General features: G+C 40.9%; 1 protein-coding gene across 2 annotated transcripts; it reads left to right on the top strand.

Annotated features, from left to right (window-relative positions):
• Positions 1–19,668: 19,668 nt before the first annotated feature.
• LOC133575992 (uncharacterized) lies at positions 19,669–103,658 on the top strand. Of its 2 annotated transcripts, none has more exons than XM_061928969.2 (8): positions 19,669–19,835; positions 88,527–88,631; positions 97,190–97,428; positions 97,503–97,583; positions 97,726–97,846; positions 97,922–97,974; positions 98,053–98,202; positions 102,099–103,658. In XM_061928969.2, the coding sequence occupies exons 1-8, from the start codon at positions 19,751–19,753 to the stop codon at positions 102,288–102,290; spliced, it is 1,026 nt and encodes a 341-aa protein (XP_061784953.1). In that variant the 5' UTR covers positions 19,669–19,750; the 3' UTR covers positions 102,291–103,658. The 2 variants fall into 2 exon arrangements, with proteins under 2 accessions (XP_061784953.1, XP_061784961.1); XM_061928977.2 differs by lacking the exon at positions 19,669–19,835 and adding an exon at positions 30,821–30,903.
• The last annotated feature ends 36,621 nt before the right edge of the window (positions 103,659–140,279 follow it).

Raw genomic sequence — 140,279 nt, 5'->3', positions numbered from 1 at the left:
AATTTTGGATTTTCATTTGTTGCCACTTCAAATCATCAAAATTAAATGAAATAAACATTTGAATGCATCAGTCTGTGTGCAATGAATAAATATAATGTACAAGTTACACCTTTTGAATGCAATTACTGAAATAAATCAAGTTTTTCAAAATATTCTAATTTACTGGCTTTTACCTGTATGTATGTATGTATGTATGTATATATATATATATATATATATATATATATATATAAATATTTATGTATATATATATATATATATATATATATATATATATATATATATTTATTTTATATATATAAATAAGAGAAATACTTGAATTTCAGTGTTCATTTACTTACACATATACACACACAACACTCATCTACTCATTGTTGAGTTAAGGGTTGAATTGTCCATCCTTGTTCTATTCTCTGTCACTATTTTTCTAACCATGCTGAACACCCTCTCTGATGATGCGTTCTGCTTCGTCTCCTTGTTGTGTGCGCAGTTCTGCACTGCACACTCTAAAAGCCCTAGATGTTATTGTCATATATGCATGCACAGTAGATGGCAGTATTGTCCTGTTTAAGAGTGTCACAACATTGCTGTTTACGGCAGACAAACTGCTTTACGGTAGACGAAAACGTGACTGCTGTTGTTGTGTGTTGTTACCGCGCTGGGAGTACGTTAATGAAACTGCCTAACAATAAACCCACATAAGAAACCAAGAACTCGCCCTCGATCATTCTACAGTTATAACGTGATTGGGCAGGCACGCTGTTTATATTGTGGGAAAGCGGACGTGAAAACAGGCTGTTGACACGTCACTCAGGTCCGCCTGAATTCCGGGAGATTTTCGGGAGAAAATTTGTCCTGGGAGGTTTTCGGGAGAGGCGCTGAATTTCGGCAGTCTCCCGGAAAATCCGGGAGGGTTGGCAAGTATGCATAGTAGTATCGACTAGATATACACTACTTTACTTAGATAGATAGATAGTACTTTATTTAATCCTTTAGGAGAGTTCCCTACTTGGTACCATTACAGTGGATGTTAGGTGTAGATCCACCAATGGTGTTTGTTTACATTTTGTGGCGGACCGGTACTTTTCAGAGGTGGTATAGTACCGTATATCAGGGGTCCCCAACCTTTTTTGCACCAGGGACCGGTTTAATGTCGGCATTATTTTCACGGACCGGCCTTCCACGTATGGCAGAAAGATATAGCAAATAAGTGCATGAAAAATTAATACATGAAAAAACTCACCATACCATTCAACTAGTGCAGAGGTCGGCAACCCGCGGCTCTGGAGCCGCATGCGGCTCTTTGATCACTCTGATGCGGCTCAGCTGCTTACTTGCCGACCCCCCCGATTTTTCAGGGAAACTTACGAATTTCAGTGCTTCCCCCGAAAATCTCCTAGGGTAACCATTCTCCAATTTTCACCAGGACTACAATAGTGAGGGCGTGCCGTGATGGCACTGCCTTTAGCATCCTTTACAACCTGTCGTCGCGTCAGCTTTTTTCACCATACTATCTGCGTGGCGGCCCAATCACATGTTGTATGGGGTTTCTGCCTACACACGTAAGTGACTGCAAGGCATACTTAATCAAAAGCCATACAGGTTACACTGAGGGTGGCGATTTAAACAACTTTAACACTCTTACTAATATGCGCCACAATGTGAACCCACACCAAACAAGAATGACAATCACATTTTGGGAGAACATCCGCACCGTAACACAACATAAACACAACAGAACAAATACCCAGAATCCCATGCATCCCTAACTCTTCCGGGCTACATTATACACCCCCCGCTACCACCAAACCCCTCGCCCCCAACCCCGCCCACCTCGACCGACGCACGAAGGGGAGGGGGACGGACGGGGGTTTATGTGGGGGTTGGCGCATATTAGTAAGAGTGTTAAAGTTGTTTATATCGCCACCCTCAGTGTAACCTGTATGGCTGCAGACTTTCGAAAGGATAGTAGCCCTGAATTACGGGAATTTCCCGGAAAAATCGGGAGGGTTGGCAAGTATGACGCTGTCAAGCGCCATTCATATAAAACGCAAAATAACGTCTCACGGGCCGCGTTTCTGAGACCCCTGGTTTATACATAGCACAAAGCACAAAAAAGATTTGTATGCAGTGTTATTTCATTTTAAATTTCAAAAGAGTTTTGTGGCTCCCATTGTTTTCTTTCATTTGTGAAACGGGTCAAAATGGCTCTTTGACTGGTAAAGGTTGCCGACCCCTGAACTAGTGGGAGCCCCCTGGCCTTTTCCCTTTGCAAAAAAGCTCATATTCAAAGTCCTCATGGGTGCAGGGAAACATTCCTTGACTTAATAAACAATAAAAATAGACAAAAGATTTTGTGATAATAATGATAATGTACTTGATATCTTTAGAGTCAATGGCATTTGTTTACATTCAGAAGTGCTAGCTTGCTGTTAGCTGTGATTGATTGTATCCTCCTACGCTGTGTAGTGAAGCATGTTTAGCTATTCCTCGTCCTGCAGTGATAATGGTACTTGTAAGAAACTTACTTTATTTGTCGCCATGGAGCAAGGATTATACATTTAAAGGTAGATAAAACACTATCGAAAACGGATGGACGTTCGCCGCTAGCTAGCCAGAGCAGCGCGTCAGTGTGAAAAGCTTCACATTTATCGTTAGTTTTTAAGCCAAAGTGCTTCGATTCTCCCTTTTCTGTCACCACATAGTTTCTGCTTGTAAGTACACTGTGTGTGTGCATTGTTTAACGGACGCTTCTTGCTCGTTTTACTGGCAATAGGGACGGCGTGGCGCAGTGGAAGAGTGGCCGTGCGCGACCCGAGGGTCCCTGGTTCAATCCCCACCTAGTACCAACCTCGTCATGTCCGTTGTGTCCTGAGCAAGACACTTCACCCTTGCTCCTGATGGGTGCTGGTAGCGCCTTGCATGGCAGCTCCCTCCATCAGTGTGTGAATGTGTGTGTGAATGGGTAAATGTGGAAGTAGTGTCAAAGCGCTTTGAGTACCTTGAAGGTAGAAAAGCGCTATACAAGTACAACCCATTTATCATTTATCATTTAATGTCACGACGTGACGACGGCGCCTCTTCATGTCCGAACAAACAAAAGTACCAGTATTTTTCAGAAGCAGTATGTCATGATCTGTGGCCCGGATCATGTTTTTCTTATATTCTGTTAGTTTTGGACTCCCTTAGTTCCTGTTTTTGTGCACCCTTGTTTGTTTTTAGTTACCATAGGTGCTTATTGTCTCCACCTGTCTCTGATTGGTGCTCGGGACGCTCACCTGTTTTCCGAGCACTAATCAGAGGGACTATTTAAGCCTGCCTTTGCCGGTCAGTCGGCCTGGCTTCATTGTTTGCTTCATGCAACAAGTTACGTGAGTATTCCTTGTCTTTTGCCTATGCTAAGTGGTAGCCTTAGCTTCCAGTGCGATCGGCACGTTGTTCCGTCGGCTTGTTTTCTGTTTTGGCACTTATTCGAGTTTTTGAGAATAAATCATGTTCCTACCTGCACGTCCTGTCCGGAGTGGTCCGTTTGCATCCCGGGGGAACGAACCTCGCAGCAAGCTGCGACCCCCCGCACGTGACACAGTATAGTGTCGTTTTTAATTTATTAGTACCTGTATACCGTACAACCCTAGTTTGCAGTGACCTTTTTATCCAACTCTGTATGACTTGATGATTAAAATAAACTGTAAAATTATTCATTTATCTACTTTTCCTATCATCCATTTACCGTATTTTCCGCACTATAAGGCGCACCGGATTATTAGCCGCACCTTCAATGAATTACATATTTCATAACTTTGTCCACCAATAAGCCGCCCCGGATTATAAGCCGCGCCTACGCTGCGCTAAAGGGAATGTCAAAAAAACAGTCAGATAGTTCAGTCAAACTTTAATAATATATTGAAAACCAGCGTTCTAACAACTCTGTCCCAAAATGTACGCAAATGTGCAATCACAAACATAGTAAAATTCAAAATGGTGTAGAGCAATAGCAACATAATGTTGCTCGAACGTTAATGTCACAACACACAAAATAAACATAGCGCTCACCTTCTGAAGTTATTCTTCATTCGTAAATCCTTCGAATTCTTCGTCTTCGGTGTCCGAATTGAAAAGTTGCGCAAGCGTGGGATCCAAAATGGCCGGTTCCGTCTCGTCGAAGTCATCGGAGTCAGTGTCGCTGTTGTCCAGTAGTTCTGTGAATCCTGCCTTCCGGAAAGCTCGGACCACAGTTGTGACCGAAATATCTGCCCAGGCATTTACGATCCACTGGCAAATGTTGGCGTATGTCGTCCGGCGCTGTCTGCCCGTCTTAGTGAAGGTGTGTTCGCCTTCGGAGCTGTGTGAAAAAAGCCACCCGGCCTCTTCGCGTAAACTTCCCTTAACCACTCGCTCATCTTTTCTTCATCCATCCATCCCTTCGAGTTAGCTTTTATGATGACGCCGGCTGGAAAGGTCTCTTTTGGCAAGGTCTTCCTTTTGAATATCACCATGGGTGGAAGTTAGCATGGCAAGCTAGAACCACAGTGAAGGATGACTTCTCATTCCCTGTGGTGCGAATATTCACCGTACGTGCTCCCGTTCCACAGTGCGGTTCACAGGAATATCAGTTGCTGTGAAATACGGTAGTAATCCGTGTGCGGATGGAGAGATTGCGTCTTTTTATGAACCGGATCCTTTTCGCTTAGTAGGAGCCATTTTGTGGTCTTTACAGATGTAAACAGGAAATGAAACGTACGGTGATATCCGCGCGTTTTTTCTTCTTCTTCCGGGGGCGGGCGGTAGCTTACAGTAGAAGAAGAAGCGCTTCCTGTTCTATGGGGGCGGGTGCTTACCTTGGCGGTTGCTTGCGTAGAAGAAGAAGCGCTTCCTGTTCTACCGGGAAAAAAGATGGCGGCTGTTTACCGAAGTTGCGAGATCGAAACTTTATGAAAATGAATCGTAATAAAGCGCACCGGGTTATAAGGCGCACTGTTAGCTTTTGAGAAAATTTGTGGTTTTTAGGTGCGCCTTATAGTGCGGAAAATACGGTACTTACATATGAGCATTTTTCTTAAAAGGAGACCAATAATGATTCAATTTTTTGTTATTTTCACCAAGTACCACCTCAGAAAACACTTGTCTCTCCAAGTACCACCATAATGACCAACATTAAAATAAAGTAGCGTAGTAGGCCTAAATATTCATTAAAAACAAGGCAGGGGTTTTATTTAACACGGACTATAAGGCATACTTGCCAACCTTGAGACCTCCGATTTCGGGAGGTGGGGGAGTGGGGGCGTGGTCGGGGGTGGGGCGGGGCGTGGTTGGGGGCGTGGTTAAGAGGGGAGGAGTATATTGGCAGCTAGAATTCACCAAGTCAAGTATTTCATATATATATATATATATATATATATATATATATATATATATATCTACATCCTGAAAATGTGCAAACAAAACTGTGTTTGGATAATTGATACTTCAAACTTGCATAAATTAATATTAAGGAATATAACATAACTTGGCTTCTGAGAGCTTCAAAATGTAGTGAATAAAATGCTAAAGTTGTTGATAAACAAGCAATTATTTTAATAATTAAATATGGTCATTTTAAATGAATTATTATGATAATTTAAAATTAATTATTTCAAATATGTTTATTTTAATGTAAAATTCTATAGCTGGATGTAATAAGGAGTCAGAAAAAATAAAAATAAAAATACAATTAATTTTGATGTTTTTAGCAAAATATAGTAAAAATTTATTTAGTTGTTGTTTTTTTTTAATTAATAAATATCTATTTATTTTTAGGTAAGATAAACATAATAATACAATTGATCTCTAGTCTGGATGATTTAGTTCTTGTCACCCTGTTGTCCTCCCGTAGTGAAAAAAGGCTCTCCTCACTCAGGTCCGCATGGAGCTGGAGGGGGCGTGGCCTCCAGCTCCAGCTGAAAATCGGGAGATTTTCGGGAGAATATTTGTCCCGGGAGGTTTTCGGGAGAGGCGCTGAATTTCGGGAGTCTCCCGGAATATTCGGGAGGGTTGGCAAGTATGCTATAAGGTGCACTTAAAATCCTTTCATTTTCTCAAAAATCAACAGTGTGCCCAATGTATGGAATAATTCTAGTTGTGCTTACCGACGTTGAAGCAATTTTATTTGGTACATGGTGTCACGGTAAGTGTGAAGTGAAGTGAAGTGAAGTGAATTACATTTATATAGCGCTTTTTCTCAAGTGACGCAAAGCGCTTTACATAGTGAAACCCAATATCTTAGTTACGTTTAAACCAGTGTGGGTGGCACTGGGAGCAGGTGGGTAAAGTGTCTTGCCCAAGGACACAACGGCAATAGGACGCCAGCAAACAACACCAAAACTTTAAATGTTCCATTGAAAATAAAGAAATTACACACGGCACTCAAAAACTTGTTAAAATTAGAGATGTCTGATATTATCGGCCGATAAATGCGTTAAAATGTAATATCGGAAATTGTCGGTATCATTTTTTTTATTATGAGTATCGTTTTTTTTTAATTAATTTTTTTTTTTTATTAAATCAACATAAAAAACACAAGATACACTTACAAATAGTGCACCAACCCAAAAAACCTTCCTCCCCCATTAGTAAATCGAGAAAAAGCTTTGCCTCGTTTTGTGATCCCTCCCACCCATCCCTGTCCTATGTTGGCTTCTCGAGGGACGTCTGGGATCCGTCCCTTGAGGGGGGGGGCTATGAGTAGCTGTGCAGCTGGGGAGGCACAGCTACTTCTCGCCCCAGTGGGTCTGCAAGAGACGGCGCCATCATCTCCGAGGGGTCTGCAACAGACGGCGCCATCTCCGAGGGGTCTGCAACAGACGGCGCCATCATCTCCAGCGGGTCTGCAACAGACGGCGCCACCATCTTCTCCGGTGGGCCAGCAGAGGGCGCCACCATCCTCTCCGGTGGGCCAGCAGAGGGCGCCACCATCCTCTCCGGTGGGCCAGCAGAGGGCGCCACCATCCTCTCTGGTGGGCCAGCAGAGGGTGCCACCATCCTCTCCGGTGGGCCAGCAGAGGGCGCCACCATCGTCTCCGGTGGGCCAGCAGAGGGCGCCACCATCATCTCCGGTGGGCCAGCAGAGGGTGCCACCATCCTCTCCGGTGGGCCAGCAGAGGGCACCACCATCGTCTCCGGTGGGCCAGCAGAGGGCGCCACCATCATCTCCGGTGGGCCAGCAGAGGGTGCCACCATCGTCTCAACAAAGGGGGAACTTTATTTATCCGGGTAAGTGGGAAAGTTCCTGAAAAGGTTCCTGCGGTGGAAAAAGGTCTGTAGAGCATTTCAACACCCACTGCAGTGGGTGTTGTTGTTGTCTTTGCATGATGCAATATCTTATCTGCACAATATTTATTATTTATTGCCCTTTTTTTTGGTTTTTCGATGTCTTTTACTTTGTAGCTGTATGTCGTGACAGCCGGTTGCATCAGCTCTGTGTTGTTTTAACATCTTTTATGTCCTTTGATGTGTTTTTTCAAGTGTTTTTTACCTTGTTTTTGTGGACTTTTTGTATCTGCACTGCAACCACATCACTTCCCCCAATGTGGGATCAATAAAGTCTATCCTATGTCGTATCGCACTGACACTGTATGTGACTAAATGTGATTGCGGAGCAAAATTCACTCAAAATTAACACCAAAGTATGTCCAATACATATTGTCTAGTGCAGGGTATCTCAAACTTTGGTGCCGCTGGTGGTACGCTGGCTCCATCTAGTGGTACGCCAAATAATCACTTGATTAAAGTACAGTGTTTTATTTTCGTCAACGACACACCTTGACAGAATACCCCAACCAAATTCGAACCCTGCAGAGATGTCCATGGCGGAGAGGCTTAACAAAGCTAAAATAAAGTTCCCCCTGTGTTCCCCACCAAAAGCTACCCGGGTTGATTTGGTTCTTCAGGTTTCTACAGGCTCGAACTATTTCTTACCATTATTTCATTTAAGTACAAAACATGCATCAAATTAAATTCAAGTTTGATTAAAAAAGTATAGAAATAGTTTGACATGAACAAAAAAAGTGTGAAAAAAGTTAGTAATAGGAGGGCAGGGTCCTCAAAATAAAATTCTGCTTCGGGCCCCCATTTATCTCGGGGCGACTCAGGTCTCCGGGGCCAAATTATTGTATAAGAAAAGGCAACAGGAATTTAACACTTGCCTGCAAACTGTTGGCTACGTGTATTGTGTACTTGGTATAAATATTTACTGTGTGTTGTTGGCAATGATGCTTGATTTACACAAAACGTTTGCACATCAATTATAAATAGTTTCGTTTGCAGAGTACCTTCAACTTAAAGGGGAACAGCCCTTTTTTTGAAACGTTGTCTATCATTCACAATCCTTATGTGAGACAAACACATATTTTCTCTTTTTTTTTTATGCATTCAAACTCGTAAATAACGGTTAGCAAAAGTCAGCCAACACAGGATCCATTGGAACCGCTCTATTCTGCCTATAAAGCGCTCTAAAAATATTAAAAGTGTATGTACACACTGTGTGTGTATATATGTAGTGTAGTAAGTAGATGTGGATGTTGGAACGGTTCAAATCCGTGGAGAAATGTGGGATGTGGAGAGTTGTGTATATTGCCCATTCATTTCATTTTCAATGGAGGGAAATTCCTGGTAATTCCAGGTAATCAGGGAAATGATGTATAACTATGAATACGTGCATTAATTTGAATGTCAATTTCCTGGAAATTTGGGGAATTCTGGAAAACCGTGGAATTTTTGAAAATGTTGATACTAGCACAATTATTATAGATAATATGGATGGGTTGTTGTTGGAATTTTTCAGAACGGTTAAAAATTGTTGACGTAGTGACAGTTTGAATTTAAATGGGTATTTCAGAATTTCGGAAAAACCGGGAATTTGTACGAAAGGAAAAATTATAGTTTTGTTGTCCCAATTAAGAAGAATGTTTTGAAGGTGGAATGGTCCAAAAACGGTTGAAAAATGTGGACTGTGAAAACTTTCCAGGAAGAGGTGAAAATAGGGCTTTGGGAAAACAGGAATTATTTGAATTCCTGGAAAAAAAATGTTGAACCTGTAAAATGGTAGTTTTATTTTCCAAGGTGAGTGGAGTGTGTGGATGTTGGAATGGTTCGAATCGATTGAGAAATGTGGGATATGGAGAGTTTTGTATATTGCCCAATCATTTTCAATGGTGGGAAATCCCTGGTAATTCCAGGTATTTAAGGAATTTTCGGAACCGGGATTGGTTCAAATCGGATGAGAAATGTGAAATATGCAGTAGATTGTGTATCTCACATTCCCTGTCAATGGGAAGAAAATTACTGGAAAGCTGGGAATTTTGGAAACGGCACAACATGGGGAAATTATGTGGTTAGCCAACATATGGGAAGAACCGTGTAGGTTGATGGTTGAAAGGTCAGAATCGGGTAAAAAAATGGCGCAAAATTTTGAAAATTTTGGGCATTGTATAACTATAAATACGTCCATTCATTTGAATGTGAATTTCCTGGAAATTTTGGAATTTCTGGAAAAACGGGAATTTTTGAAAATATTGATAATAACACAATTGTTCTAAATAATATGAATGGGTTGGTGTTGGAATTTTTCAAAACGGTTAAAAATTGTTGACGTAGTGACAGTTTGAATTTAAGTGGGTATTTCGGAATTTCGGAAAAAACAGGAATTTTTACGAAAGGAAAAATGATAGTTTTGTTGTTACAATTAAGAAGAATGTTTTGAAGGTGGAATGGTCCAAAAACGGTGGAAAAATGTGGACTTTGAAAACTTTCCAGGAAGAGGTGAAAATAGGGCTTTGGAAAAACAGGAATTAAAAGAATTTCTGGAAAAAAAATGTTGAACTTGGAAAATGGTAGTTTCATTGTCCAAGGTGAGTGGAGTGTGTGGCTGTTGGAATGGTTCGAATCGGTTGACAAATGTGGGATATGGAGAGTTTTGTATATTGCCCATTCATTTTCAATGGAGGGAAATTCCTGGTAATTCCGGGTAATCGGGGAATTTTCGGAACCGAGAAACATGCTGGTTCGAATATCCAGTTGGAACGGTTCAAATCGGATGATAAATGTGGAATATGCAGTAGATTGTGTATCTCCCATTCATTGTCAATGGTAAGAAAATTCCTGGAAAACTGGGAATTTTGGGAACGGGACAACATGGGGAAATTATGTGGTTAGCCAACATATGGGAAGAACAGTGTGGGTTGATGGTTGAAAGGTCGGAATCGGGTAAAAAAAATGGCGCCAAATTTTGAGAATTTTGGGCATTGTATAACTAAGAATATATGAATTTCCTGGAAATTTGGGAAATTCTGGAAAACCGGGGAATTTTTTAAAATATTGATGATAGCACAATTGTTCTAGATCATATGAATGGGTTGTTCTTGGAATTTTTCAAAACGGTTAAAAATTGTTGACGTTTGATTTTAAATGGGTATTTCGGAATTTCGGAAAAACCGGGAATTTGTACGAAAGGAAAAATTATAGTTTTGTCGTCCCAATTAAGAAGAATGTTTTGAAGGTGGAATGGTCCAAAAACGGTGGAAAAATGTGGACTGTGAAAACTTTCCAGGAAGAGGTGAAAATAGGGCTTTGGAAAAACAGGAATTATTTGAATTCCTGGAAAAAAAATGTTGAACCTGGAAAATGGTAGTTTTATTGTCCAAGGTGAGTGGAGTGTGTGGATGTTGGAATGATTCGAATCGGTTGATAAATGTGGGATATGGATAGTTTTGTATATTGCCCATTCATTTTCAATGGAGAAAAATTCCTAGTAATTCCGGGTAATCAGGGAATTTTCGGAACCGGGAAACATGCTGGCTTGAAAATCCAGGGTTAGTGGAGTGTGTGGATTTTGGAACGGTTCAAATTGGATGACAACTGTGGAATATGTAGTAGATTGTGTATCTCCCATTCATTGTCAATGGGAAGAAAATTACTGGAAAACTGGGAATTTTGGGAACGGGACAACATGGGAAATGATGTGGTTAGCCAATATATGGGAAAAACAGTTGATGGTTGATAGGTCGGAATCAGGTTAAAAAAAAAAAGGCACATTTTTGACATCGTATAACTATGAATACGTCTATTCATTTGAATGGGAATTTCCTGGAAATTTGGGAAATTCTGGGAAACCGGATAATTTTTTTAAATATTGATACTAGCACAATTGTTCTAGATACTATGACTGGGTTGTTCTTGGAATTTTTCAAAACGGTTAAAAATTGTTGACGTAGTGACAGTTTGAATTTAAATGGGTATTTCGGAATTTCGGAAAAACCGGGAATTTGTACGAAAGGAAAAATTATGGTTTTGTCGTCCCAATTAAGAAGAATGTTTTGAAGGTGGAATGGTCCAAAAACGGTGGAAAAATGTGGACTGTGAAAACTTTCCAGGAAGAGGTGAAAATAGGGCTTTGGAAAAACAGGAATTATTTGAATTCCTGGAAAAAAATGTTGAACCTGTAAAATGGTAGTTTTATTTTCCAAGGTGAGTGGAGTGTGTGGATGTTGGAATGGTTCGAATCGATTGAGAAATGTGGGATGTGGAGAGTTTTGTATATTGCCCATTCATTTTCAATGGTGGGAAATCCCTGGTAATTCCAGGTATTTAAGGAATTTTCGGAACCGGGATTGGTTCAAATCGGATGAGAAATGTGAAATATGCAGTAGATTGTGTATCTCACATTCCCTGTCAATGGGAAGAAAATTACTGGAAAGCTGGGAATTTTGGAAACGGCACAACATGGGGAAATTATGTGGTTAGCCAACATATGGGAAGAACCGTGTAGGTTGATGGTTGAAAGGTCAGAATCGGGTAAAAAAATGGCGCAAAATTTTGAGAATTTTGGGCATTGTATAACTATAAATACGTCCATTCATTTGAATGTGAATTTCCTGGAAATTTAGGAATTTCTGGAAAACGGGGAATTTTTTAAAATATTGATGATAGCACAATTGTTCTAAATAATATGAATGGGTTGGTGTTGGAATTTTTCAAAACGGTTGAAAATTGTTGACGTAGTGACAGTTTGAATTTAAATGGGTATTTCGGAATTTCGGAAAAAACGGGAATTTGTACGAAAGGAAAAATTATGGTTTTGTCGTCCCAATTAAGAAGAATGTTTTGAAGGTGGAATGGTCCAAAAACGGTGGAAAAATGTGGACTGTGAAAACTTTCCAGGAAGAGGTGAAAATAGGGCTTTGGAAAAACAGGAATTATTTGAATTCCTGGAAAAAAAAATGTTACTTGGAAAATGTTAGTTTCATTGTCCAAGGTGAGTGGAGTGTGTGGATGTTGGAATGGTTCGAAACGGTTGACAAATGTGGGATATGGAGAGTTTTGTATATTGCCCATTCATTTTCAATGGAGGGAAATTTCTGGTAATTCCAGGTAATCAGGGAATTTTCGGAACCGGGAGCGGTTCAAATAGGATGAGAAATGTGGAATATGCAGTAGATTGTGTATCTCCAATTCATTGTCAATGGGAAGAAAATTACTGGAAAACTGGGAATTTTGGGAACGGGACAACATGGGGAAATGATGTGGTTAGCCAACATATGGGAAGAACAGTGTGGGTTGATGGTTGAAAGGTCGGAATCGTGTAAAAAAATGGCGCAAAATTTTGAGAATATTCAAATCAATCCGTGGAATATGTCTATTCATTTGAATGGGAATTTCCTGGAAATTTGGGAAATTCTGGAAAATCGGGGAATTTTTGAAAATATTGATGATAGCACAATTGTTCTAAATAATATGAATGGGTTGGTGTTGGAATTTTTCAAAACGGTAAAAAAAATTTTACGTAGTTTGAATTTAAATGGGTTTTACGGAATTTCGGAAAAAAACGGGAATTTGTACGAAAGGAAAAATTATAGTTTTGTTGTCCCAATTAAGAAGAATGTTTTGAAGGTGGAATGATCCAAAAACGGTTGAAAAATGTGGACTGTGAAAACTTTCCAGGAAAAGGTGAAAATAGGGCTTTGGAAAAATGTTGAACCTGGAAAATGGTAGTTTTATTTTCCAAGGTGAGTGGAGTGTGTGGATGTTGGAATGGCTTGAATCGGTTGAGAAATGTGGGATACGGAGAGGTTTGTATAATTCCCATTCATTTTTAATGGAAGGAAATTCCTGGTAATTCAGGGTAATCAGGGAATTTTCGTAACCGGCTTGAATGTCAAATGTGAGTGGAGTGTGTGGAAGTTAGAACGGTTCAAATTGAATGAGAAATGTGGAATATGCACGAGAGGGTGTGTCAATGGGAAGAAAATTACTGGAAAACTGGAAATTTTGGGAACGGGACAACATGGGGAAATGATGTGGTTAGTGTGGGTGGATGGTTGAAAGGTCGGAATCGGGTAAAAAAAATGGCGCAATGAGAATTTTGGGTATTGTATAACTATGAATATGTCTATTCATTTGAATGTGAATTTCCTGGAAATTTGGTAATTTCTGGAAAACCGGGAATTTTTGAAAATATGGATACTAGCACAATTGCTCTAAATAATATGAATGGGTTGGTGTTGGAATTTTTCAAAACGGTTAAAAAATTTTTGACGTAGTGACGTAGTTTGAATTTGAATGGGTTTTACGGAATTTCGGAAAAAACGGTAATTTGTACGAAAAGAAAAATGACAGTTTTGTTGTTTCAATTAAGAATAATTTATTTTAAGGTGCAATGGTCCAAAAATGGTTGAAAAATGTGGACTGTAAATTCTTTCCAGAAAGAACGGAAAATGTATTCTTGGAAACTCTAGGGCTATAGTTTCTTCTTTTCCAAACTATAGGGCTTTGGAAAAAACAAATTTTTTTGGAATTCCTGGAAAAAAAATTTTGGAACTTGGAAAATGGTAGCTTGATTTCCCAAGGTGAGTGGTGTGTGTGGATGGTGGAACGGTTCGAATCGGTTGAGAAATGTGGGAATTGTGCAAGTTCTAAAAATGGCCCGTTCATTTTCAACGGGGAAAAAATGACCCGAAAAAAACGTGAATTCTGGATAATGTAGAATTAAATTTTTTTATTTTTTATGTTTTGGGGAGCTCATTATTCCCATTTGAGCTGAACATTTTAATACTACACAGTTCCGATCAGATGACAACTGTGGGCTGTGGAGCAACAATAATACAAACCCTGTTTCCATATGAGTTGGGAAATTGTGTTAGATGTAAATATAAACGGAATACAATGATTTGCAAATCCTTATCAACCCATATTCAATTGAATATGCTACAAAGACAAGATATTTGATGGTCAAACTCATAAACTTTAATTTTTATTTGCAAATAATAATTAACTTAGAATTTCATGGCTGCAACATGTGCCAAAGTAGTTGGGAAAGGGCATGTTCACCACTGTGTTACATGGCCTTTCCTTTTAACAACACTCCGTAAACGTTTGGGAACTGAGAAGACACATTTTTTAAGCTTCTCAGATGGAATTATTTCCCATTCTTGCTTGATGTACAGCTTAAGTTGTTCAACAGTCCGGCGGTCTCCGTTGTGGTATTTTAGGCTTCATAATGCGCCACACATTTTCGATGGGAGACAGGTCTGGACTACAGGCAGGCCAGTCTAGTACCCGCACTCTTTTACTATGAAGCCACGTTGATGTAACACGTGGCTTGGCATTGTCTTGCTGAAATAAGCAGGGGCGTCCATGGTAAAGTTGCTTGGATGGCAACATATGTTGCTCAAAAATCTGTATGTACCTTTCAGCATTAATGGCGCCTTCACAGATGTGTAAGTTACCCATGTCTTGGGCACTAATACACCCCCATACCATCACACATGCTGGCTTTTACACTTTGCGCCTATAACAATCCGGATGGTTCTTTTCCTCTTTGGTCCGGAGGACATGACATCCACAGTTTCCAAAAACAATTTGAAATGTGGACTCGTCAGACCACAGAACACTTTTCCACTTTGTATCAGTCCATCTTAGATGAGCTCAGGCCCAGAGAAGCCGACGGCGTTTCTGGGTGTTGTTGATAAACGGTTTTCGCCTTGCATAGGAGAGTTTTAACTTGCACTTACAGATGTAGCGACCAACTGTAGTGACTGACAGTGGGTTTCTGAAGTGTTCCTAAGCCCATGTGGTGATATCCTTTACACACTGATGTCACTTGTTGATGCAGTACAGCCTGAGGGATCGAAGGTCACGGGCTTAGCTGCTTACATGCAGTGATTTCTCCAGATTCTCTTAACCCTTTGATGATATTACAGACCGTAGATGGTGAAATCCCTAAATTCCTTGCAATAGCTGGTTGAGAAAGGTTTTTCTTAAACTGTTCAACAATTTGCTCACGCATTTGTTGACAAAAAGGTGACTCTCGCCCCATCCTTGTTTGTGAATGACTGAGCATTTCATGGAATCTACTTTTATACCCAATCATGGCACCCACCTGTTCCCAATTTGCCTGTTCACCTGTGGGATGTTCCAAATAAGTGTTTGATGAGCATTCCTCAACTTTATCAGTATTTATTGCCACCTTTCCCAACTTCTTTGTCACGTGTTGCCGGCATCAAATTCTAAAGTTAATGATTATTTGCAAAAAAAAAAAATGTTTATCAGTTTGAACATCAAATATGTTGTCTTTGTAGCATATTCAACTGAATATGGGTTGAAAATGATTTGCAAATCATTGTATTCCGTTTATATTTACATCTAACACAATTTCCCAACTCTAATGGAAACTGGGTTTGTACATAGATGTTTTTTGGTGTACAATGCTCAGGCATTCACACAATTAAACAATCACTTACTGCACAATGTCTGCTCTCCCTGGGATGACGGGTTTGGGCAAACCTTTACCACATTTGGATAATCCGCTGACAACAATTGACCAGGCGTCAACCTGTGGTCCACACGTAACTCTTATGTGTGACTGCCATCTACTGGTCACACTTATCCAAATAAAATTGCTTGGAGGCCGGTAAGCACAACCAGAATTATTACGTACATTAGGCGCACCGGGGTATAAGTTGCACTGTCCATTTTTGAAGTGTGCCTTATAGTCCAAAAAATATGGTACTTTATTGTGGGGACATGTTGGACTTATTTAAAAATGTTGACAAACACTATAAAATGGGGCCTTCAAAGAAGATGCAAAGACCATTGGTAAGGGTCTGTGCCAGTGACGTGCGGTGAGGTTGATGGCTGGTGAGGCACTGACTTCATCACAGTCAGATTTACAAACATATGAACCCTAAAGAGTATCTTATTCACCATTTGATTGGCAGCAGTTAACGGGTTATGTTTAAAAGCTCATTCCAGTATTTTTCCCTGCTTGGCACTCAGCATCAAGGGTTGGAATTGGGGGTTAAATCACCAAAAATTATTCCCGGGCGCGGCGCCGCTGCTGCCCACTGCTCCCCTCACCTCCCAGGGGGTGATCAAGGGATGGGTCAAATGCAGAGGACAAATTTCATTACACTTAGTGTGTGTGTGACAATCATTGGTACTTTAACTTAACTTTAACTTGACACATACAAACTGTAGCACACAAAAAAGCACATTTAATAAAAACAACGTTATTATGGTCTTACCTTTACTTATAAATAAAGTCCATTCGCCGCTGTTGTGCTGGATTAATGAACCCCCTGACGGGTGTGTTATATCAACTAAAGCCCTCACTTAAACTTTCCAGGTGCAAGATTGAATCTATTTAAAAAAGTGTAACCGAGGGTTTATAAATGTCGCCTATACTGTATGAAACTACAAAATAACAAACACGGAGGCTCCAGTTTATACGAGGACCACTTTATTTACCTTCTTTCAAAAACCTCCGCTCCACTACAACATGTCATCACTTCCGCTCTTAGCGCCTTCAAAATAAGAGCTCAAGGCATATACTGTATAACAGCGCATAACAGGAACGTAACATCACAAATAGGAAAGCCCATAAAAATAGGTTACAAAAGTTATTTAATAAGAAGCCAAAAAGTGCAAAAACAATAATGTTCGTGTTGGAGGAGTTGTGAATTAGATACACCTGCAGTCTGCAGGTGTACCTAATTTTGTGGCCCTGCAGTCATTCACAACTCCTCCAACACGAACATTATTGTTTTTGCACTTTTTGGCTTCTTATGAAATAACTTTTTTAAATAGATTCAATCTTGCACATGGAAAGTTTAAGTGTGGGCTTTAGTTGATATAACAATTCTACGGCGGGGGTGCAGGAGGCGGGGCTACTGGAGCCTCAGCCAGTGCGTCTTTTGCAGCCGTTTTATGATCGCTCAGCACAAGAAATACGTTACACACATACAGTTGTTGACAAAATACACTGTACATTATATACCTCAGCTAACTAAACTATGGAAATGTATAATATAATTCATATAGCAATCCAGTCTCACTGCACAGCAGGCCAGCAGTTAGCCGAGTCCGTCCATGTTGAGGCACTGAGTGACGTGCCTCAACTGGCTGCTGTTCACTGCACCGTCTCTTCTCAGTATTTGAACGGCAAATGTGAAAATTCAGCGATTTTGAATAAAAATAATCTAAAACTGGTGAAGTTAAATGGAAAATAACTTTATAGTATAATCACTGCATCATTGGCGTTGTTAGGCCTATTTTAGGGGGGCTCAAGCCCCCCTAAAATTGGGGTGGTATAGCTCGGTTGGTAGAGCGGCCGTGCCAGCAACTTGAGGGTTGCAGGTTCCATCCCCGCTTCCGCCATCCTCGTCACTGCCGTTGTGTCCTTGGGCAAGACACTTTACCCACCTGCTCCCAGTGCCACCCACACTGGTTTAACTGTAACTTAGATATTGGGTTTCACTATGTAAAGCGCTTTGAGTCACTTGAGAAAAGCGCTATATAAATGTAATTCACTTCACTAAAATATTCTTAAGCCCCCCTAAATAATTTGGTGTTTTTTTGTTTTTTTTTACAAATAAATTCCGACATATTCATTATAAAGTGGCCCAAATATGAGTTTAAATAAATAATCATATAACCTGTTATTATTCACTCAGTTTCCCCTCACTTAGCGTGAGGTAGAGAGCCCCTTTCGTGCGCCGGTATCCAATCCATTCCACTTGTTCATATAGAAAATGCCCACATCACTCAAATTCCAGCCCGCATTTTCTCTGCGACCTTGCTTGCGGTCCTGCAGGTGTACGAAGCACATTATCTTCCTTTACAATGAGTGAAGCTGCACAAAACCTTGTGTGTGCAATTGTAAATCATTTATTTTTTAAGTTTTGTGTTTCTTGTAGAATCTATATAAAGTAATATACATAAGCCTATTGTAAAAATAATGAAAAAAACATCATTAAATATATTTGTTTTATTGTATTGTTACATTAATAGCTGTTTTATTATTATAGGATGGCTTGTTAAACATTTCATAGGATTTTCAGAGGGAGGAAAAACCAAGACATTTAATATAAAATGTAAAATTAATAAATACATAAAAAGAAAAAGAAAATATATGGTTAAAAGCCATCGTCCCGGGGAGCATTTCATTTCGTCCCGTGCATTTTTTTTAAATAATAATAATAACAATGAATAATTTCTAAGTCTTTGTTAGCCGTTTGTGAAGTTTTGTGCTCGTCCGTAACACTCGCTCGCATCCTGTGCATCTCCTGGGGGCAAAGCCCCCCCTGTCCTTAAAAGCTAGTGACGCCCCTGCACTGCATACATATAACAATTTAATCAAATTTTTTTCTTTTTACATTTTTTTTTCTTTCTATGATGGCAGGTGACTGCACGTCACTGGTCTGTGCTGCTGCTGCCGAGGGTTAAAGTCCTGTTTAGTGCCATCTGACAGGAAGTCGTGATTAACGAGGACTGAAATGTAGCCAAAGTACTTGATCAGTTAGCGGACTAACAAAGGTTTTACTGGGGTGATGTGGCTGCTGTGGTCGCCGCAACGGGCGTTCGTTTCTGCTGTCCCTTATCGGTTTGGGGGTGCAGAGCTCATCTGAAGTCACGGTGAGAGGCCAATTGGTCGCCTCAACACCCCGCTGTTTGAGCCGGAGCTTTGGTAGGGGTCTGCCAGGAGGAGGAGGGGTGGCAGAGGAAACGGGGAGAAGGGTTAGGTGTCATGTTACTGACTCTTTTAAGAGTAGTCGGCTTCGACTAAATGTTGTCGAAGAGAGGACGCCGTGTTTGTTTAACAAGTCATTTAGCATACCTTCGCCAGTGGTTCCAGATGTGTGAGAGCAGGGGAACAATTTTTAATGTGCACAATAGGGGCGAGGTGGTGGGGGCCATAGCGGGGGTGTGAAACGTTTTCTACGGTCCCCGCGGTGTCTGATTGACGGCCTGGCTGGGCTCGGGGCTACAGAGGGAATTAGCATGACACTGAGTCGCACCTTTGTTCCCGAGCATGATATTGTCCATCTCCGTAAGCCTGTCAGCAGAAAAGTGCCCCGGTCTTTTCTAGGACCGCCACCTTTTCATTGTGCCCATCCAGATGAGGTCACGGTCCTCAGAGAGCGCCTTCATTTTCAGTTTGAAAGCCCGGGTGTTTGAAGAAAAAACTCAAAGACAGCGTCCCCAACATCTGCCTTGCTTGGCGGTGAGTGGGCGTGGCCTCGGAGGAAGGGTTAAAGTAACCAGCGGAAGACGGGTGCAGGGCTGGGCCTCAGCGAGGGAGGCAGGGAGGGCGGGCCGTATAAAAGTGACAGAACACAAGTGGTGCTTTATCCACTCTGAGTAAGAGGAAACCTTAAAGCCTCAGCTAAGCCCACTTTTACCTCCGCTTTCCCTCCATTTTGACCCACGCAGAGACGCGCACATGGCAGCATCAGCCCCGCAGCGAGCAGACCGAGGCGCCCGAATGCTGACCTTGGCTTTAGTCCTCATAGGCACAATCGTGAATGGTAAGTCGCATTCTTGCAGAAGTTGAATGGAGAGTGAATATCTGAAGGAGCTTGGGGGTTGAGGGTTTGAATGCTCCTTCCAGTTTGAGTCCTGGTTTTAACCCAACAACCTTTCTGATCTCCGAATTACAAAAAAACAACTAACTCCATCCTGAGAGTTGAATTTTGAGGAGGTCTGATTTTGATAAGACTGTTTTTCACCCAACATGTGATGCACCAAGCTAAACAAAGGGATCATATTTAGTGAGGAACCTTTTTGTATTATTTGGACTTTTTCTGTAAAAATTTCCTTTTTGGCTACTTTTTCACCACCAAACTTTGAAAAACATGCATCCTTATATTTAGCAGGCTGTAATGTGAGGCCAGGGGTGTGCGTCTATACCAGGCCAGGGCAATTATTTTGACTCGGGGGCCACATTTAGAGAAAAAAAATGTGTCTGGGGGCCGGTATATCTATTTTTAGGAATACTAATACAAAACCTCACAATAATTTCTGATTGAATGCTAAAAACGTTATGACAGACCACCTTAAAAAACGTAATGGAATTTAAATTTTTTCTATGAAGGATAAAACACTGAATATTGACAAAATATGAATGTCACACCCCCTTTCGATCGATATATTTTACAATCAAGTGAAACGCAACAAAAGTGCAACAAACAGTGAAATATGAACGCGGAGGGTAGAAAATAAACCCACCTACAATCTCATATATCTAATGTATCACTAAGCTTTAGAACTTTGTTCTGAAAATCTCCTTCCGCGCCTGTGGAAACGCTTCCCACCCACACTGCTTGATGCCTCGTCTGAGCTGCTGTGACGTAGATTACCATAGTAACTAATTAGATGACCATAGAAACTAATTAGATTACCTTAGTAACTGGTATATCATCTCAACCATTGAAATACTTTGTACAGTTGAAGACTTACGGTCATTAGAAAACATCACTGCACATCATAATGGCAGCTACACTTTCCATTTTTAAGGTCTAAAAAATATTATTCGGGAATGTCCGGCGGGCCAGATTGAAAAGCTTAACGGGCCGCATGTAGCCCCCGGGCCTTAATTTGCCCAGGTCTGGTCTATACAGTCCTGAGACATTGTTGAGCTTGATGGAACATTGGATGAAGCTCACACTCTCGAGTTCAAATGAGAAACTGGAATTGCGAAAGTTGTTCCAATCAAATGCATCGGTCTCATTCATGTTCCATTTCAGCATCTCAGCATGACCTCATGTCTGATTTAGCCACCAGTCTTCTTCAGTGCATCCTGTCTTTCTGACAGTTTTTCCAAAGGGGCTTCTTTCCGTCTTGGGTCAGACTGTGTCTCTGAGTGAGAACTGATGTCCAGCAACGTCAAAATCGTCACAAAACTGCGACCTAATAAGGCGATAAACACCTTGAAGCCTTCACATGATCAGATTCCCTTCCAAGGAGTTGCAGCCCGGCTCTTTTGATTAAACTCCAGTTTCAGCTCATTAATCATAAAATTAACCGCAGGGGAAAGCCAAGCCAAGTTTAAATCAGTGCAGGTCCCAGATATCACATTGGAGCTGAGGCTGAACTAAACCTCTTTGTTGTGGCTTTAAATGAATCACACACTGGATGACTTCATTCAAACTGGGTGTCGTCCAGAGCTCGTAAGCCAGGGATGTCCAAACTTTTTGACTTGGGGGCCGCATGGGGCTCAAAAAATTGAGCACCAAAAGGACCGCATGTAAAGTAATTCATATATATATATATATATATATATATATATATATATATATATATACAGTACAGGCCAAAGTTTGGACACACCTTCTCATTCAACGCATTTTCATTGTTTTCATGACTATTTACATTGTAGATTGTCACTGAAAGCATCACAACTATGAATGAACACATGTGAAGTTAGGTACTTAACAAAAAAAGGTGATGTAGTTTTATATTTTAGTTCATTCAAGATAGCCACCCTTTGCTCTGATTACTGCTTTGAACACTCTTGGCATTCTCTCAATGAGCTTCAAGAGGTAGTCACCTGAAATGGTTTTCACTTCACAGGTGTCATAGCTTTGATGCCTTCAGTGAAAATCTGCAATGTAAATAGTCATGAAAATAAAGAAAACACATTGAAATGAGAAGGTGTGTCCAAATATATATATATATATATGTATATATATATATATATATATATATATATATATATATATATATATATATATATATATATATATATATATATATATATATATATATATACCGTATTTTCCGCACTATAAGGCGCACCTAAAAACCACAAATTTTCTCTAAAGCTGACAGTGCGCCTTATAACCCGGTGCGCTTTATTACGATTCATTTTCATAAAGTTTCGATCTCGCAACTTCGGTAAACAGCCGCCATCTTTTTTCCCGGTAGAACAGGAAGCGCTTCTTCTTCTACGCAAGCAACCGCCAAGGAAAGCACCCGCCCCCATAGAACAGGAAGCGCTTCTTCTTCTACTGTAAGCAACCACCCGCCCCCGGAAGAAGAAGAAAAAACGCGCGGATATCACCGTACGTTTCATTTCCTGTTTACATCTGTAAAGACCACAAAATGGCTCCTACTAAGCGACAAGGATCCGGTTCATAAAAAGACGCAATCTCTCCATCCGCACACGGATTACTACCGTATTTCACAGCAACTGATATTCCTGTGAACCGCACTGTGGAACGGGAGCACGTACGGTGAATATTCGCACCACAGGGAATGAGAAGTCATCCTTCACTGTGGTTCTAGCTTGCCATGCTAACTTCCACCCATGGTGATATTCAAAAGGAAGACCTTGCCAAAAGAGACCTTTCCAGCCGGCGTCATCATAAAAGCTAACTCGAAGGGATGGATGGATGAAGAAAAGATGAGCGAGTGGTTAAGGGAAGTTTACGCGAAGAGGCCGGGTGGCTTTTTTCACACAGCTCCGAAGGCGAACACACCTTCACTAAGACGGGCAGACAGCGCCGGACGACATACGCCAACATTTGCCAGTGGATCGTAAATGCCTGGGCAGATATTTCGGTCACAACTGTGGTCCGAGCTTTCCGGAAGGCAGGATTCACAGAACTACTGGACAACAACAGCGACACTGACTCCGATGACTTCGAAGAGACGGAGCCGGCCATTTTGGAACCCACGCTTGCGCAACTTTTCAATTCGGACACCGAAGACGAAGAATTCGAAGGATTTACGAATGAAGAATAACTTCAGAAGGTGAGCGCTATGTTTATTTTGTGTGTTGTGACATTAACGTTCGAGCAACATTATGTTGCTATTGCTCTACACCATTTTGAATTTTACTATGTTTGTGATTGCACATTTGCGTACATTTTGGGACAGAGTTGTTAGAACGCTGGTTTTCAATATATTATTAAAGTTTGACTGAACTATCTGACTGTTTTTTTTGACATTCCCTTTAGCGCAGCGTAGGCGCGGCTTATAATCCGGGGTGGCTTATTGGTGGACAAAGTTATGAAATATGTAATTCATTGAAGGTGCGGCTAATAATCCGGTGCGCCTTATAGTGCGGAAAATACGGTATATATACATATATATGTGTGTGTGTGTGTGTGTGTATGTATGTATGTGTGTATATATATATATATATATATATATATATATATATATATATATATATATATATATATATATATATATATATATATATATATATATATATATATATATATACACATACATGTGTGTGTGTGTATATATATGTGTGTATATATATGTATATATATATATATATATATATATATATATATATATATATATATATATATACACATACATGTGTGTGTGTGTATATATATGTGTGTATATATATGTATATATATATATATATATATATATATATATATATATATACACATACATGTGTGTGTGTGTATATATATGTGTGTATATATATGTATATATATATATATATATATATATATATATATATATATATATATATATACACATACATGTGTGTGTGTGTATATATATGTGTGTATATATATGTATATATATATATATATATATATATATATATATATATACACATTATATTAATATAATTAATATAATTCAAATAATATAATTAGATATTAAGAGTATGTGAAAGTTCGACTCCTACTTTGTTTACTTCTGTGACGACCGCCTTAAAATTTTGTAATCACAAATATGAAGCCACTAAAATGCACCAAACTAATAAGTGTGGAGAGCATTTTGTGCATTTTCCCCCATCATGCTTTTTACTGGATTTAAATGGGTGTAATTTGGATTTTTTTTTTTATTGTGAATGGATGTTTTTTTATAATAATATCTACAAAGTCAAGTGACCATGTCTGTTGACATTTTGTGTTGGTTGTTTATTTATTTATTTATTTTTTCCTGCACCATGATTTGGGAAGGTTGTTTGTATTGGGCGATATAAGTAAATGATGTGCATAGTTACATGCAAGACATAATTAAAGGTCATTGACCTGGAAAACTCAAGCTGTCAGACTTTTAAAATGGACGCAATCTCTCTTCGGATGAAGTTCTTTCTTAAATTCATGACGTCTTGCAGGCCAATTTGAAGACGTCGGCGGGCCGAATTTGGCCTTCGAGTGATAGTTCGGACACCCCAGTGAATCACAAAAACAGCTTGCGTTGACATTTTTTTGCATGGATTCTAAAACAGAAACCGCAAAACACTCCAGTGCCCTAATCACAAGCTACAAAGAACCAATTTATATCAAGAACCCCACAGATGTAAAAGTCCTCAACTGTGCAGCTAAACACGAATACCGAACTCTAAACTGTCTTTAGTGATGGAAGCCAGGCTGCACATTACGTAATCCATGGGCCCCGGTCTTGCAAGTGGCAACTCACTGGGGGAGATTTATGGATGCTCTAGAGTGTAACGGTTACCGGGACAAACGGAGAGAGGAGTTGTGGTAGCATGGCTGGGCAGGGCCACCCGGGAAAACCCCTGCAGACAACAGGGAGCTGGCTTCTTCTGGAGAACACTGAGAGAGCTGTGATGAAACAACACGAGAGAGAGAGCATTCTTGAGCCCTAAATATTTAGCCAATCTGCAATTTCCACAACACAGTTCAAGGTCTGTGTGTGTTGTCAAGTGGTTTTAGGGCGGCTCTACAGTCCGGCCATGAACCAAGCCCAAGGACCCTGCCAAGGTTCGAGTGTGTAATTATGGGACTCATTGTTTGTAGAGCCACCATAGGCGGAGCAGATGCATTGGGCAGTCAGATGTCAGAAACAACACCAAGTCAAGTTTGTACTGTGACTCACACAGCTTGTTAAGACCCTCGTTTCCCCAAGCAGCACCATTTTTAGCTTTCTCTTTCACACAAATGTCCCCCATAATTGGTGCATCAAAGTTGTAACAATAGATTCATTCGCCGGTGCCTTTTACACAAGAGCCAGCACAGAAAGACACTTTACTTACAAAAGCTGAAAATTGAGGATTCTACTCATTTACCGTATTTTTCGGACTGTAAGGCGCACTTAAAAACAGTACGGAATAATTCTGGTTGTGCTTACCGACCTTATTGGTACATAGTGTCATCATCATCATCATCGGCAGTCACTGGAAGCAAGTATGACGATCCTCCTGGTAGGGGGGTATCCCTTTATGGAGGATGCCTGTGCGTGACTTTGTTTAACGTGGGGAGACTGGTGCACAGACAGTCACCACACGATCCTTGACAGATCCGGGTCAGGGTCCAGTGGCATGGAGTCCAAGACGACTGGGGACCCTTTTCTGCTGCAGCCTTCATCAGCCGTTGTGACACTCCATAGGGTTAGCAATCATCCTCCGCCTGTTCCACCGTTGAGGTCTTGGGTCGTTATTTCCCCATAACTGGGCCCACATGGATGTGGGGGTGCCTTCTTCCGCCATCGCAGCCGTTGTGGTAGTTCTTGCATCAACCGTCTTCCGCATGCTCCGCCGTTGAGGTCTTCACCGTATCACTGGCGAGGGGGAAGTCAGGTACTAGGCCTTTGCCAAGGGCCACCTGGGGTAACCGTAGTAAAGGGGTTAGCCTCCTAGTGCCCCAAGACCCCATAGAGGAGCCTCCACTGCCGGATGCACTTTAACGCCATGCCCAGGACAAATACAGGTACATATTGTAATGATAAGTGTGACCAGTAGATGGCAGTCACACATAAGAGATACGTGTAGACTGCAATATGACACCAGTAATCAACACCAAAACTTTAAATGTTCCATTGAAAATAAAAAACATTACACACGGCACTCAAAAATCTGTCAAAATGTTTAAGTATGACTTTGAAGCCGCACCACTTGATGGATTGTCGGACCATTACGGCTACCGTAGTATCACTATGGTGCGTGTATAAGGACCGCAGAATGGCACCCATTAGCAGACATTATCTGGTGTTTTGTTTCACAATATTATGCAAAACCAACTTTTCTTACCTTCTGGTACCTGCTGATGTGTATTTAAGATCTGCATAAGTCCTGAAAATTTGTGCACGTCCGCCACTGTAGTCCGTGCCGATCCCGTAGTCGATAAGCTCTCTATCTTCTTGTTATGGGACATTCATCCTCCTCTGTTGCCATTTCTAATATAAAGTAGTGTAAAGTTCTTACTTATATCTGTCAGTAAACATGCCATGAAAGCGCTAAAACATACCGGTGTAGTGAGTTCACATAATTCACCCAAGGAACTTTAGTTATTAGAGAGATCCAGTCGGACATTTTTTCACGGGACACATTTCCGGCCTTGTTGTTGCACTAGTGAGCCACGGATGAGAAGATGCTGCTCTGTTGTTGATTGAAGTAAAGTCTGAATGTCGTTAAAACAGTTAGCTCCATCTTTTGACACTTCTTCCACTCCCGTCCTTGCACGCTACACCGCGACAACAAAGATGACAGGGAGAAGACGCTGTCGAAGGTGAGCCGCGTAAATAAGACCGCCCACAAAACGGCGCATCCTAAAGCGACTGTCAGAAAGCGATTTGAAGATGGTCTGTAAAACATCATCTATGCAACATTTTGACCAAAGAACCACCATCACATGTTATGTAGATCAGTGTTTTTCAACCCTTTTTGAGCCAAGGCACATTTTTTGCGTTGAAAAAATGCGGAGGCACACCACCAGCAGAGATCATTAAAGGGGAACATTATCACAATTTCAGAAGGGTTAAAACCATTAAAAATCAGTTCCCAGTGGCTTATTTTATTTTTCGAAGTTTTTTTCAAAATTTTACCCATCACGCAATATCCCTAAAAAAAGCTTCAAAGTGCCTGATTTTAACCATCGTTATATACACCCGTCCATTTTCCTGTGACGTCACACAGTGATGCCAACACAAACAAACATGGCGGTTAGAACAGCAAGGTATAGCGACATTAGCTCGGATTCAGACTCGGATTTCAGCGGCTTAAGCGATTCAACAGATTACGCATGTATTGAAACGGATGGTTGTAGTGTGGAGGCAGGTAGCGGAAACGAAATTGAAGAAGAAACTGAAGCTATTGAGCCATATCGGTTTGAACCGTATGCAAGCGAAACCGACGAAAACGACACGACAGCCAGCGACACGGGAGAAAGCGAGGACGAATTCGGCGATCGCCTTCTAACCAACGAATGGTATGTGTTTGTTTGGCATTAAAGGAAACTAACAACTATGAACTAGGTTTACAGCATATGAAATACATTTGGCAACAACATGCACTTTGAGAGTGCAGACAGCCCATTTCAGGCGCGCTAAGAACATATATTTTTCCACGATTTCAGCACTCAGGTTAACCATACCCAGAGGTGGGTAGAGTAGCCAGAAATTGTACTCAAGTAAGAGTACTGTTACTTTAGAGATTTATTACTCAAGTAAAAGTAAGGAGTAGTCACCCAAATATTTACTTGAGTAAAAGTAAAAAGTATGTTGTGAAAAAACTACTCAAGTACTGAGTAACTGATGAGTAACATACACACTCATATCATATATATATATATATATATATATATATATATATATATATACATACATATACATTGATATATACAGTATATAATTTATAAGTATTTATTTTGCTGTTTTTGTTTACATGTTAAAGGTGTTTTAATGAATATACATGCATGTTTAACATATAGATTCCTTTCTTTCATGAAGACAAGAATATAAGTTGGTGTATTACCTGATTCTGATGACTTGCGTTGATTGTAATCAGACAGTCGTGATGATAACGTCCACGTTTTCAAATGGAGGAGAAGAAAAGTTCCTCCTTTCTGTCTAATACCACATGAAAGTGGTGGGTTTTTGGCATACTATTTGTCCAGCTTCCATATTCGTTTTTATACACTTTACAAGAAATATATTGGCGTCAAACTCCGTAGCTTGCTAGCTTGTTTACGCTGGCTTTCGGAGACTCTTGTTTTGAAAGCGCAGGCGCGATGGGGCGGCACTTTTATTGTGAAGACAGGAACGTCCTCATGTGCGGTCAGTCTTGAGGCTTTTGACGGTACGGTTGAAATAAAACAAGTATCTTTTTTCCTTCACACTTTTGATTGATTGATTGGAACTTTTATTAGTAGATTGCACAGTACAGTACATATTCCGTACAATTGACCACTAAATGGTAACACCCCAATAAGTTTTTCAACTTGTTTAAGTCAGGTCATGTGACCACCTGGCTCTGTTTGATTGGTCCAACGTCACCAGTGACTGCATCTGATTGGTGGAACGAAGTGAAACGTCACCAGTAAGGCAGGCACTTTGAAGGTCTGTCTGACAGACCAAAACAAACAAAGCGTGCATTAACAGATCGATAAAAATTAGTAGCGAGTAGCGAGCTGAATGTAGATAAAAGTAGCGGAGTAAAAGTAGCGGAGTAAAAGTAGCGTTCCTTCTCTATAAATATACTTAAGTAAAAGTAAAAGTATGTTGCATTAAAACTACTCTTAGAAGTACAATTTATCCCAAAAGTTACTCAAGTAGATGTAATGGAGTAAATGTAGCGCGTTACTACCCACCTCTGACCATACCTAAATAGACACAAAACACTGCATTACACAAGACTACCCGAATGTACTCGAATGATTGAAAAAAATTAATGTTTTTAAGCTAAATTATTGGTAAACACAGTTTATGTATAATAATTTACGTAAAACCGCGAGTAATGAATAAAGTTTTCATCAAGTAATATGTTCTGTAGACATACCCTCATCCGCTCTCTTTTCCTGAAAGCTGATCTGTCCAGTTTTGGAGTTGATGTCAGCATCTGCTTTGAGTGTCGCAGGATATCCACACATTCTTGCCATCTCTGTCGTAGTATAGCTTTCGTCGGTAAAGTGTGCGGAACAAACGACTGACCATTTCGTCGGCTTTCCCCACAGCCTCGTATTTTGAACAAATTCCGTCCAATTTCGTCCAATTTCTTGCCACTTTCGCATCTTTGGGCCACTGGTGCAACTTGAATCCGTCCCTGTTCGTGTTGTCACACCCTCCGACAACACACCGACGAAAGTGAGAAAATGGCGGATTGCTTCCCGATGTGACGTCACAACGTGACGTCATCGCTCCGAGAGCGAATAATAGAAAGGCGTTTAATTCGCCAAAATTCACCCATTTAGAGTTCGGAAATCGGTTAAAAAAATATATGGTCTTTTTTCTGCAACATCAAGGTATATATTGACGCTTACATAGGTCTGGTGATAATGTTCCCCTTTAAAAAACAAAACTCAGTTGACAGTAAAAAGTTGATGTCACAATTGTTGGATATGACTTTAAAGCATAACCAATAAAACTATTGTCTCAAAGTAGGTGTACTGTCACCACCTGTCACATCACACCCTGACTTATTTTGAGTTCATGGCTGTTTTCCTGTGTGTATGTAGTGTTTTAGTGCTTGTCTTGCGCTCCTATTTTGGTGGCTTTTTCTCTTTTTTTGGTATTTTCCTGTAGCAGTTTCATGTCTTCCTTTGAGCGATATTTCCCGCATCTACTTTGTTTTAGCAATCAAGAATATTTCGGTTGTTTTTATCCTTCATTGTGGGGACATTGTTGATTGTCATGTCATGTTCGGAAGTACTTTGTCTTCGCTCCACAGTAAGTCTTTGCTGTCGTCCAGCATTTTGTTTTTGTTTACTTTGTAATCCAGTTCAGTTTTAGTTTTGTTCTGCATAGCCTTCCCTAAGCTTCAATGCCTTTTCTTAGGGGCACTCACCTTTTGTTTATTTTTGGTTTAAACATTAGACACCTTTTTACCTGCACTCTGCCTCCCGCTGTTTCAGACATCTACAAAGCAATTAGCTACCTGCTGCCCCCTACTGATATGGAAGAGTATAACGTGGTAAGTGTGCCGATCTCCAGACAGTACAGATACTCAACAACAACACATCATTTGCAGACTATAATTACTGGTTTGCAAAAAATATTTGTAACCCAAATAGGTGAAACTAGATAATCTCCCACGGCACACCAGACTGGAACAGTGGTTGAAAAACACTGATGTAGACCACAAGGAAGTCTTTTACATTTAGAAAAAAATTATAACCTGACCCCTTTAATGCGCCTTATTATCCGTTGCACCTTTAGTATGAAAAAAGCATCGGCAGTGCTATAATCTGATGGTCGAGGAAATACGGTGTATGCCAGTGCTGTATTTACAAAACAACAAAACAAGGTGAAAAGTTACCGTCCCACCTTTCAAGGCTGTTTTGTTGGGGGTACCGATCTGGGCTGGAACGGGCACGTGATTTGCAATGCATTGTGGGGGCTGGGTCGCCATTGTTGCGGGACAATGTTTTTGTTTACATGGCTGTTTACTTGTGGTATTGTGAGAGAGAGCGACAAACCGGGATAAAATGGGTCGTACCTAAGACAAACAAATCAATTGTAATGTTACACAGTGCCTCTCGGTGGTGGTTTAAGGAAATAATTTCAGTTAGAAACGCCCCCTTTTTTTATTGGCTGTCAATGTCACTTGATAAAGGTCGAAGGTCAGAGCGGCCATCTTGTGTGAGACAATGTGCTCGACAAACATTTCCCTCTGAAGCCTTGCGTCATCGTTTGTTGAGCCTTGAAGAAGCTTTGTTTGTAAGTGTATCCAATATATTACACATGTGCAAGTTCATTGACGGTAGTGATGGGTCCGGCAACACCGATGCATCGGCGCATGCGTCGAGCTCATAGAGCAAAACCCTGTGTCGGTGCGCGTACCGCTTTTAGAAACTCACGTGACCGATCATGAGCTGTTTCGGTCACGTGACCGATACGCGAACTGTCTCGCACTGGCGCCTCGAGGCCTCTGTGCCCTGTGAGCGGGTCTTTTCTACAGCCGGAGAAATAATAACTAAGAAGAGAAATCGTCTAAAATGTAATACGTCGGAAAAACTTTTTTTTTTTTTTATATATAAAAATTTGTAAAAAAATAAAATTAAAAAAATTCCCAGTCCACAATCATCCACAACACGTTCTCTTAGATTTCCATGTTATGATACATGTTCACATTATTTATTGACTGTATCTAAAAAAGATAAAAATATATTTTTATTTAAATGAAGATATGAAATAATCTTAAATGAAATACAATGACTTGGTTTATATTATTGTATATACTAGGGCAGGGGTCACCAACGCGGAGCCCGCGATCACCAGGTAGCAGAGGTGGGACCAAGTCATTGCTTTGCAAGTCACAAGTAAGTCTCAAGTCTTTACCCTCAAGTCTCGAGTCAAGTCCCGAGTCAAGACAGGGCAAGTCCGAGTCAAGTCCAAAGTCAAGACTGGAAAGTCTCAAGTCAAGTCCCAAGTCCTGCATTTTGAGTTTCGAGTCCTTTCAAGTCATTTAACCACAGACTAATATATTTACACAGATTGTGTATGCTTTTAAAACGCTGTATTTATTTATTAAAACAAGTGCATTTGAAATTGCAGGGAAAAAGATAGTGCTGACATTGCACTTCAAAATAGCACTATTAACCAGTCATTTTAAACATGTAACTCATTCCTTTACAGAATAAACACATTTGAAAAAAAAACAAGTGCAACTGTACTTATTTGCACAAAAGTGTTAACATTGTATTTCCATGGCATATTGCATTGTAACTAGTTCCACAGCAGTTTCTATCCTGTTCTTACCTTATCTCATTGATCTCATCTCATACTGTATGTGTGTTTATGTGTGCGTACACATGAAAAACATAACAAATATATGAACATAACAATGAACAGAGTTGTACTTTTTAGATGTCAGGACCCTATGCAATATGTACACATATTCTTAATATATCCATCCATCCATCCATCCATCTTCCTCCGCTTATCCGAGGTCGGGTCGCGGGGGCAGCAGCTTAAGCAGGGAAGCCCAGACTTCCCTCTCCCCAGCCACTTCGTCCAGCTCTTCCTGTGGGACCCCGAGGCGTTCCCAGGCCAGCCGGGAGACATAGTCTTCCCAACGTGTCCTGGGTCTTTCCCGCGGCCTCCTACCGGTGGGAGGTGCCCTAAACACCTCCCTAGGGAGGCGTTCGGGTGGCATCCTGACCAGATGCCCGAACCACCTCATCTGGCTCCTCTCGATGTGGAGGAGCAGCGGCTTTACTTTGAGCTCCTCCCGGATGGCAGAGCTTCTCACCCTATCTCTAAGGGAGAGCCCCGCCACCCGGCGGAGGAAACTCATTTCGGCCGCTTGTACCCGTGATCTTGTCCTTTCGGTCATAACCCAAAGCTCATGACCATAGGTGAGGATGGGAACGTAGATCGACCGGTAAATTGAGAGCTTTGCCTTCCGGCTCAGCTCCTTCTTCACCACAACGGATCGATACAGCGTCCGCATTACTGAAGACGCCGCACCGATCCGCCTGTCGATCTCACAATCCACTCTTCCCCCACTCGTGAACAAGACTCCGAGGTACTTGAACTCCTCCACTTGGGGCAAGATCTCCTCCCCAACCCGGAGATGGCACTCCACCCTTTTCCGGGCGAGAACCATGGACTCGGACTTGGAGGTGCTGATTCCCATCCCAGTCGCTTCACACTCAGCTGCGAACCGATCCAGTGAGAGCTGAAGATCCTGGCCAGATGAAGCCATCAGGACCACATCATCTGCAAAAAGCAGAGACCTAATCCTGCAGCCACCAAACCAGATCCCCTCAACGCCTTGACTGCGCCTAGAAATTCTGTCCATAAAAGTTATGAACAGAATCGGTGACAAAGGGCAGCCTTGGCGGAGTCCAACCCTCACTGGAAACGTGTCCGACTTACTACCGGCAATGCGGACCAAGCTCTGGCACTGATCATACAGGGAGCGGACTGCCACAATCAGACAGTCCGATACCCCGTACTCTCTGAGCACTCCCCACAGGACTTCCTGAGGGACACAGTCGAATGCCTTCTCCAAGTCCACAAAACACATATAGACTGGTTGGGCAAACTCCCATGCACCCTCAAGGACCCTGCCGAGAGAATAGAGCTGGTCCACAGTTCCACGACCAGGACGAAAACCACACTGTTCCTCCTGAATCCGAGGTTCGACTATCCGGCGTAGCCTCCTCTCCAGTACACCTGAATAGACCTTACCGGGAAGGCTGAGGAGTGTGATCCCACGATAGTTAGAACACACCCTCCGGTTCCCCTTCTTAAAGAGAGGAACCACCACCCCGGTCTGCCAATCCAGAGGTACCGCCCCCGATGTCTACGCGATGCTGCAGAGTCTTGTCAACCAAGACAGCCCCACAGCATCCAGAGCCTTAAGGAACTCCGGCCGGATCTCATCTACCCCCGGGGCCTTGCCACCGAGGAGCTTTTTAACTACCTCAGCAACCTCAGCCCCAGAAATAGGAGAGCCCACCACAGACGCCCCAGGCACTGCTTCCTCATAGGAAGACGTGTTGGTGGGATTGAGGAGGTCTTCGAAGTATTCCCTCCACCGATCCACAACATCCGCAGTCGAGGTCAGCAGAACACCATCCTCACCATACACGGTGTTGATAGTGCACTGCTTCCCCTTCCTGAGGCGGCGGATGGTGGACCAGAATTGCTTCGAGGCCGTCCGGAAGTCGTTTTCCATGGCCTCACCGAACTCCTCCCATGTCCGAGTTTTTGCCTCTGCGACCGCTGAAGCCGCACACCGCTTGGCCTGTCGGTACTTGTTTGCTGCCTCAGGAGTCCTATGAGCCAAAAGAACCCGATAGGACTCCTTCTTCAGCTTGACGGCATCCCTCACCGCCGGTGTCCACCAACGGGTTCTAGGATTACCGCCACGACAAGCACCAACTACCTTGCGGCCACAGCTCCAATCAGCCGCCTCGACAATAGAGGCGCGGAACATGGTCCATTCGGACTCAATGTCCAGCACCTCCCTCGTGACATGTTCAAAGTTCTTCCGGAGGTGGGAATTGAAACTCTCTCTGACAGGAGACTCTGCCAGACGTTCCCAGCAAACCCTCACAATGCGTTTGGGCCTGCCAGGTCTGTCCAGCATCCTCCCCCACCATCGCAGCCAACTCACCACCAGGTGGTGATCGGTAGAAAGCTCCGCCCCTCTCTTCACCCGAGTGTCCAAAACATGAGGCCGCAAATCCGATGACACAACTACAAAGTCGATCATGGAACTGCGGCCTAGGGTGTCCTGGTGCCAAGTGCACATATGGACACCCTTATGTTTGAACATGGTGTTTGTTATTGACAATCTGTGACGAGCACAAAAGTCCAATAACAAAACACCACTCGGATTCAGATCCGGGCGGCCATTCTTCCCAATCACGCCTCTCCAGGTTTCACTGTCGCTGCCAACATGAGCATTGAAATCTCCCAGTAGAACGAGGGAATCACCCGGGGGCGCACTCTCAAGTACTCCCTCGAGTGAATCCAAAAAGGGTGGGTACTCTGAGCTGCGGTTTGGCGCATAAGCGCAAACCACAGTCAGGACCCGTTCCCCCACCCGAAGGCGGAGGGAAGCTACCCTCTCGTCCACCGGGTTGAACTCCAATGTGCAGGCTCTGAGCCGGGGGGAAACAAGAATTGCCACCCCAGCCCGTCGCCTCTCACTGCCGGCAACGCCAGAGTGGAAGAGAGTCCAGCCCCTCTCGAGAGAACTGGTTCCAGAGCCCTTGCTGTGCGTCGAAGTGAGTCCGACTATATCTAGCCGGAACTTCTCCACCTCGCGCACTAGCTCAGGCTCCTTCCCCCCCAGCGAGGTGACGTTCCACGTCCCAAGAGCTAGCTTCTGTAGCCGAGGATCGGACCGCCAAGTGCCCTGCCTTCGGCTGCCGCCCAGCTCACATCGCACCCGACCTCTATGACCCCTGCTATGGGTGGTGAGCCCATTGGAGGGGGGACCCACGTTGCCTCTTCGGGCTGTGCCCGGCCGGGCCCCATGGGGGCAGGCCCGGCCACCAGGCGCTCGCCATCGTGCCCCACCTCCGGGCCTGGCTCCAGAGGGGGGCCCCGGTGACCCGCGTCCGGGCGAGGGTAATCTGGGTTCCTTGTCAGTGTTCCTCATAGAGATCTTCGATTCTTAATATAGTATACATTTTAACTGACCTTTATTTGACTATGTTTGTCTTTTTGTAGGTGGCTAAAATACGCGGTGCTGCTGACTGCCGTCTAACGTTACGTTACTGTGTGTGATACATTGACTAACGTAACGTTATGTATAGGTACCTCATGAAACCCTGCTTAAAAAAAAATCACTTGACAAAAAGTATGAATAAGGTAGCAAACTGCAGTGGACGCAACAGATTGCAATGACGTTATAACCATAGACATCTTATAAGTAGACGCAGCATTGGTTGCTGTGACGTGAGCAATTTGGCCGCCATCTTGAAGTGGTGATGAGGAGCCGGCGAGCAGCCGAAACTGACAGATGACAGGTAGAAAACAAAGATGGTGGTGTTCACCGTTTTCCTGCTCAAATGAGCGGACTTTTGAAAATAGGAATCGGGGGATTACTTTTCACAAGTGAGATTTAACATTAACGTACTATTGGTTGTATTTTATGAAAATAATATTACCACAGAGTTGAGAAGATTCAAAGATCTTCAATATTTGTATGTGAAAATCACAAAGAAATCTTCTGGGGGAGGATGACGCCCCTACAGGGGTTTGGTTTACAAACTTTCAGCCCCACCTAAAACAAAATTCCCCAGCCGCCACTGATTATGATGCATTCTCATTTTAGGCAAAGTATAAGACAATACTTTCTTAACAGTATAATTGTAACCAGGAATCAGTCTTCAAGTAACAATATTCAAATACTAACATTGTTGGGTTGAACAGAATTTGGTTTTATTCTGAATCCAGTGAAACAGATTGGTGGTTTTAGCTGATATGAAGACTTTCAGGTGTTTATATATGTTTAAGTATTTGGCAGACGCTTTTATCCAAAGCGACTTACATAAAATAATACATATAAAACAATCACTGCAAACATTATCATTTAAGGGAAGAATGTAATAGAAAATATCAATACAAAGTGTCAAGACAGAATAAACTCTCTGCTGCTGAAGCAACAGAGATACAGTCTATAGGTCCCTAAGATATATAGATATATATTGTATTCATACATTGTTTATGTAGGATACACGCATATGTATATATAACCTAATCATATTGTTTCTTCAATTTAAAAATAGATTACCGTTTTTTTCCCCCTTCTCTGGGATTATATTCCCAGTTTTGATCTCGGACGTCTGGTCATTTATAGTGTATAAGAATATTATATTACTGTTAAGCAAACTATGAATAATAAAACACGCCAAAACATGTGTCTGTTATCATGGCTACACGTATGACAAAAAAGGGGGTGAAAATCAGTCGTATTCAGTGAGGTAAAATGAATTAAATACGCTGACAGTTCATTGCTCCTGCCAAATTAATTGCACTGAGTGGAGCGGATCACCACTCCAAGATGGCGGCCACGCGCCTCGTCTGCGCCAGTAGGCAGTAGCGCTCGATGCTGCGTCTACTTATAAGATGTCTATGGTTATAACGTTAGCAGTGAGTTTGCAGCCTCACTGATTTAACTACACAGCAAATAAAAGTCACGTTACTTAGCCAATAAACGTTATCTTACATTCAAAACTTACCCTTCTTTGTGCAACTTCAAATGTCGAACGAAGTTGGAAGTTGTTGCGTCTCCGTCTGTAATATTCGAACTGCGTGATTTGCATACCGCAGTTCGTTTTTTGTTGACCAAGTCGTAGTTTTTATACCCGAACGAAACCAACTTTAACATAATTGTTTATCACTGGCACGTTGTTGGACAACTCTTGTTCATTGGTTGTCCTGCAATTTGATTGGATGAATGCTGTGTGATGAAAACAACGTATATCTAATTTGACTGGCTGTTGTACTGACAGCACACCAGCTGACAGGAATAACACGCTGATAGACAGACGAAGAAAATGAATAATACGGAGCGCTCCCAAATAACTTTTTAAGCTTTGGATTTTGGGGAAAGTGGCAAGTCATGTCAAGTCATGTCAAGTCAAAAGGCTCAAGTCCAAGTGAAGTCACAAGTCATTGATGTTAAAGTCTAAGTCGAGTTGCAAGTCTCTTCACATTTTGTCAAGTCGAGTCTAAAGTCATCAAATTCATGACTCGAGTCTGACTCGAGTCCAAGTCATGTGACTCGAGTCCACACCTCTGCCAGGTAGCCCATAAGGACTAGATCAGTCGCCCGCTGGCCTGTTCTAAAAATAGCTCAAAGAGCAGCACTTACCAGTGACCTGCCTCTATTTTTTTAAATTTTATTTATTTACTAGCAAGCTGGTCTCGCTTTGCTCGACATTTTTAATTCTAAAAGAGACAAAACTCAAATAGAATTTGAAAATCCAAGAAAATATTTTAAAGACTTGGTCTTCACTTGGAATAAGCGGTAGAAAATCGATGGATGGATGGGTCTTCACTTGTTTAAATAAATTCATTTATTTTTTTACTTTGCTTCTTATTACTTTTAGAAATACAATTTTAGAGAAAAAATACAACCTTAAAAATGATTTTAGGATTTTTAAACATATATACCTTTTTACCTTTTAAATTTCTTCCTCTTCTTTCCTGACAATTTAAATCAATGTTCAAGTTTTTTTTTTTTATTGTAAAGAATAATAAATATTTTAGCTTCTGTTTTTTCAACGAAGAATATTTGTGAAATATTTCTTCAAACTAACTATGATTAAAATTCAAAAAAATTATTCTGGCAAATCTAGAAAATCTGTAGAATCAAATGTAAATCTTATTTCAAAGTATTTTGAATTTCTTTTAAAATTTTTGTTCTGGAAAATCTAGAAGAAATACTGATTTGTCTTTGTTAGAAATATAGCTTGGTCCAATTTGTTAAATATTCTAACAAAGTGCAGATTGGATTTTAACCACCGTATTTTCCGCACTATAAGGCGCACCTAAAAACCACAAATTTTCTCAAAAGCTGACAGTGCGCCTTATAACCCGGTGCGCTTTATATATGGATAAATATTAAGATTCATTTTCATAAAGTTTCGGTCTCGCAACTTCGGTAAACAGCCGCCATCTTTTTTCCCCGTAGAAGAAGCGCGCGGTGCATGCTGGGATATGTGACGTTTCATTTCCATTTGTGTGTTTATGTAAAGACCCCAAAATGGCTCCTATTAAGTGTGTTGTCTGTCTAATTATAAATAATGCAGACGAGGCGTGTTAACTGAGTTCTCAACGTTTACTCACAGCGTGCTCATAACCACATTCTAACTCCCAGCATACAACAACGCTTCTCAGGGCTACCGCGCATGCTCGTCACTATCGTTGCATGCTGGGTAGTGTAGTTGTTATATTTGCTAGCTCATAACATCACATTAAGAGACACGCTTACGCGCTTAATTCAATACTCGCCGTCATTCCGGGTGGATTGACAAAAGACCTCCAGCCGCTAGATATTGGTGTCAACAGGGCATTCGAAGCTAGACTGCTAACTGGGTGGGAACAGTGGATGACAGAAGGCGAACACACGTGACGTTCACCAAGACAGGGAGGCAGGGAGACAGCGCCAGACGACATTTTGGATCCCACATTCGCCCAACTTTTCAATTCGGACAACGAAGGAGAATAATTCGAGGGATTTATGAATGAAGAATAACTTCAGAAAGTGAGCGTTATGTTTATTTTGTGTGTTGTGACATTAACGTTCGAGCAACATTATGTTGCTATTGCTCTGCACTATTTTGAATTTTACTATGTTTGTGATTGCACATTTGCGTACATTTTGGGAGTGAACAGAGTTGTTAGAACGCTGGTTTTTAATATATTATTAAAGTTTGACTGACCTATCTGACTGTTTTTTTGACATTCCTTTAGCGCAGTTAGATGCGGCTTACAACACCGGGCGGCTTATAGGTGGACAAAGTTTTGAAATATGCCGTTCATTGAAGGCGCGGCTTTTAACCCAGGGCGCCTTATGGTGCGGAAAATACGGCAATTTAAAACATGTCATCAAAATTCTAAAATTGCTCTTAATCAGGAAAAATTACTAATGATGTTCCATAAATTCTTTTTTTTATTTTTTCAAAAAGATTCAAATTAGCTAGTTTTTCTCTTCTTTTTGTCGGTTGAATTTTGAATTTTAAAGAGTCGAAATTGAAGATAAACTATGTTTCAAAATGTTATTTTAATTTTTTCCGTCTTTTCTCCTCTTTTAAACCTTTCAATTAAGTGTTTTTTTCATCATTTATTCTCTACAAAAAACCTTCCGTAAAAGGAAAAAAAAAATGTACGACGGAATGACAGACAGAAATACCCATTTTTTTATATATATAAATTTATTTATTTAGCTATTCTTGTTTAAATCACACTTACGTGTAACTTACAAATGACAATATATTTATTTATTTAAGTGTGTATCAAACTTCGCATTAATCAGTACCCAAGAAGTAGTTTTTGGTTTCAAAAAGGTTGGTGACCCCTGTACTAGGGCATAAAATCAGTGTCAGTTGAGTCGGTCCATAGGTTGCCTGTAGGGATTTTTAATGTCCAGCAGATGTCAGTATTTAGTGACACAGTATCGACACATAAATCCTGAAAAATTGCGCGCGTCCGCCTTTGTAGTCCGTGCCAACGCCGTAGTCGATAAGCTTCTTCTTTTTCTCTATCTTCTTGTTATTGGACATTCATCCTCCGCTGTTGCCATTTCTAATATAAAAAGTGTAAAGTTCTTACTTATATCTGTCAGTAAACTCGCCATGAAAGCGCTAAAACATACCCGTGTAGTGAGTTTGCATTATTCACCGAGGAACTTTAGTTATTAGAGAGTTCAGGTGGAACGTTTTTTTCACGGGACACATTTCCGGCCTTGCTGTTGTTTCCGGATGAGGAGATGCTGCTCCGTTATTGATTGAAGTAAAGTCTCAATGTCATTTAAACAGTTAGCTCCATCTTTTGACACGTTTTCCCCTGCCGTCCTTGCACGCTACACCGCTACAACAAAGATGACTGAATGATTGATTGATTGATTGATTGATTGATTGATTGAAACTTTTATTAGTAGATTGCACAGTACAGTACATATTCCGTACAATTGACCACTAAATGGTAACACCCCAATAAGTTTTTCAACTTGTTTAAGTCGGGGTCCACGTTAATAAATTCATGGACGGGGAGAAGACGCTGTCCAAGGTGAGCCACGTAAATAAGACCGCCCACAAAACGGCGCATCCTGAAGCGACTGTCACAAAGCAACTTAAAGATGATGCAACATTTTGAAAAAAAAAAAATAAGACCCCTTTAATGCGCCCTATAATCCGGTGCGCCTTATATATGAAAAAAGATCAAAAATAGGCCATACATCGGCAGTGCGCTTTATAATCCGGTGCGCCCTATGGTCCGGAAAATAGGGCAAATGAATAAGTAAATAAATAAATGAATGAATAGACAATGAGTAGTAGAGATGTCCGATAATGGCTTTTTTGCCGATTTCTGATATTGTCCAACTCTTAATTACCGATTCCGATATCAACCGATACCGATATATACAGTCGTGGAATGAACACATTATTATGCCTAATTTTGTTGTGATGCCCCGCTGGATGCATTAAACAATGTAACAAGGTTTTCCAAAATAAATCAACTCAAGTTATGGAAAAAAAAGTGCCAACATGGCACTGCCATATTTATTATTGAAGTCACAAAGTGCATTATTTTTTTAAACATGCCTCAAAACAGCAGCTTGGAATTTGGGACATGCCAGTGTATTTTGTCAACAACTGTATGTGTGTAACGTATTTCTTGTGCTGAGCGATCATAAAACGGCTGCTTTCCTCTTTGTGATGTTAAGTTCCTGTTATGCGTTGTTATACAGTATAAGCCTTGAGCTCTTATTTTGAAGGCGCTAAGAGCGGAAGTGATGACACGTTGGAGTGGAGCGGAGGTTTTTGAAAGAAGGTAAATAAAGTGGTCCTCGTGTAAACTGGAGCCTCCGTGTTTATTTTGTAGTTTCATACAGTATAGGCGACATTTATAAACACTCGGTTACTCTTTTTTAAATAGATTCAATCTTGCACGTGGAAAGTTTAAGTGAGGGCTTTAGTTGATATAACACTCCCGTCAGGGGGTCCATTAATCCAGCACAACAGCGGCGCATGGACTTCATTTATAAGTAAAGGTAAGACCATAATAACGTTTTTTTTATTAAATGTGCTTTTTTGTGTGTTACAGTTTGTATGTGTAAAGTTAAAGTTAAGTTAAAGTACCACACACACTAGGTGTAATGAAATTTGTCTTTTGCATTTGACCCATCCCCTTGTTCACCCACTGGAAGATGAGGGGAGCAGTGGGCAGCAGCGGCGCCGCGCCCGGGAATAATTTTTGGTGATTTAACCCCCAATTCCAACCCTTGATGCTGAGTGCCAAGCAGGGAAGAATGCTGGTATGAGCTTTTAAACAGAACCCGTTAACTGCTGCCAATCAAATGGTGAATAAGATACTCTTTAGGGTTCATATGTTTGTAAATCTGACTGTGATGAAGTCAGTGCCTCACCAGCCATCAACCTCACCGCACGTCACTGGTGCTGCAAGGAGTTCTGGGTATTTGTTCTGTTGTGTTTATGTTGTGTTACGGTGTGGATGTTCTCCCGAAATGTGTTTGTCATTCTTGTTTGATGTGGGTTTACAGTGTGGCGCATATTTGTAACAGTGTTAAAGTTGTTTATACGGCCACCCTCAGTGTGACCTGTATGACTGTTGACCAAGATTGCTTTGCATTCATTTTTGTGTTTGAAAAGCCGTAGATATTATGTGATTGGGCCGGCCCGCAAAGGAAGTGCCTTTAAGGTTTATTGGCGCTCTGTACTTCTCCTTACGTCCGTGTACCACTCCGCACAGCGGCGTTTTAAAAAGTCATACATTTTACTTTTTTGAAACCGATACCGATAATTTCCTATATTACATTTTAAAGCATTTATCGGCCGATAATATCGGCGGTCCGATATTATCGGACAGCTCTAGTGAGTAATAATGACAAAATACAAAGATAAACAATAAAGTTCTCATAAATATTGAGATTTCTTGATGAGGTTCAAGATGAATATCGATATTTTCTTGGAAACAATCCGTTCTGTAGCACTTTATGGTATCCACACACAGAGGTGGGTAGAGTAGCCAGAAATTGTACTCAAGCAAGAGTACTGTTACTTTAGAGATTTATTACTCAAGTAAAAGTAAGGAGTAGTCACCCAAATATTTACTTGAGTAAAAGTAAAAAGTATGTTGTGAAAAAACTATTTAAGTACTGAGTAACTGATGAGTAACATACACACTCATATCATATATATATATATATATATATATATATATATATATATATATATATATATATATATACATACATACATACATATACATTGATATATACAGTATATAATTTATATGTATTTATTTTGCTGTTTTTGTTTACATGTTAAAGGTGTTTTAATGAATATACATGCATGTTTAACATATAGATTCCTTTCTTTCATGAAGACAACAATATAAGTTGGTGTATTACCTGATTCTGATGACTTGCGTTGATTGTAATCAGACAGTTGTGATGATAACGTCCACGTTTTCAAATGGAGGAGAAGAAAAGTTCCTCCTTTCTGTGTAATATACCACATGAAAGTGGTGGGTTTTTGGCATCTTATTTGTCCAGCTTCCATATTCGTTTTTATACACTTTACAAGAAATATATTGGCGTCAAACTCCGTAGCTTGCTAGCTTGTTTGCGCTGGCTTTCGGAGACTCTTGTTTTGAAAGCGCAGGCGCGATGGGGCGGCACTTTTATTGTGAAGACAGGAACGTCCTCGTGCGGTTGAAATAAAAAAGTATTTTTTTTCCTTCACACTTTTGATTGATTGATTGGAACTTTTATTATTAGATTGCACAGTACAGTACACATTCCGTACAATTGACCACAAAATGGTAACACCCGAGTAAGTTTTTCAACTTGTTTAAGTCAGGTCATGTGACCACCTGGCGCTGTTTAATTGCTCCAACGTCACCAGTGACTGCATCTGATTGGTGGAACGAAGTGAAACGTCACCAGTAAGGCAGGCACTTTGACGGTCTGTCTGACAGACCAAAACAAACAAAGCGTGCATTAACAGATCGATAAAAATTAGTAGCGAGTAGCGAGCTGAATGTAGATAAAAGTAGCGGAGTAAAAGTAGCATTCCTTCTCTATAAATATACTTAAGTAAAAGTAAAAGTATGTTGCATTAAAACTACTCTTAGAAGTACAATTTATCCCAAAAGTTACTCAAGTAGATGTAACGGAGTAAATGTAGCGCGTTACTACCCACCTCTGTCCACACAGCACTGGAAGTTACGACGTAGCATGCAATTCTGACATAAAACAAAATAAGGCTTGGCGGATCCCAGAGCTGGGTAGTTAAAAGGTAGTCAAGGCGACACGTGCCAGGCTGGACTTGGGCGCTATTCCTCCTAAATCTTCACACACACTCTGCATTTGGGCCGCGGTGCGTTTATTCGTGGTGATCGCAATAATTAAAAGCTGCGTTACTGTATAATCATCTTCTGTGTTACTATTTTCACATTTCTTTTGGAGTCATTACGATTGTTTTTTTTTTTGCTTACGAGGTTTGACGCTCTCATTCATTTTCATAAGAGGAGCGCATGAATGAAACAACACGTCTATTGTGCACACATGTCGTCACGGGAGCGCGCTGTGGCTTTGGCTTCTGAGTCAATTGGAGTTTGGATATGATTTCTATTATGAGATGTGTCGCTTGTCATTAAAAATAATCTGTTGTGAGCGATCGCAACACAGTCATTCTTTGAAAACGCTCATCCCGTGAGTATACGGCCGTAAATGTTAATTTATGGAGGTGAATTTCTGTCTTTATTACAAAAGCTTTTTTTGACACTGAACTTTTTGCCTTGGAATTTTGTGAACTTAATTTTTCTACACCAAATTATGCTGACAATTGCATGAAAAACAAATGTGTAACAAACACGGCGAAACGTAATCCACATAATCAATATGATATGACTGTTCTGCGGAACTTTCTTGTAGAAATCTGCCTGCGTCTGACAATTGCTATCAGGCTCTGTAAACAAGCCCCGCACACTATGTTCCGTCCCAGTCTGCATGAATCATTTGTGCAGTTAGAAAATATCCAGCGGGCCGTGTTGAAATATTAATGATGTTGTATTATGCCCAGGTAGCCCAGTTAACTGGCTTTTTTATGCTACTTTGCAAGACCCGTGTCATGTGACTTCAAACTTGACACCTCATTGGCTGGTTCTGAGACAGGATCGATTGTTTCAGTCTTAATTTACCGGAAGTGAGTCTTGCTTTTTGAAACAGCAAATTTTTCAAACACGGAACTTGACAGCACCGATTTTTTTTTTTTGCACAAAATTTTTTACACTGAATTTTTATTACCCTGAATTTTTTACACTGAATGTTTTTACAATAAACACACGTCAAAAGTGGCTAAATCCGGCTAGAATGAAGGTTTTAGAATGGCCTTCCCAAAGTCCTGACTTAAACGTGTGGACAATGCTGAAGAAACAAGTACATGTCAGAAAACCAACAAATTTAGCTGAACTGCCCCAATTTTGTCAAGAGGTCAAAAATTCAAGCAGAACCTTGTGGATGGCTACCAAAAGCGCCTTATTGCAGTGAAACTTGCCAAGGGACATGTAAGCAAATATTAACATTGCTGTATGTATACTTATGACCCAGCAGATTTTCAGTAGACCCATAATAAATTCATAAAAGAAGCAAACTTCATGAATGTTTTTTGTGACCAACAAGTATGTGCTCCAATCACTCTGTCACAAAAAAATAAGAGTTGCAGAAATTGTCGGAAACTCAAGACAGCCATGACATTATGTTCTTTACAAGTGTATGTAAACTTTTGATCGTGACTGTAAATATCTGCTTGTCACCTTTTATCAGTGACGTGCGGTGAGGTTGATGGCTGGTGAGGCACTGACTTCATCACAGTCAGATTTACAAACATATGAACCCTAAAGAATATCGTATTCTTTTCTTTCTTTTTTCTTTCTTTAGTTTATTTCGAACATGAACACACTTACATCATAATACATCACACAATTTCATATCATTTCATTTTACATCATGCCCGAAAAGGAGTAGGAAGAAGCAAAGCTTATTTAATCCTACCCCTTTCTCACTTCAAGCGTTTACAAATATATAGAATCATTTACTGACCTTTTATATAATAAAATAACATCTATGAATTAGTATACAACAGTTTTGTAATATGTAATTAATTAATTAATTCAGTCATTATTAACATACTGAGATACTTTCAACCTTATTTTCAATAAGGTTGAAAGTATTTCTCATAATTCTTCTTTTTTGTACTCTGTAAGCACTATTATTTTGAACAACCTCTTAAACTGGATCATATCAGTACAATTTTTAACTTCTTTACTTAATCCATTCCATAATTTAATTCCACATACTGATATGCTAAAAGTTCTAAGTGTTGTACGTGCATATAAATGTTTTAAATTATTTTTTCCTCTAAGGTTATATTTCTCCTCTTTAGTTGAGAAGAATTGTTGTACATTCTTTGGTAGCAGGTTATAGTTTGCTTTGTACATCATTTTAGCTGTTTGCAATTTTACCAAATCACCAAACTTTAATATTTCTGACTTAATAAATAAAGGGTTTGTGTGTTCTCTATATCCAACATTATGTATTATTCTAACTGATCTTTTTTGTAACACGGTTAGCGAATGTAGCGCACATTTGTAGTTATTTCCCCATATTTCTGCACAATAACTCAGATATGGTAACACTAGCGAGCAATAGAGAATATGCAGTGATTTTTGGCCCAGGACATATTTTGCTTTATTCATTATTGAAATGTTTTTTGCCACCTTATGTTGTATGTTTTGTATATGAGATTTCCAGTTCATTTGATCATCTATTAATACTCCCAAAACCATTTGATTGGCAGCAGTTAACGGGTTATGTTTAAAAGCTCATACCAGCATTCTTCCCTGCTTGGCACTCAGCATCAAGGCTTGGAATTGGGGGTTAAATCACCAAAAATGATTCCCGGGCGCGGCGCCGCTGCTGCCCACTGCTCCCCTCACCTCCCAGGGGGTGATCAAGGGGATGGGTCAAATGCAGAGGACAAATTTCACCACACCTAGTGTGTGTGTGACAATCATTGGTACTTTAACTTAACTTTAACTTTACACATACAAACTGTAGCACACAAAAAAGCACATTTAATAAAAAAAACATTATTATGGTCTAACCTTTACTTTTAAGTGCAGGAACAGTGGTGTTCGTGTTGGAGGAGTTGTGAATGAATGAAATATGAAATCCGTGCTGCAGTGTGCAGGTGTACCTAATGTTGTGTCCCTGCAGTCGTTCACGGCTCCTCCAGCGCGAACATTGTTGTTTTTGCACTTTTTGGCTTCTTGTTAAGTGACTTTTTTTGGGTGGATTCGGTCTTGCACGTGGAGGGTTTGGGTGTGGGCTTTGGTTGGTATGGGGGTGCATTAACCAGCACCAGGAGGCGGGATTACTGCGAGCCTCAGCCAGTGCGTCTTCGCAGCAGTTTTATGATTGCTCAGCACAAGAAATACGTCACACACATACAGTTGTTGACAAAATACACTGTACATTATATACCTCAGCTAACTAAACTATGGAAATGTATAATATAGTTCATATAGCAATACGGTCTCACAGGCCAGCAGTTAGCCGAGTCCGCAATCCATGTTGAGGCACAACGCAGTGACATGCCTCAACTGGCTGCTGTTCACCGCACCGTCTCTTCTCAGTATTTGAACGGCAAATGTGAAAATTCAGAGTTTTTGAATAAAAATAATCTAAAACTGGTGAAGTTAAATGGAAAATAACTTTATAGTATAATCACTGAATACATATAACAATTTAATTATTTTTTTTTCTTTTAAAATTTTTTTTCTTTACATGACCGCACGTCACTGCCTTTTATGTATGATTTTAAGGCAAGTTATACATTAAAAAATCGAATAATCAAATGCATATGCATTTTGTTTAATCACGATTAATCACAGGTTCTTACCCGCATGCATAATGTCAATTAATTTAAAAAAAAAAGCGGCCCTCTAAAAGCAGCCTTCACTGCGACGTGGCCCTCAATGAGAATGAGTTTGACACCCCTGATATACTTCATTCTACTTTTACCCACACGCCGCATCCTCGAGGTCACGCTACACGCGACGCTCACCAAATCGTGGCACGACATCCCGCGTAAAAACACTACCGTTACCATTCCGGAATGTGCCGAGGCCTTCATGCAACATTTAAAGCAGCGATCCAGGTTGTAAACACGGAGAGGATGTTGAGTACTCGACTACGTTAAACACTGCAAGCAGCAAGGAGGAAATATTTACAAATGGACTAAGTGCACTGATGGTCTTTTTATCGCCGTTTCTACCTCTGCACGTGGACTAAGTGCACCGATGGTCTTTTTATCGCCGTTTCTACCTCTGCACGCACGCGATACCGCTGAAAGATGGTGTGTATTCTCTGTGGATACAATCAATAAAAAGCCTCACTGTGCAAACCGACCCTTTCAATGTCTACCTGCACAGAATCAAAGCCAACAGGCCTTTTCATTGCAATGCAGAGAACAGGCCAATGTGAGGGTCTGAGTGTGTGTGTAGGGGGGGGTACTCTGACGACACCCCAATTGAAAACAGATGTCAGGTTTCCTGATTGTGGCCCTTAAAAGCAGGCACTGTACTTTCGATAAGAAGGCCGGGGGGTGGGTTGGGGGGTGGGGGGGGGGGTGCAGCACCGGGGTTAGTACGCGCCGCTTCCACGGGCCTGATTGAAACCATGAAAGCTTGTCGTTTGCCTTCCAAGGGGAGAGAACGGGACGACTATTAATCGCCCCGGCTGGAATGAGTGTGTGTCGGGGGGGCAGAGTCAAGATAGTGGGGGTCAGTAGCCTGTTGTTTCAAAGAGGGTCGAGTTGCACAGCGTGTTTAGGTATGAGGCTCCGGTGTCACATTCCTCTGCACGCTCCAAACGCTACAACTCAGGTTCATTAAGAGGAATGTGATACGCAAGTGTGACAGATTTTACGTACAAGCATCTTAGATGTCCAACATTTCATGGAGAGTAACTTGTAGTCAGTTACATTTAATGGAGAGTAATTTGTAGCTTAGCTACATTTAATGGAGAGTAATTTGTAGCTTAGCTACATTTAATGGAGAGTAACTTGTAGCTTAGTTGCATTTAATGGAGAATAACTTGTAGCTTAGCTACATTTAATGGAGAGTAACTTGTAGCTTAGGTACATTTAATGGAGATTAACTTGTAGCTTAACTACATGTAATGGAGAGTAACTTGTAGCTTAGCTATATTTAATGGAGAGTAACTTGTAGCTTAGCTAAATTTAATGGAGAGTAACTTGTAGCTAGGGTGACCATTTCCATGACACCAAAAAGGAGGACATTATGCGGCATATCAATAAATTACTATGGTGTACATAGGACTCTGGTATACTCTTATTTATAGTACAATTTTGAGTGGTTTAAAGATGATGTTTGTGTGGCTGAATAGGAAAAAATATTAAAGTCAAGTGTTTGTTAACAGTATTTGTATTTATTCAATACATTGTGGTGTTCAAAAAGTGACCACTGAGATGAATCTTTTCAAGTGCAGAGTGCCACAAAGCATAACATGTGTGGACTTAAATGTAGTTAACATATATAATTTAAAAAAAATGCCACAAAAAATGTTCCACATCAACATCAAGGCTGCTTGCTGCATATCTGGTTGCGTTATACAGAATATGGGCCAAACAGTTTGCAGGGAGCACATCTTTTTGGCTCAGTTTCAGCTTCTGATACACACTGTTATGTTTGCCACAATTGACACTGGCATTGTCTGCTGCATATGCAGACATGTTTTTCACCTCTAAGCCAGACATCTCAAGTTTTGCCAGCAGCTGGTTTGTTATGGCTTCTGACGTTTCGTTGCTGTCACTATAAAAATCCAACAGGACATGTTGGATGCCTTCATCAAAGTGAAAATACCTTACCACAATGGGAAAACACTTGTTTGTTCCTTTGTTTGAGGCGTCGGTTGCCACGGAGAAGGGTAGGTTGTTTTCTTTTATGTAGTCGGTATGTTCCTGTACCGAATAGTGAGCGATGACGTTCTCGCACAATGCCTTGGCTTTTGTTCGGCCACAGGCCATCCCTTTAGCTGTGGGATAGTCACTGAAAATCTCCCGGTCCACTTTCATGCCGCAGTCTAAACTTCTAGGACTGGTGATGCTTTACAGCAGTGGTTCTCAACCTTTTTTCAGTGATGTACCCCCTGTGAACATTTTTTTAATTCAAGTGCCCCCTAATCAGAGCAAAGTATTTTTGGTTGAAAAAAAGAGATAAAGAAGTAAAATACAGCACTATGTCATCAGTTTCTGATTTATTAAATTGTATAACAGTGCAAAATATTGCTCATTTGTAGTGGTCTTTCTTAAACTATTTGGAAAAAAAAAAGTAAAATACCGGTAACTAAAAACTTGTTGAAAAATAAACAAGTGATTCAATTATAAATAAAGATTTCTACACATAGAAGTAATCATCAACTTAAAGTGCCCTCTTTGGGGATTGTAATAGAGATCCACCTGGATTCAGGAACTTAATTCTAAACATTTCTTCACAAAAAAAGAAATCTTTAACATCAATATTTATGGAACATGTCTACAAAAAATCTAGCTGTCAACACTGAATATTGCATTGTTGCATTTCTTTTCACAGTTCTTTTTGACAGACATTTTAGTGAGGGTCAAACCATCATGGCATGGGGGAAACTCTGGGTTTATGGTAATGAATGGAATAGCCTACTTAATTTGATGTTCAGTTTATGAACTTACATTACATTACATACCCCCAGGGTACCATTTGAGAACCACTGCTTTACAGCATGGTACACCTTGCACAGCTCCGCAGCGGTTATCTTGTCATCCAAGGGCGACGAAACTTCATGAAAAAATGTCCTCATTGAAGAGGTACCTGCCGCATGTTTATTACTTTTATGTTTATCCGTACCCGCATGCCGTTCAATTGCAGCTTTCCCCTGACTACTTACGTCGACATCACATCGACAAAGTGTGCAGAAGCCATGGAATGAGTCTCGACAGCTTTTCGTTATAAATTTGTGCTCTTTTATCCATTCAGAATTAAAGAGGTCTTGCGTTTTGGCATGATGCTAACTTTCTGTCAATGTTATGCCGCAGCAGCACATGGACCCTTGTTTACTTTTTTAACCAATGATAAGCAGATTTGTATCCGACACCGCTTTTAGCCAATCATTTGATATGTTACTGCGTTGGGGGCATTTTTTACGGTCTTTGATTGGCTATCGCCTGCAGCCCAGCAAAGATGAAAAAACTCTGCTCTTCAAGCAGTGCCTCAAAAAGGAGGACAAATACTTGTCCGGCTTGATGCTGCGCCGGACGCCGGACAGGGCATTACAAATCCGGACTGTCCGGCCTAAATCCGGACACCTGGTCACCCTACTTGTAGCTTAGCTACATTTAATGGAGAGTAACTTGTAGTTTAGCTGCATTTAATGGAGAGTAACTTGTAGCTTAGCTACATGTAATGGAGAATAACTTGTAGTTTAGCTGCATTTAATGGAGAGTAACTTGTAGCTTAGCTACATTTAATGGAGAGTAACTTGTAGCTTAACTGCATTTCATGGAGAGTAACTTGTTGCTTAGGTACATTTAATGGAGATTAACTTGTAGCTTAACTACATGTAATGGAGAGTAACTTGTAGCTTAGCTATATTTAATGTAGAGTAACTTGTAGCTTAGTTACATTTAATGGAGAGTAACTTGTAGCTTAGCTACATTTAATGGAGCGTAACTTGTAACTTAGCTACATTTCATGGAGAGTAACTTGTAGATTATTTAAATTTAATGGAGAGTAACTTGTAGCCTAGCTACATTTAATGGAGAGTAACTTGTAGCTTAGCTACATTTAATGGAGAGTAACTTGTAGCTTAGCTACATTTAATGGAGAGTAACCTGTAGCTTAGCTACATTTAATGGAGAGTAACTTGTAGCTTCGCTACATTTAATGGAGAGTAACTTGTAGCTTAGCTACATTTAATGGAGAGTAACTTGTAGCTTAGCTACATTTAATGGAGAGTAACTTGTAGCATAGCTACATTTAATGGAGAGTAATTTATAGCTGAGCTACATTTAATGGAGAGTAACTTGTAGCTTAGCTACATTTAATGGAGAGTAACTTGTCGCTTAGCTAAATTAAATGGAGAATAACTTGTAGCTTAGCTACATTTCATGGAGAGTAACTTGTAGCTTAGTTACATTTAATGGAGAGTAACTTGTGGCTTAACTACATTTAATGGAGAGTAACTTGTCGCTTAGCTACATTTCAAGGAGAGTAACTTGTAGCTTAGTTACATTTAATGGAGAGTAACTTGTAGCTTGGCTACATTTAATGGGGAGTAAATTGTAGCTTAGCTACATTTATTGTAGAGTAAATTGTAGTTTAGCTACATTTAATGGAGAGTAACTTGTAGCTTAGTTACAATTAATGGAGAGTAACTTGTAGCTTAGCTACAATTAATGGAGAGTAACTTGTAGCTTAGCTACATTTAATGGAGAGTAACTTGTAGCTTAGCTACATTTAGTGGAGAGTAACTTGTAGCTTAGTTACATTTAATGGACAGTAACTTGTAGCTTCGTTACATTTAATGGAGAGGAATTTGTAGCTTAGCTACATTTAATGGAGAGTAACTTGTAGCTTAGCTACAATTAATAGAGAGTAACTTGTAGCTTAGCTACATTTAATGGAGAGTAACTTGTAGCTTAGCTACATTTAATGGAGAGTAACTTGTAGCTTAGCTACATTTAATGGAGAGTAACTTGTAGCTTAGCTACATTTAATGGAGAGTAACTTGTCGCTTAGCTACATTTAATGGAGAGTAACTTGTAGCATAGCTACATTTAATGGAGAGTAACTGGTAGCTTAGTTACATTTAATGGAGAGCAACTTGTAGCTTAACTACATTTAATGGAGAGTAACTTGTAGCTTAGTTACATTTAATGGAGAGTAACTTGTAGCTTAGTTACATTTAATGGAGAGTAACTTGTAGCTTAACTACATTTAATGGAGAGTAACTTGTCGCTTAGCTACATTTCAAGGAGAGTAACTTGTAGCTTAGTTACATTTAATGGAGAGTAACTTGTAGCTTAGCTACATTCAATGGGGAGTAACTTGTAGCTTAGCTACATTTATTGTAGAGTAAATTGTAGTTTAGCTACATTTAATGGAGAGTAACTTGTAGCTTAGTTATAATTAATGGAGAGTAACTTGTAGCTTAGCTACAATTAATGGAGAGTAACTTGTAGCTTAGCTACATTTAATGGAGATTAACTTGTAGCTTAGCTACATTTAATGGAGAGCAACTTGTAGCTTAGCTACATTTAGTGGAGAGTAACTTGTAGCTTAGTTACATTTAATGGACAGTAACTTGTAGCTTCGTTACATTTAATGGAGAGGAATTTGTAGCCTAGCTACATTTAATGGAGAGTAACTTGTAGCTTAGCTACAATTAATAGAGAGTAACTTGTCGCTTAGCTACATTTCTAGGAGAGTAACTTGTAGCTTAGTTACATTTAATGGAGAGTAACTTGTAGCTTAGCTACATTCAATGGGGAGTAACTTGTAGCTTAGCTACATTTATTGTAGAGTAAATTGTAGTTTAGCTACATTTAATGGAGAGTAACTTGTAGCTTAGTTACAATTAATGGAGAGTAACTTGTAGCTTAGCTACAATTAATGGAGAGTAACTTGTAGCTTAGCTACATTTAATGGAGATTAACTTGTAGCTTAGCTACATCTAATGGAGGGTAACTTGTAGCTTAGCTACATTTAGTGGAGAGTAACTTGTAGCTTCGTTACATTTAATGGAGAGGAATTTGTAGCTTAGCTACATTTAATGGAGAGTAACTTGTAGCTTAGCTACAATTAATAGAGAGTAACTTGTAGCCTAGCTACATTAACTGGAGAGTAACTTGTAACTTAGCTACATTTAATGGAGAGTAACCTGTAGCTTAGCTACATTTAATGGAGAGTAACTTGTAGCTTAGCTACATTTAATGGAGAGTAACTTGTAGCTTAGCTACATTTAATGGAGAGTAACTTGTCGCTTAGCTACATTTAATGGAGAGTAACTTGTAGCATAGCTACATTTAATGGAGAGTAACTGGTAGCTTAGTTACATTTAATGGAGAGCAACTTGTAGCTTAACTACATTTAATGGAGAGTAACTTGTAGCTTAGTTACATTTAATGGAGAGTAACTTGTCGCTTAGCTACATTTAATGGAGAGTAACTTGTTGCTTAGCTACATTTAATTGAGAGTAACTTGTAACTTATTGACATTTAATGGAGAGTAACTTGTAGCTTAGCTACATTTATTGTAGAGTAACTTGTAGTTTAGCTACATTTCATGGAGAGTAACTTGTAGCTTAGCTACATTTCTTGGAGAGTAACTTGTCGCTTAGCTACATTTAATGGAGAGTAACTTGTTGCTTAGCTACATTTAATTGAGAGTAACTTGTAACTTATTGACATTTAATGGAGAGTAACTTGTAGCTTAGCTACATTTAATGGAGACTAATTTGTCGCTTAGCTACATTTCATGGAGAGTAACTTGTAGCTTAGTTACATTTAATGGAGAGTAACTTGTAGCTCAGTTACATTTCATGGAGAGTAACTTGTAGCTTAGTTACATTTAACGGAGAGTATCTTGTAGCTTAGCTACATTTAATGGAGGGTAACTTGTAGCTTAGCTACATTTAATGGAGAGTAACTTGTAGCTTAGCTACATTTGATGGAGAGTAACTTGTAGCTCAGCTACATTTAATGGAGAGTAACTTGTAGCTTAGCTACATTTAATGGAGAGTAACTTGTAGCTTAGCTACATTTAATGGAGAGTAACTTGTAGCTTCGTTACATTTAATGGAGAGTAACTTTTAGCTACATTTAATGGAGAATAACTTGTATTTTAGTTACATTTAATGTAGAGTAACTTGTAGCTTAGCTACATTTAATGGAGAGTAACTTGTAGCTTAGCTACATTTCACGGAGAGTAACTTGTAGCTTAGTTACATTTAATGGAGAGTAACTTGTAGCTTAGCTACATTTAATGGACAGTAACTTGTAGCTTAGCTGCATTTAATGGAGAGTAACTTGTAGCTTAGCTACATTTATTGTAGAGTAAATTGTAAGTTAGCTACATTTCATGGAGAGTATCTTGTAGCTTAGGTACATTTCATGGAGAGTAACTTGTCGCTTAGCTAAATTAAATGAAGAGTAACTTGTACCTTAGCTACATTTAATGGAGAGTAACTTGTAGCTTAGCTACATTTAATGGAGAGTAACTTGTAGCTTAGCTACATTTCATGGAGAGTAACTTGTAGCTTAGCTACATTTAATGGAGAGTAACTTGTAGCTTAGCTACATTTAATGGAGAGTAACTTGTAGCTTAGCTACATTTAATGGAGAGTAGCTTGTTGCTTAGCTACATTTAATTGAGAGTAACTTGTCGCTTAGTGACATTTAATGGAGAGTAACTTGTAGCTTAGCTACATTTAATGGAGAGTAACTTGTAGCTTAGCTACATTTAATGGAGAGTAACTTGTAGCTTAGCTACATTTAATGGAGAGTAACTTGTAGCTTAGCAACTTCCATCCATCCATCCATCTTCTTCCGCTTATCCGAGGTCGGGTCGCGGGGGCAGCAGCCTAAGCAGGGAAGCCCAGACTTCCCTCTCCCCAGCCACTTCGTCCAGCTCTTCCTGTGGGACCCCGAGGCGTTCCCAGGCCAGCCGGGAGACATAGTCTTCCCAACGTGTCCTGGGTCTTCCCCGCGGCCTCCTACCGGTCGGACGTGCCCTAAACACCTCCCTAGGGAGGCGTTCGGGTGGCATCCTGACCAGATGCCCGAACCACCTCATCTGGCTCCTCTCGATGTGGAGGAGCAGCGGCTTTACTTTGAGCTCCTCCCGGATGGCAGAGCTTCTCACCCTATCTCTAAGGGAGAGCCCTGCCACCCGGCGGAGGAAACTCATTTCAGCCGCTTGTACCCGTGATCTTGTCCTTTCGGTCATAACCCAAAGCTCATGACCATAGGTGAGGATGGGAACGTAGATCGACCGGTAAATTGAAAGCTTTGCCTTCCGGCTCAGCTCCTTCTTCACCACAACGGATCGATACAGCGTCCGCATTACTGAAGACGCCGCACCGATCCGCCTGTCGATCTCACGATCCACTCTTCCCTCACTCGTGAACAAGACTCCGAGGTACTTGAACTCCTCCACTTGGGGCAAGATCTCCTCCCCAACCCAGAGATGGCACTCCACCCTTTTCCGGGCGAGAACCATGGACTCGGACTTGGAGGTGCTGATTCTCATCCCAGTCGCTTCACACTCGGCTGCGAACCGATCCAGCGAGAGCTGAAGATCCTGGCCAGATGAAGCCATCAGGACCACATCATCTGCAAAAAGCAGAGACCTAATCATGCAGCCACCAAACCAGACCCCCTCAACGCCTTGACTGCGCCTAGAAATTCTGTCCATAAAAGTCATGAACAGAATCGGTGACAAAAGGGCAGCCTTGGCGGAGTCCAACCCTCACTGGAAACGTGTCCGACTTACTACCGGCAATGCGGACCAAGCTCTGGCACTGAGCATACAGGGAGCGGACTGCCACAATCAGACAGTCCGATACCCCATACTCCCTGAGCACTCCCCACAGGACTTCCCGAGGGACACGGTCGAATGCCTTCTCCAAGTCCACAAAACACATGTAGACTGGTTGGGCAAACTCCCATGCACCCTCAAGGACCCTGCCGAGAGTATAGAGCTGGTCCACAGTTCCACGACCAGGACGAAAACCACACTGTTCCTCCTGGATCCGAGGTTCGACTATCCGGCGTAGCCTCCTCTCCAGTACACCTGAATAGACCTTACCGGGAAGGCTGAGGAGTGTGATCCCACGATAGTTAGAACACACCCTCCGGTTCCCCTTCTTAAAGAGAGGAACCACCACCCCGGTCTGCCAATCCAGTGGTACCGCCCCGGATGTCCACGCGATGCTGCAGAGTCTTGTCAACCAAGACAGCCCCACAGCATCCAGAGCCTTATGGAACTCCGGGCGGATCTCATCCACCCCCGGGGCCTTGCCACCGAGGAGCTTTTTAACTACCTCAGCAACCTCAGCCCCAGAAATAGGAGAGCCCACCACAGACTCCCCAGGCACTGCTTCCTCATAGGAAGACGTGTTGGTGGGATTGAGGAGGTCTTCGAAGTATTCCCTCCACCGATCCACAACATCCGCAGTCGAGGTCAGCAGAACACCATCCTCGCCATACACGGTGTTGATAGTGCACTGCTTCCCCTTCCTGAGGCGGCGGATGGTGGTCCAGAATTGCTTCGAAGCCGTCCGGAAGTCGTTTTCCATGGCCTCACCGAACTCCTCCCATGTCCGAGTTTTTGCCTCTGCGACCGCTGAAGCCGCACACCGCCTGGCCTGTCGGTACCTGTCCACTGCTTCAGGAGTCCTATGAGCCAAAAGAACCCGATAGGACTCCTTCTTCAGCTTGACGGCATCCCTCACCGCCGGTGTCCACCAACGGGTTCTAGGATTACCGCTACGACAAGCACCAACTACCTTGCGGCCACAGCTCCAATCAGCCGCCTCGACAATAGAGGCGCGGAACATGGTCCATTCGGACTCAATGTCCAGCACCTCCCTCATGACATGTTCAAAGTTCTTCCGGAGGTGGGAATTGAAACTCTCTCTGACAGGAGACTCTGCTAGACGTTCCCAGCAAACCCTCACAATGCGTTTGGGCCTGCCAGGTCTGTCCGGCATCCTCCCCCACCATCGCAGCCAACTCACCACCAGGTGGTGATCGGTAGAAAGCTCCGCCCCTCTCTTCACCCGAGTGTCCAAAACATGAGGCCGCAAATCCGATGACACAACTACAAAGTCGATCATGGAACTGCGGCCTAGGGTGTCCTGGTGCCAAGTGCACATATGGACACCCTTATGTTTGAACATGGTGTTCGTTTTGGACAATCTGTGACGGGCACAAAAGTCCAATAACAAAACACCGCTCGGGTTCAGATCCGGGCAGCCATTCTTCCCAATCACGCCTCTCCAGGTTTCACTGTCGCTGCCAACATGAGCATTGAAGTCCCCCAGTAGAACGAGGGAATCACCCGGGGGAGCACTCTCAAGTACTCCCTCGAGTGAATCCAAAAAGGGTGGGTACTCTGAGCTGCGGTTTGGCGCATAAGCGCAAACCACAGTCAGGACCCGTTCCCCCACCCGAAGGCGGAGGGAAGCTACCCTCTCGTCCACCGGGTTGAACTCCAACGTACAGGCTCTGAGCCGGGGGAACAAGAATTGCCACCCCAGCCCGTCGCCTCTCACTGCCGGCAACGCCAGAGTGGAAGAGAGTCCAGCCCCTCTCGAGAGAACTGGTTCCAGAGCCCTTGCTGTGCGTCGAAGTGAGTCCGACTATATCTAGCCGGAACTTCTCCACCTCGCGCACTAGCTCAGGCTCCTTCCCCCCCAGCGAGGTGACGTTCCACGTCCCAAGAGCTAGCTTCTGTAGCCGAGGATCGGACCGCCAAGTGCCCTGCCTTCGGCTTCCGCCCAGCTCACATCGCACCCGACCTCTATGACCCCTGCTATGGGTGGTGAGCCCATTGGAGGGGGAACCCACGTTGCCTCTTCGGGCTGTGCCCGGCCGGGCCCCATGGGGACAGGCCCGGCCACCAGGCGCTCGCCATCGTGCCCCACCTCCGGGCCTGGCTCCAGAGGGGGGCCCCGGTGACCCGCGTCCGGTCGAGGGAAATCTGGGTTCCTTGTCAGTGTTATTCATAGAGATCTTCGAGCTGCTCTTTGTCTGATCCCTCACCTAGGACCAGTTTGCCTTGGGAGACCCTACCAGGGGGCATAGAAGCCCCCGGACAACATAGCTCCTAGGATCATTGGGACACGCAAACCCCTCTACCACGTTAAGGTGGCAGCTCAAAGAGGAGTAACTGGAGAGCAACTTGTAACTTAGTTATATTTAATGTAGAGTAACTTGTAGCTTAGCTACATTTTTAGTGTTTTTTTATTTTAGGTTTTTATTTTTATTTCCGTAAATATGCGGTGGGCCAACAAAACTGAAACTGTGGGCTGCACTTTGGACACCCCTTGTCGAAAAGTAACATGTCGTCTTCACTCGTTAGTTTTTGCAGTTTCATGTATTCTTATTTATAAAATTTTATAAAAATCATAATTGCAATTTCGGAGTGAAAAGTCGCAATTAGGTTTTTTTCTCAAAATGGTGCAGCCCAAATGTGACACGATAAGAATCATGCATTTAGACGAGGGGTCGGCAACCCGCGGCTCTAGAGGCTCTTTAGCGCCGCCCTAGTGGCTCTCTGGAGCTTTTTCAAAAATGTATGAAAAATGGAAAAATATGAGAGGAAAAAAAAATATTTCTTTGTTTTAATATGGTTTCTGTAGGAGGACAAACATGACACAAACCTCCCTAATTGTTATAAAGCACACTGTTTGTTTTAAACATGCTTCACTGATTCGAGTATTTGGCGAGCACTGTTTTGTCCTACTAATTTTGGCGGTCCTTGAACTCACCGTACTTTGTTTACATGTATAACTTTCTCCGACTTTCTAGGACGTGTTTTATGCCACTTCTTTTTCTGTCTCATTTTGTCCACCAAACTTTCAACGTTGTGCATGAAAGGTGAGTTTTGTTGATGTTATTGACTTGTGTGGAGTGCTAATCAGACATATTTGGTCACTGCATGACTGCAAGCTAGTGATGGGTTGATGAGGCGTCATGAAGCGTTTCGACACATTGCAAAACTGTATTGATACTGTGTCGATACTGTGTCACTAAATACTGACATCTGCTGGACATTAAAAATCCCTACAGGCAACCTATGGACCGACTCAACTGACACTGATTTTATGACCTAGTACAGTGGTTCTCAAATGGGGGTACGCGTACCCCTGGGGGTACTTGAAGGTATGCCAAGGGGTACGTGAGATTTTAAAAAAATATTCTAAAAATAGCAACAATTCAAAAATCCTTTATAAATATATTTATTGAATAATACTTCAACAAAATATGAATGTAAGGTCATAAACTCAGTGAAGCACAAGCTCAGGTTTGTCACTAAAATGTCTGTCAAAAAGAACTGTGAAAAGAAATGCAACAATGCAATATTCAGTGTGGACAGCTAGATTTTTTGTGGACATGTTCCATAAATATTGATGTTAAAGATTTTTTTTTTTGTGAAGAAATGTTTAGAATTAAGTTCATGAATCCAGATGGATCTCTAATACAATCCCCAAAGAGGGCACTTTAAGTTGATGATTACTTCTATGTGTAGAAATCTTTATTTATAATTGAATCACTTCTTTATTTTTCAACACGTTTTTAGTTATTTGTATATCTTTTTTTCCAAATACTTCAAGAAAGACCTCTACAAATGAGCAATATTTTGCACTGTTATACAATTTAATAAATCAGAAACTGATGACATAGTGCTGTATTTTACTTTATCTTTTTTTTTTTTCAACCAAAAATGCTTTGCTCTGATTAGGGGGTACATTGCTGAAAAAAGGTTGAGAACCACTGACCTAGTATATACAAAAATATAAACCAAGTCATTGTATTTCATTTAGGATTATTTCATAACTTCATTTAAATAAAAATATAATTTTTGGCTTTTTTAGATACAGTCAATAAATAATGTGAACATGTATCATAACATGGAAATCTAAGAGAACGTGTTGTGAATGAGGATGCTTGTGGACCTGGAAATTATTATTTTATTTTTTTTAAACATTTTTATTAAAAAAAACAAACAGTTTTTCCAACGTATTCAATTTTAGACGCTTTCTCTTCTTAGTTATTATTTCTCCGGCTGTAGAAAAGACCCGCTCACAGGGCACAGAGGAGGCGTCAGTGCGACACAGTTCGCGTATCGGTCACGTGACCAAAACAGCTCATGATCGGTCACGTGACTTTCTAAAAGCGGTACGCGCACCGACACAGGGTTTCGCTCTATGAGCTCGACGCATGCGCCGATGCATCGGTGTTGCCGGACCCATCACTACTGCAAGCTAATCGATGCTAACATGCTATTTAGGCTAGCTATATGTACATATTGCATCATTATGCCTCATTTGTAGCTTTATTTGAGCTCATTTAGTTTCCTTTAAGTCATCTTAATTCAATTTATATCTCATGACACACTATCTGTATGTAATATGGCTTTTAATTTTTTGTGGCTCCAGACAGATTTGTTTTTGTATTTTTGGTCCAATATGGCTCCTTCAACATTTTGGGTTGCCGACCCCTGATTTAGACAGTCAGTTACCACAGCACCAACTTGGAATCCCGTAAAACTACGATAAAGAGAATTGTTTTTAACCGATGACGACCAAAAAGCAAGCGAGTCTTAGACTTGGAGTGACTATTGTCGCCCATCCGTCACGCTCGTTAACGCGGCTAAATGAAGACCAAGCATGACATTCACACGGACACACATAACATAATAAAACAGACGGACCCGTGAAGAAAACAGACCAGTCTTTGTTGTTAGGGTCACCCGCTCTGGTAGCGGCGATAAGCATTAAAATCATGACATGCTGGCCACAGCAGGCAAGTGAAACGCTACGATTGTGAGACCAATGGGTGTCTTTGTGTGCGTAAGAAATCACATGGTGCGCGTTTTAGACCGGATGCTCGCTAGACATTTTTGGATGGTCCAACGAAGTAGGCATCATCTCCCGAGGCCACATTGTTTGACAAAAGGGCAGTGATGGGCACTAACAAGCTACATGTAGCTAAGCTAAGTAGCTTAACTACATTTTCCAGTAGCTTAGCTACTTTTAGAGCCATGTAGCGAGGGAGCTAACATCAAATCGACAAGCTACAAAGAGAGAAAATTAAATCCATGTCGAAACATAATATGCAGAAAATCCAATGACCTGGATCAGGGGTCCCCAAATTTTTTGACTCGGGGGCCGCATTGGGTTAAAACAATTTGGCCGGGGTCCGGGCTGTGTACATACTGTACATACATACATATACAAACCCCGTTTCCATATGAGTTGGGAAATTGTGTTGGATGTAAATATAAACGGAATACAATGATTTGCAAATCATTTTCAACCCATATTCAGTTGAATATGCTACAAAGACAACATATTTGATGTTCAAACTGATAAACAATTTTTTTTTTTTGGCAAATAATCATTAACTTTAGAATTTGATGCCAGCAACACGTGACAAAGAAGTTGGGAAAGGTGGCAATAAATACTGATAAAGTTGAGGAATGCTCATCAAACACTTATTTGGAACATCCCACAGGTGTGCAGGCTAATTGGGAACAGGTGGTCGCCATGATTGGGTATAAAAGTAGATTCCATAAAATGCTCAGTCATTCACAAACAAGGATGGGGCGAGGGTCACCACTTTGTCAACAAATGCGTGAGCAAATTGTTGAACAGTTTAAGAAAAACCTTTCTCAAGCAGCTATTGCAAGGAATTTAGGGATTTCACCATCTACGCTCCGTAATATCATCAAAAGATTCAAAGAATCTGGAGAAATCACTGCACGTAAGCAGCTAAGCCTGTGACCTTCGATCCCTCAGGCTGTACTGCATCAACAAGCAACATCAGTGTGTAAAGGATATCACCACATGGGCTCAGGAACACTTCAGAAACCCACTGTCAGTAACTACAGTTGGTCGCTACATCTGTAAGCGCAAGTTAAAACTCTCCTATGCAAGGCGAAAACCGTTTATCAACAACACCCAAAAACGCCGTCGGCTTCGCTGGGCCTGAGCTCATCTAAGATGGACTGATACAAAGTGGAAAAGTGTTCTGTGGTCTGACGAGTCCACATTTCAAATTGTTTTTTGGAAACTGTGGATGTCGTGTCCTCCGGACCAAAGAGGAAAAGAATTGTCCGGATTGTTATAGGCGCAAAGTTGAAAAGCCAGCATGTGTGATGGTATGGGGGTGTATTAGTGCCCAAGACATGGGTAACTTACACATCTGTGAAGGCACCATTAATGCTGAAAGGTGCATACACGTTTTGGAGCAACATATGTTGCCATCCAAGCAACGTTACCATGGACGCCCCTGCTTATTTCAGCAAGACAATGCCAAGCCGCGTGTTACATCAACGTGGCTTCATAGTAAAAGAGTGTGGGTACTAGACTGGCCTGCCTGTAGTCCAGACCTGTCTCCTATTGAAAATGTGTGGCGCATTATGAAGCCTAAAATAGCACAACGGAGACCCCCGGACTGTTGAACAACTTAAGCTGTACATCAAGCAAGAATGGAAAAGAATTCCACCTGAGAAGCTTAAAAAATGTGTCTCCTCATTTCCCAAACGTTTACTGAGTGTTGTTAAAAGGAAAGGCCATGTAACACAGTGGTGAACATGCCCTTTCCCAACTACTGGCACGTGTTGCAGCCATGAAATTCTAAGTTAAATATTATTTGCAAAAAAAAAAAAAGGTTTATCAGTTTGAACATCAAATATGTTGTCTTTGTAGCATATTCAACTGAATATGGGTTGAAAAGGATTTGCAAATCATTGTATTCCGTTTATATTTACATCTAACACAATTTCCCAACTCATATGGAAACGGGGTTTGTACATGTGTATATATATATATGTATTTGTGTGTGTATATATATATATATACATATATATATACATATAGACATATACACATACACACATAGATTTATATACACATGTGTATATATATATATATATATACACATGAGTGTATATATATATATATATATATATATATATATATATGTATATATATAGATACATACATATACACATACACACATAGATGTATATATATATACACATGTATGTGTATATATATATATACACATGTATGTATATGTATGTATATATATATATATATATATATATATATATATATATATATATATATATATATATATAGATACATACATATAGATACATAAATATAGATACATACATATACACTTACACACATAGATATATATATATACACATGTATGTATATATATATATATATATATATATATACATACAGTACATAGATATGTATATAGATATCTATATACATGTATATATACTAGGGATGTCCCGATCCGATATTTGGATCGGATCGGCCGCCGATATTTGCCAAAAATGTGTATCGGCAAGGCATGGGAAAATGCCGATCCAGATCCAGTTAAAAAAAAAAACTCCGGTCCGTGTTTTCCAACGCACCGATTTAAATAATACATTCCACTTTTCTGCTGCTCCCTAATTTCCGTTTCGCATTTTCCAGCACACCTTCAACACATCCACAGGTCTGTGGATTCTCACGCAGTTGCTTTTAGCTGCTGGCATTACACGACAGGCTCTTCTCACTCTTTCCTGTGTCTCCCTCTCACAGACAGCAAGCACACCTTCTTACACACGTCACATACTGTCACGTCATACGTCACATACTGTCACGTCATACGTCACATACGTATACGCCCTCTCCCAGCAGAGAGGTAGCAGCATGGCTAACGTTAGCTGTGATGCTAGCGGAGCCGCTAAGGTGTGCGCCTGTGCAATTGCGCACTGCTCAAGTGTCCTCTGCGCACGGCAAATCTATGCCACGCACAAAATAAAAAATAAAAAAATAAGCGCATAACAATTTTCGACACACGGACACGACAGAGAAAACAGCTTTCGTCATCATTGTTCAAATATTGTGACGTCTGTCGAGACGCTTATCTCCATTCGGTGCCACACGTCCACACCATCAAAATGCCGAGGCAAACATTTCCAGATCAACACCGTATGAAAAAAATAATGATTTTTTTAGTTGTGATTTCCTTCTCTGCATGAAAGTTTAAAAGTAGCATATATTAATGCAGTATGAAGAAGAATGTTTTAATGTAGACACATAGAATCATCATACTGCTGTGATTATATGCATCAAGTGTTCATTCAAGGCTAAGGCAAATTATCGAGATATATATCGTGTATCGTGAAATGGTCTTAAAATATCGCGATTTTAAAAAAAGGCCATATCCCCCAGCCCTAGTTCAATGATGCCATTTCTGTTTGTCATGTATAATTTTGTCTACTTTGTGTTTATCCTTGAATAAACAGGTCAGTTTCTTGTTACCAACCATTGTGTATTATTCAAACTCCCCTAATTCAGCTGGCTAGTTGTTATCAAGAGTACTAAAACCCTTTTCAACATGATTCTGACAACTAAGTAGGCTAAATAACTTTAAACTTTAATACATGCTCGGATAGGCCAGTATCGGTCAGTATCGGTATCGGATCGGAAGTGCAAAAACAATATCGGTATCGGATCGGAAGTGCAAAAACCTGGATCGGGACATCCCTAATATATACATGTATATAGATATATATTTTATATACATGTATATACTGTATATATATACATGTATATAGATGTACATATATATATATATACATATACACACATGTTTATATATGTATATACATACATATGTACACATGTGTGTGTGTGTGTATATATATATATATATATATATATACACGTGTATATATATATATACATGTGTGTGTGTGTGTGTGTGTGTATATATATATATATATATACACAGTATATATATATATATATATATATATATACATGTATATGTATATACATGTGTGTGTGAATATACAGTATATATATAATGTGTGTGTGTGTGTGTGTGTGTTTATACATATATAATGCGAGCGCAATGATGTCATGTTATTGATGGAGAGTAACTTGTAGCTTAGTTTATGACATTTTCCACGTAGCTTGCCCATCACTGCTAAAGGGGAATAAGAAACCTCTAAATTGTGAAGAAAGGCGCGTTTTTCCAAGACCGTGGGAAATATGGACGGCGCTTTACTTGTCCCAGGCGCAGAAATAAAGAGTAACACATGCAGTGAGAAGAGAATGTTATGGTCTGATCTTGACGTGCTGGCCTCCAGAACGTGGGAGGTGTGTCGGGGCGCACCTTCGATGGATGCCTGGGATTAGCTGTGCGTGACTGGGAGAGGGCCAGCCGTCAGAGATGTCGGCCTGCCTTCCTCTATAGCTCGCCACATTCCTCCAACCCCAAGAGACGGAGAAGGGCGGGGTGGGGTCTTTGGGGTAGGCTATGGACGGACTGCAGTCGGTCCTCCAAATGCAGTTAGTCTGGTGGGAAAATATTGCATGGCCTGGTGAAGTCAGAGGACCACTTGTGTTATTGTTGCTTTGTGTGATAATAGGACGCACAAAGCACAATGTTCACCATAGGGCAGGTCTGTTCAACTGGTGATAATAGTAGAAGAAGATGGCACTATCGACCCTGAAAAAACCCAAAATGAATCGCAAAAATCTGACTTTTAAGAGCGACTGGACAACAAAGTAGGAATATATCTCGAAATTGTTGACGTTGATGTTTTTTGTATTCGTGGTTGTGTTGTTTTTGGCCGGGCGATCAAAACTGGTTAAAAACATGTAGCGCTGAATTTGACCAGCAGAGGGCGATAAAGCTACACCTTAGGTTTAATTGTTTTGAGCCACATTGTGCAATGTTTGCTGTGTGTAGTAAAGCTAAACCAGGGGTGCTCACACTTTTTCTGCAGGCGAGCTACTTTTCAATTGATCAAGTCGTGGGGATCTACCTCATTCATATATATAATTTATATTTACTTATTTATGAAATATAGGTTTTTGTTAACAAGTTAAAGGTGTTTAATGATAATGCAAGCATATTTAACACATATAGTTAATATTGTTAAAAAATTAAAGGTGTTTAATGATAATACAAGAATGTTTAATACATATAGTTAATATTGTTAACAAATTAAAGGTGTTTAAAGATAATACAAGCATGTTTAACACATATAGTTAATATTGTTAATAAGTTAAAGGTGTTTAAAGATAATACAAGCATGTTTAACACATATAGATTTGTTTCTTTCATGAAGACAAGAATATAAGTTGGTGTATTACCTGATTCTGATGACTTTTGCATTGATTGGAATCAGACAGTGGTGCTGATAATGTCCGCATTTTCGAATGGAGGAGAAAAAAAAAGTCCTCCTTTCTGTCCAATACCACATGAAAGTGGTTGGTTTTTGGCATCTTATTTGTCCAGCTTCCGTAATCCTTTGTATACACTTTACAAGAAATACATTGTCGGCAAACTCCGTAGCTTGCTAGCTTGTGCACGCCAGCTTTCTGAGACTCCTGTTTTGTTAGCGCAACTGTGCAACTGTGCAGTCGGTCTTTGGAGTTTTGAAGACAGGTACGGCGCCAGAGTCTGTTGAAATAAAGTATATATATATATATATATATATATATATATATATGTATGAAATACTTGACTTGGTGAATTCTAGCTGTCAATATACTCCTCCCCTCTTAACCACGCCCCCAACCACGCCCTGCCCCACCCCCGACCACGCCCCCACCCCCACCTCCCGAAATCGGATGTCTTAAGTTTGGCAAGTATGGCTGTCATCTGTTTTAATTATGAGACACAATTGTGTCAAAATCAAGGTTTTTTTTTGTTCATGCTTGAAATAAGAAATTATTACTTTAAAAAAGTAGTTTTTTACTTGTGAGTGTTGATGACACAGCTTTGCAACAGTTGATATTATAGTTTCAGGCATGTTTTACTCAATATAGGTCATCAAATCTCAGCAACAAGCTGTAATATCTTACTGAGATCCTTAGGACCAAAACCCTTAGAACAAGTAAAAGACTCTAACATAAAATCTGCTTAGTGAGAAGAATTATCTTATCAGACAGAAAATAAGCAAATATCACCCTTATTTGAGATATTTAATCGTACTTAGATTTCAGTTTTTGCAGTGTAAACAATCAATGGAGTCCATACAAAGCTAAGAGCCAGAGATTCAAGAAATAGACGGCGCACTTACCCGTGTAGATAATTGTCCGAGGAGGGGAACCTTAAACAGGGATTTAGTGTGGCTGAAACGGGGCTTAGGCTAAATAATTATTCGTTTAAGGGGAAGTGGACATAGAATGAGACCTCGGGCTCTTGAAACTGTGGCCCTCTTCATGATGCAGTTGAATAGCCCTGCCGTAAGAATGATAACTAGGGATGGTTGCGATAACATTCTAACTGATACTAGTACCAAATGGTGTCAATGCTTAAACAGTGCCCAAACCAGTCATTTTACATTAAAAAACATGCACATTTAAAAAAAATAAAATTTAAATTGAGATAATTTTAATGGAATTTTGTGACATTTAAGTGGTACAAACTGGTCATTTTTGTAATATCAATTAAAATATATATATATCTACAACAAATTGTCATATTTGTTGCTGCAACACGGAACATAGAGAATAAGCAAACGAAAAAAACCTTCTATGTTTGATTTTTTATTGTATTTTGTTTAACTCTGAGTGTTTCTGAATGCAATCTCACTACCCGTAACCGTCATTGTTGCATAGTGAGGAAGTGGTGTTGCTGTTAATGGTGGGACTACCAGCTAGGCCAGGGGTGGGCAATGAATTTTTACCGGGGGCCGCATGAGCAACCCGAGCACTGCTGGAGGGCCACATCGACAATATTTCAATTAAATTTTGTTCATTATTTTTGATATACCGTAATATAAATAATAATAATAATAATAATAATTATTATTAATAATAATAATAATACTTTCATTTAACCTAACTTAACTTTATACAAAAGCAGATTGCTTTTGATGGTTTTATTTGTAACACTGTCTTACACTACACTTCCTGATGTACAACACAATGCAAACATTTCAATTTCTGCACAGGGTTAATTTAAAGTTTATCCTGCATCCTCTTTAAAAGTCCAACATTTTTCCCCGTCATATTTGGGCAACCATCTGTTGTCACACCGGCCAGCTTGTCCCATTTCAGTCCTAACATGTCCAAACACACATTTACCTATTTGAACAAGTCATTACCTGTGGTTGTCCCTTTTAATTGACTGCATGGCTGCCAGCTCCTCCGTGATTTGAAAGTCAGCAGTTATCCCACGTAAGAAGATGAGCAGCTGGGCGGTGTCACGTACATCACAGCTCTCGTCCAAAGCCAGCGAAAAACAGTCAAAGTCGGCCGTTCTGTTCTTCAGCTGAAGCTCCATGTTTCAGGTGCATACTTGCCAACCTTGAGAGCTCCGATTTCGGGAGGTGGGGGGTGGGGGGCGTGGTCGGGGTGGTTGGGGGCGGGGCTAAGAGGGGAGGAGTATATTTACAGCTAGAATTCACCAAGTCAAGTATTTCATATATATATATATATATATATATATATATATATATATATAAGAAATACTTGACTTCCAGTGAATTCTAGCTATATATATATTTATTTTATTATTATATATATATATATATATATATATATATATATATATATATATATATATATATATATATATATATATATATATATATATATATATATAAATAAAAGAAATACTTGAATTTCAGTGTTCATTTATTTACACATATACACACACATAACACTCATCTACTCATAGTTGAGTTAAGGGTTGAATTGTCCATCCTTGTTCTATTCTCTGTCACTATTTTTCCAACCATGCTGAACACCCTTTCGCAGGTACCCAGAAAGGTTTCGAGTACCACCAAAAAAACTGAATCTCTGAAGACAGTATAAAAATCTGTGTTAAAGGTGTACAAATACTGTTTGTATAATAAACATGTTATTTTTTTTACAAATGAGGGTTAAGAGTTCAGTACTAAAAAAAAAAGAAAAGAATGTGGCTTAAGTACAGTTTTTTAATTGAGCTGCTGCATTTTTTGGTTGGGTTGTTTATTTATTTTGAGTAACTTCTATACATTTATAAAAGGGGAGGAATGTAATAGTGATCTATGTTTGTCTGTTGCCATCTCCTGGTGAATGTTGGCTATAGCGTACTGGGGTTACTTTTTGGTTGGCCAACGATTTAAGTGGTGTTGCGCACCTGACGTCACTCAGGTCCGCATGGAGCTGGAGGGGGCGTGGCTTCCAGCTCCGCCTGAATTTCGGGAGATTTTCGGGAGAAAATTTGTCCCGGGAGGTTTTATAGAGAGAGGCGCTGAATTTCGTGAGTCTCCCGGAAAATCCGGGAGGGTTGGCAAGTATGCAGGTGTTGTGCCGGATAATGCACCCCCGGCGTAGAATGCACGGCAACCCCTGACGGGAGTGTTATATCAACTAAAGCCCACACTTAAAGTTTCCACGTGCAAGATTGAATATATTTGAAAAAGTTATTTAATAAGAAGCCAAAAGTGCAAAAACAACAATGTTCGTGTTGGAGGAGTTGTGAATGAATGAAATATGAAATCCGTGCTGCAGTCTGCAGGTGTACCTAATGTTGTGGCCCAGCAGCGACTGCAGCACGGATTTCATATTTCATTCATTCACAACTCCTCCAACACGAACATTATTGTTTTTGCACTTTTGGCTTCTTATTAAATAACTTTTTTAAATAGACTCAATCTTGCATGTGGAAACTTTAAGTGTGGGCTTTAGTTGATATAACACTCCCATCAGGGGGTGCATTCTATGCCGGGGGTGCATTATCCGGCACAACACCTGTTCTATCAGTGCAACAGAGTCCAATAAGCACTCCTTAATAAACTCTCCGTCAGAAAACGTCTTACTTTTTCTGGCGATTTTGTGAGAGATGACAAAACTTGTCCTGACGGCTGCATTCTGGGGGTGTGAAATTTTTTCTCGTGCTTCGTCATGTAGTGGCGATTCAAATGATATTCTTTAAACACAGCAACCTGTGTACCACAAATTAAGCACACGGCTTTACCTTTAATTTCTGTAAAGAAATACTTGGCAGTCCATGTCTTGTTGAAAACACGCCATTCGTCATCAACTTTTCTCTTTTTAGCGTCTCATCACTTGTCGCTGTGCACCTTCACTCACAGGTTACACCCGGATATACGTCCATAAATAACACTTTTCAAAATAAAAGCAGCACAGTTGTATTGCGCGCACGACATAGATGTTTTTTAAACTTTATTTTGTAATTTGTGATTGCCGCTGTTCACATTCACTCACACGCATACGTCCACACGGAAGTAATACAAATAACGCTTTTCAAAACAAAAGCAGCATCGTTGTATTGCACACTCGACATAGATACATTTTTAAATTTATTTTGTAATTTATGATTGGCTTCACGCGGGCTGGACAGGGACGCACAAAGGGCCGGATGTGGCCCGCGGGCCGCAGAATGCCCAGGTCTGAGCGAGGCTAGCGCTGCCGTGCTAATGGTGTTGAAAAGGGCAGCTTTGGCGTATTAATGGTTTAAGTTTATTTTAAACATGTATACAATTACAACACTTACATGCATTTACTAACAATTTTGTTCACTTCCTGTCCTCAATTTGTACACAATTTGCTCCATGGATAATAAAAGCATTGTAACAGTAAAGTAAGTTGTAATTTACACACTGAGATCATCTCACTTTCAATAAATTCAAAATTTTTATCACGATTCTTCTTCTTTGTACTTAGCAAACACATTGAGTTTGAACAGTTTTATTAAACTGGAATAATATTAGTACTTTGTTTGACATGTTTGTTAAATCCATTCCATAATTTAATTCCATCCATCCATCCATCCATCTTCTTCCGCTTATCCGAGGTTGGGTCGCGGGGGCAGCAGTCTAAGCAGGGAAGCCCAGACTTCCCTCTCCCCAGCCACTTCGTCCAGCTCTTCCTGTGGGACCCCGAGGCGTTCCCAGGCCAGCCGGGAGACATAGTCTTCCCAACGTGTCCTGGGTCTTCCCCGCGGCCTCCTACCGGTCGGACGTGCCCTAAACACCTCCCTAGGGAGGCGTTCGGGTGACATCCTGACCAGATGCCCGAACCACCTCATCTGGCTCCTCTCGATGTGGAGGAGCAGCGGCTTTACTTTGCGCTCCCCCCGGATGGCAGAGCTTCTCACCCTATCTCTAAGGGAGAGCCCCGCCACCCGGCGGAGGAAACTCATTTGGGCCGCTTGTACCCGTGATCTTGTCCTTTCAGTCATAACCCAAAGCTCATGACCATAGGTGAGGATGGTAACGTAGATCGACCGGTAAATTGAGAGCTTTGCCTTCCGGCTCAGCTCCTTCTTCACCACAACGGATCGATATAGCGTCCGCATTACTGAAGACGCCGCACCGATCCGCCTGTCGATCTCACGATCCACTCTTCCCTCACTCGTGAACAAGACTCCGAGGTACTTGAACTCCTCCACTTGGGGCAAGATCTCCTCCCCAACCCGGAGATGGCACTCCACCCTTTTCCGGGCGAGAACCATGGACTCGGACTTGGAGGTGCTGATTCTCATCTCAGTCGCTTCACACTCAGCTGCGAACCGATCCAGTGAGAGCTGAAGATCCTGGCCAGATGAAGCCATCAGGACCACATCATCTGCAAAAAGCAGAGACCTAATCCTGCAGCCACCAAACCAGATCCCCTCAACGCCTTGACTGCGCCTAGAAATTCTGTCCATAAAAGTTATGAACAGAATGGGTGACAAAGGGCAGCCTTGGCGGGGTCCAACCCTCACTGGAAATGTGTCCGACTTACTACCGGCAATGCGGACCAAGCTCTGGCACTGATCATACAGGGAGCGGACTGCCACAATTAGACAGTCCGATACCCCATACTCTCTGAGCACTCCCCACAGGACTTCCCGAGGGACACGGTCGAATGCTTTCTCCAAGTCCACAAAACACATGTAGACTGGTTGGGCAAACTCCCATGCACCTTCAAGGACCCTGCCGAGAGTATAGAGCTGGTCCACAGTTCCACGCCCAGGACGAAAACCACACTGTTCCTCCTGAATCCGAGGTTCGACTATCCGGCGTAGCCTCCTCTCCAGTACACCTGAATAGACCTTACCGGGAAGGCTGAGGAGTGTGATCCCACGATAGTTAGAACACACCCTCCGGTTCCCCTTCTTAAAGAGAGGAACCACCACCCCGGTCTGCCAATCCAGTGGTACCGCCCCCGATGTCCACGCGATGCTGCAGAGTCTTGTCAACCAAGACAGCCCCACAGCATCCAGAGCCTTAAGGAACTCCGGGCGGATCTCATCTACCCTCGGGGCCTTGCCACCGAGGAGCTTTTTAACTACCTCAGCAACCTCAACCCCAGAAATAGGAGAGCCCACCACAGACTCCCCAGGCACTGCTTCCTAATAGGAAGACGTGTTGGTGGGATTGAGGAGGTCTTCGAAGTATTCCCTCCACCGATCCACAACATCCGCAGTCGAGGTCAGCAGAACACCATCCTCGCCATTATAATTTAATTCTAAGGTTGGCAATAAATGTTAAAAAGAGCGTCAAAAATGTTGATCCGGGTTTTGTTGTCCATGCCTAATAAGGAAAAAATGAAAGAATTGTGGTTGCGATCAGGAAGATCAAACACTTGCATAAGTCAAGAAAGCAGATCTGATTTAATCAGCAATTATTGACCTATCAATCAATGAATTCTCGTCTTGTCTTTCACCAGAAAAAAGGCAAACCGTTGCTCTAAGTTCTCGTATAATTTGACCCTGCCAAAAAAGTATTTCTTCATATTTTCATAGTACTTCATAATTCTTATAGCTTGCATCGGGTCTTTTTTTTCAGTGAAAGCGAAAAATTTGAAATGTGCACAAGGCCAAAGACAGCTCACTGACGGAAATACAACACCGGCACTGAAACACGTATCGGCTCCAGCACTCAGCCACTTATGAGCCACGTTTGTGTGACAAAAAGAGGATTTATGCCGAAGCAGTCTATACCATTTTCAAACCCTTTTTTTCCCCCAAAAAGTAAACAAGCCGACCACCCAGAAACGGGAGAAGTACCGCAGCTGTAGACGACAGGGTACTTACCAGGGTCGTAGAAGGCAAAGTTGGGGAATGGCTGTCCTGTTGTGGAGTTGTTCCCCAAAATCCACTTTGTTGGAGTCTGGCAGCTAATGCACTGTAAATTTCTGTGTGAGGGAATGTGATCTAGCAACTGTAGCCAAGCTCTGGACCATACTTGGTCTTAGTTTTACAAAACTAGGCTGACCATATTGTGAAATCCCAAAAAGAGGACACATATATGCGTGCCAAGGCCGGGACTAGGTGAAAATTTGCCAATGATACTCAAACTTGTTTTATAAATAATATATAGCATTTTTTCTCCTCTGTTGACAGCAGTGTTGGCGCTAGAAATTTTCAAAATAGGGTCCCAGGGACCCCATCAAGTCATAAAAATGGGGTCCCACAGTACATTTTTAGGGTAGACCATTTTTGTAAGTGTTTTGAAAAAAAATGATAAACGTATGCATTATCCTGTTATAACTCACATTCTATATTGTGTTTTGGAAAAAGGATGTCATAAACGTTACCTTATTCATTAAAAAAAATAATAAAAAGAGAAAACAAATGTGTATACCAGTGACGTGCAGTCACTAGAGATGGAAAGAAAAAAAATGTAAAAAGAAAAAAAAATAATTAAATTTTACTTCACCAGTTTTAGATTATTTTTATTCAAAATCGCTGAATTTTCACATTTGCCGTTCAAATACTGAGAAAAGAAGGTGCGGTGAACAGCAGCCAGTTGAGGCACGTCACTCAGTGCCTCAACATGGATTGCGGACTCGACTAACTGCTGGCCTGCTGTGCAGTGAGACTGTATTGCTATATGAATTATATTATACATTTCCATAGTTTAGTTAGCTGAGGTATATAATGTACAGTGTATTTTGTCAACAACTGTATGTGTGTAACGTATTTCTTGTGCTGAGCGATCATAAAACGGCTGCAAAAGACGCACTGGCTGAGGCTCCAGTAGCCCCGCCTCCTGCACCCCCGCCGTAGAATTGTTATATCAACTAAAGCCCACACTTAAACTTTCCACGGGCAAGATTGAATCTATTTAAAAAAGTTATTTCATAAGAAGCCAAAAAGTGCAAAAACAATAATGTATGTGTTGGAGGAGTTGTGAATGACTGCAGGGCCACAACATTAGGTACACCTGCAGACTGCAGGTGTATCTAATTCACAACTCCTCCAACACGAACATTATTGTTTTTGCACTTTTTGGCTTCTTATTAAATAACTTTTGTAACCTATTTTCATGGGCTTTCCTCTTTGTGATGTTAAGTTCCTGTTATGCGTTGTTATACAGTATATGCCTTGAGCTCTTATTTTGAAGGCGCTAAGAGCGGAAGTGATGACACGGAGTGGAGCGGAGGTTTTTGAAAGAAGGTAAATAAAGTGGTCCTCGTGTAAACTGGAGCCTCTGTGTTTGTTATTTTGTAGTTTCATACAGTATAGGCGACATTTATAAACCCTCGGTTACACTTTTTTAAATAGATTCAATCTTGCACATGGAAAGTTTAAGTGAGGGCTTTAGTTGCGGCATGGACTTAATTTATAAGTAAAGGTAAGACCATAATATTTTTTTTGTTAAATGTGCTTTTTTGTGTGCTACAGTTTGTCTGTGTAAAGTTAAAGTTAAGTTAAAGTACCAATGATTGTCACACACACACTAGGTGTAATGAAATTTGTCGTCTGCATTTGACCCATCCCCTTGTTCACCCCCTGGGAGGTGAGGGGAGCAGTGGGCAGCAGCGGCGCCGCGCCCGGGAATCATTTTTGGTGATTTAACCCCCAATTCCAACCCTTGATGCTGAGTGCCAAGCAGGGAAGAATGCTGGTATGAGCTTTTAAACATAACCTGTTAACTGCTGCCAATCAAATGGTGAATAAGATACTCTTTAGGGTTCATATGTTTGTAAATCTGACTGTGATGAAGTCAGTGCCTCACCAGCCATCAACCTCACCGCACGTCACTGATACATACAATATAAGATGCAGCTGCCATGGACAGTTGCTGCGACAGAGCATGCCAGAGGAGCTTGGAGAGTCTGGGCCCAAACACTGGCTCACACAAAACCACTATAGGCGCACCTGCCTGTCACCTTGATTTATTAAAAGAAAGCTAACGACAGTGTGTGACATAATGTGCTGCACCTATATCCTCCAGAGAGGCTTATACTGTATATGGATCATTTGTTGTCGCTCAGACTGCGACATCAACTTGTAGCTTGGAGTTATTTAGGCAAGCACGCAGTATGGTAGGATGTCACATGGACAAAGATAAGACCTTTTGGAGGAAAGTTCTGTGGTCGGATGAAACAAAAATGGAGCTGTTTGGGCACAATACCCAGCAATATGTTCGGAGGAGAAAAGATGAGGCCTTTAATCCCAGGAACACCATATCTACCGTCAAGCATGGTCGTGGTAGTATTATGCTCTGGGCCTGTTTTGCTGCCAATGGAACTGGTGCTTTGCAGAGAGTAAATGGGACAATGAAAAAAGAGGATTATCTCCAAATTCTTCAGGACAAGCTAAATTGGGTTGGAATTGGGGGTTAAATCACCAAAATGATTCCCGGGCGCAGCCACCGCTGCTGCCCACTGCTCCCCTCACCTCCCAGGGGGTGATCAAGGGTGATGGGTCAAATGCAGAGAATAATTTCGCCACACCTAGTGTGTGTGTGACAATCATTGGTACTTTAACTTTAACTTTAACTTTAAAATCATCAGCCCGGAGGTTGGGTCTTGGGCGCAGTTGGGTGTTCCAACAGGACAATGACCCCAAACACTTGTCAAAAGTGGTAAAGGAATGGCTAAATCAGGCTAGAATGAAGGTTTTAGAATGGCCTTCCCAAAGTCCTGACTTAAAAGTGTGGACAATGCTGAAGAAACAAGTCCATGTCAGAAAACCAACAAATTTAGCTGAACCACACCAATTTTGTCAAGAGGAGTGGTCAAACATTCAACCAGAAGCTTGTGGATGGCTACCAAAAGCGCCTTATTGTAGTGAAACTTGCCAAGGGACATATAAGCAAATATTAACATTGCTGTATGTAAATCTTATCTCATCTTATCTTCTCTATCTTTGTTGTTGTTATTTTTATCCAATTTGATTTTATTGTTCTGACTTTGTACGGTGTCCTTGAGTGCCCAGAAAGGCGCCTTATAAATAAAATGTATTATTATTATTATGATGATTATTATTATTATTTATACTTTTGACCCATAATAAATTCATAAAAGAACCAAACTTCATGAATGTTTTTTGTGACCAACAAGTATGTGCTCCAATCACTCTATCACAAAAAATAAGAGTTGTAGAAATTATTGGAAACTCAAGACAGCCACTGTATATGTGTGTGTGTGTGTATATATATATATATATATATATATATATATATATATATATATATATATATATATATATATATATATGTATATATACCGTATTTTTCGGAGTATAAGTCGCTCCGGAGTATAAGTCGCACCGGCCGAAAATGCATAACAAAGAAGGAAAAAAACATATATAAGTCTCATTTTTTGGGGAAATTTATTTGATAAAAGCCAACATCAAGAATAGACATTTGAAAGGCAATTTAAAATAAATAAAGAATATAGAACAACAGGCTGAATAAGTGTACGTTATATGAGGCATAAATAACCAACTGGTATGTTAACGTAACATATTATGGTAAGAGTCATTCAAATAACTATAACATATAGAACATGCTATACATTTACCAAACAATCTGTCACTCCTAATCGTTAAATCCCATGAAATCGTATACGTCTAGTCTCTTACGTGAATGAGCTAAATAATATTATTTGATATATGTATGTATATGTATGTATATGTATATATATATGTATATGTGTATATATGTATATATATATATGTATATATGTATATATATATATATATATATATGTATATATGTATGTATATATATATATATATATATATATATATATATATATATATATATATATATATATATATATATATATATATATATATATATATATGTGTATATATATATATTTTTTTTATCAGTTAACAGACATGATGGAAATTAATAGTTTCTGATGGTTCTATGTAGAGATATTATCGGCCGATAAATGCTTTAAAATGTAATATCGGAAATTATCGGTATCGTTTTTTTTTTTAAATTATCGGTATTGTTTTTTTAATTGTATTATTTTTTTAATTAAATCGACATAAAAAACACAAGATGCACTTACAATTAGTGCTTCAACCCAAAAAAAAACTCCCTCTCCCATTTATACTCATTCACACTCATTTACACTCATTCACACAAAAGGGTTGTTTCTTTCTGTTATTAATATTGTGGTTCCTACATTATATATCAATATATATCAATACAGTCTGCAAGGGATACAGTCCATAAGCACACATGATTGTGTGTGCTACTGGTCCACTAATAGTACTATCCTTTAACAGTTAATTTTACTCATTTTCATTAATTACTAGTTTCTATGTAACTGTTGTTATATTGTTTTACTTTCTTTTTTATTCAAGAAAATGTTTTTAATTTACTTATCTTATTTTATTTTATTAATTTAAAAAAAAAAGGACCTTATCTTCACCATACCTGGTCGTCCAAATTAGGCATAATAATGTGTTAATTCCACGACTGTATATATCGGCATCGGTTGATATCGGTATCGGTAATTAAGAGTTGGACATTATCGGATATCGGCAAAAAAGCCATTATCGGACATCCCTAGTTCTATGTTTGCTGGTCAGTCTGCTACAATACAAAAACAATACCAATTAAAGCTATCACACACCCACCATAAAACTTCAGGAAGATTGGACCATGTGGAAGGAAGTTACCACTGTTACAGTTTTCCACCTTTTAGTGTTGATGTCAATGTCTAGTCATGATCAGTTCCCGACCTTAAAGCCTCATATCAGTCTCCAAGGACATCTGATCATGTAAAGTCAAGTAAGGACAGTTTGATGGTTCATGACGAGGAGGGGTTTTTTCTTTCCCGTCCACTACAAATGGGCACATCTGGAACTTCCAGGTGTCATCATCATAATTTCAACCAATTAGACTTAGACAAACTTTAATGATCAACAAGGGATCACAGTAGCTCAGTTACAAAGGATGGAAAGGATAAGGATGGAAAGGATAATGCACACAAGGGCACAAAAAGAGGGCGAAAACAAAAGGTATAAAGTAGACTAAAAAAGTAGCACAGGAGCAATATAAAATGTAACATATATGTAATATTTACATATTATATATACAGTATATAATATATACTAAAACATTACATAATTATATTATATTATTATATAATATATACAATATATAGAAAAAATCCCAATTAGCATGTATATTAATACAGTACTGTATTTTTACGACTATAAGGCGCATTTAAAATCCTTTCATTTTCTCAAAACTCGACAGTGCGCCTCATAACCCGGTGTGCCTAATGTACGGAATAATTCTGGTTGTGCTTACCGACCTCGAAGCAATTTTATTTGGTACACGGTGAAATGATAATTGTGACCAGTAGATGGCAGTCACACATAAGAGATACGTGTAGATTGCAACATGACGCCGAAACTTAAAATGAACATTAAACACGGCACTCAAAAATCTGTCAAAAATGTAATAAAATAAATAAATACATTGAAAATTACGATTTAGGTTAGGAATTTGTGGATCCGAGTTACAAACATTGGACGTTTTCAATGTCTGGCGCCATGCCACACCCACATTTTATGGCATAGGCACAATTTATTCGTACTTTATCAGCCCCGATCAGTTTATTATTTGTCATTTTAATCGCAGCTCATTTGATCAAAGTCTTGAGGAGGAGTTCGGTAAAGTACGACTTCTGATTTGGCCTAAAAATTGCTGCCGGAATCCAAGATGGACGACTTCCTGCTTGTTTTCGAATATAGGTTCTTGAGACTTTTTATTATTCTATTATTTTTTGTGACGGAAGGGGCTATTTTTTATATTTTTCTAGTGGGCGCTAAAGACTTGTTTTTGACATTTCGTGTTTGGGACCCCTGAAATCTACAAAACCCTAAACCAGTGAAGTTGGCACGTTGTGTAATTCGTAGGGAAAAACAGAATACAATGATTTGCAAATCCTTTTCAACTTATATTCAATTGAATACACAGCTCGGGCCCAGCGAAGCCGGCAGCGTTTCTGGGTGTTGTTGATAAATGGCTTTCGCTTTGCATAGTAGAGTTTTAACTTGCACTTACGGATAAAGCGACGAACTGTAGTTACTGACAGTGGTTTTCTGAAGTGTTCCTGAGCCCATGTGGTGATATCCTTTACACACTGATGTCACTTTTTGATGCAGTACCGCCTGAGGGATCCAAGGTCACGGGCATTCAATGTTGTTTTTCAGCCTTGCTGCTTACGTGCAGTGATTTCTCCAGATTCTCTGAACCTTTTGATGATATTAAGGACCATAGATGGTGAAATCCCTAAATTCTTTGCAATAGCTCGTTAGGAAATGTTGTTCTTAAACAATTTGCTCAGGCATTTGTTGACAAAGTGGTGACCCTCGCCCCGTCCTTGTTTGTGAATGACTGAGCATTTCATGGAAGCTGCTTTTATACCCAATCATAGCCATACTTGCCAACCCTCCTGGATTTTCCGGGAGACTCCCGAAATTCAGCGCCTCTCCCGAAAACCTCCCGGGACAAATTTTCTCCCGAAAATCTCCCGAAATTCAGGCGGAGCTGGAGGCCGCGCCCCCTCCAGCTCCATGCGGACCTGAGTCCGCTTTCCCACAATATAAAGAACGTCTACAGTAAAGCAGTCCGTTTGCCGTAAACAGCAATGTTGTGACACTCTTAAACAGGACAATACTGCCATCTAGTGCATTTGATGAAAGCACTTTTGTGCGTGCCACACAGCAATGCATCATCAGAGACGGTGTTCAGCATGGTTAGAAAGATAGTGACAGAGAATAGAACAAGGATGGACAATTCAACCCTTAACTCAACAATGAGTAGATGAGTGTTATGTGTGTGTATATGTGTGAATAAATGAACACTGAAATTCAAGTATTTCTTTTATATGTATATATATATATATATATATATATATATATATATATATATATATATATATATATATATATATATATATATATATATATATATATATATATACAGGTAAAAGCCAGTAAATTAGAATATTTAGAAAAACTTGATTTATTTCAGTAATTGCATTCAAAAGGTGTAACTTGTACATTATATTTATTCATTGCACACAGACTGATGCATTCAAATGTTTATTTCATTTAATTTTGATGATTTGAAGTGGCAACAAATGAAAATCCAAAATTCCGTGTGTCACAAAATTAGAATATTACTTAAGGCTAATACAAAAAAGGGATTTTTAGAAATGTTGGCCAACTGAAAAGTATGAAAATGAAAAATATGAGCATGTACAATACTCAATACTTGGTTGGAGCTCCTTTTGCCTCAATTACTGCGTTAATGCGGCGTGGCATGGAGTCGATGAGTTTCTGGCACTGCTCAGGTGTTATGAGAGCCCAGGTTGCTCTGATAGTGGCCTACAACTCTTCTGCGTTTTTGGGTCTGGCATTCTGCATCTTCCTTTTCACAATACCCCACAGATTTTCTATGGGGCTAAGGTCAGGGGAGTTGGCGGGCCAATTTAGAACAGAAATACCATGGTCCGTAAACCAGGCACGGGTAGATTTTGCGCTGTGTGCAGGCGCCAAGTCCTGTTGGAACTTGAAATCTCCATCTCCATAGAGCAGGTCAGCAGCAGGAAGCATGAAGTGCTCTAAAACTTGCTGGTAGACGGCTGCGTTGACCCTGGATCTCAGGAAACAGAGTGGACCGACACCAGCAGATGACATGGCACCCCAAACCATCACCCAACCATGCAAATTTTGCATTTCCTTTGGAAATCGAGGTCCCAGAGTCTGGAGGAAGACAGGAGAGGCACAGGATCCACGTTGCCTGAAGTCTAGTGTAAAGTTTCCACCATCAGTGATGGTTTTGGGGTGCCATGTCATCTGCTGGTGTCGGTCCACTCTGTTTCCTGAGATCCAGGGTCAACGCAGCCGTCTACCAGCAAGTTTTAGAGCACTTCATGCTTCCTGCTGCTGACCTGCTCTATGGAGATGGAGATTTCAAGTTCCAACAGGACTTGGCGCCTGCACACAGCGCAAAATCTACCCGTGCCTGGTTTACGGACCATGGTATTTCTGTTCTAATTTGGCCCGCCAACTCCCCTGACCTTAGCCCCATAGAAAATCTGTGGGGTATTGTGAAAAGGAAGATGCAGAATGCCAGACCCAAAAACGCAGAAGAGTTGAAGGCCACTATCAGAGCAACCTGGGCTCTCATAACACCTGAGCAGTGCCAGAAACTCATCGACTCCATGCCACGCCGCATTAACGCAGTAATTGAGGCAAAAGGAGCTCCAACCAAGTATTGAGTATTGTACATGCTCATATTTTTCATTTTCATACTTTTCAGTTGGCAAACATTTCTAAAAATCCCTTTTTTGTATTAGCCTTAAGTAATATTCTAATTTTGTGACACACGGAATTTTGGATTTTCATTTGTTGCCACTTCAAATCATCAAAATTAAATGAAATAAACATTTGAATGCATCAGTCTGTGTGCAATGAATAAATATAATGTACAAGTTACACCTTTTGAATGCAATTACTGAAATAAATCAAGTTTTTCAAAATATTCTAATTTACTGGCTTTTACCTGTATATATATATATAGATATATATATATATATATATCCATCCATCCATCCATCCATCCATTTTCTACCGCTTACTCCCTTCGGGGTCGCGGGGATATATATATATATATATATATATGAAATACTTGACTTGGTGAATTCTAGCTGTAAATATACTCCTCCCCTCTTAACCACGCCCCCGCCCCAACCACGCCCCCCGCACCCACCCCCCGAAATTGGAGGTCTCAAGGTTGGCAAGTATGATCATAGCACCCACCCGTTCCCAATTAGCCTGTTCACCTGTGGGATGTTCCAAATAAGTGTTTGATGAGCATTCCTCAACTTTCTCAGTCTTTTTTGCCATTTATGCCAGGTTTTTTGAAACATGTTGCAGGCATCAAATTCTAAATGAGCTGATATTTGCAAGAAATAACAATATTTTCCAGTTTGAACGTTAAATATCTTGTCTTTGCAGTCCATTCAATTGAATATAGGTTGAATAATTTGCATTCTGATAACTTCACTGGTTTTGGGTTTTGTACATTTTTTCACCGTTTGCAAAAATTGGTGAGCTTCCGTGCATGGTAATTCTCTTTAAAATGCGATAGAAGTAAGAGAATAATGATAAAGGAAGCATTTCCAAATGGGGCCTTTGCTGCTCGGGCCCTACTGGAATGATCCGTTGCTCTGTGCAGATATACTGAGTTTCCCTGGACTCTGATATAAATCACCACCAACCTAATTGCAATACACGTCCCCGGCCAAGTTTGTGTCAGCTTAAAACAAAGCCGAGGTCTAAATTAGAGCTGCATGTCAGCAAAGACACAAACAAGAAGACAATTTGCAGAGAGTGCAGGAAGCAGCAAAACTAACGCAGCAAGCGAGCGCGTAATGAGATCTGCAGAGTTGACGCATTATGCGAATGTTTGGAAAGTGAGGTAATGACGGTGCCGGTGTTTTGGCAGCGTGACGGAAATCTGGGTAGCAGGAATGTCGTCTTTTTGTTTTGATTGCCGGACCCTCCCCTTGCAATTTGAGCTGTCACGCCAACAAAAGGCTTGGAGCTCACAACCAGATCCGTGTCAGCGCAGGGTGGGGTTGGAAAAGGGGTGGGGCAAACTTGACAATACCTGAATTTATATTCAAAGAAAAGAGAAATACACGGCAGCTGAAGGGCACAGGCTAGAAAAAACACAATTTTTGAGTCTTAAACTATGAGAGAAGGAGCGGAAAATGACATAATGAACATTTTACAAGTCAAAACAGCCTTTGGTGGCTCAACTTTGTCTGCCCCATTCAACCAAGGTATAACTAATAAGTTGTATTATTTAATCACACATCTCTGAGACAACACACCACACACTTTGCATGCATTTAGACTCCTACTAATCAACATACCGTATTTTTCCGACTATAAGGCGCACTTAACGGCAGTCGGGAGAGTGGCCGTGCCAGCAACCTGAGGGTTCCTGGTTCGATCCCCACCTTCTACCAACCTCGTCACGTCCGTTGTGTCTTTAAGCAAGACAATTCACCCTTGCTCCTGATGGGTCGTGGTTAGGGCCGCTAACGCCATCAGTGTGTGAATGGGTGAATGTGGAAATAGTGTCAAAGCGCTTTGAGTACCTTGAAGATGCAAACCCCGTTTCCATATGAGTTGGGAAATTGTGTTAGATGTAAATATAAACGGAATACAATGATTTGCAAATCCTTATCAACCCATATTCAATTGAATATGCTACAAAGACAACATATTTGATGTTCAAACTCATAAACTTTATTTTTTTTTGCAAATAATAATTAACTTAGAATTTCATGGCTGCAACACGTGCCAAAGTAGTTGGGAAAGGGCATGTTCACCACTGTGTTACATGGCCTTTCCTTTTAACAACACTCAGTAAACGTTTGACACATTTTTGAAGCTTCTCAGGTGGAATTCTTTCCCATTCTTGCTTGATGTACAGCTTAAGTTGTTCAACAGTCCGGGGGTCTCCGTTGTGCTATTTTAGGCTTCATAATGTGCCACACATTTTCAATGGGAGACAGGTCTGGACTACAGGCAGGCCAGTCTAGTACCCGCACTCTTTTACTATGAAGCCACGTTGATGTAACACGTGGCTTGGCATTGTCTTGCTGAAATAAGCAGGGGCGTCCATGGTAACGTTGCTTGGATGGCAACATATGTTGCTCCAAAACCTGTATGTACCTTTCAGCATTAATGGCGCCTTCACAGATGTGTAAGTTACCCATGTCTTGGGCACTAATACACCCCCATACCATCACAGATGCTGGCTTTTCAACTTTGCGCCTAGAACAATCCGGATGGTTCTTTTCCTCTTTGGTCCGGAGGACACGACGTCCACAGTTTCCAAAAACAATTTGAAATGTGGACTCGTCAGACCACAGAACACTTTTCCACTTTGTAGCAGTCCATCTTAGATGAGCTCAGGCCCAGCGAAGCCGACGGCGTTTCTCGGTGTTGTTGATAAACGGTTTTCGCCTTGCATAGCAGAGTTTTAACTTGCACTTACAGATGTAGCGACCCACTTTAGTTACTGACAGTGGGTTTCTGAAGTGTTCCTGAGCCCATGTGGTGATATCCTTTACACACTGATGTCGCTTGTTGATGCAGTACAGCCTGAGGGATCGAAGGTCACGGGCTTAGCTGCTTACGTGCAGTGATTTCTCCAGATTCTCTGAACCCTTTGATGATATTACGGAGCGTAGATGGTGAAATCCCTAAATTCCTTGCAATAGCTGGTTGAGAAAGGTTTTTCTTAAACTGTTCAACAATTTGCTCACGCATTTGTTGACAAAGTGGTGACCCTCGCCCCATCCTTGTTTGCGAATGACTGAGCATTTCATGGAATCTACTTTTATACCCAATCATGGCACCCACCTGTTCCCAATTTGCCTGTTCACCTGTGGGATGTTCCAGATAAGTGTTTGATGAGCATTCCTCAACTTTATCAGTATTTATCGCCACCTTTCCCAACTTCTTTGTCATGTGTTGTTTGCATCAAATTCTAAAGTTAATGATTATTTGCAAAAAAAAAAAATGTTTATCAGTTTGAACATCAAATATGTTGTCTTTGTAGCATATTCAACTGAATATGGGTTGAAAATGATTGGCAAATCATTGTATTCCGTTTATATTTACATCTAACACAATTTCCCAACTCATATGAAAACGGGGTTTGGAGAAAAGTATAACCCATTTAAAATGATTTTATTTTCTCAAAACTCGACAGTACGCCTTATAACCCGGTGCGACTAATGTACGGAATAATTCTGGTTGTGCTTATCGACCTCGAAGCAATTTTAATTGGTACGTGGTGTAAGGATAAGTGTGACCAGTAGATGGCAGTCACACATAGGAGATACGTGTAGACTGCAATATGACGCCAGAGAACAACACCAAAACATTAAATGTTCCATTGAAAATAAAAAACATTACACACGGCACTCAAAAATCTGTGAAAAATTTAATAAAATTAAAAAAAAAAAAAAAAAAATTTAGGTTAGGAATTTGTGGAGCCGAGTTACAAACATTTGACATTTTCAAAGTCTGGCGCCATGCCACACCCACATTTTACGGCATAGGCAAAATGTATTCGCACTTTATCAGCGCCGATCAGTCTCGTATTGGTAATTGGTACATAGTGTAACGATAAGTGTGACCAGTAGATGGCCGTCAAACATAAGAGATACGTGTAGACTGCAATATGACGCCAGAAAACAACACCAAAACTTTAAATGTTCCATTGAAAATAAAGAACATTACACATGGCACTCAAAAATCTATCAACATTTTTTAGTATGACTTTGAACCCGCACCGCTTGATGGATTGTCGGCCCATTACGGCTACCATAGTCAGACATGCAAGTATTACTATGGTGTGTGTATAAGGACCGCACAATGGCACCTATTAGCAGACATATTCTCTGGCGTTTTGTTTCACAATATTATGCAAAACCAACTTTTCTTACCTTCTGGTACCTGCTGATGTGTATTTGGGATCTGCATAAGTCCTGAAAATGTGCGTACCTCCGCCACTGTAGTACGTGCCGATTTGACTAAGGAACCACCATCCCATGTTATGGAGACCACAAGGAAGTGTTTTCAATTTAGAAAAAAATCAATATATGTCCCCTTTAATGCGCCTTATAATCCGGCGCGCCTTTTGTATGAAAAAAGACCTGAATAGACTCGCTCATCGGCAGTGCGCTTTATAATCCGGTGCGCCCTATGGTCCAGAAAATACGGTGTATACAGATAGCTTATTTTCTTGGTCGACTAACAGTCCATGCACAAGTGAAGAACTGTTACACACATTTTTAATCTGAGTACAGTTAGTTAGGTTTGGCTCAGGAAAAATAAACCTTTGCTGCGGACAGAAGAGAGTTAAGACTAAACAGAACTCCAGCGTGACTGACAGAATACGTCATTATAGTCGGTGTGAAACATTGTCTTTACGATAATAAATAGGGTTTCGTAGTTTGGCGCGAGTACACGGTGTCGCCTCTGGTGTGCTTGCCACGAGCGGACATATTTGTCCCGGGAAGCGCCGAGTATCTTTCCCAGTGGGATGTGGGAGCGTTTGGCTGGCAGGTCTTGGAGTGGAGAAAAGGTTTATTTGCAAAGGAGTCTACCATTGACTTTTTTATTATTACAGTGGCACTCATTGAATTAAGGTCTTGCTGGGGGATCAGATCCTTCTTTGGGTTCTACAAACCCCGTTTCCATGTGAGTTGGGAAATTGTGTTAGATGTAAATATAAACGGAATACAATGATTTGCAAATCCTTTTCAACCCATATTCAATTGAATGCACTACAAAGACAAGATATTTGATGTTCAAACTCATAAACTTTATTTTTTTGTTGCAAATAATAATTAACTTAGAATTTCATGGCTGCAACACGTGCCAAAGTAGTTGGGAAAGGGCATGTTCACCACTGTGTTACATCACCTTTTCTTTTAACAACACTCAATAAACGATTGGGAACTGAGGAAACTAATTGTTGAAGCTTTGAAAGTGGAATTCTTTCCCATTCTTGTTTTATGTAGAGCTTCAGTCGTTCAACAGTCGGGGTCTCCGCTGTCGTATGTTACGCTTCATAATACGCCACACATTTTCGATGGGAGACAGGTCTGGACTGCAGGCAGGCCAGGAAAGTACCCGCACTCTTTTTTTACGAAGCCACGCTGTTGTAACACGTGCTGAATGTGGCTTGGCATTGTCTTGCTGAAATAAGCAGGGGCGTCTATGAAAAAGACGGCGCTTAGATGGCAGCATATGTTGTTCCAAAACCTGTATGTACATTAATGGTGCCTTCACAGATGTGTAAGTTACCCATGCCTTGGGCACTAATGCACCTCCATACCATCACAGATGCTGGCTTTTCAACTTTGCGTCGATAACAGTCTGGATGGTTCGCTTCCCCTTTGGTCCGGATGACACGATGTCGAATATTTCCAAAAACAATCCGAAATGTGGACTTGTCAGACCACAGAACACTTTTCCACTTTGCGTGAGTCCATCTTAGATGATCTCGGGCCCAGAGAAGCCAGCGGCGTTTCTGGATGTTGTTGATAAATGGCTTTCGCTTTGCATAGTAGAGCTTTAACTTGCACTTACAGATGTAGCGACCAACTGTATTTAGTGACAGTGGTTTTCTGAAGTGTTCCTGAGCCCATGTGGTGATATCCTTTAGAGATTGATGTCGGTTTTGATACAGTGCCGTCTGAGGGATTGAAGGTCACGGTCATTCAATGTTATTTTCCGGCCATGCCGCTTACGTGTAGTGATTTCTCCAGATTCTCTGAACCTTTTGATGATATTATGGACCGTTGATGTTGAAATCCCTAAATTTCTTGCAATTGCACTTTGAGAAACGTTGTTCTTAAACTGTTTGACTATTTGCTCAAGGAGTTGTTGACAAAGGGGTGTACCTCGCCCCATCCTTTCTTGTGAAAGACTGAGCATTTTTTGGGAAGCTGTTTTTATACCCAATCATGGCACCCACCTGTTCCCAATTAGCCTGCACACCTGTGGGATGTTCCAAATAAGTGTTTGATGAGCATTCCTCAACTTTATCAGTATTTATTGCCACCTTTCCCAACTTCTTTGTCACGTGTTGCTGGCATCAAATTCTAAAGTTAATGATTATTTGCAAAAAAAAAAATGTTTATCAGTTTGAACATCAAATATGTTGTCTTTGTACCATATCCAACTGAATATGGGTTGAAAAGGATTTGCAAATCATTGTATTCCGTTTATATTTACATCTAACACAATTTCCCAACTCATATGGGAACGGGGTTTGTACATTGTATGCCATCCAGTCTGCACAACCATGGAATTTAAATCATGTCCTGACTGTGTAATCATCACATAACAAAGATTAGCCAGTTCGTGTACCTGAGCTTTAGAACAGACCTTAAATCTTAAGTGAGTATTGGAAATTTAACGGGTATGCTTTTGGTTTTACAGCTGGAGTTGGAGCACAAGATGAGGACATTGTCACAGAGGCGATACCAACCATGCGTCCAGAAGACTACATCCGAGGAGATATGATTCCGGGTGTGACTCCTCCTGGTAAGCTCAGTACTGTAGTCATCTGTGGGAAAATGCTGCGGACTCATTCATGTGCAGATTAAGGTCCCACTGGGGGGGAATAAGCAAGGCCCCTGTCCAATGTATACAGTGTTGTATTTCACAATGTTAAAAAAATGCAAAAGCCGTGTTTTAATGTGACGTTTTAAATGTCAGTGCAGAAAGACATGATGTAACTAGAATTTGAAATTCCAGTAGGGATTGCGTGGGAATGCATGATGTGTGCGAGCCCCCGATATGCGTGAGTGGAACTGAAATGCTTGAATGTCCAGGGTGAGTGGAGTGTGTAGATCTTGGAACGGTTCAAATCCATTGAGAAATGTGGGATATGGAGAGGTTTGTATATTGCCCAGGCATTTTCCATCCATCCATCCATCTTCTTCCGCTTATCCGAGGTTGGGTCGCGGGGGCAGCAGCCTAAGCAGGGAAGCCCAGACTTCCCTCTCCCCAGCCACTTCGTCCAGCTCCTCCCGGGGGATCCCGAGGCGTTCCCAGGCCAGCCGGGAGACATAGTCTTCCCAACGTGTCCTGGGTCTTCCCCGTGGCCTCCTACCGGTCGGACGTGCCCTAAACACCTCCCGAGGGAGGCGATTGGGTGGCATCCTGACCAGATGCCCAAACCACCTCATCTGGCTCCTCTCGATGTGGAGGAGCAGCGGCTTTACTTTGAGCTCCCTCCGGATGACAGAGCTTCTCACCCTATCTCTGAGGGAGAGCCCTGCCACCCGGCGGAGGAAACTCATTTCGGCCGCTTGTACTCGTGATCTTGTCCTTTCGGTCATAACCCAAAGCTCATGACCATAGGTGAGGATGGGAACGTAGATCGACCGGTAAATTGAGAGCTTTGCCTTCCGGCTCAGCTCCTTCTTCACCACAACGGATCGATACAGCGTCCGCATTACTGAAGATGCCGCACCGATCCGCCTGTCGATCTCACGATCCACTCTTCCCTCACTCGTGAACAAGACTCCGAGGTACTTGAACTCCTCCACTTGGGGAAGGGTCTCCTCCCCAACCCGGAGATGGCACTCCACCCTTTTCCGGGCGAGAACCATGGACTCGGACTTGGAGGTGCTGATTCTCATCCCAGTCGCTTTACACTCGGCTGCGAACCGATCCAGCGAGAGCTGAAAATCCTGGCCAGATGAAGCCATCAGGACCACATCATCTGCAAAAAGCAGAGACCTAATCCTGCAGCCACCAAACCGGATCCCCTCAACGCAGGGCCGGCCCGTGGCATAGGCCGTATAGGCAAATGCTAAGGGCGCCGTCCATCAGGGGGCGCCACGCCATTGCCACAAATGTTGGAGAAAAAAAAAAAAAAAAAAGTTGGATACTATTATTTCTAAATACAAAAAATAATCCCACGTTAATTAAAATGCAAATTAAAGCCTATTTAATAGAAATATTATTTGTTACAACATTACGCCCCCCCTTCCCCCCGCACGGTGCCCCCCCCCCCCCCCCCCCTTCCCGTATCATGACTCTTTTTGGACGTCACCACATCAAAAAATCAACACAAGATGTCAAAACGGCCAAAACTGTCAGGTGCCCAGGGAAGAAAAAAGAGAAAAGAAGAGGAGGAGAAACGAGAAAAGACAGAGGTAGCAGGTAGGTAACGTTAGCCTACATGAAATTATTTGTCTGTTACAGAATGTGATAGTAACCTGGCTTTTTAGCATTAAGCTAATGTTACATGATTCGGCAATTGCTAATCAATAAATAGCTAGTTCTGTTTTAACGTCGGGTTAATATTGTGGAGGGGGCTAAATTGTTATGGAAAATAATAATGTAACGTTAGGTAATTACAGTACTCCCACCTTACATTCCTCAGGGACATTTGTATTAGATCTTTTAAGCAGGTGTTTTTGTTTACATTGTTATTGCCTTCTGGTTAGCTAATGTTTGCCCTGCAGGTAATAGTCACTTTTCCACCCCTTTATATATTAGGTATAGTTGTAAGCAGAGGTGGGTAGAGTAGCCAGAAATTGTACTCAAGTAAGAGTACTGCTACTTTAGAGATTTATTACTCAAGTAAAAGTAAGGAGTAGTCACCCAAATATTTACTTGAGTAAAAGTAAAAAGTATGTTGTGAAAAAACTACTCAAGTACTGAGTAACTGATGAGTAACATACACACACACACACACACACATATATATATATATATATATATATATATATATATATATATATATATATATATATATATATATATATATATATATATATATATATATATATATATATATACATACATATACATTGATATATACAGTATATAATTTATATGTATTTATTTTGCTGTTTTTGTTTACATGTTAAAGATGTTTTAATGAATATACATGCATGTTTAACATATAGATTCCTTTCTTTCATGCAGACTAGAATATAAGTTGGTGTATTACCTGATTCTGATGACTTGCGTTGATTGTAATCAGACAGTAGTGATGATAACGTCCACGTTTTCAAATGGAGGAGAAGAAAAGTTCCTCCTTTCTGTCTAATACCACATGAAAGTGGTTGGTTTTTGGCACCTTATTTGTCCAGCTTCCATATTCGTTTTTATACACTTTACAAGAAATATATTGGCGTCAAACTCCGTAGCTTGCTAGCTTGTTTGCGCTGGCTTTCGGAGACTCTTGTTTTGAAAGCGCAGGCGCGATGGAGCGGCACTTTTATTGTGAAGACAGGAACGTCCTCATGTGCAGTCAGTCTTGAGGCTTTTGACGGGATGTACGGTTGAAATAAAAAAAGTATATTTTTTCCTTCACACTTTTGATTGATTGATTGGAACTTTTATGATTAGATTGCACAGTACAGTACATATTCCGTACAATTGACCACTAAATGGTAACACCCCAATAAGTTTTTCAACTTGTTTAAGTCAGGTCATGTGACCACCTGGCTCTGTTTGATTGGTCCCACGTCACCAGTGACTGCATCTGATTGGTGGAACGAAGTGAAACGTCACCAGTAAGGCAGGCACTTTGAAGGTCTGTCTGACAGACCAAAACAAACAAAGCGTGCATTAACAGATCGATAAAAATTAGTAGCGAGTAGCGAGCTGAATGTAGTTAAAAGTAGCGGAGTAAAAGTAGCGTTTCTTCTCTATAAATATACTCAAGTAAAAGTAAAAGTATGTTGCATTAAAACTACTCTTAGAAGTACAATTTATCCCAAAAGTTACTCAAGTAGATGTAACAGAGTAAATGTAGCGCGTTACTACCCACCTCTGGTTGTAAGTAAAAAAAAAGGTCAAAGACAAAGCTATTCGGTTTCTTGTGAGTATATACACTTCACTGCCGATGTGGGGGGGCGCCACCTAAAATCTTGCCTAGGGCGCCAGATTGGTTAGGGCCGGGCCTGCCTCAACGCCTTGACTGCGCCTAGAAATTCTGTCCATAAAAGTTATGAACAGAATCAGAACCATCACCCTTGAGGGTGCATGGGAGTTTGCCCAACCAGTCTACATGTGCTTTGTGGACTTGGAGAAGGCATTCGACCGTGTCCCTCGGGAAGTCCTGTGGGGAGTGCTCAGAGAGTATGGGGTATCGGACTGTCTGATTTTGGCGGTCCGCTCCCTGTATGATCAGTGTCAGAGCTTGGTCCGCATTGCCGGCAGTAAGTCGGACACGTTTCCAGTGAGGGTTGGACTACGCCAAGGCTGCCCTTTGTCACCAGTCATTTTCATTGGGGAAAAAATCCTGGTAATTCCGGGTAATCAGGGAATTTTCAGAACCGGGAAACAGGCTGGCTTGAATGTCCAGGGTGAGTGGTGTGTGGGGATGTTGGAACGGTTCAAATCGGATGAGTTTTTGATTGATAGAAACTTGTATTAGTGGATTGCACAGTACAGTACATATTCCGTACAATTGACCACTAAATGGTAACATCCCAATAAGTTTTTCAACTTATTTAAGTCAGGGTCCACGTAAATCATCCATCCATTCATCTTCAACCGCTTATCCGGAATCGGGTCGCGGGGACAACAGCTCCAGCAGAGACCCCCAGACTTCCCTCTCCAGAGCAACATTAGCGACTTCCTTCTGGGGAATCCCGAAGCGTTCCCAGGCCAGAGAGGAGATGTAATCCCCCCCATCTGGTCCTTGGCCTGCCGCGAGGACCTCCCCAGGGAGACGCTCGTGAGGCATCCGCACGAGATGCCCGAACCACCTAAGCTGGCTCCTTTCCAAGCGAAGGAGCAGCGGCTCTACTCCGAGTCTCTCTCGGGTGACAGAACTTCTCACCCTATCTCTAAGGGAGATGCCAGCCACCCTTCTGAGGAAACTCATTTCGGCCGCTTGTATCCGCGATCTTATACTTTCGGTCATGACCCACACTTCATGACCATAGGTGAGAGTAGGAATGTAGATAGCTCGGTAGACCGAGAGCTTTGCCTTCTGGCTCAGCTCTCGTTTCGTCACAACAGTGCGGCAGAGAGACTGCAATACTGCCCCAGCTGCTCCGATTCTCCGGCCGATTTCCTTCTCCATCTTTCCCTCACTTGTGAACAAGACCCCGAGATACTTAAATTCCTCCACCTGGGACAGAGTCACGTCCCCTACCTGGACTGTACAAACCATCGGTTTCCTGCTGAGAACCATGGCCTCAGATTTGGAGATGCTGATCCTCATTCCAGCCGCTGAACACTCGGCTACGAACCGATCCAGCCACGTAAATCAGTTCATGGTAAATGCGGGATATGCAGTCGATTGTGTATTTCTTATTCATTGTCAATGGGGAAAAAAATATCGGAAAACCGGGAATTTGGGGAAATGGACAACATGTTTTGCATTCGACATAGGTGAATAGCAGTGTGGGTGAATGGTTGACAGGTCGGAATTGGGTAAAAAAAAATAGCGCAACATTTCGAAAATTTTGGGCATTGTATAACTATGAATAGATCCAATGGGAATTTCCTAAAAAATTGGAGAATTTCTGGAATTCAGAGAATTTGTGAAAATATTGATACTAGCACAATTGTCCGAGATGACATGAATGGGTTGGTGTTGGAATTTTTCAAAACGGTTGAAAAATGTTGACGTAGTAACAGTTTGAATTTAAATGGGTATTTCGGAATTCCTGGAATTTCAGAAAAACCTGGAATTTGTACAAAAAGAAAAACTGTAGTTTTGTTGTCCCAATTATAAAACATGTTTTGAAGATGGAATAGTCAAAAATGGTTGTAACAATTTAAAATCACTACTTACTTGTACAAGAGGCAGCTGCTTTTAGTTTGAGGCAAATATTTGAGATATTTAATAGCATTGGGGAGCACACGTCGACAAAAAAACAAGAGATGATATTTATTGACCCAAGCCAAGTGACGACACACGAGCCAGTGGTCATTAAAGACCAGACGATCAACCAGGTGACAACATACAAATATCTAGAGCTCCGTGTTGATAACCTGCTTAGCTGGAAATCGCATACTGATAACATGTGCAACAAACTGAACAGAGACTATATTGTTTGAGACGACTGAGGCTGTATGGTGTTAGCAAACATATCATGCTCATTTTCTACAAAGCTATTTTAGGGAGTTTAGTCAGATACGGTTTGGCAACTTAACCGTACAACTGAAAAACCGATTGACAGCAATGAAGATCATTGGTATGAAACATTACGAGTCCATAGATCACTTGTACAACCGGTCAGTTATGACACAAGCAATGCAACAAACATTTCTTAAGATTCCACTCACCCACTGTCCTCAGAATACGAACTTCTCCCATCAGGAAGAAGACACTGCATACCAAAGTGCGGAACAAAACGTCTCAAATCATCATCTGTTCCAGCTTCTATCTACCTACTCAGTGGCCTAGTGGTTAGAGCAGTGGTTCTTAACCTGGGTTCGATCGAACCCTAGGGGTTCGGCGAGTCGGCCTCAGGGGTTTGGCAGAGCCTCCGACGCGGAGGTCAAGACACGCCCGACTCATCGTGTAAATAAAAACTTCTCCCTGTCGGCGTATTATGGATACCCCCAAACAATGTTCCCTCTAATTTCCCATATGTGTGAGCAAACGCAAAAACTCCTTGAGCATTCAGTGGAGCACATGTGAGCGACGTCAGACCTGCAGCACACCTGTCCCAAACCTGACTAAATAACAAGTTCAATGTTTTATTATTGTAATCAAATGACAGCAGTCATTTCCATGAGATTATTTTCTAATATAAGTGTTTTGGCCCACTTACAATGACTATAACATATTGTTTTTCATGAGCTGTGTACTAGTATTATATGTCTGGGTGGGGGGTCCTCCTTTGGAAATAATGTGTATCCCTTTCAGATACCACATTTAGTTCCCACTAAAACATTCACATGTTGCACAATGAGATGTAAACATGGGATCATGTGTACATTCCTGTAACTTTGTTTATAAAATATATCTTTATTAGTATTTCTTTAATATAATAACATCATTTTATGATTTCGGTTCGGGTTCGGTGAATGCGCATATGAAACTGGTGGGGTTCGGTACCTCCAACAAGGTTAAGAACCACTGGGTTAGAGTGTCCGCCCTGAGATCGGTAGGTTGTGAGTTCAAACCCCGGCCGAGTCATACCAAAGACTATAAAAACGGGACCCATTACCTCCCTGCTTGGCACTCAGCATCAAGGGTTGGAATTGGGGTTAAATCACCAAAAATGATTTCCGGCCGCGGCACTGCTGCTGCCCACTGCTCCCCTCACCTCCCAGGGGGTGAACAAGGGGATGGGTCAAATGCAGAGGACAAATTTCACCACACCTAGTGTGTGTGTGACAATCATTGGTACTTTAACTTTTAACATTATCAAGCTGTTAAAGGGGAACATTATCACAATTTCAGAATGGTTAAAACTATTAAAAATCAGTTCCCAGTGGCTTATTATATTTTTCAAAGTTTTTTTCAAAATGTTACCCATCACGCAATATCCCTAAAAAAAGCTTCAAAGTGCCTGATTTTAACCATCGTTATAAACACCCGTCCATTTTCCTGTGATGTCACATAGTGAAGCCAACACAAACAAACATGGCGGAAAGAACAGCAAGCTATAGCGACATTAGCTCGGATTCAAACTCGGATTTCAGCGGCTTAAGCGATTCAACGGATTACGAATGTATTGAAACGGATGGTTGTAGTGTGGAGGCAGGTAGCGAAAACGAAATTGAAGAAGAAACTGAAGCTATTGAGCCATATCGGTTTGAACCGTATGCAAGCGAAACCGACGAAAACGACATGACAGCCAGCGACACGGAAGAAAGCGAAGACGAATTCGGCGATCGCCTTCTAACCAACGATTGGTATGTGTTTGTTTGGCATTAAAGGAAACTAACAACTATGAACTAGGTTTACAGCATATGAAATACATTTGGCAACAACATGCACTTTGAGAGTGCAGACAGCCCAATTTTCATCAATTAATATATTCTGTAGACATACCCTCATCAGCGCTCTTTGCCTGAAAGCTGATCTGTCCAGTTTTGGAGTTGATGTCAGCAGGCCAGGGAAGCTAGGGTCGATATTCTTCTCTTGATCATCTTCGGTGGCATAAGGGACGGTGTGAGCCAAGACATCCAGGGGGTTTAGCTCGCTCGTCTGCGGGAACAAACTGCCGCCATTGCTTGCCGTGCTACCGAGGTCCTTTGTCCCTGAATTGCTCACACACTCCGGCAGATTCAATGGGGGTCTGGCGGTAGATTTCTTTGACTTTATCGTTGGAAATGCATCTGCTTTGAGTGTCGCAGGATATCCACACATTCTTGCCATCTCTGTCGTAGCATAGCTTTCGTCGGTAAAGTGTGCGGAACAAACGTCCAATTTCCTGCCACTTTCGCATCTTTGGGCCACTGGTGCAACTTGAATCCGTCCCTGTTCGTGTTGTTACACCCTCCGACAACACACCGACGAGGCATGATGTCTCCAAGGTACGGAAAACAGTCGAAAAAATGGAAAATAACAGAGCTGATTTGACTCGGTGTTTGAGAAAATGGCGGATTGCTTCCCGATGTGACGTCACGTTGTGACGTCATCGCTCCGAGAGCGAATATTAGAAAGCCGTTTAATTCGCCAAAATTCACCCATTTAGATGTCGGAAATCGGTTAAAAAAATATATGATCTTTTTTTCTGCAACATCAAGGTATATATTGACGCTTACATAGGTCTGGTGATAATGTTCCCCTTTAAACATTGCACAAAAATAGAGCAAGGTGCAATGAACACAAGCACTTTAGCACCTAGCACTTTTCTGGCACTCAAATGTCTTTGTATGTCCCTGTATGACCATTTAATATACTATATTTCCTGTTTTTAGCCGTGCTTTGTTAATGTTTTGATGTGATTATTTTGTACGTAACACAATGCCCAAGATCCATTTCCTGAACTGGACAATAAAGTTTACCCTGACGCTAACAGAACACCGACCCTCCAGTTCCTAGCTTTCCGGAAACAAAGGTCCCAAAACCATTCCGTTGAATACCTTGGCTGTAAAACATTCTGACTATTCATATTATTCACACCGAACCACACTTAACCACCATTTAATTCCTATTTCAGACAGTGACTATGAAAAACTCACAGCTCTGTTAGACTCTGACGAACCCGCTGAGCAAACTACACTCGTGCCAACTCCCGTACCAACGACTGACGAAGAGGAAGCGACTGCGGCCAAAAGTGATGCAGCTGACGACGGACAGGTCACCATCGAGGTGTATCCTGACCAACCCCAAATCCAGGAGCAACAGACCCCTGCACCTTTGCCCGGTAGAGGAGACGGCCCAGACAACATTCTCAGGGTGAGATTTCTGTTGCATTGCGGTGACATTGAACCTGTGGTCTGACCCTCAAATCGGACTTCCACCCGTTGCAGAGCGATGTAGTGTGTGTCGGGAAAGAGGTGCTCCAGGATAAAAACGCTGTCAATCTGAAACTCGCCCACTCTTCCAACTGTGTAAGTAAGAGTATTTCCCTTACAAAACACTGAATGCTTAGGACCAAATTCAATCGCAACTGGACTCTTCAGAATGTCTCGATCAAATTGATTCATTAACACTGAAGAGTCGCAAACAATGCCTAAGGTTATCACCTTGCAGGAAACGACCAAAATGATGATTCAGAGTGTTATCGAGGAGTTGTGCGGGGATGACTGCAAGCTAGAGCTCTACCAGGAGGAGAACACAGACCAGATCCTTGTTTCTGGACAGTATGTTGAAGGTCAGATATGAGGATGATACAAACTCAACAATTCACTTTCTTAGATCTAATCTCTGTACCTCTCCTGTTTTGTAGATGATATCAAAGGCATGGTGAACAAGTTTAACAACGATAACATCAAAGATAAGGTAGAAAACATGTGGATTTGAAAAAATACCTGCTGGACAAAAATCGTCAAATGCACATTGTTTTGTTTTGCTGGTCAGGCCGGAGTAAAGGAGGCGGTTCCTCACTGGAGGAAGAACTCTAAACTGGTGCTGGTTTCCCTGCTGGTCACTGGCTTGCTTTTGGCCGCACTGCTGGCAGCTGGGTATTACTTTAAGACCCACCGCAAGAATTCCAAAGGAGTCCGGCTGGTGAGTGGAGGAAAGAAGGCAAACATTTGTAAAGTGAGGCATAATGTAGTCGAGGAAAGGAAACCAAGAACAGGTCCCAACAAGGCATTAGGCGCCGTGTGTGTCTATGAATGTACGAGGAAACATTGGTTTAAGCAAGAAATGAACATAATCAGCCAAATTATTGAGATTGAGAAGTAAATCAGTTATTTGACCAAGTCAGGGTATAAATTGGCCTTTCACCCAAAGTCAGCTCTATCTTTTCACAAGGGACGTGCCGATCGATCGGCCACGGATCGGTATTTGATGATTTTTGTAAATAGGTAACGTGATGGGTCATTGCCCATTAATGCCTTTTAATGCCGATTACAGACACCGATGCCGTTTAGCTGACAAGCGGCTAGCAGCTAATTATGTGTCTCCTTACATAGTGTGGAGCCGCTCACCAAACTAATAATCATAACCTCCATTACAGCAACAAATTGCATTTTTTAGTATATTAAGTGTCGTTATCAAGTATCATTGTCAAGTATAGAACTATGCTAAACCTGTATATATGTGTATATAAATATATATATATATATATATATATATATATATATATATATATATATATATATATATATATATATATATATATATATATATATATATATATATATATATATCTGTCTATCTGTGTTGGCCCTGTGATGAGGTGGCGACTTGTCCAGGGTTTACCCCGCCTTCCGACCGATTGTAGCTGAGATAGGCTCCAGCGCCCCCCCGCGACCCTGAAGGGAATAAGCGGTACAAAATCGATGGATGAATATATATATATATATATATATATATATATATATATATATATATATATATATATATATATATATATATATATATATTCATGTGTATGTATATATATATATATATATATTCATGTGTATGTATATATATGTATATATATATATATATACACATATATACATATATATATATATATGTATGTATATGTATATATAAATATATATATATACATATATATACATACATATATGTATGTATATGTATATATATGTATATATATTTATATATATATACATATATATGTGTGTATGTATGTAGTATATATGTATATATATATGTCTATATATATATATGTATATGTATATATGTGTATATACATACATATATGTATATATATATATATATATATATATATGCATATATATGTATATATATGCATATATATGTATTTATTTGTATGTATATGTGTGTGTATGTATATGTATATATATATATATATATATATATATATATATATATATATATATATATATATATACAAACGTTTATTTATATATATATATATATATATATATATATATATATATATATATATATATATATATATATATATATATATATATATATATATATATATATATATATATATATATATATTTTCTGCAGAACTTTGTTGTAAAAATCTGCTTCGGTGTCTGTCCCTGACAGCAGAGTCTGTGGAAACAAACCACGCTCACACTGGTTGGTGGCCTGTCTGATTACCATAATAACTTATATATCACTCAAACGTGCAGATTCCAACCATTGAAATACTTTCTGTTCAAGACTTACGAAAAAACACCGCACATCATAATGGCAACTACAGTTTCGATGCTAAAGGTATAAAAAAAATATTTGAAAACATCCGCCGAGTCGGATTCAAAATCTTGATGGGCCATAATTTGCCCAGGTCTGACCTATACCGACTTATGGAACAGCTCTTCCCTCAAACTAGTCTGGTCTGGTCATGAATGAACACAAACTACTTCTTTTACTGTGATATCACTGGATTAATTTACAATAAAACACTGTTTGTGCATAATAAGTGTAAGTTACAGAAAACCTGCCTTGGTTGTCGTATTTTTCGGACTATAAGGCGCACTTAAAATCCTTTCATCTTCTCAAAACTCGACAGTGCGCCTTTTAACCCGGTGCGCCTAATGTACGGACTAATTTTGGTAGTGCTTACCGACCTCGAAGCAATTTTATTTGGTACATGGTGAAATGATAAGTGTGACCAGTAGATGGCAGTCACACATAAGAGATACGTGTAGACTGCAATATAACGCCAGTAAACAACATCAAAATGTTATATGTTCCATTGAAACTATAGAACATTACACACGGCGCTCAAAAATCCATCAAAATGTTTTAGTACGACTTTGGTAAGCTATGATGGATTGTACTATGTTTCAACATACGAGTATTATTATGGTGTGTGTATAAGGTAAGACAAATAATCTGGCGTTTTGTTTCACAATATCATCCAAAAGCAATTTTTCTTACCTCCTGGTACCCGCTGATCTGTATTTGGGATCTGCATAAGTCCTGAAAATGTGTCCTCCTTTGTAGTCCGTGCCGATACCATAGTCGATAAGCTTCTTCTTTTTCTCTATCTTCTTGTTATGGGACATTTATCCTCCGCTGTTGCCATTTCTAATATAAAGTAGTGTAAAGTTATTACTTATTTCTGTCAGTAAACTCACCATGAAAGCACTAAAACATACCGGTGCAGTGAGATTACATTATTCACCCAAGGAACTTTAGTTATTAGAGAGTTCCGGTCGGACGGTTTTTCAGGGAACACATTTCCGGCGTTGTTGTTGCACGAGTGAGCCACGGATGAGAAGATGCTGCTCTGTTATTGATTTAAGTAAAGTCTGAATGTCATTAAAACGGTTAGCTCCATCTTTTAACACTTCTTCCACAACCGTCCTTGCACGCCACCGCTACAACAAAGACGACGGGGAAAAGACGCTGCCGAAGGTGAGCCACGTAAAACGTTGCATCCTGAAGCGACTGTCAGAAAGTGACTTGAAGATGATCTGTAAAACATCATCTATGCAATATTTTGACCAAAGAACCACCATCACATGTTATGTAGACCACAAAGAAGTGTTTTACATTTAAAAAATAATAATAATAATATGACCCCTTTAATGCGCCCTATAATCTGGTGCACCTTTTGTATGAAAATAGACCTGACTAATCCCGGTCATTGGCAGTGCGCCTTATAATCTGGTGTGCCTTATGGTCCGGAAAATACGGTATATTTTAAAAATGTTGCAAAAACAAACTATTTATTGAAGAAGTCATGATTTTACCAAAATGTATACCGAAATGGCCTGAAATCACATTTTTTATGCCAATGTCAGCATCCCTAATAATCAGTTGTAAATATTGTATGCCGTGCAGGCCTAAATCGGCCATTTAAAACGGATACATGTGAATTTGAATTGTATATCCAGTTTCCCCACTCTAAGCATTTTTCTACCAGTGAATATGGATTATGAATCGAATTTATGATCCTCCCGTTGAGCGTTAATCACCGTCTCCCACTCCAGTGAGCGGAACGGCTTGATTCACTTAACGCGAGCCGTCCGCAGGCTTTTTGCAACCGAGCCTCTTGCCAGGAGGCTCCAGATGGTTTTAGTTCCCTTTTCTCACTCGCTCATGACATCATCTTTTGTAAGAGTTACCACATGGTGGCACACCCATGCGACGGTTTTGATGGAACTGCCTTTGTTCCGAGGCGCTGCATCAGTCATTCGGAGGTATTGCGTATCATCCGTGGAGGTCGTCTTTGAGACCTCGCCACTCCCTAGATGCGAACGCTATCAGAAAGAGTTAGGAGTATGGCAGTTAGATGACCTCCCAGAAACATCTGAGTTCACACAGCTGAAAAGCATAAACTTTCAGTAATTAGGACCGAAGGCTTTTGTTTACTTTAGGGCTACGCCCGCATGTGTGAATCGGTTTTCACTTTGCACTCTCGTGCCTGATTGCATGTCCTATTTGAACAAGAAGATTAAACTCCTTTGGGCTGCCTGTGTAAGCTTGACCCTAACAAACTGGCTCTGTGTTTCCCTCAGGCCGAGTCCTACCAGGTGGATGAGGAGAACCAGGCCAACACCCTGGTGTCTGTCGCCCCCTTGCCTCAAGAGCCCCTTGACAAGGCCACCGCCAACGGAGACTCTCCGCCAGAATACGGAAACAACCCCTCCCCGACCACTAACGGCCACTCTGCCGCTGCCCAGACCCCAGTGGCCGACACAGAGATGTGAATCTTGACACACCCCCCCGACCTTAAACCTTCAACCACCGGTTTCATACACTACCCACAATCCCCAACTGCTGCCTCGAAGGGTTTCCACACTTTGGAGAGACAAATTGAGCAAAATCAACTGTCCTTCTTACCTGCAACCAACTCCTACTGCCCCTAACTCCGCCACTCCAAACTGGCTCTGTGTTTCCCTCAGGCCGAGTCCTACCAGGTGGATGAGGAGAACCAGGCCAACACCCTGGTGTCTGTTGCCCCCTTGCCTCAGGAGCCCCTTGACAAGGTCACCACCAACGGAGACTCTCCGCCAGAAAAGAGAACCAACTTACCCGACCACTAACGGCCACTCTGCCGCTGCCCAGACCCCAGTGGCCGACACAGAGATGTCAACTAATCAATCAACGTTTACTTATATAGCCCTGAATCACAAATGTCTCAAAGGGCTGTGAATCTTGACACACTACCCCGACCCTAAACCTTCAACCACTGGTTTAATACACTACCCACAATCCCCAACTGCTGCTGCTTTGAAGGGTTTCCACACTTTGGAGAGACAAATTGAGCAAAATCAACTGTCGTTCTTACCTGCAACCAATTCCCACTGCCCCTAACTCCGCCACGCAGGATGAGGGAGACATCAGTGAGGTCCATCATGACAATAATGACAATGCCTGTAATGTGAAAAGTCTGCCTTCCGAGATGAGTCCATTTATTTGGGACGGAAACAGCTCAGAATGGTGCTGACTGGCATCTTGAAGTAACAGAAATTCTAGAGTCACTCGAGTAATGTGCTGTTGGTCCTCAACATTAGTTACTTTTCACACCAAGGAAGGAGACCAGGTTTTATATTATTGTACAAACGTATTGTTTTTTGTTTATTGTGCTTTTGTATTTTATTTTTTCATCTTCTAATGCACCCGATAGCTCATCAAAACAGTAAAATGTACAACTGGTAATGTCAATTATATCAATGAATTAATCCTCTTCGCCCTTTCAAGAGCATAGGGTCTCAGCGAGTTGTCTCCACCTCTTTCGGTCCTCTTCATCCTCTTGCCACGAGGTGTTGGCTCTGCCTAGATCAGGGGTCGGCAACCCGCGGCTCCGGAGCCGCATGCGGCTCTTTTATCACTCTGATGCGGCTCAGCTGCATACTTGTCGACCCCCTCGATTTACCCGGGAGACTTCCGGATTTCAGTGCCTCTCGCAGACAACTCCCGGGATTAATATTCTCCAATTTTCACCCTTACAATAATAATAAGGGCGTGCCATGAAGGTACAGCATTTAGCACCTTCTACAATCTGTATTAACAGCGTGCCAGCCCAGCCTCTGGTTATATGCATCTTCTGCTTGCACACGTAAGTGACAGCAAGGCATACTTGGTCAACAGCCACACAGGTTACACTGACGGTGGCCATTTAAAACAACTTTAACACTCTTACTAATAATGCGCCACACTTTGAACCAAAACCAAACAAGAATGACAAACACATTTCGAGAGAACATCTGCACCTTAACACAACATAAACACAACAGAACAAATACCCAGAATCCCATGCAGCCCTGACTCTTCCGGGCTACATTATACACCCCTGCTACCACCAAACCCCGCCCCCACCCCAACCCTGCTCCCTCACACATCAACCCCCCCCCCCGCCCCCCCTTTCTCTGTGCGTCGCGAAGGTGGGCGGGGTTTGGTAGCGGGGGTGTATAATGTAGCCCGGAAGAGTTAGGGCTGCATGGGATTCTGGGTATTTGTTCTGTTGTGTTTATGTTGTGTTACGGTGCAGATGTTCTCCCGAAATGTGTTTGTCATTCTTGTTTGGTGTGTGTTCACAGTGTGGCGCATTATTAGTAAGAGTGTTAAAGTTTTTTATACCGCCACCGTCAGTGTAACCTGTGTGGTTGTTGACCAAGTATGCCTTGCTGTCATTTACGTGAGCAAGCAGAAGCCCCAAACAACGTGTGGCTGGGCTGACACGCTTGTTGTAGTGGGCGCCAAATGCTGTACCATCATGACATGTTCGAGAGAACAGTTGCCCTGAAATTCGTAGTCTGCCGGAAAAATCGTGAGGGTTGACAAGTATGACGCTGTCAAGCGTCATTCATATAAAACCCGCGGGCCGCACTAACATTCAATTTCCATATTAAGGTGTGGGCCAGCGTGTCTGAGAACCTTGGTTTATACATAGCATAAAGCAAAAAAAAAAATTGTATGCAGTGTTATTTCATTTTGAATTTCAAAATATTTTTGTGGCTCCCATTGTTTTCTTTAATTTGTGAAACTGGTCAAAATGGCTCTTTGACTGGTAAAGGTTGCCGACCCCTGGCCTAGATCTTTGTCGACAACCGTAGCCTTCCCCTCCTTCTCCAAGGGCAGCTCTGGCGATAGATGTTGGAGGTTTCCGAAGACTGTGCCAACCCATCTCCACGTCCTTCTTCTGATTGTTACTTCGACGAGCTTGTGACCTGTTTTTACTAGCAGTTCCTGGATACAGATTCTCTTAGGCCACCAAATTCCCAAAATGTGGCATAGTCTTGAGTTAAGGAACGTCTGGAGTTTCACAATGTTGAGTTGTGTCAGGCCCCACGTTTCGCAGCCGTACAGTAGGATGGACATCACGTTGGATTCAAGGATTCGTAATTTGGTGTTGGTGGAGATGTTCCTGGACCTCCAGACTGGTTTTAACTGGGAAAACGCAGCTTTGGCCTTCCCTATGGGTGCCTTCACATCCTTGGTTCAATTGACGGGGAATTAATGGGTTGTAAGTAAATGTGGGCGAGTTAAAGAGAGGTATCAGCCAGAAACCAGAGCTCAGGTCCAAGGTTATCGTCATACAGCATTTGGATTTAATGAAGAAAGCATCATTTAAAAACCCAAGTATTTCACTTAGTGCTGTAAACTTCAGGCAGATCCTAATCAAAAAGAAGTTTTGTTTTTGTACTTTTGACTTTCCATACGATATGAGTGTACAGCTTTTTTTCACCAACACTGATTGCCCTGTTTCCACGAGAATTGCATCAACATTGTCTTTTATTGGTAATAAAGTGGAGAAGCACAAAAAGTCATTGCTTCGCTTACTCAGCCTCCAAGTCCACCGCTGTAGCACTCTAAAGAAGAAGAACAAGAAGAAAATAAACAATGTCAAATGTAATTAAGTGCATTACCGAATGCAGCTGGGATAGGCTCCAAAGAGAGACAAGCGGTAGAAAAATGGACAGATGGATGTTAGCCAGACATTGGGTTTCCGGGCACCCCACTTTTCGTACGATTCGGTATTTCATGAAAACCTTGCTCCAGTTAAAGAACAAACTCATTACCGAGGTGGATCTTCTTTCTCCTTTGTGTCATCAAGTATATTTCTAGTGAATTCAACTGATAAATAAGCCGGTTTGGAGCCAAAAAAGTTGCATGTGCCAGCAGTTTGATTAAAAAAAGGTGAAAAACACGATGCAATTCAAAATAGAATTAGCAAAGCACCAAGGTACCCACAAAAATGATTTTTTATTTATCCATTTCATTTGTCATTTATATGTATCTTTTGTTATTGTTATCTGCATGTAAAACTACAATTATTCTCTATTAAATGTGGTTTGTGTTCATATTTGTGTGGTACTGGTACGGATTAATTGGACTTCCATTATTTCTGAAAGGGGAAAAAATGGCCACCAAAATCACAAAAAAAAAAAAAGGGATTCATGTGTCCGATACCAACATGGCTTTCTTTTAACAGAAAATCTTATGATACATTAAAAATGTGTTGCTAATTGCAATTAAAGAAGAATTTTGTCATTAAATAAGATGTTGAACAACTTGTCTTTTAATAGTAAGTAAACAAACAAAAGCTTCTAATTGGCTGTTGACGTATGTAGTAACATATTGTGTCATTTGTCATGCTTTTATTTTGTCAAAAAGATGATGATTATTAATCTGCTTGTTTATTTACTGTTAATATCTGCTTTTATTCTCTTTCAATATGTTTTATCTACATTTATGTTCAAATGTAATAATCACTTATCCTTCTGTTGTTAGATACTCATACTTGCCAACCCTCCCGGATTTTCCGGGAGACTCCCGAAATTCAGCGCTTCTCCCGAAAACCTCCCGGGACAAATTTTCTCCCGAAAATCTCCCAAAATTCAGGCGGACATGAGTGACGTGTCGACAGCCTGTTTTCACGTCCGCTTTCCCACAATATAAACAACGCGCTTGCCCAATGACGTAACTGTAGAATGATCGAGGGCGAGTTCTTGGTTTCTTATGTGGGTTTATTGTTAGGCAGTTTCATTAACGTCCTCCCAGTGCGGCAACAACACACAACAACAGCAGTCACGTTTTCGTCTACCGTAAAGCAGTTCGTCTGCCTTAAACAGCAATGTTGTGACACTCTTAAACAGGACAATACTGCCATCTACTGTACATGCATATGTGACATTAACATCTCAGGCTTTTAGAGAGTGCAGTGCACAACTCCGCACACAACAAGGAGATGAAGCAGAATGCATCATCAGAGAGGGTGTTCAGCATAGTTAGAAAAATAGTGACAGAGAATAGAACAAGGATGGACAATTCAACCCTTAACTCAACAATGAGTAGATGAGTGTTATGTGTGTGCATATGTGTACATAAATGAACACTGAAATTCAAGTATTTCTCTTATTTATATATATATATATATATATATATATATATATATATATATATATATATATATATATATATATATATATATATATATATATATATATATATATATATATATATATATATATGTATATATATATATATATATATATGAAATACTTGACTTGGTGAATTCTAGCTGTAAATATACTCCTCCCCTCTAAACCACGCCCCCAACCACCTCCCGAAATCGGAGGTCTCAAGGTTGGCAAGTATGGATACTTTACATTAGTTTTAATAATAATAATAACTGGGATTTATATAGCGCTTTTCTAAGTACCCAAAGTCGCTTTACATGTAGAACCCATCAATCATTCACACCTGGTAGTGGTAAGCTACTTTCATAGCCACAGCTGCCCTGGGGTAGACTGACGGTAGTTTTGGCTGATACTACAAATTTGGGTATCAATCCGATACCGAGTAGTTACAGAATCATACATCGGTCATAATTAAAGTACTCATGTGTCCGGGGACGTATTTCCTGAGTTTATAAACAATAAAAAAAACTAAAGATTTTGTGATCGTAAAAAATATTCACGTAATCAATGTAGTATCGACTACGTATGACTCTTGTACAATGTCTGCGTAGACCCACCCATGGCATTTGTTTACATTCGGAGCGCTAGCTTGCTGTTAGCGGTTAGCTATTGTATCTTCCTACGGTGTGTATGTTTAGCTATTCCTCGCCCTGAGGGGATGATACTTGTAAAAAACGCACTTTATTTGTCGCCATGGAGGCGAGGATTAGTAATTTAGAAGTATCTAAAACACTACCGACTGCGGATGGACGTTAGCTATTATTAGCTATTAACACCGAGCGGCGATTCAGTGTTAATAGCTTCAACTTTGTTTTTAAGTGATAATGCTTCAATTCTCCCTTTTCTATCTCCAACCTGTTTCTGCTTGTAAGTACTCAGTGTGTGTGCGTTGCCTACTGTACGCATCTGCTCGTTTTACCAGCAATGTGACCACGGCGGGCCGTCATGTCCGAAAAAAAATAAATACCGGTATTTTTCAGAAGCAGTATACTACCGTTTTTAATTCATTAGTACCACGGTACTAGTACGGGTATACCGTATAACACAGTATGAATGTTTTTAGGTAGTTTTAGAATGAGAATACATATTTTTTCTAATGATATTTAGGTTATGGTCAGTACCAAGTCATTTTAGGACTAAATGGTTTGGAATGACTTGGTTCATATTTCCCGGAAGTCGCTCGACTTCGATATTTTTGGATCTGATTTCTAAAAGTGCAAAAAATCAACACGGAAAATATTACATCTCAAGAGGATAGAAAATTGTACTTTAAGGTAAGTTTTAATTAAGTATAATTTCTGTCCCATATAATTCTGAAATATGAAGTCCATTTGAGGATTTAATCCCGGTTTTTGTGCTTACTAAAAATGCCCCAGCCATGAATGAAAATCCACAAAAATTGTCAAACATTTCGTCCAGAAAGAAAACTCCACTATGATCAGACAGGATCATACTAATGCACAACTATTCGCTCTAAATTGTGTTTTATGATGTCTTTAAAGCATTTCGTTTGTATTCAAAACGGTATGTTTTTACCGTAAGTATGCTCTTGCTGCTGATGCCTTTTGACAAGACTGATTGATCGGCTAATTATTTGATATTGAACCCCTTTGGAGAAAAATGCATCGAACAAGTTTTGGGGAATTTGTGTTTTTTTTTTTTTTTTTCAATGAATTGATGAAATAATGGATTAATTAATTAGATTTAATGGAAACATATTGTTTTAGATTGCCTTTTCAAAAAGGTATCTGTTGACAACCCCATTGGAAAATTCCAAGAAATATTGAAGTTACAACTATTTTTTGTCGCTAATTAACTTAATTGAATATTTTAATTCATTAATTAGGCAAGTTTTTATTTTTTTTCATTAAGTGATTTCATTTGGGTTACTGAACTAATCCATTTGTTTTTCATTACATGCATTTATAACAAATATTAAGGGAGTTATGATGTTTTGAATATAATTTTCCACAATATAGGTTACTCTATTGTCTTAATGGATCATTTAGGACAAAAAAGTGGTAGATTCTTGAATTTAAAAATATTCTTAGCTCCCTTAGTGTTTGGTCTAACACAATGGTTCAAGTACTATCCTAAGTATTTGCAATGGTATCTTTTTTTTTTTTTTTTTAGATATTTTTCATTTGAAACTTTTGAACTACTGGTTTGGGGAAGACAACAGAAATTTTGACATATAAAAGACAATACTTTAACGCAGGAAATTCTACAAACCCTGTTTCCATATGAGTTGGGAAATGGTGTTAGATGTAAATATAAACGAAATACAATGATTTGCAAATCCTTTTCAACCCATATTCAATTGAATGCACTATAAAGACAAGATATTTGATGTTCAAATTCATAAACTTTATTTTTTCTTTGCAAATAATAATTAACTTAGAATTTCATGGCTGCAACAAGTGCCAAAGTAGTTGGGAAAGGGCATGTTCACCACTGTGTTACATGGCCTTTCCTTTTAACAACACTCAGTAAATGTTTGGGAACTGAGGAGACACATTTTTTAAGCTTCTCAGGTGGAATTCTTTCCCATTCTTGCTTGATGTACAGCTTAAGTTGTTTAACAGTCCGGGGGTCTCCGTTGTGCTATTTTAGGCCTCATAATGCACCACACATTTTCAATGGGAGACAGGTCTGGACTACAGGCAGGCCAGTCTAGTACCCGCACTCTTTTACTATGAAGCCACGTTGATGTAACACGTGGCTTGGCATTGTCTTGCTGAAATTAGCAGGGGCGTCCATGGTAACGTTGCTTGGATGGCAACATATGTTGCTCCAAAACCTGTATGTACCTTTCAGCATTAATGGCGCCTTCACAGATGTGTAAGTTACCCATGTCTTGGGCACTAATACACCCCCATACCATCACAGATGCTGGCTTTTACACTTTGTGCCTATAACAATTTGAATGGTTATTTTCCTCTTTGGTCCGGAGGACACAACGTCCACAGTTTCCAAAAACAATTTGAGATGTGGACTCGTCAGACCACAGAACACTTTTCCACTTTGTATCAATCCATCTTAGATGAGCTCAGGCCCAGCGAAGCCGACGCCGTTTCTGGGTGTTGTTGATAAATGGTTTTCGCCTCGCATAGGAGAGTTTTAACTTGCACTTACGTCACGGGCTTAGTTAATTACGTGCAGTGATTTCTGCAGATTCTCTGAACCCTTTGATGATATTACGGACCGTAGATGGTGAAATCCCTAAATTGCTTGCAATAGCTGGTTGAGAAAGGTTTTTCTTAAACTGTTCAACAATTTGCTCACGCATTTGTTGACAAAGTGGTGACTCTCGCCCCATCCTTGTTTGTGAATGACTGAGCATTTCATGGAATCTACTTTTATACCCAATCATGGCACCCACCTGTTCCCAATTTGCCTCTTCACCTGTGGGATGTTCCAAATAAGTGTTTGATGAGCATTCCTCAACTTTATCAGTATTTATTGCCACCTTTCCCAACTTCTTTGTCACGTGTTGCTGCCATCAAATCCTAAAGTTAATGATTATTTGCACAAAAAAAAAAGTTTATCAGTTTGAACATCAAATATGTTGTCTTTGTAGCATATTCAACTGAATATGGGTTGAAAATGATTTGCAAATCATTGTATTCCGTTTATATTTACATCTAACACAATTTCCCAACTCATATGGAAACAGGGTTTGTACAATCCAAAAACAATGTCAAGCAAATAGTACAAATTGTCCATCCATCCATTTTCTACCGCTTATTCCCTTCGTAGTGGCGGGGGGCGCTGGAGCCTATCTCAGCTACAATCGGGCGGAAGGCGGGGTACACCCTGGACAAGTCGCCACCTCATCGCAGAGCCAACACAGATAGACAGACAACATTCACACTCACATTCACACACTAGGGCCAATTTAGTGTTGCCAATCACTAGGCCTACTCAGTGGCCTAGTGGTTAGAGTGTCCGCCCTGAGATCGGTAGGTTGTGTGTTCAAACCCCGGCCGAGTCATACCAAAGACTATAAAAATGGGACCCATTACCTCCCTGCTTGGCACTCAGCATCAAGGGTTGGAATTGGGGGTTAAATCACCAAAAATGATTCCCGGGCGCGGCACCGCTGCTGCCCACTGCTCCCCTCACCTCCCAGGGGGTGAACAAGGGGATGGGTCAAATGCAGAGGACAAATTTCACCACACCTAGTGTGTGTGTGACAATCATTGGTACTTTAACTTTAACTTTAATCAACCTATCCCCAGGTGCATGTCTTTGGAGGTGGGAGGAAGCCGGAGTACCCGGAGGGAACCCACGCAGTCACGGGGAGGACATGCAAACTCCACACAGAAAGATCCCGAGCCCGGGATTGAACTCAGGACTACTCAGGACCTTCGTATTGTGAGGCGGATGCACTAACCCCTAAACCCACAAATTGTATTAAAGTAAATTAAATGTACATAAACGACAGTTCACCATCCTTACAAGACTGTTTGAAAGTCTCATTTCAAGCAGTGCATGGCATCAACAATAAAATGTCCACAATCAAACAACTTATTCCATCCATCCATTTTCTACCGCTTGTCCCTTTTTGGGGTCGCAGGGGGTCGCTGGAGCCTATCTCAGCTGCAATGGGGCGGTAGCCACCTCATCGCAAGGCCAACACAGATAGACAGACAACATTCTTATTAACTGAAATACCCAAACATATTCTTAATTATGAAAACTAATAGCTAGCAGTGGTTAAAGTTAACTTGGTTGTTGGTCTCCTGTCTGTGAAACTGTCTTAAAAAATTATATGCAATTAATGAAACCTACGTTATCTTTGACGTTTATTCGGTGAACCACGAAGAAACGATGAACATTTCGGGACATAGACAGGATTAGTGCAATGGCAAGGACCCTAACTGGCATAGACATCTTATAACTAGACCAGGGGTCGGCAACCCGCGGCTCTAGAGCCGCATGATGCGGCTCTTTAGCGCCGCCCTAGTGGCTCTCTGGAGCTTTTTCAGAAATGTATGAAAAATGGAAAAAGATGAGGGGAAAACATACTTGCCAACCCTCCTGAATTTTCCGGGAGACTCCCGAAATTCAGCGCCTCTTCCGAAAACCTCCCGGGACAAATATTCTCCCAAAAATCTCCCGATTTTCAGCCGGAGCTGGAGGCCACGCCCCCTCCAGCTCCATGCGGACCTGAGTGAGGACAGCTTTTTTTCATGACGGGAGGACAACAGGGTAACAAGAACTAAATCATCCAGACTAGAGATAAGTTGTATTATTATGTTTATCTTACCTAAAAATAAATATATTTATTAATTAAAAAAATAATAATAATAAATACATTTTTACTATATTTTGCTAAAAACAACAAAATTAATTGTATTTTTATTTGTATTTTTTTGTGACTCCTTATTACATCCAGCCATAGAATTATACATTAAAATAAACATATTTGACAATTGATTTTAAATTATCATAATAATTCATTTAAAATGACCATATTTAATTATTAAAATAATTGCCTGTTTATCAACAACTTTAGCATTTTATTCATTACATTTTGAAACTCTCAGAAGTCAAGTTATGTTATATTCCTTAATATTTATTTATGCAAGTTTGAAATATCAATTATCTAAACACAGTTTTGTTTGCATATTTTCAGGATGTGTATATATATATACATATATATACATATATATATATATATATATATATATATATATATATATATATATATATATGTATGAAATACTTGACTTGGTGAATTCTAGCTGTCAATATACTCCTCCCCTCTTAACCACGCCCCCAACCACGCCCCGCCCCACCCCCGACCACGCCCCCACCCCCCACCTCCCGAAATCGGAGGTCTCAAGGTTGGCAAGTATGGGGGAAAACAATCTATTTTTTGTTTTAATATGGTTTCTGTAGGAGGACAAATATGACACAAACCTCCCTAATTGTTATAAAGCACACTGTTTGTATTAAACATGCTTCACTGATTCAAGTATATGGCGAGCGCCGTTTTGTCCTACTAATTTTGGCGGTCATTGAACTCACCGTAGTTTGTTTACATGTATAACTTTCTAGGACGTGTTTTATGCCACTTCTTTTTCTGTCTCATTTTTTCCACTAAACTTTTAAGGTTGTACATGAAAGGTGAGTTTTGTTGATGTTATTGACTTGTGTGGAGTGCTAATCAGACATATTTGGTCACTGCATGACTGCAAGCTAATCGATGCTAACATGCTATTTAGGCTAGCTATATGTACATATTGCATCATAATGCCTCATTTGTAGCTATATTTGAGGTCATTTAGTTTCCTTTAAGTCATCTTAATTCAATTTATATCTCATGACACACTATCTGTATGTAATATGGCTTTTAATGTTTTGCGGCTCCAGACAGATTTTTTGGGGGATTTTTGGTCCAATATGGCTCTTTCAACATTTTGGGTTGCCGACCCCTGAACTAGACAATCAGATGGACAGTGGCTATACAGTATTATACAAGTCTAAATTTAGTCTAGCTTTTCCAACCCAATTTTGTGTAGCCCACCTTCGTGAAATGTGTGGGATTTTTATCCAAAGCGACATACATAAAAAATACATATAGAACAATCACTGTAAACATGATCATTTAAGGGAAGAATGTAATAGAAAATATCAATACAAAGTGTCAAGACAGAATAAACTCTCTGCTGCTGCAGCAACAGAGATACAGTCAAGAGCAGTGGTTCTCAAATGGGGGTACGCGTACCCCTGGGGGTACTTGAAGGTATGCCAAGGGGTACGTGAGATTTTTTTAAAATGTCTGTCAAAAAGAACTGTGAAAAGAAATGCAACAATGCAATATTAAGTGTTGACAGCTAGATTTTTTTTGGACATGTTCCAAAATCATGTTCCACGATAGTTAGAACACACCCTCTGGTTCCCCTTCTTAAAGAGAGGAACCACCACCCCGGTCTGCCAATCCAGAGGTACCGCCCCCGATGTCCACGCGATGCTGCAGAGTCTTGTCAACCAAGGCAGCCCTACAGCATCCAGAGCCTTAAGGAACTCCGGGCGGATCTCATCCACCCCCGGGGCCTTGCCACTGAGGAGCTTTTTAACTACCTCAGCAACCTCAGCCCCAGAAATAGAAGAGCCCACCAGACTCCCCAGGCACTGCTTCCTCATAGGAAGACGTGTTGGTGGGATTGAGGAGGTCTTCGAAGTATTCCCTCCACCGATCCACAACATCCGCAGTCGAGGTCAGCAGAACACCATCCTCGCCATACACGGTGTTGATAGTGCACTGCTTCCCCTTCCTGAGGCGGCGGATGGTGGTCCAGAATTGCTTCGAAGCCGTCCGGAAGTTGTTTTCCATGGCTTCCCCGAACTCCTCCCATGTCCGAGTTTTTGCCTCTGCGACCGCTGAAGCCGCACATCGCTTGGCTTGTCGGTACCTGTCCGCTGCCTCAGGAGTCCTATGAGCCAAAAGAACCCGATAGGACTCCTTCTTCAGCTTGACGGCATCCCTTACCGCCGGTGTCCACCAACGGGTTCTAGGATTACCGCCACGACAAGCACCAACTACCTTGCGGCCACAGCTCCAATCAGCCGCCTCGACAATAGAGGCGCGGAACATGATCCATTCGGACTCAATGTCCAGCACCTCCCTCGTGACATGTTCAAAGTTCTTCCGGAGGTGGGAATTGAAACTCTCTCTGACAGGAGACTCTGCCAGACGTTCCCAGCAAACCCTCACAATGCGTTTGGGCCTGCCAGGTCTGTCCGGCATCCTCCCCCACCATCGCAGCCAACTCACCACCAGGTGGTGATCGGTAGAAAACTCCACCCCTCTCTTCACCCGAGTGTCCAAAACATGAGGCCGCAAATCCGATGACACAACTACAAAGTCGATCATGGAACTGCGGCCTACGGTGTCCTGGTGCCAAGTGCACATATGGACACCCTTATGTTTGAACATGGTGTTCGTTATGGACAATCTGTGACGGGCACAAAAGTCCAATAACAAAACACCGCTCGGGTTCAGATCCGGGCAGCCATTCTTCCCAATCACGTCTCTGCTTTTTGCAGATGATGTGGTCCTGATGGCTTCATCTGGCCAGGATCTTCAGCTCTCACTGGTTCGGTTCGCAGCCGAGTGTGAAGCGACTGGGATGAGAATCAGCACCTCCAAGTCCGAGTCCATGGTTCTCGCCTGGAAAAGGGTGGAGTGCCATCTCCGGGTTGGGGAGGAGATCTTGCCCCAAGCGGAGGAGTTCAAGTACCTCAGAGTCTTGTTCACGAGTGAGGGAAGAGTGGATCGTGAGATCGACAGGCGGATCGGTGCGGCGTCTTCAGTAATGCGGACGCTGTATCGATCCGTTGTGGTGAAGAAGGAGCTGAGCCGGAAGGCAAAGCTCTCAATTTACCGGTCGATCTACGTTCCCATCCTCACCTATGGTCATGAGCTTTGGGTTATGACCGAAAGGACAAGATCACGGGTGCAAGCGGCCGAAATGAGTTTCCTCCGCCGGGTGGCGGGGCTCTCCCTTAGAGATAGGGTGAGAAGCTCTGCCATCCGGGAGGAGCTCAAAGTAAAGCCGCTGCTCCTCCACATCGAGAGGAGCCAGATGAGGTGGTTCGGGCATCTGGTCAGGATGCCACTCGAACGCCTCCCTAGGGAGGTGTTTAGGGCACGTCCGACCGGTAGGAGGCCACGGGGAAGACCCAGGACACGTTGGGAAGACTATGTCTCCCGGCTGGCCTGGGAACGCCTCGGGGTCCCACAGGAAGAGCTGGACGAAGTGGCTGGGGAGAGGAAAGTCTGGGCTTCCCTGCTTAGGCTGCTGCACCCGCGACCCGACCTCGGATAAGCGGAAGAAGATGGATGGATGGATGGATGGATGGATGGATGTTCCATAAATATTGATGTTAAAGTTTTATTTTTTTGTGAAGAAATGTTTAGAATTAAGTTGATGAATCCAGATGGATCTCTATTACAATCCCCAAAGAGGGCACTTTAAGTTGATGATTACTTCTATGTGTAGAAATCTTTATTTATAATTGAATCACTTGTTTATTTTTCAACAAGTTTTTAGTTATTTTTATATATATATATATATATATATATATATATATATATATGTTATACAATTTAATAAATCAGAAACTGATGACATAGTGCTGTATTTTACTTCTTTATCTCTTTTTTTCAACCAAAAATGCTTTGCTCTGATTAGGGGGTACTTGAATTAAAAAAATGTTCACAGGGGGTACATCACTGAAAAAAGGTTGAGAACCACTGGTCTATAGGTCCCTAAGATATATATATATCTAATGTATTCATACATTGTTTATGTAGGATATACCAGGGGCGTCACTAGCTTTTAAGGACAGGGGGGGCTTAGCCCCCAGGAGATGCACAGAATGCGAGCGAACGTTACGCACAAGCACAAAACTTCACAAACGGCTAACAAAGACTTAGAAATTATTCATTGTTATTATTATTATTTTTTTTAAATGCACGGGACGAAATGAAATGCTCCCCGGGACGATGGCTTTTAACCATTTTTTTTCTTTTTCTTTTTATGTATTTATACATTTTACATCTTATATTAAATGTCTTGGTTTTTCCTCCCTCTGAAAATCCTATGAAATGTTTAACAAGCCATCCTATAATAATACAACAGCTATTAATGTAACAATACAATAAAACAAATATATTTAATTATGTTTTTTTCATTATTTTAACAATAGGCTAATGTACATTACTTTATATAGATTCTACAAGAAATACAAAACTTAAAAACTAAATTATTTACAATTGCACACACAAGGTTTCGTGCAGCTTCACTCATTGTAAAGGAAGATAATGTGCTTCGTACACTTGCAGGACCGCAAGCAAAGTTGCAGAGAAAATGCGGACTGGAATTTGAGTGATGTGGACATTTTCTATATGAACAAGTGGAATGGATTGGACACCGACGCACTAAAGGGGCTCTCTACCTTACGCTACGAAGTGAGGGGAAACTGAGTGAATAATAACAGGTTATATGATTATTTATTTAAACTCATATTCGGGCCACTTTATAATGAATATGTATTTGTAAAAAACAAATAAAAAAATATAACACCAAATTATTTGGGGGGGGCTTAAGAATATTTTAGGGGGGCTTGAGCCCCCCTAAAATAGGCCTAACAACGCCAATGGGATATACGCATGTATATATAACCTAATCATATTGTTTCTTCAATTTAAAAATAGCTGACCGTTTTTTCCCCCCTTCTCTGGGATTATATTCCCAGTTTTGATCTCGGACGTCTGGTCACTTATAGCATATAAGAATATTCTATTACTGTTAAGCAAACTATGAATAATGAAACACGCCAAAACATGTGTCCTTTATCATAGCTATACGTATTACAAAAAAAACCGCGTGAAAATCAGTGGGTAAGGTGAATAAAATGCGTTGACAGTTCATTGCTCCTGCCAAATGAATTGCACTGAGTGGAGCGGATCACCACTCCAAGATGGCGGCCCCGCGTCTCGTCAGCGCCGGTAGGCATATACTTATAAGAATACTATGCTAACTGGAGACACGCGGAATTGAAGCGGCTCCATGTTTTCTAGTCGGATTCTCTTCAGCGGTGCACTGTGCTCCTCTCTAAGTGGTATAGGACTCATCTGTCTAAATCAGTTTGAAGGAAACGATTAGTGTGATAATGTTCCGTAATTAATCACATCATACTCATTATTTTTGATAACTAATTAAAACTGTCTTTTTCTAGAATATTCTGCTTTTATCACACAGGTAAGTTATTTTACATCCATCTTCTAACACAATATGTCTTCGTGTCCTGTTGAATTTACGTCACAATTGATCGATCAAATTATATACATGAAGGCGGATCTGGTCTCCAATTGCATAATTGTCAGATCCAAACAGTCAAAGGTGGCCTAATTAAGCATTTTGAAGACCTGGTTTCAACCGAAATTAAGCATTCGTTTGGATCACGTTAAGTGAATGTATACTTTGCTGTGTTGCCACAAACAAAATAACAATGTTGAAATTGTTGTAACTACACTTATCCGTGTCTGCCCCTCTATTAAAATAGGTCAACTAGTGCCAGTAAATAGCAACAACAACAGTGGAAAAATAAGGTAGTGTTTTTTTTTTTTAATTATGTGACGTTTACAGTGTGTAAATCACCTCATAAACATAAAAAGACAGGAGTTTGCCATAAACAGAAATGTGGTGATTACACCGCCACCCTGTGGAAGAAACCTGTCAATACAATCATGACCCATTTAAAAACACTACTCTATTCACCTATCTATTTAAATTACAACTGCAAAATCTAAGGAGATAAAAAAAAAAGATAGTTTGATTACTAAATTAGTGATACTCACTTTTTATTGACGCTGTCCGAGGCAATTATTTAATGTTTGTATCACGCAGTGGTGTGCCTTCAGGGCCAGGAAGGCCTTCTCTGCTGCCCTAACATAACCAGAGATCCATCCATTTTCTACCGCTTGTCCCTTTTGGGGTCGCGGGGGGTCGCTTATCTCCATGATCATAATTAAAGATAAAAGTAATTTTTCATTTACTTTCCCTAAATATCTATAAGTATTCATATTCTCTTCATGCCATATTATGCTCCTTCCAGCGTTGTTGTTTTTAGGTTAGAGAGTATTTTTTTATCCAATCAGAATTCAGCTAGCTTATGTTGCCATGCTCTACGAAATCTGCAAGAGGCCTTCGGAATCAGCAATGCGGGCGTCCGTGCACTGTGAGCGAGCGGGGGACATACGGTTGATAGACAGTTGCGATAGCCAATCAGATCACACGTTGTTGTCAGTAAGGCCTTCTAGATGGCCTAAGGCAGATATATATTGTGATGTTATTAGCTAGGTCAATGTTTTTCAACCTTTTTTGAGCCAAGGCAAATTTTATTTATTGAAAAAAATTAAAGGGCACACCACTAGCCATACTTGCCAACCTTGAGACCTCCGATTTCGGGAGGTGGGGGGTGGGGGGGCGTGGTCGGGGTCGGGGTAGGGCGGGGGCATGGCTAAGAGGGGAGGAGTATATTTACAGCTAGAATTCACCAAGTCATATAAATATACAGTATATATATATATATATATATATGTGTATGTGTGTGTATAGTAAAATAAATATATATATATATATATATATATATATATATTAGAGATGCGCGGTTTGCGGGCACAACCGCGGAGTCCGCGGATTATCCGCGGATCGGGCGGATGAAATTAAAAAAAAAAAGATTTTATCCGCGCGCGGGTCGGGTCGGGCGGATTAATTAGATTTTTTTAATTTTTTTTTGCGGGTGGCAGTTAAACCAATTCGGAAATATATATACATAGTTAAATGTTGTTACCCACATACGAAAAACGAGCAGGCACCTGCTGCATATGCCACAACAGAAGAAAAAAAAAGAAAAGAGATGGACACTTTTACGGAGCGGAGAAGGGACGCCTCGCCGGGGTCCGGGACCGAGGCCCCTTCCCCCGAGAGGGCCCCACCGGGAGCCGTAGCTGAGGCGATCCGCGAGAAGGGCCCGACGCACGTCCAGGGTCACTACCGCGCCCACCGCACCGACACCCCGCCTCGTCCGCCTTCGCCGCGGCCGGCGTCACGCGCAGCAGGTAAGCAGCTTACCTGCCCGCCACCCCCGTGGCCGGGGGCTCGTAACATGGGTCACTCCGCGCGCTCCGCCCGCGCAGCTTACCTGCCCGCCACCCCTGTTGCCGGGGGCGCGTAACAGGGGTCACTCCGCGCGCAGTGCGCTCACGAAAGGGGTGGGGCTCACCCTGGTTGATATAGACAGCAGGACGGTGGCCATGGACGTCGGAACCCGCTAAGGAGTGTGTAACAACCCACCTGCCGAATCAACTAGCCCTGAAAATGGATGGCGCTGGAGCGTTGGGCCCATACCCGGCCGTCGCCGGCAGCGAGACGCGCTTGGAGGTGCGCTCAGCGCGGCTCCCATATGATTGCGCACTGGTGTGCGTCTGGGTCGTGACAGCGTGGCACGCGAAAGTCTGTGCTGCATTGGATCAGTCTCCTTTCTTTAACAGGCAAAAGCTTTATAACCTCACCATACCTGCCAACTTTTGAAATCAGAAAAACCTAGTAGCCAGGGTCCAAGGGCCGCAGGCCCCGGTAGGTCCAGGACAAAGTCCTGGTGGAGGGTTCAGGGCTTCGCCCCCCGACGCAAAATGATTATTAGCATTCAGACAGGTTAAAATGTTGCTAAAACCATCACTTTTCTATCAGTCACAGTGACTTTTCAAAACAAAAATATTACAGCAAAAATCATATGGGTTGATTGGCATGTTTATTCTGTAAGCTAACTTCAATAGTTTGAAATTATTTTGACAGTTAATGCCAGTTATCCTGTCAACCTTTCACAAGACTTCAATTTGTTAATTGAAAGTATAAACAGTATAAACACTTTTTACAGTAAACAAATGGTAAAACAGTACTAAACAATTCCATAAAAAAAAAAATTGGTGTCATTATTAACTTTCTGTCCAAGCTTGTATAATCTACTGCCTTGTTCAATTGTAAAAAATATTCTGTGCCTAAAATTCACATTTCTATCACAATTATCATACTGTAAACATGGTAAGCTAACTTCATTAAAATTAATAGTCCTGTCAATAGCATGGAATTACAATTCAAATGTATTTTTTTTGTAAGCCTTTCAAAAGAATTCAAAATATGAAAAATTAATGAAAATTAATTTAAGCCATCAGACACTTGAAAAGTGGCACATCACATCTCTAATGTAATCATTTTAACTTTTCAACAGAAATAGTACTGCAAAAATATTAAGGACATACTTCTGTATTTTGGTAGTTATGCTGTCAACATTTAACAAGATTTCTTCAACTTGGACTTGAAAGCATAAATAGTATAAACACTTTTAACAGTATGTCGTGCTGTGAAATACAGCCGACAGGATTGCGCACCAAACACGAAGCAAGGCCAAAGTGCATGGTGCAGGAGAACAAAGGACTTCTTTCATTTAAGGTTTGTGATAAACCATCAAACTCATTCGTTAAAAGGACTCTATAGTAATATAAAGCGAATTTTTCTGGACATTATCATGCAAGAAAAGTTTATTTTTGGGACCGCGATCACCGCGTAATGATTTTTAAAGGTTGCATTACAAACATTTAACTGTCCCATGTGATCAGCCAGTGCGATTGGAAATCCATGCTCAATTATTGCCTCCGTAAATAAAACTTCGGGCGGGTGCGGGCGGATGGCGGGCGGGTGCAGTTCTGATCAAACGTTACATCGGGTGGATGGCGGATGGTTGACGACTTTCTGACGCGGTTGCGGATGAAATAAATTGCCTATCCGCGCATCTCTAATATATATATATATATATATATATATATATATATATATATATATATATATATATAGCTAGAATTCACTGAAAGTGAAGTATTTTCTTATATATATATATATATATATATATATATATATATATATATATATATATATATATATATATATATATATCATGAGGGACAGAGACAGTGCATGTGGATCACATGTTACCATGGAGAAAACAAGGAGAGACTGGAATGTAATAGAGTGATCTATGTTTGTCTGTTGCCATCTCCTGGTGAATGTTGGCTATAGCGTACTGGGGTTACTTTTTGGTTGGCCAACGGCCTCCAGGTCCGCCTGAATTTCGGGAGATTTTCGGGAGAAAATGTGTCCCGAGAGGTTTTCGGGAGAGGCGCTGAATTTCGGGAGTCTCCCGGAAAATCCGGGAGGGTTGGCAAGTATGCCACTAGCAGAAAATGTTAAAAACGAAACTCAATAGCCTAAATCAGACCTGGGCAAATTAAGGCCCGGGGGCCACATGCGGCCCGTTGAGCTTTTCAATCTGGCCCGCCGGACATTCCCAAATAATTGTTTTAGATCTTTAAGATGGAAAGTGTAGCTGCCATTACGATGTGCAGTGATGTTTTCTAATGACCGTAAGTCTTCAACTATACTAAGTCTTTCAATGCTTGGAATCTGCATGATATAATAGTTACTATGGTCATCTAATTAGTTACTATGGCCATCTAATTAGTTACTTTTGTCGCTATGAGATATCTCAGATTGTAGGTGTTTTTGTTTTTTTTACCCTTCACGTTCATATTTCACTATGTTTGTTGCATTTTGGTTGTGTTTCGCTTGATTGTAAAATATGTTGTCAATATTCAGTGTTTTATCCTTCGTAGTTAATATTGTAAATCCTACATTCTTTATTTTCATGTACATTCTGGGTGTCTCATTCAGTAAAAAAATGTCAAATTCCATTCCGATTTTTAAGGCGGTCTGTCATAACGTTTTTAGCTTTCTATCATTATTGTGAGGTTTTGTATTAGATATACCGGCCCCCAGACACACTTTTTTATGTAAATCTGGCCCCCCCGAGTCAAATAATTACCCAGGCCTGGCCTAAATTGACAATATAAAGTCGTTCTCATCAAATACCTGACGCAATTGTTCGATATGATGTTCAACCATAACCATACTTGCCAACCCTCCCGGATTTTCCGGGAGACTCCCGAAATTCAGCGCCTCTCCCGAAAACCTCCCGGGACAAATTTTCTCCCGAAAATCTCCCGAAATTCAGGCGGAGCTGGAGGCCACGCCCCCTCCAGCTCCAAGCGGACCTGAGTGACGTGTTGACAGCCTGTTCACACGTCCGCTTTCCCACAATATAAACAGCTAATGATCGAGGGCGAGTTCTTGGTTTCTTATGTGGGTTTATTGTTAGGCAGTTTCATTAACGTCCTCCCAGCGCGGTAACAACACACAACAACAGCAGTCAAGTTTTCGTCTGCCGTAAAGCAGTTTCTCTGCCGTAAACAGCAATGTTGTGACAATTTTAAACAGGACAATACTGCCATCTACTGTACATGCATATGTGACCCACCCATAATGTGTCACATTTTTGTGTTGATTTATTTATTTTATTTTGTGGTTTGAATTCGTTTTTGGAGCTGTTATTACACATTTATCAGTATTCACATTGGTCAGTAGGGGGCAGTAGGGCGTTTCTTCCCAATTGAATGCTATCACCTGCAGACCGGAAGTGTCTTGTCATTCTGATGAGCGCGACCAGTCTGTGAACAATTGAAACATCCTGTGTGCTTTTTCCTCCTGTATAACAGGTTAGTTTTGGTGAATCAACTCACTGAATAATATCCATGTGATCTTTATAAGTTTAAGTACACATTCTGATGGTGGAGCCTAACTCTAAAGTGTTTGGGAGTTGTAGTTTGTATTTGTGAATGAATCCAGTGCACAGCTGCAGTAATCAATACAAAAAGGCGACGTGAGTGCGCAATGTTTATATAGGAACTTCTGATCCTAATTCAGACTCCCAAATTAGAGCTCCTGTTTTCTTATTGATTTTATAATGTATATTTGTATAATGTGTGTGTTCTGAAATAGTGACAGAGAATAGAACAAGGATGGACAATTCAACCCTTAACTCAACAATGAGTAGATGAGTGTTATGCGTGTGTATATGTGTAAATAAATGAACACTGAAATTCAAGTATTTCTTTTATTTATTTATATATATATATATATATATATATATATATATAGCTAGAATTCACTGAAAGTCAAGTATTTCTTATATATATATATATATATATCTTAACCACGCCCCCAACCACACCCCCCACCCCCCACCTCCCGAGATCGGAGGTCTCAAGGTTGGCAAGTATGAGCATAACCATCCATGCATCATTAATTCTCTTTTCTCAAAGTAGACTTACAAAGCAATTAGCTACCTGCTGCCACCTACTGATAAGGAAGTGTATTACATGGTTACTCTGCTAAACTCTAGACAGCACAGAAACTTAACAACGGCACATTATTTGCGTATTATAATTATTGGTTTGCAAAAAATATTTTTCGACCAATTAGGTGAAATTGCATAATTTCCCACGGCACACCTAATAATATATCACAATACATAGGGGTTGAAAAACACTGAGCTAGGTAACCTAAGAACTCCATTACCCAGCATGCCACAGTGGTGAAGAGCATGCGCAGTAGCCCCGTTTAGGTTGTTGAACGTAGCCATACAGGCAGCGGGATGTTTTTGATGAGCACGCTGTGGAGTAAACTTTAAGAACTCAGCCAACTGGCCTCGTCTGCATCTTTTATGATTAGACAAGACAGCACATATATTTGCAAAGCCATTTTCAAGAAGGATATTTAAAGAGAAACTACATCTTGTGAGACGATGTCGGCCAACCCCGGGAGCTAGCTCAGCTGTCGATGAAATGTGAGTTCAGATATTTTATTTTTTCACGTTTAAAATGTTTTTTGCAATTTTAATTTTGACAGTACCACATAAAATATATTTTAAATTGCTGATGCGGGTTTATTGATTTTTAAATGCGCCAGAAAATAACCCCTTTTGTACAATGCCCAGTAGTGCGTAAATGTGTTTCTGTATAGTATTTCTCCAGCAATGGTCATGTGGTGACATCAATGATGGTATTTTGAGAGGTAATCATTTAAGTCGGACATCACTGAAGGCCTAGGTGGGAAACGCACGGCCCGCCACTGGTATCATGTAACCGGAACATGAGAAACAGTATGATGCAGCGCAGTTCCACCAGTGACGTGCGGTGAGGTTGATGGCTGGTGAGGCACTGACTTCATCACAGTCAGATTTACAAACATATGAACCCTAAAGAGTATCTTATTCACCATTTGATTGGCAGCAGTTAAGGGGTTATGTTTAAAAGCTCATACCAGCATTCTTCCCTGCTTGGCACTCAGCATCAAGGGTTGGAATTGGGGGTTAAATCACCAAAAATGATTCCCGGGCGCGGCGCCGCTGCTGCCCACTGCTCCCCTCACCTCCCAGGGGGTGAACAAGGGGATGGGTCAAATGCAGACGACAAATTTCATTACACCTAGTGTGTGTGTGACAATCATTGGTACTTTAACTTAACTTTAACTTTACACATACAAACTGTAGCACACAAAAAAGCACATTTAATAAAAAAAAACGTTATTATGGTCTTACCTTTACTTAATAAATAAATTAAGTCCACAATAAATTAAGTCCATGCGCCGCAACTAAAGCCCTCACTTAAACTTTCCACGTGCAAGATTGAATCTATTTAAAAAAGTGTAACCGAGGGTTTATAAATGTCGCTTATACTGTAAGAAACTACAAAATAACAAACACGGAGGCTCCAGTTTACATGAGGACCACTTTATTTACCTTCTTTCAAAAACTTCCGCAACGTGTCATCATCTCCGCTCTTAGCGCCTTCAAAATAAGAGCTCAAGGCATATACTGTATAACAGCGCATAACAGGAACTTAACATCACAAATAGGAAAGCCCATAAAAATAGGTTACAAAAGTTATTTAATAAGAAGCCAAAAAGTGCAAAAACAATAATGTTCGTGTTGGAGGAGTTGTGAATTAGGTACACCTGCAGTCTGCAGGTGTACCTAATGTTGTGGCCCTGCAGTCATTCACAACTCCTCCAACACGAACATTATTGTTTTTGCACTTTTTGGCTTCTTATGAAATAACTTTTTAAAATAGATTCAATCTTGCACGTGGAAAGTTTAAGTGTGGGCTTTAGTTGATATAACAATTCTACGGCGGGGGTGCAGGAGACGGGGTTACTGGAGCCTCAGCCAGTGCGTCTTTTGCAGCCGTTTTATGATCGCTCAGCACAAGAAATACGTTACACACATACAGTTGTTGACAAAATACACTGTACATTATATACCTCAGCTAACTAAACTATGGAAATGTATAATATAGTTCATATAGCAATACGGTCTCACTGCACAGCAGGCCAGCAGTTAGCCGAGTCCGGAATCCATGTTGAGGCACTGAGTGACGTGCCTCAACTGGCTGCTGATCACCGCACCGTCTCTTCTCAGTATTTGAACGGCAAATGTGAAAATTCAGCGATTTTGAATAAAAATAATCTAAAACTGGTGAAGTTAAATGGAAAATAACTTTATAGTATAATCACTGGATACATATAACAATTTAATTAGATTTTTTTCTTTTGACATTTTTTTTCTTTCCATGATGGCAGGTGAGGCCCCGCCTCGCTATGTGGTAGGTTCCTGCGGACGTTATCTCTTTTGTTGTGGACTATTTCTTTCATATGGTGTTGATCTAGAAATGTTTGCCTCTGCATTTTGATGGTGTGGGCGTGTGGCACCGAACGGAGATGTTGACCTGCGGAGTAAGCACTCTTCATTCTCTAGCAGGTGACTTTTCAAATGATGCTACACATTAGCAGTAATGCTACTTTTTGTAGCAACGCTTTTTCCCCCACACTTGACAAATTACGGTTGTCTGTTCGACATATTCCCACTTGAAGCCAAACCACCGCCAGACGATGGACCCACTGCTGTTTTTTGGGGGAATTAATTATTCCTTCATTTGCTACCAGATTCGCACCTTCTTTCGTTCGTATTACCGCTAGCATCACAGCTAACGTTAGCCATGCTGCTACCCCTCTGCTCCGCGAGGGCGTATACGTATGTGACGTATGTCGTGACAGTATGTGACGTATGTAGAAGCTGCGCTTGCTGTCTGTGAGAAGGAGACACAAGAAAGAGTGGGAAGAGCCTGTCGTGTAATGCCAGCAGCTAAAAGCAACTGCGTGAGAACATATACTCCGATATCACGATATAGTCATTTTCTATATCGCACAGAGACAAACCCGCGATATATCGCGCATATTGATATATTGCCCAGCCCTACTGCCAACCACTAATTACAATCTGCAAATTATGTGCTGATGTGTGTCGGTGCTGTTTAGAGCTCGGCAGCGTAACCGTGTAATACTCTTCCATATCAGTAGGTGGGAGCCGGTAATGAATTGCTTTTGTAGATGTTGGGAACACGTTGTGTGAGACGACAAGGGTTTGTCGTCGTGTCTAGTGCTTAAACCAAAAATAAACAAAAGTTGAGTGCCCCTAAGAAAATGCCTTGTAGTTTAGGGAAGGCTATGCAGAATGAAACTAAAACCTAACTGGCTACAAACTAAACAAAAACAGAATGCTGGACGACAGCAAAGACTTACTGTGGAGTAGTGATGGGTTGATGAGGCGTCATGTAGCGTTTCGACACATTGCAAAACTGTATTGATACTGTGTCACTAAATACTGACATCTGCTGGACATTAAAAATCCCTACAGGCAACCTATGGACCGACTCAACTGACACTGATTTTATGACCTAGTATATACAATAATAGAAACCAAGTCATTGTATTTCAATTATGATTATTTCATATCTTCATTTAAATAAAAATACATTTTTATCTTTTTTAGATAAAGTCAATAAATAATGTGAACATGTATCATAACATGGAAATCTAAGAGAACATGTTGTGAATGAGGATGCTTGTGGACTGGGAATTAAAAAACTTTTTTTTTTACACATTTTTCTTTAAAAAAAAAAACAGTTTTTCCAACGTATTAAATTTTAGACACTTTCTCTTCTTAGTTATTATTTCTCCGGCTGTAGAAAAGACCCGCTCACAGGGCACAGAGGAGGCGTCAGTGCAACACAGTTCGCGTATCGGTCACATGACCGAAACAGCTCAAGATCGGTCACGTGACTTCCTAAAAGCAGTACGCGCACCAACACAGGGTTTTGCTCGATGAGCTCGACGCATGCGCCGATGCATCGGTGTTGCCGGACCCATCACCACTGTGGAGCAAAGACGGCGTCCACAATGTACATCCGAACATGACATGACAATCAACGATGTCCCCACAAAGAAGGATAAAAACAACTGAAATATTCTTGATTGCTAAAACAAAGTAGATGCGGGAAATATCGCTCAAAGGAAGACCTGAAACTGCTACAGGAAAATACCAAAAAAATAGGAGCGTAAGACAAGAACTAAAACACCATACACAGGAAAACAGCAAAAAATACAAAATAAGTCAGTGCGTGATGTGACAGGTGGTGACAGTACACCTACTTTGAGACGAGAGCTATATTGATACAGTACACCTGCTTTGAGGCAAGAGCTATAGTGATGCTTGTTGGTTATGGTTTAAAGTCATATCCAAAAATTGCGACAACGACTTCTTACTGTCAACTGAGTTTCGTTTTTTAGTGATTTCTGCTGGTGGTGTGCCTCCGCATTTTTTCAACGCAAAAAATGTGCCTTGGCTCAAAAAAGGTTGAAAAACACTGCATTGGGCTATAAGGCGCACTGTCCAGTTTTGAGAAAATGAAAGGATTTTTAAGTGCGCCTTATAGTTCGAAAAATACGATAATTTATCAGGTAATTATTTGATTGATCATTTTATTGAACCCCTTTGGAGAAAAATGCATCGAACAAGTTATGGGGAATTTTTGTTTTTTCCTATGAATTGATGAAGTAATGGATTAAATGATTAATTAGATTTAATGGAAACATATGGTTTTTAGATTGCCTTTTCAAAAAATTATCTGTTGAAAATCCCATATGGAAGTTACAACTATTTTTTGGCCCAAATTAACTTAATTTAATTAAGTATTTTAAGTATATTAAATATTTAAATTGTTTTTCATTATGTGATTTCCTTTGGGTTACTGAACTAATCCATTTGTTTTTCATTGCATACATTTATGACAAATAATAAGGGAGTTATGATGTTTTGAAAATCATTTACCACAATATAGGAGGTCACTCTAATGTCTTATTGGATAATTCAAGACAAAAAGGCGGTAGATTCTTGAATTTAAAAAAAATTCTTAGCTCCCTTAGTATTCGGTCCGACACTTCAAGTACTACAAACCCCGTTTCCATATGAGTTGGGAAATTGTGTTGGATGTAAATATAAACGGAATACAATGATTTGCAAATAATTTTCAACCCATATTCAGTTGAATATGCCACAAAGACAACATATTTGATGTTCAAACTGATAAACTTTTTTTTTTTTGTGCAAATAATCATTAACTTTAGAATTTGATGCCAGCAACACGTGACAAAGAAGTTGGGAAAGGTGGCAATAAATACTGATAAAGTTGAGGAATGCTCATCAAACACTTATTTGGAACATCCCACAGGTGAACAGGCAAATTGGGAACAGGTGGGTGCCATGATTGGGTATAAAAGTAGATTCCATGAAATGCTTAGTCATTCACAAACAAGGATGGGGCGAGGGTCACCACTTTGTCAACAAATGCGTGAGCAAATTGTTGAACAGTTTAAGAAACACCTTTCTCAACCAGCTATTGCAAGGAATTTAGGGATTTCACCATCTACAGTCCGTAATATCATCAAAGGGTTCAGAGAATCTGGAGAAATCACTGCACGTAAGCAGCTAAGCCCGTGACCTTCGATCCCTCAGGCTGTAATGCATCAACAAGCGACATCAGTGTGTAAAGGATATCACCACATGGGCTCAGGAACACTTCAGAAACCCATTGTCATTAACTACAGTTGGTCGCTACATCTGTAAGTGCAAGTTAAAACTCTCCTATGCAAGGCGAAAACCGTTTATCAACAACACCCAGAAACGCCGTCGGCTTCGCTGGGCCTGAGCTCATCTAAGATGGACTGATACAAAGTGGAAAAGTGTTCTGTGGTCTGACGAGTCAACATTTCAAATTGTTTTTAGAAACTGTGGACGTCGTGTCCTCCGGACCAAAGAGGAAAGGACCATCCGGATTATTCTAGGCGCAAAGTTGAAAAGCCAGCATCTGTGATGGTATGGGGGTGTATTAGTGCCCAAGACATGGGTAACTTACACATCTGTGAAGGCGCCACTAATGCTTAAAGGTACATACAGGTTTTGGAGCAACATATGTTGCCATCCAAGCAACGTTATCATGGACGCGCCCCTGCTTATTTCAGCAAGACAATGCTAAGCCACGTGTTGCATCAACGTGGCTTCATAGTAAAAGAGTGCGGGTACTAGACTGGCCTGCCTGTAGTCCAGACCTGTCTCCCATTGAAAATGTGTGGCGCATTATGAAGCCTAAAATACCACAACGGAGACCCCCGGACTGTTGAACAACTTAAGCTGTACATCAAGCAAGAATGGGAAAGAATTCCACCTGAGAAGCTTAAAAATGTGTCTACTCAGTTCCCAAATGTTTACTGAGTGTTGTTAAAAGGAAAGGCCATGTAACACAGTGGTGAACATGCCCTTTCCCAACTACTTTGGCACGTGTTGCAGCCATGAAATTCTAAGTTAATTATTATTTGCAAAAAAAAAAGTTTATGAGTTTGAACATGAAATATGTTGTCTTTGTAGTGCATTCAATTGAATATGGGTTGAAAAGGATTTGCAAATCATTGTATTCCGTTTATATTTCAATCTAACACAATTTCCCAACTCATATGGAAATGGGGTTTGTATTTGAACGTTAAATGTATTTGCAATGGTATCTTTTTTTATTTAGATATTATGCATTTGAAACTTTTGAACAATTGGTTGGGGGAAGAAACCAGACATTTTGACATATAAAAGACAACATTTTAAGCCAGGGAATTGTACAATCCAAAAACAATGTCGATGATTTCTCTATTATTCGCCACATTGTAGTTATGTAAAACAGCGCGACGAGGCTGTCATCACGACAGAGGGAGACGCTTTACGGTTGCAAAATGGCGCCCAGCACCACATGACTTACAGCGATGTTTGTAAACATGCGTCAGCCACATGTGATTCCGGTGGTGACGTCAGGCTTCTAGGACTTTCCGGCCAATCAGCGACCGGGGGAGTGTCTGTGGGCGGGGTTGCTTGCGCTATGGAAAATCGTTACGCAGCGATAAACGTGCGCTACCGGGCCGATAGTGGCGGCCAAGGGGACAACCACAGCGGAAGGCTGCCCGCCGTGGGGCTGCGGAGGAAGACGACACCCATACGCCACAGGAAGGTGGACAGTCGCCGGGATAGACACGTAAGTTGTTTATGTTATTATGAGCCGCTGCGTATGTCGCTTTGAGAATACCACCTAAGTAGTTCCTAATGCTGCGCGAAGTGGAAAAAGTGCCGCCGTATTAAAGTGCCGAAATGTGATTTTTATCCAACAAAAACGCCTCCCTCGTCTTCACAGCGCCGAAGTGAGGCGACCTCCGACGACAAGTGGCCGCGGAACAGCGACATTGCGCGTCGGACGTGACAACAGGTAAATGAAACTGCGTCAGAGCTGGGAAGCAGGCGAGCCTCGGTGAGGTCCGCCAAGTCGGCGGGCTTATTGTGTCGACTTGTGCTCGGCGGGAGGGAAACAAAAGTCGACTTTGGCCTGTTTTGTGAGGATGTAAACAAATCGGATGCTGCGCACAATCCCGCTGCGGGAGATGTTACGCAGTTGCTACAAATATTCCTGGAAGCCACTTTTCACTTTGAACTGCGTTCGTTTTTGATTCGTCGCGTTGTTTGTTCCAGTCCCAAAGAAAGTGCGTAAGACGGCGGTGACGCAAGCCCGTGTCGTGTTTCAGGTGTCAACAACATTTTGCTGCGTCACAGCAGCCAGGAGGTCAACAATAATCTGGCTCTCTTTAGTGCGCACTTGATATGATGAAACCACTTGCGCTCCTTGAACACAGGGGGGCGGTGCTGAGCAACCTTGTTCTAGGCCAGGGGTCTCCAAACTTGTTTTCCATTGAGGGCCACATGTATAATATCCTCATGATATTATTTCACAATTCCATATTCGTTTCATATGAAGTTTTGCACTTGTTTTTTTTGTTTTCGTTATATTTGGATGTAATCGTTGGTTTATAAATCATTAAGACTACGTATTATGTTGAAGGGGACAGGAAAATATAAGATTTTTCTTCATCCTGCTCCTTCTCAGGCATTTGTGTTAATGTATAACTGAATAATTGTGGTATAATTGTCTATCAAAGATGCACATCAATGAAGGAGATAAATAAAGTGAAATGAAATATATTTTTTTAAATACAAATTGATGGATAATGTCTTTGCTTTTGAAATCAAGTCACGGGACCATCCATCCATTTACTACCAAACATTTCAAATGTTTAGAATATATGTTATTATTGTGGTGTCTTAAATTTTTCACCAAGGGCCACATACTAAAAAGTCAAAGTATGCAAGGAGCCCATTTAGAGATATTTTTATTTTGTAAAAAGAAATGCCAAAGACAGACATTATCGTATTTTTGGGCTATGAGGCGCACTTGAAATCCTTTCATTTTCTCAAAACTCGACAGTGCATTACAAAACCATTCTGGGTATCACACCATCTTATCTGTCTTGTCTTTTAACAAAGAAACAAGGAAGTCACAATCTTCGTTCAATGAATGTTCTGCAATTTGTCGTCCCCAAAGTAAGAACTGAACTGGGCAAGAAAGCATTTAGGTTTTCAGCACCAAAGGCTTGGAATAACCTACAATCGAATATTAAACTTCAAACCCAAGTTACGTTGAATGAGTTTAAAACTTCTGTGAAAGGACTGCAGTCTACCTTGTCTGCAAGTTTTAATGTTGTAAATGTGATGTTTTATGTATTTGTTTACTGTTTTTAATGTAACCTTGCTGCTGCCCTCTTGGCCAGGTCTCCCTTGGAAAATAGATATTTGATCTAAATGGGATTTTACCTGGTTAAATAAAGGCTAAAAAATAAAAAATAAAGTGCGCCTAATGTACGGAATAATTTTGCTTGTGCTGACCGACCTCAAGGCTATTTTTATTTGTTTAAGTGTGACCAGTAGATGGCAGTCACACATAAGAGATACGTGTAGACTGCAATATGACTCAAGTAAACAACCCTCTGTGCCCTATGGTCTGGAAAATACAGTATATTAGTATTTAAAGACACAACTTAGTGTCAGCTTTGTGTTATAGATGAAAAAGTGTATAATTATTCATTATTACAGGGGTAAAAAAAGGCAAAAATAACGAGAAAAAAGATATTTTGATACCAATAATTTATAATCCTAATTTTTGTCTTTAAATATAAATGTCTTTTTTTTTTCTTTTTTTTTTACGAAATAAAACAATTTGGACAAAAAAGTTTGGACATGCCTGATTTATTAGTATCAAATGATCTTTTTTCTCATTAAATCACTATTTTTTTCTTACATTCTCACTGTTGTTTTTTAATCCAAAAAATTTGCTGCAGGCCACAATTTGGATGCCCCTATGTATTTTTTTTATTTTTTTTCCAGTTTTAAAGACATGCAATTTTTCAGTCAAAGTTGAAAGAACGAACATGTTTAGTAAGAACGACAAAGTGCTTTATCGACGCATATTACTTCCGTGCTTTTGTGGGCCACATAAAACGATCCGCCCCTTGGCCTTGAGTTCGACACGTGTTCGAGGCCAGGATTTCTTAGAGGGCGGCCAAAAATATGTTTTAATACACTTTTCCACCACTTGTGGCAGTAATGACACTATCAAACAAACAAGAAGTCTGGCACTAAAGTCAGACAGAAGTTACTTAAGTGTAAAAAAAATATGACGAAATGGTGAAGCTGTATTTACATTTGCACTTTAATGAAACATATACATAGTTACTTTAGTTGTATGTAAATTTATTGTTGTGCCAATAATGACAATATCAAACAAACAGAAGAAGTCTGGCGCTAAAGTAAAAAAAAAGTTTCTTAAGTGAAAACAATATGACTAAATGGTGAAGCTGTATTTACATTTGCCCTTTAATGAAACATATTCATTGTTATTTCAGTTCACTTGTTTTAGTTGTATGTAAATTAATTGTTGTGTTATTAATTGTTGGGGCCCCAGGTGCCTCTGTTGGCCCCTGGGTTTAAAAAGGTTTAGGCCTATAGTGCTGGCATTTAATAGGATAAACAGATATATTGAGACTGAACCAATGCAGATGCTTCCATGTTTATGAAAGCATGAGTCAGTTTGTGAATCATATGCTTCGGAATTCCAGAGCCCAGACCCTCTCCGAAACCACCTTGAAAACCAAGGAATGTGATCTGGAAGATGGTGGCGTGAAAATGTTTCCGCTTTCAAGTTAATCTGCCACCTGTGTGGCTGCCATTACTCCCGAGCTGGCACAATGGGTCATGACACACCTGTTGTTGACACTGGGTTTTGGTCGGCGTCCAGGAAGGTGTGGTTCCTTACCTGCAGTTGACCCCTCAGAGAGGCAGGAGACAAAAGTGCTCGCTCAAATCTCCTCGGAGGATGAAAACGAGACGTGGATTTGCTCGGGTGACAGAATTGGACATGTCGCGGCGGAGGACCAGCGCCAGGAAGCTACTAATAAATATTGATGCTAGTATAAAAGTAAGGCCGACCAGCGCACCAAATGACCTACTTTCCGCAGATAAGGAAGCATGACCTCAATAGTTACTCTGCCGCCGCGCTTTGTGGGAGGGTGCGGCCTCACTCGCCAACCAGTACAAGATGGCGGGCAAGTCCCCAGTCATGTTGGCGGAGGACTGAGCAGGAACAGAAAACGGTACAGATGCATGCTTGCGCACCTCATAAAAGCTTGGAGGAACGCGGCCTGCTCGCGCTGAGATTATAGAACGGAAGCAGAGGGGGGCTATAATTAAACCCGAGCCTCACTGGGCGATGATGACGATGTATTATTAGACACGTGTGAGGCGCTTTGTTCACAGGTGTCACTCGCCGAGGGCCGTCTGCCAAACGGACTAAAAAACAGTAAGTGTTCCCAAAACACACCTCTGCTGGTCTTCTTACTGAGCTGTAATAGAATGATAGTGACCATGTGTTGTTGTTGCACACTGCCAGTCATCATGGATAGGCTCCGCCCCCTGCATTAACCCCGAACCGAGGACCGTGTAGAAAATGGCTGGGTAGAGTAGGGAAGGGATTGATATGGCCCCATTCCTAGGTGGCTCTCGCCCGAGAGGAAGACTCTAGAGTGCATCGATATATAGGCCGCACCCACTAAATTTTGGGAGAAAAACATAGTTTTCCATATATTAGCCGCACCGGACTATAAGCCGCAGATATGTACCTTGTGGAATAGGGATGTCCCGATCCAGGTTTTTGCACTTCCGATCCGATACCGATATTGTTTTTGCACTTCCGATCCGATACCGATACTGACCGATACTGGCCTATCCGAGCATGTATTAAAGTTTAAAGTTATTTAGCCTACTTAGTTGTCAGAATCATGTTGAAAAGGGTTTTAGTACTCTTGATAACAACTAGCCAGCTGAATTATGGGAGTTTGAATAATACACAATGGTTGGTAACAAGAAACTGACCTGTTTATTCAAGGATAAACACAAAATAGACAAAATTATACATGACAAACAGAAATGGCATCATTGAAACAAGGGCTGGGCGATATGGCCTTTTTTTAATATTGCAATATTTTAAGGCCATATTGCGATACACAATATATATCTCGATATTTTGCCTTAGCCTTGAATGAACACTTGATGCATATAATCACAGCAGTATGATGATTCTATGTGTTTTGATTGATTGATTGAGACTTTTATTAGTAGGTTGCACAGTGAAGTACATATTCCGTACAATTGACCACTAAATGGTAACACCACAATAAGTTTTTCAACTTGTTTAAGTCGGGGTCCACTTAAATTGATTCATGATACAAATATATACTATCAGATATATACTATCATCATAATACAGTCATCACACAAGATAATCACATTGAATTATTTACATTATTTATAATCCAGGGTGTGGAGGGGGGCGCCGGATGTAAGTGTCAAAAAGACAGCCAAAAGAGTTTGATATGAGAATAAATCTAAAGTTAAAATATAGGGTAGAAATGCATCCATTTGCAGGAAATGTAGTCTTGATTTTCAACATTTTCTTTTAAGGCTTGCATGTCTACATTAAAACATTCTTCTTCATACTGCACTAATATATGCTACTTTTAAACTTTCATGCAGAGAAGGAAATCACAACAAAAAAAATCACTATTTTTTTCATACGGTGTTGATCTAAAAAAATTTGCCTCTGCATTTTGATGGTGTGGACGTGTGGCACCGAACGGAGATAAGCGTCTCGACAGACGTTATAATATTTGAACAATGATGACGAAAACTGTTTTCTCTGTCGTGTCCGTGTGTCGAAAATTGTTATGCGCTTATTTTTTTTATTTGATTTTGTGCGTGGCATATAATTGCTATGCGCAGAGGACGTTTAAACAGTGCGCAATTGCACAAGCGCGCACCTTAGAGAGAACGTTGGTCACACGGCTGCGCTAGCATCACAGCTAACGTTAGCCATGCTGATACCTCTCTGCTCGGGGAGGGCTTATACGTATGTGACGTATGTCGTGACAGTATGTGACGTATGACGTGACAGTATGTGACGTGTGTAAGAAGGTGCGCTTGCTGTCTGTGAGAAGCACAGACACAGAAAAGAGTGAGAAGAGCCTGTCGTGTAATGCCAGCAGCTAAAAGCAACTGCGTTAGAATCCACAGACGTGTGGATGTGTTGAAGGTGTGCTGGAAAATGCGGAACGGAAATTATAGGGAGCAGCAGAAAAGTGGAATGTATTATTTAAATAGGTGCGTTGGAAAACACGGAGCAAAGTTGTTTTTTTAACTGGATCTGGATCGGCATTTTCCCATGCCTTGACGATACGCATTTTTTTGCAAATATCGGCGGCCGATCCGATCCAAATATCGGATCGGGACATCCCTATTGTGGAATAAGTTATTTACACATAAATGTTCTGTAAATGTTTGTTTATGTCACGCAGGGGTCGCATCTTTATGCGCGTTCGTTCTCCCGGGATGCAGACAGACGACTCCGGACGAAAGCGTGAGGTAGGAGATGATTTATTTAGCTCGACAGACGTTATAATATTTGAACAATGATGACAGAAAACAAGCAAAAGGAAAATGTGCCGATCGCACGGGAAGCTAAGAAAACCCATTAGCACAGGAAGCATGTTGCATATGGCAAACAATGAAGCCAGACAAGAGTGTGGCGAGCAACGTGAATAAATAGCTCTCTGATTAGTGCTCGACAGCAGGTGAGCGTGCCGACCACTAACCAGAGGCAGGTGAACCCAATTAATTCCCATGGAAACCAAAACAAACCCAGAGGTGCACAAAACAGGAACGAAGGGAGTTCAGAACTAACAGAACATAACTAAACAAAACATGATCCGGGCCACGGATCATGACAGTTTACATACCTTAATTGTTTCCAAACGGTGTCTGTAACACGGCAGTAAAGCGGCTGATCAAACAAAACAGAAGTCATCGTCATGGACCCACTAGCTGCACAAGCTAGCTCTCCATTCAGCTAAACCAGGGGTCGGCAACCCGCGGCTCTTTAGCGGCGCCCTAGTGGCTCTCTGGAGCTTTTTCAAAAATGTATGAAAAATGGAAAAAGATGAGGGGAAAAAAATCTATTTTTTGTTTAAATATGGTTTCTGTAGGAGGACAACCATGACACAAACCTCCCTAATTGTTTCAAAGCACACTGTTTATATTAAACATGCTTCACTGATTCGAGTATTTGGCGAGCATCGTTTTGTCCTACTTATTTTGGCGGTCCTTGAACTCACCGTAGTTTGTTTACATGTATAACTTTTCTCCGACTTTCTAGGACGTGTTTTCTTTTTCTGTCTCATTTGGTCCACCAAACTTTTAAGGTTGTGCATGAAAGGTGAGTTTTGTTGATGTTATTGACTTGTTGGAGTGCTAATCAGACATATTTGGTCACTGCATGACTGCAAGCTAATCGATGCTAACATGCTATTTAGGCTAGCTATATGTACATATTGCATCATAATGCCTCATTTGTAGCTATATTTGAGCTCATTTAGTTTCCTTTAAGTCCTCTTAATTCAATGTATATCTCATGACACACTATCTGTATGTAATATGGCTTTTAATGTTTTGTGGCTCCAGACAGATTTGTTTTTGTATTTTTGGTCCAATATGGCTCTTTCAACATTTTGGGTTGCCGACCCCTGAGCTAAACAGACTCAATAACTCCATGGTGACGTTTTGGTGAATTTACATAGGAATTTGTGATAGTGAAACAATACAAAAGGAATGCCATTGTAAGTTACTAATACCCACACAGACACTAGTAAACCTGTTAGCATATTAGCTAATGACGCTCACTTGATTACATTATGATAGCATGTACAAATAGGCACGAAAACACTCCTACAGACATCACACATGGGACGCTTTAGTAAGTAAAAAACGTACAAACGTTGCTTGGAGTGACGAATGAAGAATCATTAGAAGACAGAATGACACCTTTACTTCCGGTTCAAAGCTACAAACAGAAGGGCACTGCAGTACATGCAGTGAGCGAACTCTTCCAAAAGATGGCGCCATTGCACAAACAATACCATGCATTTTCATTGTATTTGCTTGTTTAAACATTTTTTTTAATGTATTATGAGCGTCAGTGAAGATAAATCCATAAATTAGCTGCAGGGTTTGAACTAAGAAAAATAGATGCTGCTTATAGTCTGGAATTTACATTAATCATTTTGCAATGCAGTCTGCTGAAAATGATGGAAAGTGCCATTTTACATAGCAACTGACACTGTGGTCAAGGTTGGAACTTCACAAAACAAAATATTGAACACTCTACTGACATCTGGTGGCTAAAGTGGACAGTTAGCCCTACCAAATTTATGTTTTTTCATGTGAACCGTGACGGTATGAGGCCATTTGAATCCCCTTTCTACTAAAGGGTCATGTTCACATGCACGGTAAATCCTCCATAAGCAGACACGTTAATTTTGCCATCTCAGCACTGTTATTGTAAACGTTCTAACACCTTTAGGACTGCAATCTATTTGCGGCATTAGGAGGATGTATGACAGATTTGCATATTCGCCATGGCTCATTTGCACCAAGTGAGTAAAAAACATGAAGGCAAAACATGTTCAGAATTACAAACTAACTTACTTATGGCTCTTCTTTTTTTTTTATCACAAATTGGAGCGGTAGAGGGACCACAGCAGCACCCGTTGCTTGTTGAGAAGAGCCATCTGGGCTTTTCTTTCAGGTTCTCCTGGATTTGATTACTCGCTTAATATAGCAACAGCATCGCTAAACTGTCAACACTAATGATCCCTCCTGCGCCTTCTTATTCTCTGGCAGACGAGGTGTGTTGTAATGTGTTAATGAGCGAGAGGGAACAACTAGCGACACGTTTATTTGTGGCGCGCCGCTATTTAAATTTAAATTTAACCCGGGTGATTATTTTCTTAGGACAGGGAGTTGATAAGAATTAATTAAATTTGAAAGCATGATTCATAAACTGATTAGAAAGGCAAGGGAAACAACTCTTTGATCACATGACTACTCAGTAACAAGAACCAATGTTGTCATTGTAGGAAAAAAGCTGCTCAGTCAGCATTATAACCACAAATGCCAACAACAGTACAACAAAAGTAACACGCAGGAGTTTCACACCAACAACCGAATTACGCAACTTTAAAGCGCATGCGGACGTCGATAAAGCTCAAATGCAACTACCTCCATCTTGTGGACATAATTAAAAACTACATCCGGATTGACCCGTTGAGTTCATTGTAATATTAACAGCACTGTAAATTCCGGACTGAAAGCTGCTACTTTTTTCCTACGCTTGGAATCCTGCGGCTAATTTAAGGATTTCTCTTTGTTGACAACCATAATGTAAATAGTTGGTTTTTTTTAATCGTACAAAGACATTGAAAATGTGTGTTGTTTGTGCTATGGTGCCATCTTTTGGACAAGTTGTCCATAGCGTTCTACTCGTATGGGTTCTTCATTCATCACTCCAAGCAATGTTTGTATGTTTTACAATATAACTAAAATAATTCAACTAAACCCTCCCATGTGTGATGTCTGTATTGTTTTCGTGCATATTTGTACATGCTTTCGTAATGTAATCAAGCGAGCGTCATTAGCTAATACGCTAACACGTTTACGAGGGTCTGTGATAGTATTATTAACTTACAATGGCAATCTTTTTGTATTGTTTCACTTTCACAAATTCCTCAGTAAATTCACCAAAACATCACTGTGGAGTCATTGAGTCTGTTTAGCTGATTGGAGAGCTAACTTGCGCAGCTAGTGGGTCCATGATGATGACTTCTGTTTTGTTTGATCAGCCGTTTTACTGCCGTGTTACAGACACAGTTTGGAAACAATTAAGGTAGGTAAATTAACATTTTTGTGTAAATAACTAATTTCACAACATACGTATATGCGACTTGTAGTCCGGTGCGGCTAATATATGCGGGGGGGGGGGGGGATCCTCTAAAATTTAGTGAGTTCGGCTTATATTTCGGTGTGTTCTATAGTCCGGAAAAT

This window comes from Nerophis lumbriciformis, linkage group LG03 (assembly GCF_033978685.3).
Source record: "Nerophis lumbriciformis linkage group LG03, RoL_Nlum_v2.1, whole genome shotgun sequence".
Classification (NCBI taxonomy): Eukaryota; Metazoa; Chordata; class Actinopteri; order Syngnathiformes; family Syngnathidae; genus Nerophis; species Nerophis lumbriciformis.
The sequence above is the reverse complement of the archived record's forward strand: the minus strand, read 5'-3'. Positions and strand labels throughout refer to the sequence as shown.

Excerpts from the sequence above, each read along its gene's own strand:
- LOC133575992 (XM_061928969.2), top strand. The coding sequence starts at position 19,751 with ATGGCAGCATCAGCCCCGCAGCGAGCAGACCGAGGCGCCCGAATGCTG. Across the intron at positions 88,632-97,189 it reads TCCGGGTGTGACTCCTCCTG|ACAGTGACTATGAAAAACTC; the intron begins GTAAGCTCAGTA and ends TTCCTATTTCAG. Across the intron at positions 98,203-102,098 it reads ATTCCAAAGGAGTCCGGCTG|GCCGAGTCCTACCAGGTGGA; the intron begins GTGAGTGGAGGA and ends TGTTTCCCTCAG.